At 36.2% G+C, this 121,102-nt stretch overlaps 17 protein-coding genes, 1 long non-coding RNA gene and 1 pseudogene across 32 annotated transcripts; 9 read left to right on the forward strand and 10 right to left on the reverse strand.

The window, feature by feature from the left end:
- Positions 1 to 975: 975 nt before the first annotated feature.
- Positions 976 to 3,590, reverse strand: LOC147563236 (Ankyrin repeat family protein). Its single transcript, XM_086635729.1, has 5 exons — positions 3,277 to 3,590; positions 2,969 to 3,101; positions 1,878 to 2,002; positions 1,413 to 1,559; positions 976 to 1,271 (listed from the first exon to the last, which is right to left on the reverse strand). The coding sequence occupies exons 1-5, from the start codon at positions 3,466 to 3,468 to the stop codon at positions 1,137 to 1,139; spliced, it is 732 nt and encodes a 243-aa protein (XP_086491855.1). The 5' UTR covers positions 3,469 to 3,590; the 3' UTR covers positions 976 to 1,136.
- A 14,261-nt stretch (positions 3,591 to 17,851) lies between these two features.
- LOC147563237 (tRNA/rRNA methyltransferase (SpoU) family protein) lies at positions 17,852 to 22,398 on the forward strand. Its single transcript, XM_086635740.1, has 7 exons — positions 17,852 to 18,142; positions 18,235 to 18,736; positions 18,938 to 19,076; positions 19,338 to 19,399; positions 20,413 to 20,551; positions 21,278 to 21,465; positions 22,043 to 22,398. Exons 1-6 carry the CDS (start codon positions 17,974 to 17,976, stop codon positions 21,413 to 21,415), a joined length of 1,149 nt encoding a protein of 382 aa, XP_086491866.1. The 5' UTR covers positions 17,852 to 17,973; the 3' UTR covers positions 21,416 to 21,465; positions 22,043 to 22,398.
- A 1,823-nt stretch (positions 22,399 to 24,221) lies between these two features.
- On the forward strand, positions 24,222 to 25,271 carry LOC147563238 (uncharacterized). Its single transcript, XM_086635745.1, has one exon. The coding sequence runs from the start codon at positions 24,354 to 24,356 to the stop codon at positions 24,909 to 24,911; it is 558 nt and encodes a 185-aa protein (XP_086491871.1). The 5' UTR covers positions 24,222 to 24,353; the 3' UTR covers positions 24,912 to 25,271.
- Positions 25,272 to 26,663: 1,392 nt separating this feature from the next.
- On the forward strand, positions 26,664 to 28,808 carry LOC147563239 (uncharacterized). 2 transcript variants are annotated; one of them, XM_086635807.1, is made up of 2 exons: positions 26,664 to 26,799; positions 27,561 to 28,808. In XM_086635807.1, the coding sequence occupies exon 2, from the start codon at positions 27,657 to 27,659 to the stop codon at positions 28,467 to 28,469; it is 813 nt and encodes a 270-aa protein (XP_086491933.1). In that variant the 5' UTR covers positions 26,664 to 26,799; positions 27,561 to 27,656; the 3' UTR covers positions 28,470 to 28,808. The 2 variants fall into 2 exon arrangements, with proteins under 2 accessions (XP_086491933.1, XP_086491936.1); XM_086635810.1 differs by having other exon boundaries at positions 26,701 to 26,804.
- LOC147563240 (uncharacterized) lies at positions 26,675 to 29,140 on the reverse strand. The gene is made up of 2 exons (XR_015223563.1): positions 27,533 to 29,140; positions 26,675 to 26,818 (listed from the first exon to the last, which is right to left on the reverse strand). It is a non-coding gene; the product is annotated as an uncharacterized LOC147563240 (long non-coding RNA).
- Positions 29,141 to 33,102: 3,962 nt separating this feature from the next.
- Positions 33,103 to 34,036, forward strand: LOC147563241 (uncharacterized). Its single transcript, XM_086664710.1, has one exon. The coding sequence runs from the start codon at positions 33,141 to 33,143 to the stop codon at positions 33,855 to 33,857; it is 717 nt and encodes a 238-aa protein (XP_086520836.1). The 5' UTR covers positions 33,103 to 33,140; the 3' UTR covers positions 33,858 to 34,036.
- An 892-nt stretch (positions 34,037 to 34,928) lies between these two features.
- Positions 34,929 to 37,727, forward strand: LOC147563242 (uncharacterized). The gene is made up of 2 exons (XM_086635818.1): positions 34,929 to 35,151; positions 35,777 to 37,727. The coding sequence occupies exon 2, from the start codon at positions 35,815 to 35,817 to the stop codon at positions 37,288 to 37,290; it is 1,476 nt and encodes a 491-aa protein (XP_086491944.1). The 5' UTR covers positions 34,929 to 35,151; positions 35,777 to 35,814; the 3' UTR covers positions 37,291 to 37,727.
- Positions 37,728 to 39,157: 1,430 nt separating this feature from the next.
- On the reverse strand, positions 39,158 to 40,026 carry LOC147563243 (defensin Ec-AMP-D1-like). The gene is made up of 2 exons (XM_086664711.1): positions 39,867 to 40,026; positions 39,158 to 39,595 (listed from the first exon to the last, which is right to left on the reverse strand). Exons 1-2 carry the CDS (start codon positions 39,940 to 39,942, stop codon positions 39,417 to 39,419), a joined length of 255 nt encoding a protein of 84 aa, XP_086520837.1. The 5' UTR covers positions 39,943 to 40,026; the 3' UTR covers positions 39,158 to 39,416.
- A 1,678-nt stretch (positions 40,027 to 41,704) lies between these two features.
- LOC147563244 (EID1-like F-box protein 2 pseudogene) lies at positions 41,705 to 45,450 on the forward strand (annotated as a pseudogene). Of its 4 annotated transcripts, XR_015223556.1 has the most exons (4): positions 41,705 to 41,940; positions 43,173 to 44,100; positions 44,641 to 45,222; positions 45,309 to 45,450. The product of XR_015223556.1 is annotated as an EID1-like F-box protein 2 pseudogene, transcript variant X3 (transcript). The 4 variants fall into 4 exon arrangements; XR_015223557.1 differs by lacking the exon at positions 45,309 to 45,450 and having other exon boundaries at positions 41,851 to 42,118; positions 44,641 to 45,071; XR_015223554.1 differs by lacking the exons at positions 41,705 to 41,940; positions 45,309 to 45,450 and having other exon boundaries at positions 43,200 to 44,100; positions 44,641 to 45,071.
- On the reverse strand, positions 45,007 to 47,405 carry LOC147563245 (uncharacterized). Its single transcript, XM_086635748.1, has 6 exons — positions 47,125 to 47,405; positions 46,741 to 46,838; positions 46,351 to 46,635; positions 45,956 to 46,265; positions 45,481 to 45,562; positions 45,007 to 45,398 (listed from the first exon to the last, which is right to left on the reverse strand). The coding sequence occupies exons 1-6, from the start codon at positions 47,148 to 47,150 to the stop codon at positions 45,207 to 45,209; spliced, it is 993 nt and encodes a 330-aa protein (XP_086491874.1). The 5' UTR covers positions 47,151 to 47,405; the 3' UTR covers positions 45,007 to 45,206.
- A 7,885-nt stretch (positions 47,406 to 55,290) lies between these two features.
- On the forward strand, positions 55,291 to 69,954 carry LOC147563246 (SNF2 domain-containing protein / helicase domain-containing protein / HNH endonuclease domain-containing protein). Of its 5 annotated transcripts, none has more exons than XM_086635828.1 (23): positions 55,291 to 56,387; positions 56,779 to 57,138; positions 57,787 to 57,919; positions 58,290 to 58,465; positions 59,260 to 59,333; positions 60,157 to 60,192; positions 60,283 to 60,370; positions 61,134 to 61,193; positions 62,144 to 62,354; positions 62,912 to 63,111; positions 63,338 to 63,439; positions 63,739 to 63,849; positions 64,475 to 64,540; positions 64,629 to 64,727; positions 65,866 to 66,207; positions 66,369 to 66,731; positions 66,985 to 67,302; positions 67,471 to 67,655; positions 67,725 to 67,827; positions 68,001 to 68,149; positions 68,738 to 68,817; positions 69,047 to 69,222; positions 69,448 to 69,954. In XM_086635828.1, the coding sequence occupies exons 1-23, from the start codon at positions 56,067 to 56,069 to the stop codon at positions 69,544 to 69,546; spliced, it is 3,852 nt and encodes a 1,283-aa protein (XP_086491954.1). In that variant the 5' UTR covers positions 55,291 to 56,066; the 3' UTR covers positions 69,547 to 69,954. The 5 variants fall into 5 exon arrangements, with proteins under 5 accessions (XP_086491954.1, XP_086491968.1, XP_086491972.1 ...); XM_086635842.1 differs by having other exon boundaries at positions 55,293 to 56,387; positions 60,147 to 60,192; XM_086635846.1 differs by having other exon boundaries at positions 55,293 to 56,387; positions 60,147 to 60,192; positions 66,420 to 66,731.
- On the reverse strand, positions 69,810 to 71,861 carry LOC147563247 (uncharacterized). 2 transcript variants are annotated; one of them, XM_086635861.1, is made up of 5 exons: positions 71,671 to 71,861; positions 70,933 to 71,006; positions 70,736 to 70,815; positions 70,436 to 70,590; positions 69,810 to 70,132 (listed from the first exon to the last, which is right to left on the reverse strand). In XM_086635861.1, exons 1-5 carry the CDS (start codon positions 71,780 to 71,782, stop codon positions 69,972 to 69,974), a joined length of 582 nt encoding a protein of 193 aa, XP_086491987.1. In that variant the 5' UTR covers positions 71,783 to 71,861; the 3' UTR covers positions 69,810 to 69,971. The 2 variants fall into 2 exon arrangements, with proteins under 2 accessions (XP_086491987.1, XP_086491989.1); XM_086635863.1 differs by having other exon boundaries at positions 69,843 to 70,157; positions 71,671 to 71,845.
- On the forward strand, positions 71,356 to 74,581 carry EMB2076 (Pentatricopeptide repeat (PPR) superfamily protein). The gene is made up of 3 exons (XM_086635855.1): positions 71,356 to 72,067; positions 72,122 to 74,066; positions 74,172 to 74,581. The coding sequence occupies exons 2-3, from the start codon at positions 72,465 to 72,467 to the stop codon at positions 74,382 to 74,384; spliced, it is 1,815 nt and encodes a 604-aa protein (XP_086491981.1). The 5' UTR covers positions 71,356 to 72,067; positions 72,122 to 72,464; the 3' UTR covers positions 74,385 to 74,581.
- Positions 74,520 to 84,025, reverse strand: LOC147563249 (uncharacterized). Of its 2 annotated transcripts, none has more exons than XM_086635821.1 (9): positions 83,600 to 84,025; positions 83,334 to 83,467; positions 80,649 to 82,208; positions 78,524 to 80,290; positions 77,066 to 78,139; positions 76,208 to 76,312; positions 76,017 to 76,106; positions 75,748 to 75,858; positions 74,520 to 75,621 (listed from the first exon to the last, which is right to left on the reverse strand). In XM_086635821.1, the coding sequence occupies exons 2-9, from the start codon at positions 83,391 to 83,393 to the stop codon at positions 75,112 to 75,114; spliced, it is 5,277 nt and encodes a 1,758-aa protein (XP_086491947.1). In that variant the 5' UTR covers positions 83,394 to 83,467; positions 83,600 to 84,025; the 3' UTR covers positions 74,520 to 75,111. The 2 variants fall into 2 exon arrangements, with proteins under 2 accessions (XP_086491947.1, XP_086491950.1); XM_086635824.1 differs by having other exon boundaries at positions 83,614 to 83,854.
- Positions 84,026 to 85,215: 1,190 nt separating this feature from the next.
- LOC147563250 (putative galacturonosyltransferase 14) lies at positions 85,216 to 91,089 on the reverse strand. The gene is made up of 6 exons (XM_086635868.1): positions 90,128 to 91,089; positions 89,235 to 89,290; positions 88,974 to 89,129; positions 87,221 to 87,811; positions 86,537 to 86,839; positions 85,216 to 86,042 (listed from the first exon to the last, which is right to left on the reverse strand). Exons 1-6 carry the CDS (start codon positions 90,351 to 90,353, stop codon positions 85,761 to 85,763), a joined length of 1,614 nt encoding a protein of 537 aa, XP_086491994.1. The 5' UTR covers positions 90,354 to 91,089; the 3' UTR covers positions 85,216 to 85,760.
- A 407-nt stretch (positions 91,090 to 91,496) lies between these two features.
- LOC147563251 (pentatricopeptide repeat-containing protein At5g39350-like) lies at positions 91,497 to 94,932 on the reverse strand. 2 transcript variants are annotated; one of them, XM_086635769.1, is made up of 3 exons: positions 94,817 to 94,932; positions 92,708 to 94,340; positions 91,497 to 92,616 (listed from the first exon to the last, which is right to left on the reverse strand). In XM_086635769.1, exons 2-3 carry the CDS (start codon positions 94,221 to 94,223, stop codon positions 92,603 to 92,605), a joined length of 1,530 nt encoding a protein of 509 aa, XP_086491895.1. In that variant the 5' UTR covers positions 94,224 to 94,340; positions 94,817 to 94,932; the 3' UTR covers positions 91,497 to 92,602. The 2 variants fall into 2 exon arrangements, with proteins under 2 accessions (XP_086491895.1, XP_086491893.1); XM_086635767.1 differs by having other exon boundaries at positions 91,497 to 94,340.
- Positions 94,933 to 102,715: 7,783 nt separating this feature from the next.
- LOC147563252 (LYR family of Fe/S cluster biogenesis protein) lies at positions 102,716 to 103,322 on the forward strand. The gene has a single exon (XM_086635777.1). It carries the CDS (start codon positions 102,789 to 102,791, stop codon positions 103,053 to 103,055), a length of 267 nt encoding a protein of 88 aa, XP_086491903.1. The 5' UTR covers positions 102,716 to 102,788; the 3' UTR covers positions 103,056 to 103,322.
- A 3,478-nt stretch (positions 103,323 to 106,800) lies between these two features.
- Positions 106,801 to 110,240, reverse strand: LOC147563253 (UDP-glucose 6-dehydrogenase 4-like). Its single transcript, XM_086635772.1, has 2 exons — positions 109,405 to 110,240; positions 106,801 to 108,536 (listed from the first exon to the last, which is right to left on the reverse strand). Exon 2 carries the CDS (start codon positions 108,514 to 108,516, stop codon positions 107,071 to 107,073), a length of 1,446 nt encoding a protein of 481 aa, XP_086491898.1. The 5' UTR covers positions 108,517 to 108,536; positions 109,405 to 110,240; the 3' UTR covers positions 106,801 to 107,070.
- A 4,179-nt stretch (positions 110,241 to 114,419) lies between these two features.
- LOC147563254 (protein FAR1-RELATED SEQUENCE 6-like) lies at positions 114,420 to 117,620 on the reverse strand. 3 transcript variants are annotated; one of them, XM_086635786.1, is made up of 3 exons: positions 117,364 to 117,620; positions 114,873 to 117,095; positions 114,420 to 114,748 (listed from the first exon to the last, which is right to left on the reverse strand). In XM_086635786.1, exons 2-3 carry the CDS (start codon positions 116,523 to 116,525, stop codon positions 114,659 to 114,661), a joined length of 1,743 nt encoding a protein of 580 aa, XP_086491912.1. In that variant the 5' UTR covers positions 116,526 to 117,095; positions 117,364 to 117,620; the 3' UTR covers positions 114,420 to 114,658. The 3 variants fall into 3 exon arrangements, with proteins under 3 accessions (XP_086491912.1, XP_086491909.1, XP_086491914.1); XM_086635783.1 differs by having other exon boundaries at positions 114,873 to 117,300; positions 117,364 to 117,589; XM_086635788.1 differs by having other exon boundaries at positions 114,873 to 116,935; positions 117,364 to 117,564.
- Between the last annotated feature and the right edge of the window lie 3,482 nt (positions 117,621 to 121,102).

Here is a 121,102-nt window from a genome sequence, read left to right on the forward strand (position 1 = left end):
TTTTCAGATCTGAAATCTGAATTGGAGAACAATTCAGATTTCAGATGTTTGTTTTTTCATTCAAGAAAATTTGAAATCTTAACTGAATTAGTTTCACATCTGAATTGGCTGACTAAATCCCCTCTCATTTCAGACTTCAAAACAAGTCTGAAATGAGACCCCAACATCTGAAATATAACAAATGACGAGTATGTCCCTGCCAAAATTGGAATTTTCATCTTTCTGTGCAGCCGACAACAACCATCAGGCCCGACTAGACCCTCCACCGCTGACCAGAACCACCACAACCACCGATCGGAACCACCACCACCCTCGCTGGATGTTTAAGGGTTTGTGAACCCTTGCATACAAGTTTCGTCACTTTGAGAAGTGACCTTGAGTGTAGAGAGGTTAATGGAGATGATATCAGAGGTCATCTCAAGTGGATCATCATCATTAATAGCAAAGTGAAGAAATGACTCCATATGCAGATTAAATGTAACAGATTGGAAACCCTAAACTATTCTTCGATTTCCTTCCTACGAAAAAAGCTTTGTGGCTCAAGAAATGGTCAATCGAAGGGTCTCGCCGCCGTCACAATCCCCATAGGTTCAGGTTTGTCGATTCAATTACTGGATCCATAACTGAAGAAGAATCTCAAGAGAAAAATATAAGAGATAGAAAGAGAGGGATGAGTAAGCTGGCAGCCATAGCTTGGGACAGAGAGCATGAAAGAGGAAAGATTAGGGTTTTTTCTTTTAAAAGTGGAGAAGCAAAATTTGGGTTTTGAAAACAAAAAGTCCAAAAGGGTATAAGTGTCAAAATTCTCATTCAGACACAGTGATTCAGATTAATAAAACAAACACCCAATATTAAAATACTTCAGTCATTTCAGATTCAACCAATTCAGATTCAGTCATTTCAGATTCAACCAATTCAGATTCAGACACTTATAAAAAAACAAACACAACCTAAGATATGCAACCAAAACCAGGATAGCCAATTCAAATTTTAGTTGGGTATTGGATAATTTTATACTCAATGAAACTTCAACAATCAGCACTCACACAAGTACTCTCAGAGTCTCTCCAAATACATGGTAAGTAAACTTGGAGGAAGGAAGAAGATCCTTCTAATATAATAATTTGCTTCAAAATTCAACCTTCAAGCATGGCTTTAGCGGCATCGATTAGTAATGGTCTAAGATCCTCTGAAGCCCGACCAAGCACAGTATATCCCTCCTTGTCTTCAACATCTACATCCGCTCCATGCCTTATCAGAAGAAGCGCTACCTATTATTCGAAAAAAATATCATCAAAGATTCAACTAATACATAAATATAGCTTCCAAGAAACTTCACAAGCCCACCATAATAGATTTTGTGGTTCCTAGTATCCGACTCGCCGAATAAAAGAAATCTAAATCGAATTTACCTCTTTATTGTAGCATATAACTGCACTCATAAGAGGAGTTTGACCTTCTCTGTCGACAGAATCAATCTCTGCTCCTTCCTCAATTAAGAGCTCACACAAGGTTGAGTTTCCTGTGCTTGCTGCCCGATGCAACGGTGTGCATCCAACCTAAAAAGAAATCAAAGTTTAAAATGTCAATCAATGATGGAAAAAATAATAAATAGGATATAACAATTAACAACTATGGTAGTTTTCGTTTTCTTTTCAGCCAGATCTCAAAAACTGACTTGAGGTCTGAATGGACTCGAGTTAGATTTCACAACGTGTTTTTTTGTATAACTCGTTTCAATAGCTGATTTTGGTTGATTTTGGGACTATTTCTGTTAGACGATTCAAATTCAAACGAGTCAGACAAGTCACATTCAATCAAGGAGAACAAATTACAAACCACCTAAGATTTAATAAAAGTAGTAAGAAGGTAAAGACCTTGTCTTTTGCATTAAGCTTCGCGCCATGGGAAATCAGGATTTCGGCCACTTTTACCCATCCCTTGCTTGCAGCATAGTGTAAAGCAGTTCGACCACCATTGTTTTTTAAATTAACATCAGCTCCTGGTCATGTTTGATTTCTGTTAGTGTAAATTACATTTATGTAGCTGATCACTACAAAAATCACAAACATATAAAGGTGAGGAGAAAATAGGGGGCTGATTGATCTGAATCGATTTCTGGCATGTTTATTACCTGTTAAGGAACTTAATACATCTGATCCACAATCATACTATCATAGTTCATATACTCCGAAATGGTGGAAATAAAGGAGTAATATTTGTGTTTTCGACACAGATACTTCCCACGAGAGATGGTAAGATTTACCAAACCTTGGTGTGGAAGGATCAATACCCACAATTGATCTATATATCATAAAATAAAATAAAAACTTGTAAATGTATGATAAACTTGTTTCCATTCAATCAACTATTATATTAATCTGGGTCAACCCTCACAAGCACTTAAGTTTACCCGACTGTCTGCCTTAGGTCGAACTCGGGAAGACTATCACGGTTGTAGATGGATAGTAACTATAAACACTTGAACTTGAAACTTTGTATAGGTCCCCGACCTAAATGCATAAATATCTTTAGAGATGAAAGTCTAAGGCAACTGCCAACTCTTCCTCTTTTCTCTTAGCTACTAGTTTTAATGGTTTACAAGTTTATATGAACATCCATTAACAATTCGTCTAATTGCTTTCATCCAGTAAACTTAATGGTTTTGGTAAGTGATTAATCACTTTAATCTCAAAACATTCCCTTTAATCTTCATCTAAGAAAACCATTCATATGCTCAATCATTCACGAGACACTCTTTTTGTGATAAGAGGTTATAACTGCAATCAATCACTCCCAACGAGTTCTAGCAAAATTATGTATGTATATAAGATTTCGGTATGCCAAATTTAGAGTACATGATCATAAGAGTACCCCAAAAACAGTTCAAGTAAGCGGCTCACGACGGGATCGAGTATGTGATAATATATTGCTAGGAATAAAAGCAAAAACCCATAAGATATCTCACCTCTACTAACCAAAATTTCAACAATTTCAGCATTGCCAATGCTAGAAGCAGAATGAATAGGTGCCCATCCTTCTTCATCAGTACTATTTACACCACTTATCAATGGATCAACACCTGATAGAACCTTCACTACCTATACCCAGGTCAAAACTTTAGTAATTTATTGATTTAAATTAGGTAAATTTTGATAAACCCTAACACAAAAACACTCCAGATTTTTGAACTAATAATTCAGTTTGATATAGGAATGAAAATAAACGTAGACAAACCCTAGAAACCAAAAAGATAAGGTTTTAGGAGAATTAGACCTCAGTTTGTGCAGAAGAAGCTGCAACGTGAAGGAGAGATCGATTATCTTCGTTTCTTAGAGAGAGAACTCTATGAAGGTCTTGTTCAGAAAGTGACTTGAAGATTGAAGAGTCTCCTTTTTCAGCCGATTTGAAGAGATCATCTTCTTTGATTTGAGATTCCGTTTTTGGAGTATCCATTTCCATCTCCATTGTTTTTTAGTCGGGACGTGATTTTGTAGGTTTTTTTTTTTTTGTAGAAGATGATTTTGTAGCTTTGGTAGTGTTTTGTTTCCTAAAACAAGAGTCCGGCTTTATTGGCTTTATTTTGAAACAATTGTTTTCTGTTGGGTGGCTCTAAAGGCACGTGATCAAAAGGCTGTTAGTGGGCAGCCATCTCATTGACTCCGTTTTCTTCTTTTAGTTCTTCTTCCAAAATAAAATTCTTTTTCTTTCAAAACAAAATCCTACGTCGCACTACTACCGACATTCTCCGACAACCACATCGACACTTACCGACGGCCACTCAAATAAACGGAACCATCAATCTGAGTGAGATATTCATCTTTCAACTGTGTTATATCATCTTTTAAAAAAATAAAATAAAGGTCCACTATCATCGATATTTTTAGGTCTCAAATCAACTGGTCCATTTTGTCCTTTTAGGTCCCGGATCAGCTGATCCGTTTGGTACTCTTAGGTTTCGGGCTGGTCCAGTCCGTCCGATAGATTTTAGGACAAATTAAAATTTTCATCTTTCATCACTATCCGTCTTCACCAAATGATTGTTGATTCTAACACTTAGAGAGTGAAAGGACTGATTGAACAAAATTTGAAATTCGATTATGAACTTTAGAGAGAGAAGATGAAGGTTTTTCCCCAAACTGATTTTCAAATTTTGAGATTTAATGGAGGTTAGGATTAGGTTAGATGAGGCCGGGTGCTTACAGATGAGACCGGTGTTAACAGAGAAATTAGTTGTTGGGTCTGCTGCTAATAGAGCCCGCCCGCTGACAACTTTTTGGTCTGGTGCCTTTAGAAGCCCTTTGTGTTGGATTAATGTGTCTGATCTATATAAATGCCTCCGCGTAATATCAAGTTCTTTTGTGTCCAAATATTTGAATCAAGTTATTGTTATTTGTAGTATCTTCTAAGTCCAAATATTTGAATTAAGAAATTATTATGGGTTAATTCCGTTTTGGCCCCCGATTTGTGACTAACTGGCCGTTTTGGCCCCTATAAGTGTCCGGCAGTTCGTTTTGGCCCCAATTTCCTGTTTGGCCCCAACATATTTTTGTAAGCTTCTCCATTCTACCCTTATGGCAATTTTGTAAATTAAATGTATTTTCTTTCTCTTTGTCCACCTCACTAAGCAATTGCCACGTCATATTCGTCCACATAAGGTCACCGGAAAATGTCGCCGGAAAATGTCGTCGGCGACATCATTTCCGGCGACCACCATTTTTTTCCAACTTTTTCTTCTCCAACCATCTCCTTCCTTCTTCTCTCTCTCCTTCCTCTTCTCTCTCTCTCTCTCCTTCTTCTCTCTCTCTCCTTCTTCTCTCTCTCTCTCTAACCCTTCGCCGGAAACCTAATTATTTTAGAGAGAGAGAAGAGGGGGGAGAGAGAGAAGAAGAAGGAGAGAGAGAAGAGGAAGGAGAGAGAGAGAGAAGAGGAAGGAGAGAGAGAGAGAAGAGGAAGGAGAGAGAGAGAGAAGAGGAAGGAGAGAGAGAGAAGAAAAAAGAGAGAGAGAAGAAGAAGGAGAGAGAGAAGAGGAAGGAGAGAGAGAGAGAAGAGGAAGGAGAGAGAGAGAGAAGAGGAAGGAGAGAGAGAGAAGAAGAAAAAGAAGGAAGGAGATGGTTGGAGAAGAAGAAGTTGAAAAAAAAATGGTGGTCGTCGGAAATGATGTCGCCGACGACATTTTCCGGCGACCTTATGTGGACGAATATGACGTGGCAATTGCTTAGTGAGGTGGACAAAGAGAAAGAAAATATATTTAATTTACAAAATTGCCATATGGGTAGAATGGAGAAGCTTACAAAAATATGTTGGGGCCAAACAGGAAATTGGGGCCAAAACGAACTGCCGGACACTTATAGGGGCCAAAACGGCCAGTTGGTCACAAATCGGGGGCCAAAACGGAATTAACCCAATTATTATTTATAATATATTTATCAGTTGTCAGAATTATTTTGTTTCGGCATAACTTTATATTCTTTTGATTTTGTGTATTGATTCTTCTTTTGGTACCCAAGACTTGTTCAGTCAAAAAATAATTTGAAAAATTTGAATTGATTAAATACGGAATCATTTTGATTTTGTGTATTGATTCTTCTTTTGATACCTAGGATTTGTTCAATGAAAAAATATACCTTCACTACATATACCCATTAAAGGTGAAAACTTTAGTATTTTATTGATTCAATTCTAATAAACCGTAAGATAAAAAAACACCAAACTCCAAGATTTTTGAGAATTTGACCTCTTGGCTTTCAAAATATCCATTTCTTCCATTCGAGATTCTGTTTTTTGGTTCATAGCCATTGTTGATGAACTTGTTGGGGAAGAAATTTCTGGGGTTTTGAGAACGTAACGGGATTTCGGTTAAAGGAGAATTAAACCTCAGAATAAGCTGCAACGTAAAGGAGAGATCGTACCTTTGTCAAAGATAAGTACCAGCTGATGAGTTGAATTTGGGGCACAGAGGAGATGAGCTTCATCATTGCCTACTATTTTCACGGTGCTATAAAGTTATAATTGAAGGGGTTTTCTTGGAGTTTTTTTAAAATTTAGAGTTCTGAATTTTAATTTTCAATTCTCCAGATATTAGGATTTTTTATGATTTCTTGTTTTGAATGATTAATTCTAGATGTTTGGATATTATGAAAGAATGTTTAATCAATATTAATTCTTTTGATACCTAGTGTTTGTTCAATCAAAAAACAATTTTTGTTTGAAAATTTTGAATTGGTTAAATACAAAATCATTTGATTTTTAAGAGTTTTTGTTATCTAGGTAAATCTAACTTCTTTTGATTCTTCAAGTGGATGAAATAGTGGTATTTGATACTTCTTTTGATCCTTCAAGTCGATGATTTTTACTTCTTTTGATCCTTTTAGAAACACTTGCTTATTGTTGATATTATTTTTTAATATTTAGATACTTAAATAAATGAATGTTACGGATGTTTAATTTCTATTTTTAAATCAATCAGTGTGTTTTCAACAAAAAAATATATCAATTTATGTGTGAACGAATGAAATTTTATGGTCGATTATACAGGTTGGTAGAGGTGTTACTTATGTTTGCCCATTTTACAAAATAACTAAAGAGAAAAAAAAAATTTATAAATTATTTTAGGAGAACAAAACTTCATTTTGTGGTCGAAGTAATGAACACAATTTTGAAAGAATTTTTGGGTTTATAGTCCAAAAAACGGGTCCTAATAGTAGATATAATCCCCTCTAATCCTATAAAGGGTTTTAAAACAAAAAAAAAATAATATAAATGGATATCTAGTCCATTTGGTCTCATCTAGAGAGAAAACACAAATCTCTAGAATAAATATTATTTCATAATCCCTAATCTAACCTTTCCATATTTTATAACTGATTTATCTTCGAAATCTATGCATATCTTTTTCCATATTTATCTACCATATTTCTCTCCAATCTTGTTTCTATTCAAAGTAAGGATATCTTCATTATTATTTCCCATATTTCTCTCCAATCATGTTTCTATTCAAAGTAAGGATATCTTCATTATTTTCAGTAACGGAAACTCTTTATTTGATCTCTCTAAAAAAGATTTAGTTGACAAACCTCCATTAAACTCAGAAAATCTTCTTCTTCTACTTTATATTGCTGTCCAAATTCATCATTTATCAGGTTTAATACTTTCGAAATCTTTATAAACACCATTGTTAATATCTAATATTTCTTCTTATAACTAAAACCCTAATTATTTCGCTCTATTATAAAACGTATCAGATTTATGATACATATCTATAAGATCTGTTTGCTAATTCATTAACTTTGAATGTATGATGTTTATTTTCTCTCTCTAAAATTTTCATAACTGTTTAAGATCTGTATGTTTATTCCTTATTCAATGATTCCTTCAAAGTTAGTATGTTATGTTTGCATCCAGTGATAATATCATATTTCTTTAGATCTATGTTTAATCTTCTGTTGTTTCTGATATTTCGTGAGATCAGATTATCAATCATCAATCGAATGTTTGATGTTTATTTTCTTTCTCTCTCTTAAAATTTCATTTATATTTTTGATCTTGATGTTTAATCCTTCAAATCGAGTTTGACATTATTGCAATCAATCATCATAGCAGATATCTTTAGATTTGTAGTTTAAGCTTAATGATATTCTCATTTTTTTCTTCAGATCTGGTTTTCAATCCGTACGGATTTATGAAACATTTGTTCTTTCGTACGGTTACTCATAACAGAATTTACAGTCCATGTACTGTATCGTAAATTATCACAATTTATAGTAAATTATAGGTAATTTATAGAACATTACCCGTGCTTTAACACCAAAACAATACTCATTTCATTAGTAGAAATACTTCGCTTTACTATCAAATCTCGTGTACTTTGCAATAAAGTATATATAATTTACTTATATCTTCATGTTCTTACCATTATGTATATAATTTACGTATAAGTGCACATAAATTATGTATTATTTATTTACCATTACGTGTACTTTTCACCCACAACAGTAGCCTTGATAAGTTTACCAAACTACTCAAAACCTTCAAATGTTGTCAAAATTTGAAAAACATTGTATATAATTTACGAAACTGTACATGTAGTTTATAATATAATATATGATTTTTTTTCTTTAATGTATGTGTATTTATGTGTGTAGGTTTGATATACCAGATGAAATTTCAAAGAGAATCATCAAATCAAAGTGAGTCAACGAAACTAATGGAGAGTACATGGATGGGCACCATTTTTGAACCAAAGAAGATTTTGTATTTTTTTTTGTAACAGAATGTAAAGGATGAATGTAAAAGAAATTATGTGTAATTTATTAAACAAGACCCACATACGTTTGATAAATTATGTTGTATACTTGACAAATGACGGTTTCTCGTCATAAATAATACATAATTTACGTATTTGTTTCATAATTTGTATTCTATGTGTATTTATGTACGAGTAAAAACGAAAACATATGTTGCTTTAATGTTCCCAGAAAAATATACTATTTCCAAAACTGAAAGTTAAGTGAGAGAAAGTGATATATATGTTTTGTATATTAACCCCCAAATCACGTTAAATTGATCCTAGAAAATATACTATTTCCAAATTTGCAAGTTAAGTGAGAGAAAATTGATTTGAATCGAAAAAATTTACATAGTAAGAGAGAGAAAATTGATTTGGTTTCCAAATCTGTAAAGAGAGAGAAAATTGATTTGGTTACGATTTTTGTTGTGAATTGATTTGGAAATAGATTTGCTTTCCAAAACGGTTAGAAGATAGAGATAAATCAATTTCGGATTTATACGTTAGTTGCTTTAAATCCCCTAAATCACGCCCACATTAGAAACATTCCAAATTCACTATGAAAAATTAAAAATCCCGTGATTTTTGTAGGAGGGACATGGACGGTAGTTCTCTCATAAAGAATGGGTTATTATGTCCATAATGTAAAAGGACTAAATATCCATGTTTTGAGAAGATTGGATCATAAACATTTTTTGAATATTATTTTGGTCTATATACCCACGGACCCATTTTGAAATAGTTTACCTGTAAAATGTTATAATAAAGGTTTATAAAGAACACAAAGTCTCTTAATTTGTATAGGATTTTATAGAAATTAGAGTTTCAATTATTTTTAAGAGTTAATTCCTATATGGCCCCCTACTTTGTGACCAGCTTCCTTTATGGCCCCCTTTTTTTTGTAAATTCAAATATGGCTCCTTATTTTCAGGTAAATGTCATTACTACCCTTCTTAATTCTAAATTTAAAAACATTAAATAAAAGTTATTTCCACCTCACCCCTCTCTCTCTCCACCTCATCTCTCCCCTCTCTCTCTCCAACTCACCTCTCTCTCTCCAACTCACCCCTTTCTTCTCCGGCAAGGTGGCCGGCCGGAAAATTTTCCGGCCGGCCACCTTCAAACCTAAAAAAAAAAAAAAATTCTCTCTCTAAATTTTTTTTTTTTTTAAAATCTCCCAACTCTCTCTCTCTCTAAAACTCCGGCGAAGGGGGTTTCCCTTCGCCGGAGTATCTGTTCGTGAACAACTCTGTAGATCCAAACAACAGTTTAATCTCCGACCCAACTTGTATACCTTCTCGTAATGTCTCTGAAGATCTAATCACTTTTCAAGTCTTATCATTTGCATCTTTCCTCTTCTCAAGTATTGTTGCTTTAGCCCTTAAACAAGCTCTCAGAATCGCTAAACAAAATGGTGGGTTTCACTCAATTACCCATAATATTATGATGGTTAGGGTTAACAAGACGATGCTTCGAGTTACCATTCTTGCTTCTGCGATTGGGTCTTTCTTTGGATTCATCTTCTTGATGCTTTCTTTGGTGAATATTGTTCAGATCAAGGTTGGGTCTTTACATTGCTCCAATAATAAGTATACCCTTGGAGCTGTTATTCCTCTTGTTACTTTCATTCCTGTTGCTCTTCTTATTTATGTTTGTGTTATTGTATACGCTTTTACCCGTTAGTAATTAGGGTTTCTTCATTTTCATAATGTTGAACCATCTATCTGTCTTTTTGTTGATTCAGTGTTCATGGGTAAATGAAATGGAAAAATGGGTTCTTTTTTAATTTGAGAGATTTTTTAAGTTTAGGAAGTTTCAGAGATTAATTTGTAGTTTAAACATTTTGTACCCCCACAAAAATTTCTTCTTTAATTATTGAAGAACTCACCATTAAAACCTTAATGGGGTTGGCAAAATAAGTGAAAGGGTATTGGAGCAAATGATTCTTGATAGCACTGAGAAAAAAGTTGTAAACTTGCCCTAAACCAGTTTGAAGAAAGAGATAGTGGTTTGAATAAATAATGGTGGGTGTGTTTTAAGTGGTCCTTCCATTAAGAAAGTGGGTTTTCAGGTGGAATCATCTTCTCTTTTTTTGGTGTATAAAAAGAGATAGTGGTTTGAATAAATATTGGTAGAGAGATTTTTAAAAAAAAAAAAATTTGGAGAGAGAGAGGAGAGAGAATTTTTTATTTTTTTTTTTAGGTTTGAAGGTGGCCGGCCGGAAAATTTTCCGGCCGGCCACCTTGCCGGAGAAGAAAGGGGTGAGTTGGAGAGAGAGAGAGGTGAGTTGGAGAGAGAGAGAGGTGAGTTGGAGAGAGAGAGAGGTCAATTGGAGAGAGAGAGAGGGGTGAGGTGTAGGGAGAGATGAGGTGGAGAGAGAGAGAGGGGTGAGGTGGAAATAATTTTTTTTTTAATGTTTTAAATTTATTATTAAAAAGGGTAGTAATGACATTTACCTGAAAATAGGGGGCCATATTTGAATTTACGAAAAAAAAGGGGCCATAAAGGAAGCTGGTCACAAAGTAGGGGGCCATATAGGAGTTAACTCTATTTTTAAACACAATTTGAAATTAAGGTTTTAAAGATAGATGGATAGAGATAAGTTGTAAATGTTTTCAATGGGAGTCGAACGCATGTCCTATTAAGCACAAACTATGCGACTTACCAATTGAGCTAGTATCAGGTCAGTATTCTAATGTTAGTCTTGCTTCACTAAATACGTTAAATTAAAAGAAATATAAAGAACTCAATAAGCCCTTTGTGGTGGAGGGCTCAGTGCGGGCGCTGATGCACCCGAAAGGTTGCAAATCCAAGCGGAGGTATCAAGTAGTAACCCGACAAAGTCGGGGTCGATCCAAGGACAGGAAGGTAACTCGGATATCGAAGGGTCTTATCCACCGGTTTAGATATCAAAGGCTAACTTAGACAAAAACGGAAAAAGATAAAAGTAAACGGGGGGTTTTAATCGATAAAGCAACAAAAGAAGAAAGCAAGTAAAACTACACTAAATAATCTAAATAAACGGGCGAGAGAGATTCGAGAGAAGAGTCGGAGGAACAAGAGTCGGGAAACAATAAGTGAGAGAGGTGTCGAAGTCCGGAAATCCGTGATGATAAACCTATGACCATGTTTGGTATGATCTAATGTGTCGAAGTACAATCGAAGTTCGCCTCCTAAGGTAGATGTCTCTAAGCACTAAGTATATCCGGAGATCATACTTAGTCAAACAAACGTCCTAATCGGTTAAACCCGAGCCGTCGAAGGTGTTGTTTAGTCGTCTAACTATGTGAAGCGCATGACAGGACACGTGAAATTTGACTTAGACTACGATCTATATAGAATACTTCGTTTCATCTATTAACTATGTGAGGTGCATGACAAAACACATGAAAATATGATTGAAAAGATAATCGAGATAAATGAACATCAATTCATAATCAAAACATCAAATCATATTAAACATAATCACAAATTCATCACAACTTTATCCCATAATCGACACACTAAAGTTAGCTAAACATGTTGAACGAATAATAAATGGAAAGAAAATGATGAGAGAATCTCCCTTTTTCGATATGATGCGAGACTAAGATCGTCGAAAAATATGAGTAGTTAAGGTGTTGCCGAACTCCCCTTAGCAATATTCTGAATTCCCTTTAGAAATGCAAAATGTGTGTCCCCAAACAAAAATCATAGTTCCCCATAACAATCCTCATCATCTTCTCCATTTATCACCAACCATTAAAGCTTCACCAAGCTTTCTCTCTCTAAGATTCAGCACCAAAAACCTAATCAAACATGTAGCAAACTTATGGGATGGGGAACAAAGGCCCTTAAGGTTTCCGACAAAGAAAGTGGTCGGAACACCTAGGAACAATCCGGCCAAAGATGAAGAAATTTAGGCCAAGACAAGATCCGACCAAATCTTTGCAAACCCGAGCCGTCCTTTGAAGAACCCGTGCATCCCCTTGTTGTCCCGTGGCCGGAGCTGCTCATCCCGTGTGTCCCGAGCAAGATGAAGAAGGAACCCGAGCTGCTCCTTCAAACAACCCGAGTAGTTATTGTTGCCGGCGTGAATGGTTGTCCCTCAATTTTGCCGGCCAACCTTTGGCCGGCTCCTCCTCCTCTTCCTCTTCCTCTCTAGCAAGCTTCCTTCCAAACTCCAAAACTCTCAAGAACTCAAAACCCTAGCCTCCTCAATCACTCTCTAACCCAAAATGTTGTGTAGTGTAAGACAACCCCTAACAAGACCTGGTATCTTTTCTTTTAAACAAACCCTAGGTCCAATGACTTAGTCAACTTATTTAACTTTGTTGACTTGGACCCAGGGGTGCTCATAAAATCCTTCTATGCTCTTGTTCTTCTTTGGATTTTTAAAGTTGGGTTTTGATTTAGAAACCAAGGGGGGGGGGGGGGGGGGGGGGGTGCATTCATCTTATGTCTCTACATCTCTCATTTCTTGAAAAAACCAACTACCCTTGGCGTCATTTTCTTTTGGTTTCGCCCATATATTCATATGGGAGGAAAATGTGATGTTTTGCTCCGTTTTATTCCAAACAATGCTTAGGGCAACTCCAATATGGGGCCCGGGCTCCCAATTTTGGGAGCCCCGGGGCTTAGAGCAACTCCAATGTTGGGCTCCCAAATCTAAATTTTGTACATGTGTGGTGTACGTGTGTGAGGTTTGTGTTTTAATTTTCACCCATTAAATTTTGGCTCTAATATTTGAAATTTCAAATTTTACCAAAATTTTGGGGGAAATTTGAATTTCAAATTTTACCAAAATTTAGGGGGGAATTTGAATTTCAAATTTTACAAAAAATTTGGGGGGAATTTGAATTTCGATTTTTTTTTAACTTTTTGTTCACCTATAAATACAACCACTTATCCATTAAGTTTTCTACATCTTGTTTCTATATTCTCTACATTTTCTTTCTACATTCTTTCCATCTTCTCTCTCCCTTCAATGGATGATAGTTATGAGTTAGCAAATTTGATCATTCAACAAGAGTTAGAAGATAGGGAAGATGATGAATTTTTATTTGGATTGTATCTAAAAGAGTTACAAGAAAGGGATCAACGACCACGTTCCCGTCATGTTGGTTCTATTCCGGGTCATCGTACGATAAATCGTAACAGAAAAGAGGGTCATGAATGACTGATGCGTGACTATTTTGTTGAGAATCCACTTTATGATTCTGCTACATTCCGAAATCGATATCGCATGAGTCGTGATTTATTTCTTCATATCCTAAATATGTTGGTTGCTCATAATCACTATTTTGCATAAGAGCTTATGCGACACCAGCAGATGCAATTAACGAATACCTTCGACTTTGAAAGACGACTACAATCGATTCACTACGAGAATTTGTATCAACGATCGTCAATGTGTTTGGCCCTCGTTACTTAAGGTCTCCTAATGAATCTGATATTTGTAGGCTTTTAACACTTGGTGAAAAACAAGGATTTCCTAGAATGCTCGGTAGTATAGATTGTATGCATTGGGCGTGGAAAAATTGTCCGACTTCATGGCACAGACAGTATACTGGCCATTGCCATAATCCAACAGTCATACTAGAAGCTGTTGCATCGTCGGATCTTTGGATTTGGCATGCATTTTTTGAGTTGCCTGGATCATTGAATGACATCAATGTGTTGGAGCGTTCTCCGGTGTTCGATGCAATTGCCACAGGTAAGGCTCCAATTGTTAATTTTGAGATTAATGGTAATCAACATGATACGGGTTATTATCTCGCTGATGGGATATATCCACAATGGGGTTGTTTTGTTAAAAGCATACAAAATCCGTTAACTCCGCAAGAACAATATTTTACGAGACGTCAAGAATCGGTAAGAAAAGATGTTGAACGAGCCTTTGGTGTATTGCAAGCTCGTTTTGCTATCATCCGAGAACCGGCACGTCTTTGGGATGTAGAAACACTAGGTGATATCATGAAGGCATGTATTATATTGCATAACATGATAATCGAAGATGAAGGACCTAATGCGACTAATGATTTTGATGGAAGAATTCCAGAAGAAGTGGTTGTTGGGGGAAATGAAGAAATATTCAATCGTCTTGATCGAGTTACAAGCAAGGATTTGCATACACGATTAAGGACAGATCTTGTACAACACTTGTGGAATACTAAAGATCGCAACGACTAAACGGAACTATTTCCGTTATTTTACTTGTTTTTATGTATTTCGATTATGTGTTTGTAGGGAGTTATTATGTATTTCGATTATGTGTTTGTAGGGAGTTATTATGTATTTGGTTTTCAATCAATGAAGTGCTATTTAAAAAAAACACATAAATTCATACATAATCAAAACAACTAAAATTCATACATAATCAAAACAACAAAAATTCATAGATATTCCTTTTTCCAATTTGAGAGCAATATCCTATGAATAGCAAGTTGTTCAGGATCCATTTTTGAATTATCTTTGCCAACCAAGTCTATCCCCATTTTTATTCGTTCAACCTTGTTGTTATCTAGTTGAACGTCTAATTTTTTTGCTTCCACCTCTAATTCTTTATGTTTGCAGTCTATTTGTTTCTCTTGAAGAAGCATACTTCCATTGATAAGTTTATCTCTACTATCTTGTTTCTCCATTTTCTCTTTCCAAATTCAAGCACCGCGGAAATTTCACTACCTTTGGATTTATCTCTAGCCTCCTTGCTTGCTTTTCTTCCAAGTGGTCTTTGTTGGGTTATTGAGGGAGATCCTTCGTCTTGGTCAATTTTTTTTTCTTTTGTGTGACGAAGATTGAGATAAATTTAATGACCATTTGGGATGATTTTTCAAAATTTTATAACAATGTTCGAACTTAACTTCTTTGTTGCCGTTTTGTTTAAACATCGCTATTGCGGATTTTATCTACAAAAATAAAATTTTAAAATTTCAAATATGTGTCAAAAATAAATCATAATAATGTCAAAATGTAATAAGAGTAATTACCCAATCATTATCATTTTCTCCGCTTTTTGGGTTCCTTTGCAACAATGCCAAATACCCACAAAATTTCGCGCATTGCTTGTTAATTTCGCCTCAACGACATTTAAGACCTTTTGGTACACGATTTTGATTTGTACGTTCGTTGAAGTGTTCGGCAATTTTGCTCCAAAAAGTACCCGCTCTTTGATCATTACCAATAATCGCATCGGTGGCAATATGTAAATAAGCATTAACGAGCACAATATCATCATCATTAGTATAACGCTTACTAGAAACCGACGACATTGGCGTTTCATTACAATCAAGACTTTCTTCGACCCTTTCTTCGATCCCATCATTCGATAAATTAACTTCATCGACAAAATTGAAATCGGAGTTCAACATTTTCATATAGCCTAAATTATGCAAATTGGCATTTGGATCCATTGAAAAAAAAATTAATGGAGGAGAAATTAAAGAGGATCCACCCCAATACTACCGTTGGGAGCTCCCAACGGTAAAAAATTTGGGGCTGGGAACCCCCAGCCCCCCCACATTGGAGTTGCTCTTAGGTTCATGTTTGTCAGCTATCATGAAAACATGCATAAGTTATTAAAAATAACACCCAAAACGAACTAGTTAGTCTAAGTTAGGCGCATTAAATGTGACATTTTCATGTCACATCAGGCGCCCTGCTCGCACTGGTCCATCCACGATCCTGGAAGGGGAAAGGTTCTCTTCGCTGGAACGACTGATGATGCCCAAAATGTCCAGACGTTGACTAACGTCTGAAGAGGCAAGATGAGACCTGAAGTCCATTGGGTCAACCCGGCTTAAGGTAACAGGACAATTGAGCCCTTGATGGTCCACCCCATATTCCCCTAACTGGGAGGTCGGCCAGAGGAAACCAACCATCCAAAACGCCCATTGGCATGAACAGATCAGTCCTGGGGTCCTCAAAGGAGTAAGGGGGGTCCACACAGGTTCGACCAATGTCTTACGCCCAGAACTGGGGAGGCAGAAGCCCCAAGTGACCTACCGACTTAATCCTGAAACTTCTAGAGAGATCTCAGTCGGCTACATATCTCGAGGTGTTTAAGCCAGTTTGGACTCCACGTATCTAAAGGAGGAAATTTCTCCTTTGGAGTCTATCACTTCGGCAAAATATCGGCGAAGAATCCTTAAACTTAGGAACTTCCACTTATCCCAGATCCTGATGTATCAATGACTTGTAACGACCAACGTAGACAGGGGCGGAACTAGGGGAGGGCAATGACCCTCTCTGGAATTGGGTTAGTAATGACTCTTAGTTTGATTTTCTAATAATAATTTTGACTCCCACAATTTTTTTTATGTATGATCTGATCTATTAGATTTCACCTTTGCTCTCCCTAAAACTATTTTCTGGTTCCGCCCGTGAACTTAGATCGTAGTCGAATTCTCAAAAAAAGAAAGTCAGGCCCCAAAAATAGAGAACAATGGTGATAGGGGGACTCCCTAGGCATATTCCCAGGTGTACTCCCCTTCACAATGACATGCCCATTTTGATCTTTTCATAGTTTTGTCAGATTGAAAAGACCAAACGACATTGTCTTGTGAGGGGAGTACACTTGAGAGTATGTTTGAGGGAGTCCCCCGTTCATTTTCCAAATAAGAAACACAACTTTGGATGTCACCACCATTAGGGGTGGAAATCGGGCGGGTATGGGCACCTGCGGGTAATTCTAAGTCGGGCTCGGGCGGGTCGGGTAAGTTTCTCCTCTGCCCACTCGGGTTCTCGGGCGGATTCGGGCGGGCTTTTCTGAAATCTCCTGTGATCAAAGCCCGCCCAAGCCCACTAAAGCATCGGGCAAGTCGGGCTTCGGGCAAATCGGGCATCGGGTTTCTTTATCTGATATTTTTCTACCAGATCAGGATACTCTAGAAATTTGATATTGTTCAAATAAGCTTCTCTAAACAAATTGATACCAAATCTTTACAAAACTTATAAATCAAGAATGAAAAAAATACTCAGATTCCGTAACATAAGAAATCAACAACTGATATAGATCTATATATGCAAACATGAGACTTGGTTGTCTTCCACTTTTTTTCTTGTCTTTGTATGTTTCAATAGTTCTTCTTTGTTCTTCCTTCACATCAAAATAATCTTAAAATTTGACCACTACATAGAAATGGAAGATGATCCCAATAACTTATTTAATAGAGAAGAAGGTTGGCACAAGAAGGTCTAGTAAATAAGAGAGAAACGGCTAGAGAGACAACGTAGATTCTTTTTCTCTCTCTATGCTACCGATTTTTTCAGATTCAATGTGGTAAACTATTAGGGTTGCTTCAATGTGTATTTATATATCTTGGGAGAAACCTTAAATCTATTTGGCTTTATAGTGAAGTATAATCGACACTCAAAGTGATTGGCATCTATAGGCACCCGTCGGGTGAGCATATCGGGCTCGGGTATGGGCGGGATGGCGGGCAGAGCTTTTCACCCGAGCCCGCCCACGAAAAATCATCGGGCTGGGCGGGTAGTACCCATCTTCGGGCGCGGGCGTCCATGGACATTGTCGGGCGCGGGTAAACGTGACGGGTATCGGGCTTTCGGGTAGAATTCCCACCCCTAACCACCATTACTTACACTCTTTTTACACCCTCTCAAGGGAACGTACGAGCCCTAACTTCTAATTCATTTGGCGCGAAGTCGCGAATCAAAGAGACATTCTTTACCCTTTCCCACTCTCTACAATGAGCGCTTGTAAAACCCTAATCCGCACATCCCTCTTTTCTCTGGAAAACAAATTACAAATTATTAGTACCAATCATCGGAGATTCACTTCATTTTCACTTCAATTTCATCATTCAATTCCTCTACCTTCATCTAATATATTCAATTCCTTGCTCTGTCAACACCGAGGTAAGTTCCTAAACCACTTCTTCTCTCTAGATTCACATACTTGTTGATTTCAGTTTTCTTATTAATCTACCTTTGATTTGTTACTGTTTTAGGGTTTAATCACAAAAGAGCAACTTCGAGGTTTTATGGTTCTGTTGCTCAAGCAATTTCCCCTGAAACAACAGATAAGTTAGATGAAATAGTTGAAAGTTGTGTAATTTTAGAACCATCAGAAGATTTAGCAAAAGATACTGTGGAAGAATTGCTTTCAAACAAAGATGATGTTTCTAGGTTTATGAAAATGGAGAGAAAGATTGAAGTTGATAAATTAGGTCAAGTAGTAATAAATGATCAAAAGAAATGGTTTCCTTATCTTGATATGTTTAAATCGGGGAATTCGTATTTAACTAGTAGTGAAGTAATAGAAGCTCTTGATCCTTATATAATGGATACAAGGAAAGAAAGGATAAGGAATGTTGTGAAGAACAGAAGTTATTCTGTTTGTTTAGTGGTGGAAGGTTTAGGTGATTTTGGAAATGTTTCGGCAGCTTTTCGTTCAGCTGATGCTTTAGGGTTTCAATCCGTTCATGTGGTTTCTTGCGATAACACGAAAAGGTGCAACCATATTTGAGGTGAAAGCTTTCATTTTTATTTGTTATTCTCTTGCCCATGGCCAGTTTCAGTTCATTCAGATATGGGTATTTTATCATCAAGAATCTCAATATTTTCATGTGCATTTAGGTTTAAGTTTTGCGACTTTGAACCTCATCTTTCTCGGTTTTTGAACATGTCACTCATTTGTCGTCTTTGTCGCAGGTATAGAGATAATCGTCATGTTAGCATGGGTGCTGAGAAATGGTTGGACATTGAAATTTGGGACTCCACCAAAGAATGCTTTGATGTGCTTAAATCACGGGGTTATCGTATTGCTACAACACATTTGGGAAAAGATGCGGTATTGAAACACTTCAGTTTGACTTTCATATCAATCATACATATCCTTTTATAGCTGTTTCACAATGTCAAGGAAAAGTTTTGTACTCCAGTGTTATACAGTGACAGTACTTAAAAGGCGCTGTTCTTCATCATCAGAAATTAGTTTTGTGAATTTAAAAAATTTGTCTCAAGATTCGTCGTAAGCTGGTTGTGAATTTTTTTGTTCAATTCTTAATCGTGAGACAGATCAGAAAATTTACTGTCCTTTCTACATGTCTAGGTTTCTGTTTATGATATGGACTGGTCGTGCCCTACAGCAATAGTTGTCGGAAATGAAAATAGGTATTCTCTTATCCGTTTGCACCAACCTACATGGTTTAATTCTTTTGATCTCTTATACATGGCTTTACATCACATCACAGGCTTATCGTATTACATATTTCTTGGTCAATATTAAGAGTTGTATTTGCAATTTTGCATGAGGAGGCAATAAAAGCAACGAGTATTTAAGTTGTATAATGATCATTTCTTTTACAATTCTATGTTATTATTTTTGTTTGATAGCTATGTAGTCATTGACTCATTATCAAGTACAAGACCATATTGGCAAAAAGACGATAACATATATGATCATGACCTCGGGGATAAGCCCATATCTTGATATATCAACTATAAACTGCATAAAAGACTAGGTGATTCCTTGCGGTTGCAATATAGAAATATTTATTGTTTTAAAATGTCTGCCGGACCTTAAGTTTTACCCAGTATAAGGTTCAAGTAGATCCACGTAATAAAAAAACTAGAAATTTAGAAGACATGGACTCTGAGATGCAGAGATAATATTGTCTAATTTTTATTCAGTCTGTTCATGATTTGGATCAATCAGCATGCTAAAGACATGATAAAGTATGCTGGGGTGGTTCATGTATTTATCTTCTCATTGTAGCACAGTAAGTTAGAAATGAGAGGAAGTTCTCATTTTAGGAAAGGGAGGTCCTCTTTCATCCCATGCTATAGAGTACGTTTGCATCTGGTCCACGAGCCTTAATCAAGACCCAAAGAGCCAACACCAGGCATCTTAACAGTAGTCACTTTAGGATATCATGATTCGTGAAATAGTCATGGATATATCCTGCATCTCAGCTGCCATTCGTGCATGCTATATGGATGAGAGGAAAATCATGATACATCGGATGAGATATTCCAATAGGAATATTTACTTGTAAGTATGTCAGCAGACAAAGAACTTTGATATCTAATAAGCGGTTATTAATCATATAATCTTATTCTCTTGTTTGGCTATGATCTTCTTGTTTCATCTATGTTTCGTTGAAGTTGTTTTTTCCTGATTGCAGGGGCATAAGTGACGAGGCTCTGGAGTTGTCTGACTTGCACTGTAGTATTCCCATGAAAGGCATGGTGGACTCCTTCAATGTTTCCGTTGCTGCTGGAATTCTCATGCACCAAGCCGTTTGTGATAGAACCACTCGCCTGGTAATAGCTGTGCCTGTGCGAACATATTCTTGTGATTAAACATATGGAAGAAATACTAATTAGATACTTCTTCGAACATTAAGAAAAACTCCTTATTGTTAAGTTTCCAAATGATGGAAAAATCTTCCATAACTAATAAACGGGCAAGAGGGATTGTAACCAACCCATGAAGCTGTTCCTCCTAATAAATTACCAAGCTTTTCATTATTAGGGGGGATATACCTTTCTAGATCTTTAGAAGTAGTTATCCTTGTGAATTAACACATGTCTCACCTCACAATTATTAGAAGCCCATCTAATTGATTTCAGGTCAGTTATATGCTTACTTAGAAAAAAGTAAGTGCTTATATGGATTAACTCTATAATCGTAAAGTGTTCCTGCATGGAGCCATGGCTCTTCTTTATGTTATATTTGTCTTTATATGGAACTTTTTTATTCTGATGCGTGGAGGGTGGTCATGAGCATGTTCTGAACATTCAATTGCTTACGTAATAACTCTTAGCTGATTATATGAATTCTATGAACGGGAAATCCCTTTCTCTTCCTCATAAAAAATAGTAAAATGTCTTACAAGGATAAATTGATTAATTCTTCAAAAAAAAGGATAAATTGATTAAGGGTGCTATTTCTCCTGCTTGGTTGCTATTGCCTTACTAGTGGCTAGTGGATGAAGTTGTATTTACCTATACTCCAAGAGGTAACCTATTTGACCCTGTGATTTGCAGGGTTTCCACAGTGATCTGACGCCGGATGAAAGTCAAATTCTACTTGCTGAGTTTTCACTTCGTCACAGTAGGAGCGCAATAAGCATAGCTCAGGAATTCGCAAAACGAAAGCAGGGTAGACCGATGCCTAAGCTTTGATGCAAAATAATTCCCATCTATGGAGGAATTTGCAATCAGCTGACTTTAAGGTATTATATGTCAGAATGGTTTCTTGTGCCCAGTTGGACCCTTAACCAAAATGTAAAACTCTGTTTTTCTTATGATAAATTAATGGAGCTGAATTCTGTCATTCCCAACCTTTTAAGTGGTAGTTCATGTACGTATGCACAATTGAATATCATTAGGTAGCGTAAAGATTTTATATTCCAAAACCACCCTAAATTTTTTGTGTCAGATGTCAGATATGTTTGGGTTTTAGTATGTACAATTGGGTAAGCGGCATGACGAACAACATAATGCTGAAATCGATGTTGAACCAGTTACATATGTAAAACTGAACATTCACGTAAGCGGCATGACGAACAACATAATGCTGAAATCGATGTTGAACCAGTTATTTCGTTGAAGTTGGATATGGTGCATGAAATGTATGCCATAGGAAAGAAGTCACTTAGTTTATGACCATGAATAAAAATCTCCTATATGTCTTCGTCATTTACGTTGAAAGTATTTTTCGTTGTATTTTTTTCTTCTTCTTCTTTCTTTTGCCTAGGTTTTTGCTCTCTATTCAACCGAACCATTTACCATTATCGGTTTGTATCGCAGGAGATATTTTGAAGGGTTGTTAGGACATCTCCGCTGCCGAAGATGTGAAAACCTTTCAGTTCTGGGCCATGTCAGTTCAACGTAGCCGGCAAGCAAATTACATAATCTATCACTTCATCCCATGTTTATTTTTTTATTTAATGGACACGTCGACGTACACATTGTATTTTATCAAATATTTATGCCAATCAGGTATTGGGTACAAGAAGGTGAAACCCATGTTTATGTTGTTAAATAATTGAAAATAGCTAGCAATCCAATTACCAATTCATTACTCAGTTTGTACAAAAATTATGTCGCTTATTAACTTGTTGATTCGATAAATTACTAAATCAAAATTTTCTACAATTTCATAACATGTTTTGTTAATCTCAGCCTTCACAATGAAATGAATCAGAAGCAATGTCTTGATTTATCTGGTGGAATGGTGGTTGCTCTTACGAGTGAACAGCTTGACTTCAACTTCTCGCTTGCCTCTTCATGCATCGGTTAGTTCTCTCCCTCTCTACCTTCTCTACCCTCTCTCTTATACGGATGTATATAGTTGACTGCTGCTATGAGCTTCTAGAGACGGATGTATATAGTTTGACTGCTCTTACGAGTAGACCTTTAGAATTCTGCAAAACAGAAACAAGAAAATAGTTGCATTATGAGAATCAGCTAATACAGTTGACTTTTCATCAAAAGAATTTCATGACCAAAACCTGTCTCATTTTGAAAATGAATCCCTGTTTCATAGAACTGATATTAATCCATCTTGACCATCTCATCCACATCTCGACCATTATGACTTCATCTTGATGTTGTATATGAATCTCCTTGAATTTACTATATCATGAACAGGTCGAGGTGGTGGATGAGATGGTCGAAATGGACCCAAATTATCAGTTCCAAATTAAAACTGGGTCCATTTTCAAAACGAAGAATAAACTACGATAATTCAGAGGAATGTTGTTAGTCGATAACTTCGCTCCCCTGCCAAAACAAGGGACTCCAAAGGGGTGACCTGAGAACACGAGTGGTTTCAGCCACCGCCACCAGCACCACTAGGCCACCACCACCTGTGTTCTCAGTATCACTCCTCTGGAGTAAAACCCTCTGTTAGATGCTGAAACATGAGTTGATATGAAGGATTGATCTTGGGCATGTGGTTTATATAGGATAAGTTATTCATAGATAGATGTTGTCATCACTATGTGGACATAATACTCTCATGTCGTCACATTTTATATTTTTATATCATGCTTTCCTTTTTTGGCAGGATATATATATATATATATAATATATATATATATATATGTATAACTGTTCACTGCTACCGTTTAGGTTTAAGTTACTTGTACTAAACAGAAGCTAATTCCATTTTGGCTCCCTAAAATTGTCCAATCAGACATATCTGGCCCCCCATGATTGTCTAACAAGCCATTTTTGGCCCCAGCAGCTCCTTGTTCTGTTAAACTTTAATTCTTCTTTCCAATACTACCCTTATTATATATCCTTCTCTCTATTAACACTCTTATTACTATCACTATAATAAATTTTACTATCTCTTTTCTCTCTCGTTTTCTGCTTTCACAAAATCGAAATGTTATAGCAGAATCTTTCTGAGAATCAATATTAACTCGAACCATTATAATTCATTTTTGTGATCACAATTTAGTCCTGCTTTACATTCCTTTTGCATTTTCTCTCTCAAAGGATTCGACTGATTCATGAATGTCTTTGGATTATTGACCTGATTATTAGCTCGGACCGAGTATAAATATGCTTGACTTCTCTTCTGTATCTTGATAACATGGATAGTGAAAAATTAGACAGTCGTGGTGATTCGTCTAAATTTGAATCAGTCGAACTGTGTAAACCCAATACTCGGACGAGTCAGACATCACAAGTAAGATAAAAGCAAACATTTTAAAAATTAATTCGATTCAATTCTAAATATAAATGGTCCCAAAAGGCAAAATAGTACATAATGTGAAATCTATCTTGTCCTCTAGGGCCAATTTGGGCCATGTGTTGTGGGCCAAGTAATATTTTTCTTTGGGATTTTCTAATATCTATCATCTAAAATCATCCAATTATGTCCTTTTTTTTTCACATCCTAAAAATCGGATCAAACCGAGTCAATTGCCAAAAGCTTACAAAAACCACACAAATGACTTGTTTAATTATTGTCTTCCATCATTTACTTGGCTAAAAACATAAAGATTAAGAATAGAAAATTGTGGATTAAGATCTAAATCTAACATATTATATATAGAGAGAAAAGAACAAATGAACTTTTAAGTTAGTTAATTCTATTACAATAATCATGGATTTCTTTTCATCAGATGAGAAAAAGAAACCCCAAACTTCATCATCAGAAATAAAAGAGAAACATCATCACAAAGAACCTTCAACAACTGAGTTACTATCAAGTGCTAAGATTGTAGCTGAATCACTTCAACAAGGTACAGACAAGATGGATAAACCTAAAGTTGCTAAAGCAGCTGCTGATTTGATTGATGGAGCTTCACATTTTGGAAAATTAGATGAGACTCAAGGGTTAGGAAAGTATCTTCAAAAAGCTGAAGATTATCTTGATAAATATGGATCTTCTGCCACCATTACCACAACAACAACTACTACTAATATTCCTAATGATAACAATAATGGTAGTCATCATTCAAACACTATTACTACCCATTCAACCAAATTTGAATCATCAAGTGGTGAACCTGGTGGTACTATTGGTTCCCATTCAACCAGTTATGAACCTTCTTCAGGTGGTAAACATGGTGGTGGTGGTGAAGATGGTAAGTCTGATCATAGTGGTGGTGGGATGGGACAATATGTTAAAATGGCTGAAGGGTTCTTGAAGAGAGATTGATTTCTCCACTTGGGTAAAATGCTAAATGGCCCCACTTTTCGACCACAGGCCGCAAGGTGATGGCCGACCCCAATTGGTCAGGCGTGAGGAGAGAGAAACGACTTGACAAATTAGGACCGACCACGTCAACTTTTGGCCTGTTGTCGGGTCATTTAGCACTGCTAATTTATTTTTATGTTATGGTGTGTTGTTTCTTCCTTCAATTTGTGTGTGTTGTTTTTGTGTTTTAAATGTTGATATATTAGACGAATGGGATCATTGGATCTCCCATCTCTTTCTCTAATATCTTAGCTAATGTGGATTTGTTGTTTGAGGAAATAATGTAATTACAAGTTTTGTAATGAATACAATCTCTTTTTTCCGTATATTTTATTGATTATCAATAACTTACATTGATGTTTTTTTTTGTTGGGTGATTTGGGGAAATAAGAGAACTATTCGGGGTGCAAAATTTTAAAGGGTGAAAAACAAAAGAAATTTATCATAACACACCCTCCTTTGTTGCCGACAGAGAGTCGCTGGCCGACAACAACTCTCTCTCCTCTTTCTCTCTCTCTCTCTCTCCATCCCTCTTCTTGCTTCTCTCTTTTTTTCTTTAAAAATTTCGTCGAAGGAGAGAGGCCCTTCGCCGGAACTTATAAATCACGAACAAGAGAGAGAGAGAGAGAGAGAGAGGGGAGAAAAAAGATAGATAGAGAAAAAGAGACGAACTAGTGGGAGTCGCCCAGATTTTGGTTGGGGAAGAAGTTGAAGGCTGAAGTGTTTGAAGGAAACAAAGTGTTTCAAAAAAATGTATTTCCACCCAAAACTTAGTACGCCGGATAAAGCACCCACTTTTTTTTTAGTTGAAAGTTTCATTGATAGTTCAGAAATGGCCCCCTACTTTATCAATTTTTTTTCTGTCTTCTTCATCTCATCACCTCTCTCTGCCACGTCATGCCTAGGACTAGGCAATATGCCATTCAAACTACCATATTCGTTACCACCACTACTCTCTTTACTCTCTTCTTTGTTAATTGTCCTGGCGAAGGGAATGCCCCTTCAAATAAATCCTCGTCTGATTCTTCAGAAGAAAGTTGTTTAATTTTTCTAAACAAAAGGTTCCAACAAGTGACCGTATCCTTTTCGTCGTAACATAGAGAGAGACAACACATGAGTGGTGGCGGTAGTGAGAAGAGATGAAAGCAAAGTCAGAAGACGGTAAATATCGGAAAAAGGATATGATATTCCCACCCAAATATTTTTTGTTTCTGATATTCTTGTTCCCTAAAGCAACATGCCAAAGAAAATATCAAAACAAATATTGTTTGGCTTGGTTTAAATTTTTTTTATCAAAACTATTATTATTATCTTTTAAAATATTTATGATTTTTGTGTCCATAAAATGTACTAGTTATTGTCAGTTGGTAGCCCAAGTGGTTCCAAGGTGTTGACATATACTCCAGAAAGCAATCTTAGAGAAGGTGGAATCTTTGATTATTTGAATTGGGATTATTAGGGTATAAATAATGTTGTTGGGTTTCAGGTCATTGTTATTGTTGGGGTATAGGTCCGGTCTTATTAGTGTTCGAGTGGCGGTTATTGAACTTATCACGTCTATAATGTATCAAATGTCAATTACCACGATTACGGAGATCGCAGTCCGTCTTCCAAAAAAAAAAATGTACTAGTTATTAATGGGCCAGAATGGCCAAAACCGCCAAAATCCATACCTCTTTTAATGACCAACGCGAACTTCATCTATTTTCTTTTCTTTTCTGAGAGAGAGAGAGAGAAAAAAAAAGAGGGGTTTGGGGTTTCCACTTTTTCTCTATTGATTCCTTCCCAAATCCCTTTTTCCGTTCAATAGATCGCTCGTTCTTTAAACAAATCATCAAATTCCTCTTTGGTACGGTTAGATCCCTTCACTGATTCTACTCTTTAATTCGCAGTTCTTCTCATAGACCTAAAAATTTGTAAATTTTTTTTTTCTGATAAAATTGATGCCCTTATGATTATTAGTTTAATAAATGTCCCCATTTCTTATAAATTTTAGGGTTTATGATTTTGATTTGGTGTTCTATCGATTTTCTTTCTTTACCGATTTATCGTTTTTTATGTTCAATTTTAATTTGATGACTTAAGGTGGATAGATAGATAGATTGTAAACAACTTGTTGGTCATTCTTCTCACTGATTATGTGGGAAATTTGTGTAGTTGACATTTTTCAATTTTTTGTATGTTTCTTGTTCGAAAATCGGTTTAAGAGTGAGTACAACTACATACACATTAACTCAAAACAGCAATATTTTTCCAAACATGTGGATAGTTCATTCTGTCTCTCGAGATCATACGTTTTTTGTCGAAGTTAGTCCCACATTGTGGGAGTTGTAGTCAGTTTGTAACTGTGAATGAAAGTCTCATCTCTTGAGCTAGCTTTTGGGGTGAGAGAGGCCCACGACCACTGGGGGCAAGAAGGCTCAAGATCTCTCACCCACACCGTTCTCATGTATTTGTTGTTAGGACTTGGGAGATATGCTTTTGGTATTTGTACCGATAAACCCATATTTAAGGTTCTTATTCATTTTACTCCTTTAAGCTGTCTGATCATGGCTGATGCTTTTTCTTGAATCTTGCTGTACAATTCCTTATTTTCTCATTTCTTTTCAGCAAGTAATAATGCTCCATCAAGGTTAAAACTACTGCCATCTAGACAGCTCAATCTACTAGTATTTATGCTATAAACAGTCTTTATCCAGTGTTACAATGTGGAATTTCACTTCAAATGCCATATCTGGAGCTAGTAGACAGAGAAACAACTCGCCGAAGCACAGTCAGGATTGTTCGGATTGCTCTGACGATGATGATGTTACTTCAAACACTAACAGAGAGGAAGGACTAGAATGCCCTATATGTTTTGAATCTTTTAATATCGTCGAGAATGTGCCCTATGTTTTATGGTGTGGCCACACTCTCTGCAAGAACTGTATCTTAGCACTTCAATGGGCTGTCGTCAAATTTCCCAGTCTACCTGTCCAGCTCCCGCTTTTCATTTCCTGCCCATGGTGCCATGTACTATCCTTCCGATTCGTCTACAAGGGGAATCTGAAATTCCCGAGCAAGAATTTCTTCCTCCTTTGGATGATAGAGAGCTTGAATGGTGATAGAGTGCAATCCCATTCTCATTCTTCTTCTACTGGCAACACTCAACCACTCTGGCCTTCAAACAGAAGTTTATTCCTCGGAAACCAACTCAACTCCCGGAGGATCCCTAACACGAATCACCCAGAACTTCAAACGCAAGACCCGGATCATCATATGAGCACGACCACTAGCTACCTAACTATGGAAAACATTCATTCTTCCCTGCGGAAATCACTGGTATACTTTTTGAACTTAACATCGAAGTTCCCTTTGGTAGTGATATTCCTTTTGATTATCCTATACGCAGTTCCTGCTTGTGCTGCCATCTTACTCTTGTACCTACTCGTCACAATACTGTTTGCATTGCCGTCTTTTCTCATACTATGTTTTGCTTACCCTAGTTTGGATTGGCTTGTAAGAGAAATCATCACTTGATATGCTTGTTCGATCTGTCTAGTTTTATAAAAACACCCTGTGAATATAATATCTCAGTATGATTAGATCTTTAAACCCTCATGGCCTCATTAGTGATGTCTTTGTTTAAAAACTGTTAAGATCTGGTTGATTGCCATTTCTCAATATCTCAGTGTGAGTCACTAAGAAACTTCTTCAGAGCCAAAGAAGGTGACACTTTGAAATCATCGGTCTTGTGTATTGCCATTTCTTGATTCTGTGTATAGAGCGATATTGAATACTGAAATATTACCTTTATTTTGTAATGGTATAGACAACCTATATGTTATTGTTATAATGTTTCAAAATTGTATTTGTTGCTATTGCTGTTCTTTAAAAGGATGTCGACTAAGATTGAATTATAAAGATATTACCTTTTTTTGTGTGTGAAAACAAGTCAATTTGTTTGGTCCTATTGTAATAATCTGCCCTAGACAGAGTCAGGATTGAACATATTTAATGGGTTGATTTGACAGTTTACCTATCTTATTTTTGTTTTAAATGCAAGTCCCTCAATTATTTGGGTCAATCCTAAAATTAAGTATTTTTTACTCCAAACTATCCATTGTCCATTTTGACTTCTGTTGATTCTATAAGATTTGTTTCCACTAAAAAAATAATGGAAGTGTACCTTGACAATAAGAAAAAAAAAAAAGAGATCATGACAAATTGTACCCTACTTCATAAACTAAGAGGTTACAACATCCATACTTGGTGTGCATGCAAGCCTAACATATGTTGATTTGTGTTATCAAGAGTACAAATAAAGTAGATTACTCTAGATAGATTCAGGGTTGGAGAGTGTCTTTAGTGACACATATTATGATGCAACGATTTTTTTTTTTTTTTTTTTTTGGGCTATTTTGCGAAAGGAGCGTAGGTAAGTACCGGATTTTGCGAAAGGGGCATGATTATTTGTTATTTTACGAAGGGGCCGTGGACTAGCATTGACCGTTAAAGAAATGTTGGATTTACCTTACATGAATAGTTAACATCATTCATCTTCTTCCTTTTTACTTTCTTCCACTTTCGATTTTCATCAGAAATTGAAAGAGGTGTTGTTAATTGAGTTTTACAAAGAGATTGTGCCGACAAGAGAAGAGCTTAGGGTTTTTTTTTTGTCAGCTTTCTGATCTTTTTTCTTTTAAATTCATTTTTTTTACGAATCCTCATCACACTTCTTAAATTCTTTTTACTTTCTAACTCTTTAAGTTGAGTAGACCGAGTAAAGTTTAGGTTTATATTCATGTGCATTTAGGTTTTTTCTCTCATGTTTATGTTGGAGTTGAAATTTTGATTCCTTTTTTATATTCCGCATAAATATATTTTGATTATATCATTTTTATTATGTGTTAGATTATGAAATTCATTATGTAAATGTGTAATACTATAAAAATCTAGAAAAATACTAATACTTTTCGAGGTGGGTGTCTTAACTTTTCACCTTTGCGAATTTGGAGTCAAAATCGTATAAATTTCTTAAATGTAACGATATATTTTTGAGTAATGGGATTAGATTAACGGTATTAAAATTTAACGGTGTTAGAACTTAACTGGTCAACACTAGTCCACGACCCCTTTGCAAAAATATAAAAGGTCATGCCCCTTTCGCAAAACCCGATACTTATGTATGACCTTTTTGCAAAATATACTACTTTCTTTTTTCTTTCTTCTTCTTCTTCTTCTGTTGAAGTATAAATGCATTAAACTTCAACACAGTTAATATTATGAGTTATTTTCTCTTTTGGTCCCTATTTTGTGACCAGCTTCATTTTTTACCCTTTGGTTTATAAATTCAAATTTTGTCATAATGTAAATGTCATAACTACCCTTCCTATAAATATATTTTCAAAATAAACTTAATTACAAAAAATCACTCTCCGCCTCACTTCCACCTCACCTCTCTCCCCACCTCACTTATTTCTCTCCACCTCTCTCTTCTCCGACAAAGGTTGTCGATCGAAAAAAATTTCAGTCGGCGACTTTCAAACTTAAGAAAAAAACAAGAATTCCTCTCTTCTCTCTCTCTCTAAAGCTCCGGTGAAGGGGATTCGTCGCGGTGTTTAGAGAGAGTAGGGAGAGAAGAAATAAGAGAGAATTTTTTTTTCGTTTGAAGGTGGGGCCGGAAAATTTTCTGTCTGGCGACCTTCGTCGAAGAAGAGAGAGGTGAGGTGGAGAGATATATTTTCTAATTAATTTTATTTTGAAAATATATCTATAGAAAGGGTAGTTACGACATTTACCTTAAAAAAAGGGGGTCAAATTTAAATTTATGAAAAATAAGGGGCCAAAAAAGAAGTTGGTCACAAAGTAGGGGGCAAAAAAAGAAAATAACTCTATAATAAAATATAAAAATCAAAATTATAAAACTGTGGAATTGCATGATATATTTTTGATTTGTAAAGTATTCTTCATTTTGTAGTTTGCAAACCCGACAACTCATCTTGAAAATGACGAAATTTGATTTTAGAAGTTTTGTGTAGAATATACTTAACATCCTGTAACATTGAATATGGATAAAATAGGCTTTCAAAATTTAAAAAAGAAACGAAGATGTCCGCCAAAAAGAACTAAAAACGATTCTAAGTTAACCCTTCGACACCCTTTAACCAAAGAGGCCGTACTTGTTTTAATCTTAAAGAAAAGAAACGAGTCCGGCATTTGAAACGTGTCATAGCATTTGTAACACTGAAGTAACGGGAACAAGAGATTGCTGTTTTATCTAAGCTATTTGACATACAAAGTGTGATATCTATTGTTCTCGTATAATCCTAAATTCCTGTATAATTCTTTTTTACTTATTTGAATTGACCAGTTGGTGTAATTTAATATTTGTAAAATTTTAAATTCTGTTTCAAAGACTTTGTTTAGCAAGTCTTTTATTATATGACAAATTTATGCAAAATGGTTAATGGAACGAAAATTGTGGGCGATCCACGTCTATAATATACAAATAAAACCTCGGATTTTGTCGATGATAAAAATTCAAAGTACGACGAATTCAAGAAAATATACAATATGAAATAAAAAATTAGAATGTCAGCTTTCGTATTTCCAGATGTGCCCTTCTTTCTTACTTGATTAGCACTAATTTGTGTAAATGGATAAAAGACTAAGAACTGATTACTAAGTTATTTTTCCAATCTCTCAAGGTGGCAAGATGATACAAAACTAAAGAAACCCAAGTTTCTAATCATAATTAAATTATATTTTAAATTTAACCGTTAGGTTAATAATCTTAAACTGGTAAAATGTAATGAAATTGACAAGATTACCCTTAGAAATATGATGGCAGTTATCCTAAAGTCTAATAAGTTATACTCCTCCTCCCTTCACAAATTTCATCGAATCAAAGAGGAAATCTTCATGAATATCTTTAGCTTTATTTTCCAATTCGAATTCCTCAATTCATCAAATTGATTAGAGTATAATAGGGGTAAAATAGGAAATGTAATTAGAATTAGGCCATTCTATATCTATAAGTTGGAAAACGTGGTCATTTTTATATTTAAGTTGAAAATGAGGCCACATTGTTCTAATCATTAAAACCCACAAGCTTCTCGCAAAAGAAAAATTCAAGGTAAGGAAAAAGATTGCTTTCACTTGGTTTTTATTGAGTTCTTCATTTTTAGTAGATTTCTCGCTCGCTAAATAAATCATCAAATTCGTCATTCTCCCCCTTTTGTTGGTGTGGTAAGATTTACTCTATTCAAGTTTGTAACTTTTCCTAACATATATTGATGCCATTGTACAAATTATTTAGATCAATTTCCCTTGTTTGAATCTTAGGTTATTATGATCTTAAATGTGGTGTTGCATTTGTTTTCTTTTCTGTTTCATATTATCAGGTTTTTGGGTTTTGAAATTGTTTCGTATGAAGACAAAAGAAGTGGTAATTTTCTGTTTAAGTAAAGTTTATGATTATTATGACAAGTTATTGTCATGTACTAGTTTTTTTCTTATTGTTAATGACAACTTGATCCAAACTTGAACTGATTTCAATATGCTACTTGTTTTCTACAAGAGTTTACTTGAAGGACTTGTCTTCACAATCTTCAAAACTCAATCATACAAGTTTCTATTGGGTCTAACATTGAATAGTTGAAAATCTGAAATTCTATTCGAATTCTTATCCAATTAGTAGAAACTTGTTTCAAAATTTCAAATATTTGGTATGAATTTAGTGTTATTTCACCAAGTCCTTAATGGTGTTTGTATTTTTTCAGTTTCATATATGAAGTCCGACTCAAGATCTAAATTGACTCAACTTAAATATCATAAATGTTTGTTATTTGACTCTTACATCTAACTCCTCCCAATGAAACACGCAAGTTGAATTTGGGTCCATCTTGAGATTGATAAAAAAAACAAATCTAAACTAGGTGTCCGTTGTCTGAAATAACCTAAAATGACTATTGTTCCCTGATTAAAAAAAAGTAAGACTCAACCAGTCAGACAAATCAAACCCAGACGAGTTATAGACTCAAACCCTAAAACAACACCACCATCATCTAAAACTCTTCTTGATGTACATTCCTCACTGTTACCAAATATTTCTTTTCAGATTTGACTGGTGAAGAACAAACTTCCTGGATAGTTTTCCAAGTAACAAGACTTACCCAAGACTAAGATCACTCTTCTTAGGTTTTTTCCATGTGGAGTTTCACTTCAAATGTCATAGAAGCTAGAACTAGTGAAGAGGAAAACAACTTTTCACAACATAGCAAAACATGCTCCGAAGATTATGAAGAAATTTGCTTGGAAACTGAGAGGGAGAAAGGACTAGAATGTCCTATATGTTTTGAGTCGTTTAATACCGTCGAAAATGTTCCTTATGTTCTATGGTGTGGTCATACTCTTTGCAAGAATTGTATCTTATCACTTCAATGGGGTTTCATCAATTTGCCTTGTTTACCAATTCAACTCCCACTCTTCATTTCTTGCCCTTGGTGTTATATGTTATCGTTTCGTTTGGCTTATAAGAAGAACCTCAAATTTCCGCGTAAAAACTTCTTCCTCCTTTGGATAATCGAGAGCTTTAATGGAAAAAAAGTTCACTTAGATTCTCATCATTCTTCCTTTATTAGCAAAAATCAAGTCACCTCTAACACCAATGATCATCAAGTTAGATATCTCATAATGGAAAGGATTTATTCTTCCTTGAGCAAAACTTTGACATTCTTTTTGAACTTAACTTCAAAGTTACCTTTGATAGTGATATTTCTTGTGATTACCCTATATGCTATTCCATGTATTGTCATCTTATTCTTTTATGTACTTGTTACACTTCTTCTTGCACTTCCTGCCTATCTAATACTCTGTTTTGCTTACCCTAATTTGGATTGGTTGGTAGGAGAAATCTTCACCTGAGACACTTCTTTGATCGATCTGTCTGTATTTATAGAAAAATTCTTCTTTACTTTTGAGTATGACTCAGAGCGTTTGTTTTAAAAGCTGATGTGACATCTTTTTTACTACATTCTAAAAATTTGTTCAGAGGTCCGGTTGGTTATGGATTGAAAAAGAAACTCCCTCGGTACCGGCAAAGTTAAGGCTATAAAGTTGTTTGTGTGTAAAAAGTTGTTGCAAGAAAGAGTTAAACAAAATACAAAGAAAGAGTTTTATTATTTTTATATACATTGTGAGTTCTTGTTATTGTATATTGGGATATACATGATCGACTAAGTACATATTTAAGTGCCTATTGTTTTGTGTTAATCTTTTCTTTCTTGACTTTCTTTCTTTCCGGTCCATGGTTTTATTAGTCCACGGATTGAGTGTAGAAACATTCAAACGCCTTTTATGGAAACACCAAGGGGAATGTAGTTCTTCGGAAGTCATGAAAGAGATGCACAATTGATGAACTAATAAGTTGGAAAGAGATGTACAATCCATGAACTGATGGGTCGAAATCCCGTGAAAACGACAACCGTGAACTAGTAGTACAAGAGAGCTAAGAGTTTAGTAAGAAACAATAAAATGATTTTCGTGACCGGGAAGAAACATGATACTTTTTGGGGTTTTATTTGGAAATTGTAATAATATTTCATTAGTAATATATAGTTAGAAGCCCTGTCCTACTTTCCCTTTGAGAATAACCTACTTATAATAGTCCCTCTCCAAATATTCAATAGCTCCATGGAATATCTCTAACTACGAGTTATAACATCTATCTTGACCGAAAACTTCCAACTACGGACTTAACTGAAAACACGCTAATTAAATCGCTAGATTGACAAAAAATGGATAAATTAAGAATAAAAGAACATTCTTGATTGTTAATAACTAACTTTGAGTTGAGTAATTAAAGTCTAAATTAAGGATTTAGTAGTTTGATTAGTGCTAAAAACACCTCATTTTTATCTGTAAAATACCTAAAAATATCAATAAAATTCAAAATTTAACTCAAATGGGAAAAAGAAATGACAGAGTGTGAAATTCTGGTTCTTTGAATAAGTCCTTTCACAAAATCCCTCTGTTTTCAATAGGACACGCCGACACGGTTTAGGACACTCATCTTTCTCTCTCTATATTTCACAGCCATTGGGTGAATTGCTTTTGATCTTTAAAGCTTACTTCATTGTTGTTTTCTTGAATTCTAAACGTAACCCTAACTAGGGCTTCTCTGTTTTCTTCATATTCAGTGGAAGATACTATAAAAAAGGTATGATCTTTCCCTGTTATTAGAAGTTGTTTTTGTTTAAATGTCGATATGGGTTTGCATTTTTTTGTCTTCTGGTTATAATGGGTTGCAGAAAATTAGGGTTTTTTTATTGGATTGATTGAAACTCTGGGGTGTTTAGATTCATTTCAAAGAAGGAAGAAAAAAAAGGAAACTTTTTGTATAAAAATTTTGATTTGATTCGTTTCAAAGAGAAGAGACTATACAATTTTTTGTATATTTTGTGTTAATGAGTTTGAATTTATAAACCCTAGTATATGATATTTCTAACGTATTTCGAGCTCGAAGAATCGAACAAAACCATCATCAAAGTTGTTTCATTTTCATTTGTTTCTGTTTCATTCTTTTTTCATATAACAATCTCAACTGCATTGTTTTTTTTTTTCTTCAAGTCAGATTTGAAATCTGACTCATGTCAATTAACTCGAATGACGAATCAGATTTCAAAGTATTTGTTTTTATTTGACTCGTGTTGTCTGACTCTTATAGATGACCAATTTGGTTTGATTTTCGTACATTTTTCATATTCAGATGAATCAGTTTCAGACAATAAAACAAAAACGAACGCGTAGCTTGTATGTTAAATTTTCCTTTTTCTTGCTTGCAGGATTCAAGTTCGTCTGTTTTCCGTTCAATTTTACATCAATGTCTATGTCTGGAGAGATTATTGAGCTACCATTGACCCCAGCAAGTCCAGCTACCCCGAAATCACCCGTGAACTCTGAGATAACGAAATTGAAGGTTGGTCACACAAGAAGGAATTCGACTGGACGAGCTAGTATTTCAAACGGTAAAGAAAGAACCGTTCCGATTTATCACAGAGCATCTATTGGTTCCTGCCATGATTTGTGCAAATACGGATGGGAAAATGCTTATGAAACAAATGGAAGACATTCGATACTGAAAAAGTCAGCAAAACTAGCAGCATTTGGAGTTCAAAGTCCCACGAAGATGCCAACTCTAGAGGAGAGAAAGAAGCAATTATCCGCTTTGAAGGCAAAGCCTTCGCCTGAGCCTAAAACCCCAACTCTGGCACACGATAAACCGAAAACCATCAAGCGGGAAACCAAAATTCTAAACCGAGATGTTTCATCACCCAAAGTCATCAAGAAAATCAATGTTATTGGAGAACTTGGAAGTTCTTCGACAAAAATTTCATCACCGACCAAGAAAGTAGGTGCTAGTCCAAGACCTGCAATTTCTCCTACCAAGGTTTCGTCACCTTCGGAGAAAAGAGTTGTTCAACCCGTAGTCTCTTTAAAGCCGAAGATGGTGAGAACAACATCATCTTTCCCAATGAATTCTTCCTCTCCCAAGTATTTGCCCAACAGAGTTGATGCCTTAAAAGTAAGAAACTCTAATGGTGTCAAACCTATAGCTACTTCGAAGTATCAAACCGAAGTTGGGAAAGTTGAGGCAAAGCGACCCAATGCTGAGAAAACGAGGGAGAAAACCTTGTACGTCATTATGCCGAAACTTGAGAAAACTTTATCGACAATTTGTGTAGATGGAAATCAATCTAGTCGATCTACAGAAGGATTGTTATCATCAATATCTTCATCACCACAATCTTCTCAATCTATATGTATAGATGAGGAAGAACAAGGGTATTATGAATCTATCCTTAGTAAGGCAAATGAATCCATCTCCGAACACAAGGAAGTTGAAGATGGAAAAGCAACGAAACCCAAGCACCGGAGAAAGACGGCTCTTCTAGTTAACTCTGGAGATAAAGACTTTGGTGGGACGAAAAACTATAGAAAAGGAAAGATGGTTAATCTTGAAGTTGTGAGCAATGTGGCAAGGAAACTCAGGTTCAAGCGTGGAAAAGGTATACGCGACAACCAAAACGGGAAGGGTGAATCAAGTACGAAAAGATATAGAATGAGAAGAGAAGTAGATAATGGCAATGGTACTAAACCGGAATCAGAAAAGGTTGTTCTTAGACGCCAAGGTGTGCAGGAGAAAGATGAAAAAATTGTCATAAATAACGTGATAGAAGAGACGGCGAGTAAGCTTGTCGGGACTAGGAAGAGTAAGGTAAAGGCTTTGGTGGGTGCTTTTGAAACTGTTATTTCTCTCCATGACATTAAACCTTCTGTTAGTACTAGTTCTGGCTGAATTTCAAAAGTTAGATTGTTTTTCGGTTTTCTTCTACCATAGACTGGCTTTGTACAAATTTATTCGGGGAAAAAGCCGTCCGAAGTGGTGTACAAGCTTGTGAAGCTGCAGAAATGGAAGCTTGGTATATATTTGGGTTGATTGTGGAAGAATTTACTTGTGTTATGATTATATTTGTTGTTGGCATACTTGTCTAATTGTTGGATAGATCGATAATAGATGTTTATCAAACATAATTGGTTCATGTCATTTGTATCATATCTTGGCATAACAAATATTTATTGATCTTCTTCAAATGTCATTTGTTTTTCTCTGTCAGGTTACAAGTTTGACTCGAGTCAGATTTCAGAATGCTTGTTTTCATTACTTTGTATGAGTCATGATGTTTGACTTGTATGAATGACTGATTCAGGTTAATTTTAGATTCATTTGATTCAGACGATTTAGAATATAAACTTTTATTTAAAAACCCAAACGCCATAGGTTTACACTACAAAGAAACAGTCAGTGCTCTTTTCAGTGGAGAAAAACACATGTTACCGTCCAGCTAAAGTCGGCTAAACGAGTAAACAGAAGAAACTAAACAGAGACATTACCACAACTAGTAAAAAGATCTAAACTGAGCTTCAACCCCAAATCAAGTGACTGAGTGAGTAGATTATAAACAGGTTTTAGTGCAGAAGCATCTTCCTCTTAGGCCTCTGCAAACACCACCATGAAACCCTTCAGTTTGACAAACAGAAGCACAGTTGCTCTGCCTTATACATGTCCCTTTGAACTTGTGACTTTGTGACTCACATGTCCTTGCTTCCACCATTGTTGTTGTTCCCATCTCTAATCATCACCAAAAAGAAAAACCCACAGTTAGTAGTAAATAAAAAGGAGATGCATCAACTTGAGAAAACAACATATTAAGAGATCAAGTAGAGTAGGGAAGAAATGAGAACCAATAGTGGTGAGGAGAAGCAACATAAATACAATGGTTGTGGTTGAAAACATAGTGATGTTGTTACTTGGCTTCATTTTGTTGATTGGATGAAGATAGAATGGGTTGTGAATGTTGTAAAGGAGAGAAAATGGTTTTTTGCTTCAAGAGATGATTGAGTAACGAAGGAAGAAGCTAACCTAACTTGTCATTTATATAGACCTAGACACCTAGTATAGTGGTGTATGTTTTTTGTTTTTTTAATCGTCTGAATCTGAATCATCTGACTCGCCTAAATAGTCCGGGCCGTGTCTCAGTCCCATAGTGGTTGATCATTTTCTCGGACCAACTACTCGTTATCGAATCATCTGACTCAAAAACGACCCAAAATCAACTTTTTTGTCATCATTCAGCCGGTCAACCCTCACAAATTAGGTCAAAACAATTTGAAACTTAACTCTGACATATATCAATAATGGGGGTGTTATCTCTTTAATACAACTCCGTCTTTGTGAAATTTACACATAAGAAACTGTTTCTGTACATACAACTCTCTCACATGAGAAGACTGTTACTTATCAAAGAGTTGTCCACGGATTTAATTTGCGGACCCTGTAGACTATTTTCTCCCGTGAGAGGTCTGTGCCAATCTATACATACAAAAATGTCTGACTGCCAAAATTATTGTCTCGATTTGGGGAAATATTGTTGTGTGACATCAATCCTGCCCCATCACTATCCATGCCAAAACCCTCAGATGCGTCAGGTTACTTTTACAGAAACCACAGTAATAATAAGCCAGAATATGGGTCGCCAACTTGGACCAAAACCCAGACCATACTTATGACCCATAGGGCCATAATAATCCCATTCCCATCCCACCAAAGCAAGAAAAAGTTCTTCTTTTAAAGTGAAAAGCAAGAAAAAGTTACTAAAGAAATATGACGATCACAAAATGGACTAATTTATTCCTCAGATTCATAAGAGAACACGAAAAATATTACAACAACAACAAATATTAGAACAACCACAACAAATATCAGATGCACATATAGATGCAACGGACTTCTTATTTCTTACATCCAAAATAACAAACAAACATAAATGTAGAAACGTAATAGTACTCTAATTGAGTAGATCAACAAGCCATATCCGAGAATTGCCATGAGTCTAGTGTAAATTCTGAGGTTGAACCCATCCTTCAAATGCATGGTTTAGTGCAAAAACATCTGCGACGGAAACCTCTGCAATGACCTCCATGAAATCCTTCGGTTTTGCAAACATTAGCACAATTGCTCTTCCTTCCACAGATTCCCTTGTATCTGTGGCTCTGCGACTCACATGTTCTTCTCGCTTCGGTCATGGTTGGCCCCATCTCTCCTATATCCAATTACATACAAGATTAGTAAATATGTAACATTATAATAATCTTAAACATATAACTCAATGATCTAAAATTTGAATCGCCTATATTTTGAATCTCATGCCACATAAGCACAATATGGAATAAGGAATATTGAGAGTGTGCGGTTTGGGCCAATAAAAGAGTTGAACCGATTTACAATTCTCACGTTTGCACAATTATACCTCTCTACTCTACTCTATCGAGTTTACGAAGTTGAGACCCATTATAACAAAAGGAAATACTAACCCGTGGTAAGAAGAAGGAACATAATGACTAGAGCGACAGTTGAAAATACACGAATATTTCTACTACCATGCTCCATTTGGATGAGACCGAAAGAGATGGGAGCGAGATGATCAATTAATGAATAAGAGTGTTATTGATTGATCAAGTGTGAGAAGAAACCAAGCATTTAAGTCCTTGATATAGAAGTTTAAAAAAGTGGCAAGTAATTGAGTAGAGAAGATTATGTTTGATACTTGTTTAGTTCTTTTGGACTTTACAACCATGAAATTTCAATGTTTGATAATAAAACCCCACTTGTTACATGTAAAGGGATAAAGTTTATATTTTCAATTCATTTCTCGGTATTGCGCTCCATTCTCTTCCCTTTATTTCGATTTTTTTAATAAAATTTTATACTTTTTAATACAAAATAATTTTCATGCAATCCAGATTGATTTTTTTTTTGTTGTTGACAAGCAATCCAGATTGATTTGAACAATACATAACAAGGAGTCAGGCTGACTCATCTTATCTCGAGGAATGCAACGGATTGGTCTGGCCCAACCTACGACATAAACGGGTCATGAGTGGTGGGAAGCGAGAACAATCCATGAATCTTTGGCCGAAAGCAAGAAATCAAAGAACGACTGGTAAATCTCTCTTGGAATGAGTCATTTACTTTGTCTCTTTTTTACACTTAGTCATCAACAAAGGAGAACATTGTTATCTATCTTCTTCGTCTATAAGTAAGTAGTACGTAAAAGAATGTGGCAAATAGATCTGTCATGCCCGTAAATAGGTTCAATAAGTACAGTCGGACCTCAGATACGTTAACTAACTAGATATCGTAAACTAGCTTGTAACTTGATATAGGCAGTCTTTTCATAGTTTTCTGCATAATCCTCGCCGGATCCGGCGAGGGTTTCGAGCAAGATGACTCTCTTCTTCCGGTCATTCTGTTGATATGGGTCTTATTTCTTTGTCTTTCTCTCCAATCAAAGTTCACGGTCAACATTACGTCAGATCCAACAAAGGTTTTGAGCGAGATGATTTTATCGCCGGTTCACAAATCTTCCTGTCGTTGTGGCTATGCATCTTATGGGGGTCATTGTGGTGGAGTATAGTGGTTTGGGGTTGTTACGACTTGGTGGTAATGGTGGTCTGTGGTGGTATTTTGTGGATATGGTGGACTGGTGGTGATTGTGTGGAAAGGGTGGTGGTGGTCAGGTGGTGATTTTGTGATGAAGGGGTGGTCTGTGTCGGTTTGTGGTCTGTGTCGGTTTGTGGTGGCGATGGTGAGATGTAAAAGGTCTTTCTACAACACAAGGAGATATAAATAGAAGACGGATTCGTGCAAAGAAAGGGGTTTGGAAACATCTTGATTCGTTTTTTATTAGTATTACTGTAATAATTTTGTCGACCTTTAGGGTCTTTTCATTCTCAATCTTTAGGATCTTTTGTCGGCCTTTAGGGTCTTTTCTTTGAGTCAGTGTCGAGTCAATTTCTGTTCTTTCATGAGGCACTTTACATTCGTAAGTTCTATGAACTTTTTTTATATAACTCTCATGAAGTTGAGGAGAGAAATAACAATTATCTACCTTGTATGTTAGTGATGTTTATTACTTATGAATGAAAGCAAGGTTTCACTCAAAACAAAAAAAAAAACTTGATCTAGGCAGATCTAATTGATACCACTATAAATTCTTAATTTCTTAAAACAAACAATGTAAAACGTAGTATAAGTCAACCACCCTTGGTTAGACTTCTAAGAGTTTAGTATTTCGTCTTAAAAATTATGGGTTCGTAGTACATTGAAAATTCAAAAATATAATAAGGCCAACAAAGGGTAAACATAATCTAAATTAAGATAGAGACGATCCTAACTAGAAAAAAATTTAGTCCATTAAAAATTTAGATCGGTGAAGACAAAATGAGTAAAATGACATCCAAAGGTAAAGAGTATGCCCCAATCTTAAACTACTCTAAGGGGGACCATCCAAGGGCTGATTTTTGGTCGATGATGATGACTTCTTCATTTTCTGCAAATCCCAAATTTTAGGGCTTCGATGTCAAAATGAGTGTGTTTTCGGAGTTGGTAAGAACTTTCGATTCTCTTTTTCTTTATTAACTTATTTTGAAGATCGAATTGGATTGGTTCATTTTTAACTTTGGATTAGGGGTTTGTAATATTTTGTTTGAATTCTTAGTGTTTTGGTGAGTAATCAAATATAGATCTAAACAAAATTGGAGCTTTTGAACAATGATCGGTTCTAGTAAGTGTTATTTCTATAGATTGGATATTGATTTTGGTGGAATCCTTATTAAATTGAAGTGTTTTAAGTAAAAAAGTGGGGGTGGAAAAAGAATTTCTGTAATAGTAATTCATTCAAGTTCTTAATGAAATTTGATTTATTTTAATTATCCCTTGGTTAATTGAAGTATTCATTTCTATGGGTAGTGTTTGATGTGTTAAAGTTATTTCTTTTAGGCTCTTTGGTTTACTGAAATCGACACATTTCGAAGCTATGGTGTCTTGAAAATGAAAGGGGTGAAGGAAAGGAGAGACATTTATAGGAAAATTTGTTGATTGACTTCAGTAATTCGAGTATATAGATTTTGGATCTTATAGTTGTTAGTTAGTTGAAGAGGAAAGGGCAATGATCTGTATTAGCGTGAACGAAAATTTGAATGGAATGTTAAGTAATGTGGTATTAATATGAATTGTGTATCAATAGGGCTTCAATGGACAGAATGACAGGCAGATACTTTATTATATGGTTAATTTAGGATTAGGAGGAAAATAAATTTTGACTAATTGATCGTTTGACTTGTATACGAGGTTGTTGTTCTTTCTTTTATTTAATTTGTCGTTTACCCTAATACAGTTATTTTTTATCCCCCCGTAAATGATTAAGTTCTTCTTGAAGAGCTTTAATACTAACATAAGATTAGCCTCGGTGAAATTGTACCCATTTGAGTTTTGGATTTCACTGCTGATATCCATTGTAGAGGTTGTGTAACTTTTTAGAACTTAGGAGTGTGCGGCATTGAGCAGTCAGTTACTAGAGTTGGAAATCTAATATCTATCTAATTCTACTAAGTGCTGCTGGTCGAACACAGAGACACCCTTCTATACTTGGTAGCCTATTAACATTTATGGGTCTTATGTAGACTTGGGTGTCCTCGGAGCGTCTAGTTTGTTATTTCTGTTGGTTTATATGTTCTGCTTTATATATATGTATAGAGCTATTACTTTTTCAGTTTGAATGTGCTTTCTGAATTTACAGTCCCAAAAGTGTTATATTTAACCAAGGTTTTTCGCTTCAGGGTTGTGGTATCTGAGCTTTGGTGTCGATTTGACCGAGGAACCTAAGTTGACTAACATCGTCAGCAGTAATTGGTCTCGTGAGATTGAAGCGGGCACTTGGTCAAACAAAACTTTTCGGTCTTTCAGCGTTATTGTTCAGCTTAGTTGAACCAGTAGAAAGTATGATAGTTGTGAAGCAGTACCGGTGCATACACTCATCAAGTTGTCAGTGTACAAAAGGTCACCTAAGTGAAGATGTGCTTTTTCTCGTATTTCAACAACTGAATTGGAATCCGAGGTTGATTGCCACATTGTCATGTGTCTGCAAATGGTTTGATGATGTTGCTAAACGAGTTCTGTGGAAAGAGTTTTGTAAGACACGAGCCCCAAAGATGATGCTTGATATGCAATCTAGTGGGAGTCACAGTGTGGATGGGAACTGGAAGGCAACTGGAAAGCTTCTCATTTACTGCTCTGGGTGTACCAAGGGTGGTCTTTTTAATAGCATTCAAACCCCTGGGCACTTCGTAAACAGAACTCGGTTTTCCAGGACCTCAGGAAAAAGCTTTCTCTTGCCCCAGTGTAGAACAGATGTGTTGTATGTATCAGACCCATGTGAACATCTTGATCAGGAGGAAGAGGGTGATGTAGGATTTTTTCGGGGAGTTTTTAAGTCATTCTCGATGTCAAGGGTTAGAAAGTTGTTAATTGATAGGGATGCCAAGCTCCATCCGACAGAGATTTGCCCGTTTTGCAAAGCTAAGCTATGGAGCATGCTACAAGCTAAAATGATTCCGCGAACATTGGGTGAACGGTTAGGTGCTTATGATGATTGCATCGAGTATTATGTATGCCTTAATGGACATATGCTTGGGACCTGCACCTTCTTACCCCTATCTGATTCCGAGGAAACATCTGAAGTTGAGTGATGTTTGGAAACATGCTCAGGTTTGTTCTCTTTATCATATATCAAATTTCTTGTTATTAGAAGAAAGTTGTGTCCCGTTTCCTCTGCCAGAATGCAGTAGTGGTTTTGGAAATACCGGCTACAAGATTCATTACTTTTGTCGTTCTGATGTCAGTTGAATGTCTAGCCATTTCAGCACACAGAAGTACTGGAAGAAGCCTCTAGGTTTGATGGGATTCTACTTTCTCAAAGTTGGTCCCACCAAGGGCTCTCTTGAAAAAATTTGATCTTAAAAGATTTTTGTGACGATTTGGTATAAACATTGTTATCTTGAACCTTAACTATAATTGCTCACTTTCAAAATTGGCACCTCTTTAATCTAAGAAAAGGAGAAATATAAACTACCCATTTGAAGGACAAAAGTTTTAAACGGCCAAAACGTCCGAACAGTAATTTTTTTTTCTCTAACTATAAAAAACATCCACTTAATTTTCTTTATATCCGTGGTACAAGTTACCAGACATTTTCTCAACTATTCTTCATTCCAAGTTATCTGACGTGACTATTTCTTTTGTCTCCAGATCATTCTTTATTGTAAGTTCGCAATTGATTATTGTTGCTGTTGGATATTGATATTTTGGGTTATGAACCTGAAGCAGGGCTCAACCAAACCTTCCTCTAACAGATCATGGAATCCACCTTCATTGTTTCATTCTAAGGGTTTCACATGGAGATGTCAAGCTTATGGTAAGCTGCTTCCAGTCTTTCCATGTGATGCCTTCTACTTTCTAGATCAAAATCTGTCAAGTTATTACCAGCTATTAATTACTTCTGTCTACTTATTTGTATTGTGTTTTTGTGAACTCTGATTTTTATGTGCATCTTATGACTTGTATGTATCTTAATAGTAGTTCTACATTGTAGTAATTAAATATCACTCAATACTGTTTCTTGTACAATCAATAGTTGGAATTCTTATATAAACGGTTCCCGGGAGGCCAAATTCTATCAATGTTTACATGACTTTAATGTACAGTTTCTTCCTGCCATAGTGAATATCTTCAAGGTGCAGAATTAGGGTGTAATTGATGTTTGAGGCTTACGAAACCATTCTTCACACAATAATATTCTCCGCAACTGATGATACTCAGAAGCAGAAACATGTAGGAGGAAGTTCTCCTGTTGCTCTAATCTTTTTTGCCTTTTCTTTTGTCTTGATCTCTTCACTTTTTTTCCTTTCATCTGCAAGTGATTTAGCTCCTCCAGCAACCTGATCGATCTTTGATATCTCAATGCGGTACTTTTGCAATGCCCTTGCTCTTCTTTTCTCCAATTCAGCCTGCCATTTCAGTAAGTAAGCCATGAGTTGGTATTAATCAACTTCTTAAACTTTGATTAGATTCCAAATCAAATTGACATACCTCTTTTCTCTCAATTCTACGTCTTGCTTTCGTCTTTTTCTCGGTCTCCCACGTATTAATTGTGGAATTCATTTTCTCATACCTGAAAATTCTGCTCGTTAGTCAAAGTTGAATTTTTAAGATCTTATGCTATTGATATGATTTCTTAGTTAGCTTTGAATTTATACAGTTGCTTATTATGCCATTAATGTTTTGTAAATAATCTCGGTACAACTTCTTCAGGATTAACCCTTTAGGCAATGCTATATTTGCACCAGACCCATATAAATTTGGCAAAAATGGTGAACTATATTTGTGTTAAACCCATATAAATTTGGCAAAAGATGGTGCAAATATATGTGATTTTTAAGATGGTTGCACATTTTCAGACACTCATTGAGCTAAACTCGTGTTAGCCAAGTTTGTTCGTACAGTCGAGACTAGCATAGCATAATCATTAAGGTTGAGTTTCTAGTAAATTGGTAGAAGAACATACTTTATCTTTATTTTCTCCATTTCAGTTTCTTCCCAAGTATCTGCTTGTGTTTTTGCACCTCCAGAAAGTGCATTATTTCCGCTGGGTTTTGTTTCTTCTTTACTTCCGAGTTTCTTGTAGGTCGTATCATTCAGGTAAGCATCGGAAAAAGTTGGTGTCTTTCTTATAGATGGAGATCTACGAGCAGCAATCTCATCGCCAAAAGTCGTAGTTTTCTTAAAAGATGGAATTCTAGCAGCAGCAATCTCTTTTGGCATCTTCGGTTCTGCAATATCGGGCGTAATCTCTGATCTCCCCTTCCATACATCACCTGGTAAATCTCATTTCATTTTATTAACCTTAATGAGAAAAAGCTTCATAGTTCATACTGATTTATCTGACAGGCAGAAACTTACCTGTAAATGGCTTACTATCTTCTTTAATCTCCTTGTTTGAATTCCTTTTGGAAACGGTACCAGGATCGTCTGCAAAGGAAATCCTCCTATCATCTTTTCTGTTCTTGGTGGTGGAAACTTTTTCCAGTTTCTCACTAGCCTTTTCTTTTCTCGATCCTGAATCTTCGAGCGATTTGATAGCAAATGCTGCTGCTGCTATCGAAGTTGCCAACTCGATATTTTCATTAGAATCAATATCTTGACTCATTCTCTCAGAAAACTGTCTCTGAAACCAGCTCTTCCTCTCTGCAACAAAAACCATCAGGCATCAACAGATACTAAATCATTTCAATCTATTCTGAAAAGCTATCTATATGTTATGATGATACTCAAGAATTCATCAAAACTTACCCCCTTTGAAGGATTGTGTTTTTTGTGGTGGTAATCTTCTCTCTCTTGGGTAGTTACTTCCTCCTTGGGGTTCTTCTCCAAAACCAGAAAATCTCAGCCTAACAAAATAGTTAGTAACTTCAATTTACCAGTAAAATTACAATGAAAACAGGCTGAAGCTTCATCCATTATGTTATATAATAAAACAGGTCGGTCGGTTATGTGAGAGGCAAGTCTGGCCGCCCGTTTTTATGGTGTAGGTTATGCCTAGTTCATTTATTTGCACCACTAGATGGAACCGAGGTATCATAACGTGTCGTTAGCTGGTATGAATTTTAAATCAACTCGCGTAGTCGGGGTAAATCGATTACGTATTCAGTTATTATAGTTGGGAGAAAAGAGTACCTCATTTGCTTAAGCAAAGTTTCCATTTCTTCTGATTCCTCTGTAATTGGTGAATGTTTTCTTCAAGCTTTTTAATGGAGAATGTCATGGGGCTGTTTATTTGAAGGAGAAGAAAAAAACTAGTGTGGGGAAGTTTGTGAAGGTTGGTTTAGTATTAGTTGTGGTGAATTTGGGTGATTAACAAGCAAAGTTAGATATGCTTTGGATGTTAAGGTCTGTTCAAGTAAAGGATTTACTCTTCTTTCTTGATGCTTAGGTCTCTCTCTCTCTCTCTCTCTCTCTCTCTCTCTCTCTCTCTATATATATATATATATATATATGGGTTTCCTTTCTGTCAAAGTAAACTTTGGGTGTTGAAAAATTGAGAAGAATTTGGCCTTTTCTTTGTTTTATGATTTAGATTGAGAAAATTTATCTTTGTATCATGGCATGTACTCCAAAGTAATGAAGAAAAGGTTCTTTCTTCCTATTTTTCCTAAAGAAAAACTAGTTAAACTCTTTTTCTCTTTTACTTGTTGTACCCAATTTCTTACACTCTACTTACACTGGCATGGAAGGTTCTAAGGATATTATCGTACAAGGGATGGTTTTAGGATGGTCATGTCTTTTCTCGTAAAAGCTCATATCATTCTACAACTCTTAATTCTGTCAAAGGAGATTACATTTGGTTTAGTTCGGAGTTTATTTATCAGACACTGATTTCTTGAAAAAAAAAAAAAAGTTGGATTCTTGAAAAGTTCGTAAAAACAAAAAAAGTGTAATATTAATAATAATTGCGAAAAATCGAAAAGATAAATATATATGAAATATAGGGTACTATCTCAGCTTCTTCAAAGCAAAGGAATGGGAACTTTTATTCTTCCATGCATTTTAAGAACATGGGGTAGATCATAAATTCGATTCCTTCCTAAAAGAAATCAAATGAAACCCCTTTCTTCTTTTCTCTTCATTTCTTCCATGAATTAGATGAAGAAACTGATTTTGACAATAATAATACAACCAGCCAGTGTTTAGTTAATTTTGAGAATTGCTGTCTATGTCCATTTGGATGGCTGAGGTTTTTTGAGTAGTTAATTATGTTGTTAGCTTTCTTCTAGCACAACAAACTTTTTCCTTTTCTTCTTCTTCTTTTTGTTTAGGATCATTCTTCTTGTGCCTTGTTTTCTCTTAAACAAAAGGATTTTTGAGCCAGGGGTCCAAAAAGTGGGGGGTAAACCCAAAAAAAATCCACTCTTGCCCAAAAATTAGTTGCAGGTTCAAATGTCAGATTTTTTTTTTTTATTCCCCTCTTGCCCTTGGACGGGACATGCTGACGTTTTCCTGAAAAAAAAAAATGTCTGGTAAATAAAATAATTTACCAGTATACGAAAAATTCAAAATTTTTTGAAAATTTGAAAACGAAATTTCAAATTCCCGCCCAGCAAACCATCTCTTCCCGGTAAATAAAATAATTTCCCTTACACAAAAAATTCCAATTTTCAAATTTTTTTGAAATTTTCAAACGAAATCTTTTTTTCGAAATTTTTAAACGAAATTTCAAATTCCCGGCCAAAATATCAATTTTTTTTGAAAATTTTAAATTCCCGGGCAAATTTTGAAATTTTTTTGAAAATTTTAAATTCCCGCCCAGCAAAAGTGTCTAGTACAGAAAAAAATTTCCAGTAAATAAAATAATTTCCCGGTCTCAATTTTTTTTTTTCGAAGTTTTGAAATTTCCAAACGAAATTTCAAATTCCCGCCCAAATTTTTTTTACGAAATTTCAAATTCCCGCCCAAAATTTCAAAATTTTTTTAAAATTTTAAATTTCCGGGCAAATTTTGAAATTTTTTTGAAAATTTTAAATTCCCGCCCAGCAAAAGTGTCTAGTACAGAAAAAAATTTCCAGTAAATAAAATAATTTCCCGGTCACAAATTTTTTTTTTCGAAGTTTTGAAATTTTCAAACGAAATTTCAAATTCCCGCCCAAATTTTCAATTTTTGTAATTTCCAGTAAATAAAATAATTTCCCGAAAATTTCAAATTTCCAGTAAATAAAATAATTTTCAGAAAAAAAAATCGTTTCCCGAGAATTTTCGATGGCAATTTTGTAATTTTCGATGGCATGAACGGTAAATACTTTATTTTCTAAGGGCCCTTTACGTAATTTTGACCCCCAAACTGACACATTGGACCTCCCTTTCATTTTTAGGCAACTTTGGGTGAAATTTTTATTTTGGCCCCCTTTTTGGACCAATGACTCAATCCCTCTAAACAAAACAGTCATCGAAGAATAGGATACTATACTTGTGTATTTAGGCTAAAGTACGATACTAACAGTATTTTTATTAAAGTATGGGAGACAGGCAGGAAGCTGGTCACAAAGTTGGGGGCCATTTGAGAAATAAGGGCCCACATGGCCCCCTTTTTCCGTTATCTTTAAGATAATGGTTCTGCGTATTTATGATATCAAATTTTTTAATATACACTTCAAACGTATGAGATCAGTTCCTCTAATATTATTATATGAATACCACGATAAACAGTGTCACTAGCCATGCAGTAGATGGAGCCATGGAGGTGAAGCTATGGCCACAATTCATGTAGTATCACTAGTCATGTCTGAGGTACAAAAGAGTTCTCTTTTCAAGGACTAGTTGAATATCATAAAGAAAAATGAACCGAAAATATTTGCCAAGCACATTAGACATCGAATCATTTGATTTGGAATATAATGCTTAAATAGCCTTATTTTGATTAGTTTGTATTTTGTTGAACTCCAAGGGAGGTTACTCATGCAGTCGTCTACTATTGGATGGGTTCCTTGTGTTAGTGCTGAAAACAAGATGCCCAAATTAGGGCAACTGCTCTGTTTAAATAGAGAAGAAGTAGCGAAATTACAAATGAGTCCACATGAGTGCATAACCTACTAGTAAGTCCCTAACAGAACACAATATGAAAAAAGACACCCTCAACTAACTATTTGTTTACATTAACACCCCCCCTCAAGCCGAACGGCCATTAACGAGTGAGAGCTTGAACTTCAACTCAGTAAACCTTGGTGATGGCAATCCTTTGGTGAAGATGTCTGCAACTTGAGATTCTCCTGGAAGGTAGTGTACTCTGATATTACCAGCTTTAACTTGTTCTCGAACAAAGAAGAAATCAATGGCAGCGTGCTTGGTTTTCGAGTGCAGAATAGGATTTAGAGAGAGATAGGTGGTGCTGATGTTATCACAATAGATCACTGGAGTTGATGAAGAAGTAATCCCCAATTCGAATAGCAAGTTTGTCAACCATCGAATCTCGGCACAAGTATGAGAAACAACAAGAAATTCAGCCTCTGTAGAAGATCTCGCCACAGTTGGTTGAGTCTTTGATGTCCACATAATGAGATTGGGACCAAGAAATACACAGGAACCAGTTGTAGAACGTCGATCATCCGGCGAGCCAGCCCAATCGGCATCGGAAAAACCAAGAATCTGGTGACTTGTTGCTCGCCGGAAGCAGAGACCATCAGAAATAGTACCCTTAAGGTATCTAAGAATTCGTTTAGCTGCAATTAGATGAATTGATGAGGGTCGACTCATAAACTTAGATACCTGATTGACAGAGTAAGCTATGTCTGGTCTTGTGATTGTCAAGTATTGAAGAGCACCTACTAGACTTCGAAAGGGGTGAGGATCCTCCAATGTTTTTCCATCTGACTTGGAAAGTTTTGTACCAGTGATTGCTGGAGTCGACACTGGTTTTGAAGTATGAAGCCGAAAACGATAAAGCAGATCATTGATGTATTTCGTCTGAGTTAAGATAAGTGAGTTGTTATCACGAATTGCTTCCAAACCTAAGAAGTAGTGCAAATCTCCCATATCAGTCATATCGAATTGATTCTTTAGTTTTCGAATTAGAGTCTGAATTACTGAAGAAGACGAGCCTGTGATGATTATATCATCAACATACAGAAGCAGTATAGTAATCGAATTTGAACTTCGAAGAAAGAACATTGATGAATCAGAAATGGATTGAATAAACTTGAGCTGAAGAAGACAGTCACTAAATATTTTATGCCAAGCCCTAGGTGCCTGTTTTAGCTCATACAAGGCTTTATGTAGCTTACAGACATGAGTTGGTGATGATGGATCGACGAACCCCTTTGGTTGACTCATGTAAACACTTTCTTCCAAATCCCCTTGCAGAAATGCATTCTTAACGTCCATTTGATGAATTCCCCAATTTTCCGAGACAGCCAGAGAGAGAACAGTACGAATTGTTTCAGGTCTAACCACTGGGCTAAAAGTTTCAGCATAATCAATCCCAGGTTGTTGAGTGAATCCTCGAGCGACCAGACGAGCTTTATATCGAAGAATAGATCCATCTGGTTTCTGTTTGACTTTGTAAATCCATTTTGAGTCAACAATATTCATTGAAGGATCTCTAGGAACAAGTGACCATGTGTTATTCTTGTGTAATGCTCGAATTTCTTCTTCCATTGCTTGATTCCAGTGAGGAATTTTTGAAGCCTGATGAAAGGTAGAAGGTTCCTGAAACTGAAAATCTAAAGAAGAAAGATTAGTAGTAAAAAGGATTTTGGGCTTTCGTGTTCCATCTCGACTTCGAGTGACCATAGGATGAGTAGAAGAAGTAGGTAAAGAAGTAATTTGGGAATTAGGGTTTACTGTATAATTCGTGGAAGGGATAGATGATGAAGAAGAAGAAGTGGTAGTGCCAGGTGGCGGGACCACCACAGCAGGCAAGACAGCTGGGACAGACTGGGAGTGAGTAGTGGAGACAACGGGAGCAGTCTGAGTTGGGTCGATTTGTCGAGGGACCACTGACACTTGGGGAGCAGAAGGACGTTGAGGTGGAGAGAGGGTTGATCCCGTACGATGTGGTCCAGAAGGGACCACGTTCTCAAAGCCAGGTGGAATACGAGGAGAGGTCGAAGAGACAGAACCGTTAGGAGATAAAGACTGAGATGGACGGTTCAGATTAAAAGGTGGTGGAGTGGGATCAACGGTCCAATTTAAAATTAGGGATTTAGAGGAATTGGGCGGAAATGTTGAATTGGGTGAAGAAGAAGATGAACTGTGAGAAGATGAAGAACAGGGAAATAGAGTTTCGTCGAAAATTACATTTCGAGAAATGTAGATACGAGATGATTTTTCATCAAGACAAAGATAACCCTTGTTATTAGAGCTGTATCCTAAGAAGATACATGGAAGAGTTTTGTTGTCAAGTTTAGAAGATCGATAAGGACTCAAGAGAGGATAGCATCTGCAGCCAAAGATTCGAAAAATTGAGTAATCTGGTTTTGAATTGAATAAGACTTCATAAGGGGATTTGTAATGTAGGACCGATGAAGGAAGTCTATTTATTGTAAACACAGAAGTCTGAAAAGCTGCCGGCCAGAAGGTTTTGGGAAGAGAAGATTGATGGAGAAGACAGAGAGAAGTTTCAACAATGTGCCTGATTTTGCGCTCAGCAACCCCATTTTGTTGTGGGGTGTGAGGACAAGATCTTCTGTGATGAATACCATTGTTAATAAGAAAATTTGAAAATTCTTTGCTAATGTATTCTCCCCCACCATCCGATTGAAGAACTTTAATAGGTTTTGAGAATTGATTTTCGACAAAGACTTTGAAGTTCTTAAAATGAGTAGAAACCTCTGATTTGTGTTTCATAAAGTAAACCCAAGTGAATCTCGTATAGTCATCTATTAACAGTAACATAAATCGAAATCCAGAAGATGAAGAAACTGGTGATGGCCCCCAAACATCACTATGAATAATTTCATTAGGGTGGGCAGAAGAATGTGAAACAGAACTAAAAGGAAGAGCATGATGCTTTCCTGAAATACATCCAATACAAATTGATTTGTTAATCTTAGATGAGATTACAGGTATTACATCATTGCTAATTAGGTAATTTAAACATTTTTGATGAAGATGAGCTAATCGATGATGCCAGACATCAGGAGAGGCTTTAGAGCTAGCAGACATTGTCTGAACAAAGAGAGAGAGAGGGGAAACAGGGACTGAGGAAAGACGAAATAATCCGTCTTCAATCATGCCTGCGAGCAGAGTCTTCCTTGTGAGAAGATCCTGGACATAAAAACCACGTCGATTAAACACAACTTCACAGTTGAAATCACGTAAGAGACGAGAGATTGAGATTAGATTCTTTTTGAAAGAAGGAACAATTAGGACATTTTTAAGAGTAAAAGAAGGAGTGAGATTATAATTACCAACACCAGAGACAGATGCAGCTGAACCATTACCAACAAATACATTCTCAGGAGGATGAACATCAGATCTGGACGAGAGAGAGGCTGTATCAGATGCTATGTGAGATGTAGCTTCTGAATCCACATACCAATGAGGATCAGGAGAGAGAGAGTCGATCCCAAGGGCAGCAAAAGATGATGATAAGTCATTTTGACGAGTCAGATGATAACATTGACGTGCTGAATGACCAACACGACCACAATATTGACAAACCAGAGGAGGACGATCTGGTGGTCGACCAAGAACAGATGAGGAATAGCCTCGACCACGACCATAGTAACTGCTTCGACCACGGTTGCTCTTAGTATAGCCTCCTCGACCTCGACCTCGATAAGTATTAGTGAAAGGAGGTGAAGGAGAAGGAGAAGAAGAAGGAGGAGGATTGGACTGAGAATAGAGAACTGTTGGTTGGGTAACATTGGATTGAAGAAGTTGAAGACGAAATTCATGAGTTAGTAGTTGGGAATGAAGTTCAGAGAAAGTTAGAGGTATTAATCTTGTGGTAATGGAGGTGACGAATCCTTCATACTCAGGACCAAGGCCAGAAAGAACAATTAGTACCAGCTCCTCATCATTAACTGGATGACCTATAGCAGCAAGAGAGTCTGTGATTCCTTTCAGACGAAGAAGAAATTCAGAAACAGAGAGAGAGCCTTTCTTAGAAGTTTGAAGTTGAAGTTTGAGGTTCATTAGACGAGCAGAGTTGAATGAAGAAAATGAACGTTCTAATGAATCCCATACAGCTCGAGAGGAATTTAACCCAAGAACTTGAGTAAGTATGGGTTCAGTGAGAGTAGCATTTAGCCAAGAGAGGAGCATTTGATCAACTCTATACCAATAGGCATAATCAGGATTTGGTAGAGAAACAGAGGTACCTGAGTCAGATGCTGAAGGAATGAACTCAGGTGGAGGAGGATAGCTACCATTAACGTATTTGTAGAGGTCTTGAGAGTGTAAGATTGGAAGAAGCTGACTCTTCCAGAGAAGATAATTTGTATTGTCCAATCGAATGGAAACAAGATTAGATATGTTGGTGAGGGTGGGAAGAGTTGAAACATTTGAAAAAGGTGATGAAGAAGAAGCAATAGGAGAAGAAGAAGCTTGAATGGGGGTGTCGGCCATTGAGGCAAGAAAAATGAAGAAGAAGACGAGATGAAGAACACAAGACCCAAAGAGGATTTTTAGAAGAATGGCTCTGATACCATGTTAGTGCTGAAAACAAGATGCCTAAATTAGGGCAACTGCTCTGTTTAAATAGAGAAGAAGTAGCGAAATTACAAATGAGTCCACATGAGTGCAGAACCTACTAGTAAGTCCCTAACAAAACACAATATGAAAAAAAACACCCTCAACTAACTATTTGTTTACATTAACACCTTGGACATGAAGTGTCTAAAGCGGGTACAACATAGACAACTGTTAAATTTTGGACGTCACAAGTGGTATTGGAGTCGAGGACGATGTCAACAACTGCTAAAGTTTGGAGAGTCACAAGTATACTAGAAAAAACATTATAATAGATAAACTAATTCCTGCCAATATTTCTCTTAACTGTAACCTAAAAATCTTTTGTGGATGCAGGTTTATGAAAAAAAATTCTACAAAAAAAAATAACCTCTTTTCATCTGTGAAACTAAGATTCTCCATCTAGACAATCAGTGTTGGTTATTTGAAAGTGGAAAAAATATATGCAATATTTTATATAGGCGTCATTTTTTTTTTTAAATACATTATTTCATATCAGAGTGGAAATATCATTGCATTGCCAACATTTGGTAGTCTCAGTGGTCGATAATGTTTGACATAAATTCCAGAACCTTTGAGGTCCAGGTTCGATTCTCAGAGCACGTGAATTTTATGATTTATTGAACTTTTATTATAAATAAAGTAGTTGGGCTTTAGACTATAGTTTAGTTGAGCTTGAGGCTCATTCTTGTAAATTAGGCGGTTTTCGTGATTATTAGATCGTAGTCAATATCCGAAAAAAAATATCATTGCATTGTCAACGTTTGGTAGTCCAAGTGGTCGATAATGTTGACATAAAGTCCAAAACTCTTGAGGTCCAGATTCGATTCTCAGAGCAGGTGAATTCTATGATTTATTAAATTTTTATTTTAAATAAAGTAGTTGAGCTTTAAACCATAATTTATGTTCATTCTTGTAAGAGTTTACATTAGGCGATTATCGTGATTATTATAGATCCTAATCAATTTCTAATAAAAAAAGAGAACAAAAATATCATTGCATATATTTAGAAGAGGGTGGGGTGGAACAATTAAAAAGTGGGGCATAAATATCCACCTCTATAGTCCTTTTCCCGCCTGAATGGGTGTACTTTCGAACAATTGCAATGGTCACGTGCTTCGTCTTTCCCTCCATCTCTGATAAATTGACGTTCCATTAATCATCGATCGTCTGCCCTAATTGCACAATTTCAACCCTAAAACCCTAAATTTGATTTCCCCTAAACCATTTCTTATCAAAAACCCTAATTCCTCTCATCTTTGTTTCCAAGAACCCCTGAAAACCTTCAATCTATGACTCCATGAAGATCCATTCCGGATAAACTGACGTTTAATTCATCATCGTATGCCCCTTAATTTCACTAATACATTTTTCTATGCAAAACCCTAATTTCTCTTCTGTTTGTATTCAAGACCCTCTGAAAATTTTCAGTATCCATGGAAATCACGGAAGAACAAAGAAAGAGAGCAGAAGCGAACCGGTTGATTGCCCTAGAGAAACGTAAAGCTTCACTAGCCAATAGAGAAAACCCATGGAGTCTCTTCAAATGCCGCAAGGTTTCACCTGAACTTGCTGAACGTGATAAACTATCATCTAATGGGTTGCCCAAACCCCCTAATCGTTTGTCCGAAAGATTTCGAGTTCGACTTGAAATTTGTTCTCCGGATTCATTTTCCATCACGCCGGAACCGCTGCTTGATTTTTCTTATCCTGGTGAAGCTCAATGCTTGCACAAGATATATGATTTCCTTTCATTTGTAAGAATTTTTTGCAACTTCAATCGTTTAACTTCTTGATATATTGTTTATTAAATGAGTTTCATTTATCAAGTATTATATGTCCAATTGTTTAGTTAGTAGTGTTTGTTTTCTCCCTAAGTAGGATCTGAAATCTGACACAAGATCTGAAATCTCATATTAATAGCTGATTTGGGTTAACGTGGGTTCGTTGAGTCAGACGATTCGGATTAAGATGAGTCAGATGATTCGAATTAAGATGAGTCAGACGAATTAGATTCAGACAATGAGAAAAAAATAAACAAGTACCAGTGTACCACTTGTAGGCTTAAAAGCAAAAGGATTGTTTTATTAGCACAACTCCCCAAGTCGTCTAATAATTTCTTTGTATCGTTTTTCAAATGTTAAATAGGTTATGCCATCTCACTATACTCAAAATTCTGGTGGTGGGAAAGCTTCTGTTTATAAGCTCGCCGATTACAATATGGTGCTAAAATCTTTGAAGAAATTTCAAGGTGTTGAATTGGAGGAGATTCCGTGGAGAACACTTAATGTCATGCAAAAGTTTCTACATTCCTTTGTCTCGGAATGTTGGATTCCGTGCATACCAGAACATTTATCTGATGATGAAGTTAATGCGTTGATAGATAAACTGCCTAAATTTTTGTTTAATGCTCTTTTACCATTTCAACTCGATGGTTTGAGGTTTGGATTGCGAAGAGGTGGATGTTGTCTCATTGCTGATGAAATGGGGTTGGGAAAGACTCTCCAGGTAACAGTTAACTAGAAGGAACTGCATGATTTTAACTATTATACCAAGTATGACCAGCCATTGAACATTGATTTAATTTTGTCTTTTGTACACTGGGGAAGTTGGACTCTTTGACGTAAGTCAGGTCAAACCCGTTCATTCTGGCTGCTGAGGTCTTTACTGTTGAGAGTGCTCATTCTATGTAAAGAGAGCTTTATACTCCGCTGTTGTTAGTTTACAATAGTAGTCTTTGCGAACTCACTTTCTTTGGAGTATTTTGTTTCTCTTCTGATTATAAGATAAAGTGCATCATTCCTTATTTCTCTTGTCCCCCTCTCTTCTGTTGCGACTGAAAATCGTGTCTTTTAGTGTTGATGCATGCCCGGTCATTCAGTCTGACAGCTGTCTGTCGGAGTTACCCTGTTTCTTGATTACTTATAAATAAGTGTAAGATTCGCATAGCTTGCTCTTCGTGTTGAATCGTAAACTATTGCGTCACGATAGCATTCAATAGCCATTTTATTCATCTTTGTAGTCTTTACAGCGTTCAACCATGTTCTTTTTGCTAGTTTCTCAATATTATTAAATGGCAAACATGGTATTGCTATTTTCAATTATCTTATGCATTTGGCCAGGTTTTATATTCATCTGCAAATATATTTTCTTCAGGCGATTGCAATTGCATGCTGTTTTATGAATGAAGGCCCCATTCTTGTTGTCTGTCCAGCTATTTTGCGTTTCTCATGGGCAGAGGAGTTAGAGCGCTGGCTTCCTTTTCTCTCACCCACAGATATCCATCTCGGTATGGACACATGCAGTTTTTGTTCTTTCATTTTGAGTTATAGTGGGAAATGATTCAATCTACTTGTCGGTATTGATTGTTCTTTGATAAAAAGTCGTGCCTAATTTTTGTGGATGAAGCTTTTGTTGATAAATTACTCTGTATCATGTATAGAATAATAGAAGTTTGTCTTTATCTCCTAAATAAAGTCATGTTGCCCCTATTCGCGTATTTGTACGATTGTTAGTCTAATTCTGGTTCACTAGCAAGAGTTTTGCGTGCTAGCTACAGTGTAACAGTTACGTATTGTCAGAGGTTAGGACTGTTAGAGCCAAAGCTTTGAGTTTGTCTGTGCATCATATGTTAAATGAGCTGCTTTAATTGTTCTCAGTTTTCGGTCATCAAGATAATCCTGCTAAGTTAACAAGATGTCCAAGAGTTGTGGTTATCTCATATACAATGCTATGCCGTCTGAAGAAGAGTATACTAGGTCAAGAATGGGCTCTCTTGATTGTTGACGAATCTCATCATGTACGATCCTCAAAAAAACCATCAGAGCCAGAAGAGGTATACTTTTTTTGTGATTGAAAATTTGATTCTGATTAGAATTTGAAGTGTTAATATTCAATAGCCGTAAACCTGACCAGTCAACAGCCAAAAGGCTCGTTGAAAGTGATCTGACAGTTTGGACTCTAACAATCGTAGAAGCACTTGTATAGTTGTATGTCATCTAAAATTCCAGGAAAGCTAAAACCACCATATCTTGACATTTCTGTCTCCATTGGGAATTCTAAAATCTTCATGAAATATAATCTCCTTTTTAAATCATTGGAAAAGTTTGTCGAGGGCCAAAAGCTCCCAATACATCTGTTGCAGGAGTCGTAGCATATTCCATGCTTGTTAGAAAACCTGGACGGGAAGGTCGGTGAGCTATGAACTACTAACAAAAGAGAAACACCTGCTCCACGAATATATACCTGAATAATAATAGAAGAGAGTGAAATAACACAAAGAAGGGACTTAGTTTCCCCATCAATAAGTGTATCAACTATCAACTATCTGGCGAACTACAAGACCACTTGCTATACTAATATGCTATTTTTTTTCTATTGAGGATGTGAATACAGAACTAGTAGATGTTTACTCATTCTGCTTGTGATTGGTAAAATGCCAGCTGAATGTTTTGTCGTTCAGAAGCCATCTGTCCACACTCCACATAACACACCTGAGGGATTGCTCCTATCGTTGCATGATCTATTACCTATAATGTGTTTATACCTTTATAGTTACTGACTTACTGTGGCACTGTATCCCTTACACGCTCCTCTCTCTCTCTCTCATCTCCACATTTCTGTTAACAGATAAAAGCTGTTCTTGATGTTGCAACAAAAGTCAAACGCAAAGTCCTGCTCTCTGGGACTCCTTCTCTATCAAGGTTGTATAAACCTTTACCCTTGTTGGTAATGGTGCTTTTTTTCTTTCGTATATCCTTGTTCTTGCTGCTCGCTTAAACCCCCATATATATGTTCTGTATAGCTTTACTTGGTTCTTTCAAAATTTATGAAATTCCGGGATAACAAGACGTGCACTTGCCAATTGGCCATGTTAACTTGTCAATTGCACTTATGAATCTTTATCTTATTATCGGACCCTTCTCTCTTAATTGGTACTCTGTCTTACACATTCAGATCAGTGTTTGTTGTTACCTGGAACTTTGGGGAACATGTTATCGTACTGGGATGCAGTACATTTGGGGGGGGGGGGGGGGGGGGGGGGCGTTACTGGCTTTTCTCCAGTATTGCAAATTAATATAAATAGCCTTTACTGGCTGATACAGAATACATTAGGAATATACATCTTAGGTATTCTGTTTCAGTTCAAAGGACATCTTGAACTCTTAGACACTATATATTTCTAAGATGCATATACAATAGACACTAAACCATTTCAGTCTCCGTTAAACTAATTACTTATATCATCTTCACTAGTTTAGTAGTAAGTTTTGTAGCTAATTACTCAATTAGAAATCCATATTTCAAATTTATAGTTGAGACTTTAGAGTACCATAGTAGTGCTCACTATAAAGATGCGGTATGCAAGGGAGGTCGTTCTCTAGTAACAATACTTAGATTCTCCTAGCATGGTAGTATGTTCTTTTTTGTTGCATTTGTTTGTATTTCTCCCTATAGATCTTCTACTATTTGAGTTTTGGTGCGTTCTAATTTTCTTTTTTTGCATTTCATCCTAGGTGATCATAGGCCGTTCGACATTTTTCACCAAATAAATATATTATGGTAAGTAGCCTTTACTGGCTTTTCTCCAGTATTGCAAATTAATATATTTCAATATCTTCTGTTAACAAGGTAATAACTCATTTTCTCTAGGCCTGGTTTATTGGGAATGAGCAAATATGATTTTGCAAAAAGTTATTGCGCGGTAAAAGTTGTTCATGCTCAGGGGAAGACTTATCAGGTAAATATTTGACGGCATAATGATTGCTTCACTTTGTTGCCCAGTTGCCTATTCTTATTCTGTCGTGCATTCAGAATCTTGGATTGCGTAATTGTCGTGCTTCAGCGAAGATTACATGCCAGACGGTTATTTAAGGGTTTGGTTTATTCATAATTTTTCATTTTATTTATTTATTTATTCATTTAAATAAGATTGTGGTGATCTGAGTGCGTGGTTGGCGATAAACAATATTAAAGCACCAGGTTCAATATCTCTTAGTCCCAGATGCTCTTGCTGCTAAGTAATTTGGTTGTTTTGAACCCTACCCATGTCTTATGAAATTCAATCCTCGTTCTCTTTAATCACTTCGCACTGTACTTAAATTGCCTCGTGGGGGTTCATTGGTATGAGCCAAGGGCTGATACTTAATTAATATAAATTCCTAAAGGCTAAGAAGTTCAAGAAGAAAGTGATCCTTGATTCCTTCTATATTTAGGATGATGATCATTGCTAATATGTTTTATGTTTATATAACCATATAGTTCTGACCAGCATATTTTGGACATTGTAAGAAATGAGTTCTTACAAGGTCCCTGAATAGGCAACAGTTTTCGCTTTCAACACAAGCTTGATACTGTTGTATGTTTATATAACCATATCCCTCTTTTGACCAAATTATGTGAAGAAGTAAGAGTAATTGATAATGTAGATCAACACCTATTCTTCTTTGATTTATTTTCTTCATGAAATTCTTACAGCTGTTTATGTGATTTCTTTCTTGCAGGATTTTTCTCAAGGTGTTCGCTTGGAGGAGTTAAATGTTCTACTTAAGCAAACCGTCATGGTTTGTTCTTTTTTCTTGCTTTGCTAATGCAGATTAATGTATCTTGAAGGGATTTGCTTCTCTCCACATCTTAAATTTGTTGAACTATTATAAGTTACTGTTCCTCAGTTGGTTCACGTGTTTGTATTGGCAGTTGTAATCTAGTGTATAGAGAATATAGTTCTATATACGAGCTATGTTTTCGTTGAAAGAGTTTTCATATATTTGATTTAACATGCAGTCATGTACTTGTAGTGGAATTTCCAATCTAGGGTATATCATATACGTGATAGAGTTCTATATATGAGCTATGTTTTCAGTTCAAGGGTTTGTGTGTATCTGGCTTAACATGCAATTGTATCCTTTCTTATTAATATTGTGGCACATACTAGTTGCCACTTGCCAGTAGATCCAAAATCCTCCCAGCATTTGAGGCCAGGGTACGAGGGAAATGCCTGAGGCATACCTTTGGTAAACTTAAGATGGAAATATTGTTGCGAATTTTGGAAAAATATCGCCGAATGTGTACAAGTAAATACGAATTTTATTGTGATGGAAGTTTAAATGCAAACATTTATGATTGTGATTTATAATTGTGATTTGGAAATGGAATATGTAAACATTTATAATTTTATTGTGATGGAATGTGTACAATAAAATTTCTAAAACAGTGTAGTAGTAACTTGGCGGGAGAGTAGTTGGCATTTCTTCATGTATAATATTGTTGTTTCTTTGGGGAAGGCTGTTTTATTTATGAGCTGTTTATTTTCCGATGTAAAGTGGACCGTGAAATTTCCAAATCAACTTTTGTCAGCTTGTTTTGTAGGTTATACTTTTCCTTTGTTTAGTTTGTAGGTCAAGATCATAACTAGAAATGATATTATTGCAGACTGGCAGGATCACTCATCTTTCTCGACTTTCTTTGTTTCTTAACAGTACGTAATTTCTAATTACATGTTTGCTTTTGATAGATAAGGCGCTTGAAGGAGCATGTGCTTATTCAACTACCACCCAAACGTCGACAGGTCATAAGATTGATGTTGACAGCAACAGATTTACGTACAGCATTTGTTGTTACAAGATTGAATGACAATCAAGAAGTTGGGCCTATTGTTAATGATTGCGCTTCTGAAATAGATGCAGAAGCAGATGAGCCGCTAGATATTTCTAATGAGTGCGAGGGTAAGTCCAAGACTTTCAAAAGACCTTTCTTAAATGTCTAGATGAATGTGGTGCCCAAATAGCTTGATTCACTTGTCCAACCTTAGCCATTATAACATTATCTGGAACTTGAGCGATGATTAATATGATATAGTGAAGCATATCACCTGTTGCCTTGGATCCTATGTGCTACTGCTTCAATGTTTTACTAACAAAATTTCCACCCTTTCGAGTTCCCACTATCTGTAATGGAACTATTTCCTATCGAACTTGTATTTTGTTATTTAAGGTTTCGCATGCTAGTTTTTTTGTTCATGGATATCTTATCCCAGAATGGAGGGTTAGTTAGCTAAAAGAAAGGCAGATTCCTGACCATTGAAGATCCAACTATATGGTTTTTCTTGAGGTGATATCTAGGTGAAGTGCCAATTGGTTTGCAACCTTTTCCGGAACATACCTGGACATCGAGACTTACATAATTGTTTACTGGTCCATATATATATATATATATATATATATATATACTGCAAGCATCTGATAGTATGATACTACCAACTATTTGTGTTATTTGCTTTCAGATGAAGGTATCTCCATCAAAAGTTCAAGGCAGCTTACCAGTCAGCAACTTGGTGTTGCCAAGATTTCTGGTTTCCACGAATGGCTTTCTATCCATCCAATCGTTACAGAATCAGAAAGTTCAACAATTTCTAATGTGGATTTTTGCTCTCACAAAATGATAATTTTTGCTCATCATTTGAAGGTGCTTGATGGTATACAGGTAAAAGAAGATTTGGTTTAACTGTTTTCTTTTTGTTTAAACAAGGAAAACAAAAGAAAAAGAAGGAATTACCAATTCTACCATGGGCGAAGTGATTTATTGTTGCCTTATCGGTGACTTCTGTATCATCTTCTCTTCTCTCTGATAATGATCTTGACATTGAACATGGATATTCTTTCTTCCATGAGTTATTTCTTACATGGACTCTGTTTCTGGAATCGTATAGGAGATCCTGTGTATGAGAGGAATTGGATTTGTCAGGATTGATGGGAACACACTTGCTAGAGACAGACAATCAGCTGTACGAGCTTTCCAATCAACAGCAGAGGTGCTTTAAACATTCTTCTTTTAGATATTTACTGATTTGGTTACAGTTATTATTGTTGATTTTCACAAGTTTGGCTGTTAATCAGTCTTAGCTACAAACATTTCTGCTTTGTGATGTATACACTGGAAGAATCATGGAGCAGTCAAATTTATTCAGAAAATCGAAGTTGCTTCACCAAATCCCAAAACAATTATACATTTGGGCATAGTAGCCCCTATTTATCGATTTTGTAGAGTGAAACTTAGTTGAAAAGGAAACTGATACCAAGATAAAGGCATATATTATGTTCTGTCCCTCAGGTCAAGATTGCAATTATTGGAATCACTGCTGGAGGAGTTGGACTTGACTTTTCGTCAGCCAGAAACGTTGTCTTCTTGGAGCTGCCAAGGACAGCATCTGACATGCTTCAGGTGTGTGATCTGATTCTTTTTTCAATTAATTGGACTACCTGATTTATTTAACTATGGCGGTCGGGTATAAACTGAGTGGTTGGCAGCGTAGTGTCATAATTAGCCATTGGTCCCGCCACATCATCAACAATCGTGGGAGAGTATTTTATTTGGATGTGTATCACTTTGTTTTTTATGTACTTTTTAGAACCGGATTAACAGCAATCTCTTAGTATAAAGGTATGCTCTCCTTAGTGATCAGTTTTACCAACTCCAGAATGGCAGTGTTTCAGGAGAAGTGGGAGAGTAGATGATGTACCCGCTAAATGTGCAAAAAGTTTCTGATTTCAAGATACATATTACATAGTTGATAGTTCATAATTTCATTCTTTCGTACTTGATGAGATGGTTTGGCAAGTTCAGCAACATAGATGGCAGTTTCCGATTGCCTTGTTTTTTTTTTTTTTGAAACTTTGAATTAATATTAAAAAGAATGAGAATAAAATACACGAAAGAAACACAAAAAACAACAAACAAAAGAGAGGCTGAAAAACTAGATCCTCGTTTTCTTTGTTTCTTGAATAAAGTTGCTAGAACTTTTGGTCTTATCCTAGTTCTTATATTTTTTTGTTTATTTATCCACAAGGCGGAGGATAGAGCTCATAGGCGAGGACAAACTAATGCAGTGAACATATACATATTCTGTGCAAAGGTATTCTGGTGTTTCATGCACAGTTTTTGCTAAATTTATTGTTTTTCTTCTTCCTTCTTTATTAATGAAAATGATTATCATTTTCCAGGATACCTCAGACGAATCAGTTTGGTTAAGTCTGAACAAGAGTCTCCGCAAGGTTTCATCTGTGATGAACGGGAAATACGACGCAGTGCGGGAGATTCAGGTAATTGAACGTTCAACCACCCTTGTTATAATTGTTTCAGGGTCAGAAACTTAGGATGCATCCATCAGACTAGATAATTGTTTAATGTATTACCTAAATAGCAGAGTGCTCACACCGTTTTTCTGTTTTTCTATTATTTTCCCCCTCTTGTTTCCCTCCTTTTGCTTTCAATATTAATTCAAAGTTTTCAAAAAAAAAAAAATTGTCAAGAACTCAAGATTGAATTTTGTAGACTACTAGTTTTTTTTCTGAGGTAGTTTATTTAGACCAGATGATAGATGAATTTATAGTTATCAAAATACTGAAGGCAAGTAACTACTCAGGAACCATCAACTAATGTGAGCAAAATGAAGGCTTGGCTTCTTTAAGTAAAAAAATTGGTAAAGTAGAGGGATCATATAGAACTAGGGTTCCAGGAAAAGAGTTAACAGTTAACAACGAGGAATGCAAGATCAAGCTCAAAAGAGAAAAGACGATTAGGTTTAACAAGTATTTTTCATTCAAGTAAAAGAATCATGGGTTTGTGCGACATAATAGCGAGAGTGACTTAGAGGGTTGGTTTATCTTTTGTCAGATGTATAGTTGTGAATAATTACTGCTGAAGATGGTCAAATTATAGTTCATCCTTTCAGATAGTGTTTTGCTTGAAATTTTGAGCCATTATAAGAACAAAGCTCCAGATGATAAAGCTTGCTGTAGTATTTCACATACATCAACACCGTCTGTTGTATAAGTGTGTACAGCTCTAATGGGGTGGTAGGTGCAACTATGGAGATAGTCTGATGTATGTCATATTACCATCCTCGTTCACATACGAGGTAAATACCTCATAAAAGCATTCTGATTGTACAAGATTTAGTCACCAAACTCTTACTGTCGCAAGTGATAACCGTACTTGGCAACAGAAAAAACAATCTCTTCTTCCTAGTACTGATGTTTGTCAGTAACGACCAACAAGCATAATGAGAGATTTAAAAAAAAATTTGTTTCTAATTGTAAAACTTTTAATTTACAATATATAATTGCATAATCAATGTGAAGAAATCACTATCTCTCTCCATATTTTTGTTCATGTCTTGTCCATATTATTACTTAATATAACCATAATTTTGGGTTAAAAATCTTTTCGAGTTGACAGGTCGAGAAAGTCTCTGATCTAAGTTTTGAAAGGGATATTGCTCAATGTGAAAATTTAGATGGAAGTGAGTCTGTAGATCTGTACCCTGGAGCTCCAGCTCTGAACCCTGCTAGTGAAATTGAATATATTGCTGGTAAAAAGCGGTTGAATGAGGATGCGTCTCCTACATTTGATGAACTATACAATTTAGAGCTCTCAATCTCTCACGAGACTGCTTTAAATCCGATATTGCAACCTGTTGGAACTTGTTATAAAGCATCCGAGGAGAAGAAGGGTATTTGTGTTGAGGATGACGATGCTGATGCAAATAGTTCAGAAGATGCATGTCCTCTTCATATTGAGGTAAAAAGGCTACTTAAATTATTTACTCTTGATTTACTCCTTATTTTATTGTTTTAGGATTTTTTAATCTATAGTGAATTAAAATTGCTGCCTAAAACTGGGGCTAGTCATTGATATATTTTAATTGGAAATGTTTTTGTTGCCTTGGTCTCATTTTACAGAGTGATTCTAACTCCTTTAATGACGAGGGTGATCCTCGGTATGATGCACAGATGATTGAAGATACTCTCCTAGATAGAAGTGTAAAAACCCATACCTCTGAAATTTTTAGGATTGGAAAGTTGGAGACACCTACTGATTATGAAATGAGCGATGCAACTAATAAAAATATGGGATTGGAGCATGTTGAACTTGAAAAGGATTCAGTTTCTTCGGCAGAGGCAACCACTGTCAAAAATCCTGTGGTAAACATGGTAACTGAAGCCAACAGAACGTATACGGAAACTTCTGGAAGACGTGCAAATGAACCAACTGAGGCTGAAGCAGAGTGTTCTTTCATGCAAGCAGATGATCTGAGGTTCGAGGTAGAAAATTACCTTTTCTTATTTCAAAATAGTTTTATGCTTACCTTTCACATAAATGATGTATTTTGGGTACCTTTTTATGTAATCTGAAACTTTGGAGTCTGAATCCACTGATTACTGAACTTGTAGTTACAAACTGATGCTACATCTGAAGAAAACAATGTTCCCTCTCAATTCTCATGTGTACAAGTGAAAGGTTATTTAGGAAGAATTTCACTGACTCATAGTTAATTGCTTTCATTTACTTTTTCAGGTTAGTCGATATACTGGACGAATCCATTTATACACTTGCATTCCTGGAAATGATGCAAGACCAAGGTTATTAATGAAGAATTTCCGTCCAGAGGAAGTAGAGTCTCTGAATTTGTCTGCTGCTGAGATAGGCGAGAAAAATGATGAAGAGTTTGTAAAGAAGGTTAATCAGGCACTTAGGAATACTGTTGAGACATTCATAAAGGATTGGAATGATCTAAGACCCATTGATCAAAAGAAATTGCTCGGGAAGCCTCTACAACTTCCATTAAGTTCTGAGCTATGGTATTTGAAGGAGAGCATTAATCATGGAAGTGGGGTATGTATATTATAGATCAGACTCTGAGATTGTTACTTTGTATTATTGTGCATTAGATCATTTACATGGGGATGAATCTATTGAAACTTGGATGGTTCTTTTCTCTCTCATTTTTGTGTTAAAGTTTCATAATTGGCTATTTGAGAGTCCAATAATTTCTCATCACAGGGACTGCTGAAAGGTGGAAGCAAGCGTCGTAATACACCTCTGAACGACATAAGCCATCCTCTTCCAGACAATGCATCATGGAGGAAGGTTTCCCTTTGTAGTGGCCAGAAGAAGGAGAAAGAATATACTCAGGGATGGAATGAGATGGGCGAACCTCTCTGTAAACTTTGTCAAACTCCGTGCAAGTAAGTCACCCTTGCTAATTGATAAAATAACTTCCTGTGCGCCATATTTTGACAGACTTCCATTTTCAGGAGCAACCTTTCCAAGACACCTGAATTTTTTGAAGATCTATTCTGTAATTTGGTCTGCTTTCAGGAATACCGCATAAGAACCAGTCGAAGATCTCTACGGGAGGTAAGGAAGTTAACCATGTTCATTGTTCAGAATAGTGGCACTTTCCTATCCGTCCACATCTGGATGAATTGTATGTCTAACTAATATTTTTTGTATTAGCTATTAATGTTATTCGTTTCATCCTTCCTCTATGCTTACTGTGTTTAACTTTGAGTAATCACTGAACTTTCCAGGAACTATTTAATATGGAACATGGTATTTGTTCTGTATGCAAGTTGGACTGCCATAAACTCGTACAATACATTAAGCCCTTGAAATCTGTTGCACGTCGACAAGAATATGTTGAGAGGGTCGCTCCAAATTTGGCAAGCCATAAAAACATGTGAGTGTTCAAATTTAAATTTACATATAAGATGTGGAATGGTAGATTTGCTTATGAAATACAAGATAGGCTTTGTACTTGTCTCCCAGTCTGCACATATTTGACCATCCTGAATGTTAACAGCCAGATGTTCAGTATTCATGTTTGGTTCACATATGTGTATATATATATATATATATATATATATATATATATTATATATATATATATGTACATATAGCGTAAATGTAGATGATTTGGAAATTTGGTGTACTTCTGTTTTGACATGCAGCAAGTTAATTCTCATGTTATCTTGACTTGAATATGATAGAAAATGTTTTGGCTGTACGATGCTTGTTCATCGGGACGTTAATCAATATAAGTAATTTCTCATACGGTCATTTCCTGTAAATTATCAACGCGGAGGACTAGGCACTTTCGCCAAGTCTGACTCATAATTTTATGTACATCGTGACATTGTCATTTGTGATACCACAATTGGGATTTTTCAGTTGCTGTTAGTTACAGTTAGGTATATTCGAACTTTTGAATGATGGTTTTTGGTGGTGCTCTCCCCATGTTAAAGCTTTGTTCTTTGATATCTCGCAGACTCCATAAACTCGTACATGAACCGTTCGAGGGCAATGCATGGCATGCGGATCACATAATACCTGTTCACCGAGGAGGAGGTCTGAATTTGAATTATCAATTAAACAATAGTTTTAAGGATATCTCTGTATGAATATTGATTCCTGATATTAATATAATTATAAAATCAACTTGACTGCTGTTTTGACTTGAAACATTGGTAGATGAATTGGACCTGGCTTAGTTTTGAGTTTATCACAAAACGGAACAAGTAATAAAACAGAACAACTATCTAACTTTTACGCTTTTAAATTTTCTTTTTCATGATAGGGGAATGTAATCTTGACAACATGAGGACTTTATGTGTGGCTTGTCATTTGGATGTTACTAGAGCTCAAGGCAAAGAAAGACGCTTAGACAGGAAAAGGGCCAAGGAACGGGTTAAAGGCATCCTGAAAGACCTTAAAAATGGCGAAACTAGAAATCAAAGCAAACGACAATCGAAGGTAAAACCAAGTGCATTTGTTATCCAATCTTGCAGTGCTTATAAGATAATTATCTTATCGTTGTTTAATATATTTAAGAAAAATGGTCACTCTCATATATGAACTGGTGGGATGTCGAAGCATGAGTTGTTGCTAAATAGTTGTATGATTTACTGGACAATATAATTGCGAACATGCTTACTGTCCACTTTCATGAGCTAACAATATTTTTAATTTCTGATTCAGGGTGTAGAGGTGGAAGATAAGGAAGACGACGATGATGAACTGCTAATCAAAGTGCCTGGCAGCGCATACTCAAGGCCTTCTGTCGGCATAAGCAACTGAAGCTTCGGTTTGGCCATAAATTTTGGAGTACCAATCTCTTCTTTTGTGATCAATTTTCCGCACTGTTACTGCGTTCGATTATTTTGGAAATCCATGGAAGGCAAGGAGTGTTTATCTAAAGAAAGAAAGCAGCTATTACTCCTACTCTTGAACCCCCAGAATCCAGTTTGAAATAGAAAAGACTAGGTGTTCTTCTTGATGTTGTACTTCAAGGAAGGTTTTGTTCAATTATTTTGCAGATATATGATGATAATAATTACTCATGTAAAAAAAGATACGTAAATAAAAATCATCGGTTTTCGGTGAACATAATGCTTTATATACTGTTTTTGATTCCCCACTGAAATCACCCAAAAGATGTAAAACTAATTACAGAGAGCTTGATACTATGGGGTATTTTCTCTTTTAGTTTCTTTTTTCACTTCTTAATCTTTTCCTTCAAATTTCCTATCTGCTTCAACATTTTCTTCAAGGTTATAGTCTGTTTCAACATTTTCTTCAAAGTTATCTTCTGCTTCCAAATTGTCTTCAACTCTATCTTCTATTTCAAAATTGAGACCCACAATTGTCATCGGACCAACATTAACTGCAAGTAAAGCTCTTATTAAAAACTGGAAAAAGAAGACAAGACAACCAGTTAGATTGCACTAACGGTACATTGAAGCATTTTACTATGAGTTTAATGTTTTTCAATTGGACATTCGAAGATCTCCATTTCAACAGACAAGTTAATAGGCATTAAAATCAATCTATACGGATGCATTGTTGAAGACTGCAGAAATATGTTTGATAACGATTACGTGTACATGATCAAGGAAGGCATACAAACAAACAAACTAGAAGACCTTACAAATATGATGGGTAGACTAAATGAATATGTACTACTTACCAACGACATCCGCTACTCCAGCAAGATTCGGCATGAATTGTTTGATATGATCTTCTGCTGCTTTATCAGCCTTTAACGTTTCACAGTCAAATGTCACTGTAATCTTGTGCTCTGCTTGCTTCTTTTCCACCATACCCACAACATCCTTCTCCCACCTGCTCAAAATTATGTAGCAATTTCTGAAGTTCCATCCTTTATGTGTTCTAATGGAGTTTCTATATCATAGACCAACTAAAATGGGCAACAAAGGCGACTACTATGCTAATTTTAGTTTTATGGAGCGAACAAAATAGTGATTACCCATGGGCTTGGTCAATGTTTCGGAACCTAGCGGCATCATGTCCTCTGCATTCGACTACGACAACTCGTTCTCTCTTCCTCTACAAAGTCCAGTGATTTACACAATCAAAAAGCTAACCAGAACAATGTAAAGAGTAAATAGACTTCATTCTTCAGTAGACGGAAGAAGAAGAAAGGGAAAATGTAAGTAGTCTCACAGAGTAATCTATGATTGTCAGCTTGATTAAGCGGTAATCTTCGCCTCTGCTGCATTCCATCTCACATGCAAGTTCTATTCATACATAAAGGAAACAAAAATGATCTTAACATTCTCAAATCCATCTTGCTTGATTCTTCAAATGAAGATCAAGAAATGGCTTTAGTTTATGCTAAAAAGTGGCACCGAAGCTTGACATACAAATATACAACCATTGGCAGTGGTAAATAGTAATTTACCAACCAGGACTTCTATGAAGACTGTCATGTCAAGATCAATAGAAAGACAAAAACTTGTCATCTAGCTCAGAAACCCCTAATCTAAACAAAGATGTAACAAGTAATTTACTCAGATCTTTGAAAGTTTGGTGCCACCCCAAACAAGAAATGAGTTCATAGACCCAGTTTTCTAGTTGAGGAAAATCAACAAACAGAAACACAACAAGAGAGTAGAGAGAGAGAAAGCAATCCTCTCAAAGTACATCATAACAAGGGATAGAAAACATTATAGCACATCACTAGTTTGAAATGATAATTTGTAATACCTGACATTCATCTTATAAGATAAAACTACTCATTCAACAAGTGAAACGAAAAACTGGAATTTGAGACATACCCACTTGAGGAAATAGTGAATAAATCAAAGGGTAGGAATCAATAAGCTATAATGATGAAAAAAAAAAACAGAAACAAAAAAGTATAAATAATGAAGTTAGTAAATGAAACAGCAATTACTATACCAGTTCCTTGAAGACCATAACAAACAGAATCAGGAAGTTTGATGAAATGCCCTGAGATCGACCCACATGGTAACAAAGCTATTGAAGCTATCCCTTTCATTCTCTTCTCCATCTCTCTCTCTCTCTCTCTCTCTCTCTCTCCCTCTCTAGTCTCTATTTACTGCTAAGGAAAAACTTTCAGAAACTCATCGTTTCCTTCATATTAACTTGAATGCGCTTTGCGCAAGATAGTGGGGCTAAGATGCGCTAGGCGCAAGATAGTCAGAGCCAAGGCGCGGAGATGCGCAAGATAGCGAACTCTAAAATACGCGGACGCGCACAATAGCTATTTGTAAGATCGCCCTGCGTAAAATAGCATATCTAATATGCGCATCCGCGAATAGTAGCATCTTCTACCGTGCGCAAGGCGTAAATTAGTTTTTCTAAAATGCACTTAAGATACAATTTCCAGTTTCTTTTGTTTCCTCTCTTCACGTTTCAGTGTTACTTAATCTCTTACCATTTTCTAGAGAGAGAGAGAGAGATTGGCTAATTTGAGAAGAACCCCAGATATCTTTCTTCTTATCCCTGAAGGTTCATATTCACATCTGCTCAAAAAGTGGGTTTGTCAGCACACTGAAAAAGTTCAGAGCTTTGGAAAATCATCTTCAGTTCATCTTTTCATAAGCTTGGAACTATAAAGGTATCAATTTTCTTATAAGTTTAGTTGAGTTTAAAAATGAAGAGTTGGGTTCTTGCTCTCTAACTGTTTGAACAAAATCCTTTTCTAGTTATTTTGCATTTGGTTCAAAACTATGGTTGAAATACTTAAGAATCCTGTTACAATATACCTACCATTCAAAAATTACCCTCATACTAACTTCCATTACAAATTAGATTATGGTTTAGATAAATGGATGACAAAGAAAAAGGGTGTTTTTGTTCATGGGTTTAATAAGATGTGCATGGTTGAAGAAGACCTTACAATATCAGGAGCAAAATGGGTTTTATTTGGGTATAATAGAAAAGATCTAACTCGGGTTTTCGCTAGTTATTTCGAAAACGGATTAGTTAATGAAGAAGAAGAGGAAGATAGTATGTCGATTCCAGTAAATGAAGAAATTCCCATTGTTAGTGATGAAGAAAAAGTCATTCTTCCTCCTTGGGGTAATGTGGATATTGAAGAAGATGAAAGCTTAGAGTTAAGAGGAGATAGCATTCCATCTCCTTCTTATTCTGGAAAGTTAAGTTGCAATCTTGAACCAAGGTTGCATTTCTTGGAGGAAAGAGACGAAGAGATCTTATCGGAAAGGGTTTTAAATCTTAGCCGATGTAACAAGGTAAGAAGTGCATTTGATCTTTTCATGTCGATGGAGTTTTCGAATCTTCGACCTAACTTATATGCATGTAACTCTCTTCTTTCTTGTCTTTTGAGGAATGGGTTTCTTAGTGATGCTTTAAAAGTATTTGAAATTATGAAGAAGAAGGAGATGACGACAGGACACAGTTTTAGTTTGATTCTCAAAGCAGTTGCAACCATTCAGGGTTGTGATTCAGCTTTAGAAATGTTTATGACATTAGAGAGCGAAAGCAGAAATTTTGATGCAATTGTTTATAATACAATGATATCAATTTGTGGGAAAGCAAATAATTGGATTCAGACAGAGAAGCTTTGGAGAAGTCTGAAAGAGAATGGTCATCAAGCAACAGAAGTCACATATGGCTTATTGATTAGCATTTTTGTTCGATCCGGTCAATCTGAACTAGCTTTAGATGCTTATAACGAGATGATCGAAAACAGATTAAACCCAAGTGAAGATATGATGAAAGCTATAATCTCTGCCAGTATAAAGGAAGGTAACTGGAATTTCGCACTTGAAATTTTCCGAAGTATGCTCAAATATGGGTTCAACCCGAATAGTATTACCTATAATTCCATGATCAATTCACTTGGGAAAGCTGGAGAAATCGAATTAGCATTTAAAGTTTTCGATCTAATGAGATCGTCAGAGCATAAACCTGATGTTTATACATGGAATGCATTACTAAGTGCTTTATACAGAGGTAACAGATTCATGGACGTTCTTAGATTATTTGAGAGCATCAAAAGGGAGAAGAATTCTGAGTTAAACTCGCATTTATATAACACGGCTCTCATGTCTTGTCAGAGGTTAGGTTTATGGGATAGATCTTTGCAGCTTTTGTGGCAGATGGAAGAAGACAGTATGATGATTTCTGTCGAATCATATAATCTTGTTATTGATGCTTGTGAGGTTGCTAGGAAACCAAAAATAGCTTTACAGGTCTATGAACATATGGTTCATAAGAATTGTGTTCCAAATACATTCACTTATTTGTCATTGATAAGATCTTGCATATGGGGATCTCTTTGGTCTGAAGTAGATGAAATCCTTGATGTAAGTTCCTATTTCTTGTATTCGATCCGAGGCTTATGAACTTTTCGAGGAGAGCTTGTTTGTTGTGTTAAGTTCTAACATGAACAATGTTGTTGTCTTTGTCAGGTTGTTGGCCCGAATGTATCAGTTTATAATGCTGCAATTCATGGAATGTGTCTCCGAGGGGAAATCTCATCGGCGAAGAACTTGTATATGAAAATGCAGGAAAGAGGGCTTCAACCTGATGGTAAAACAAGAGCATTAATGCTTCAGAACCTGAACAGAGCTTCAGTTAGACAAAGTCATAGCAGATGGCACCCTTCTCGTCGCCGAAGCTAGAAAGAAAGGAACAAAAACATTAGGGTAATGTCATGTTCCTGCACTTTTATGATTTTAAGAGTCTAGAGGATAGTTTCAAATCTCTCTCTCTCTCTCTCTCTCAAAATATATATGTAGATATTCTGAAAACCGATGTTGTAAAATGTGTAACATTGTATCGTCAGTGAATTAATTAATTTTCACTAACAAATATAAAAGTGTTGTAGTAATAAGTTATGAAGATGTTCTAATTACAACCATGCAAACATCATAGACGCCATGATAAAAACTGAGAACAAAACGACAGTAACAACTAGTTTCTGACATTATCTTGATTGAACTATATACTCGTAACTCCTATACTTCACTCCTGTAATAGTAGCCGATCCGATTTCTCAAAACTAACTCAAATATTGAACTCTACTTCCTTCGGAATACTTCTAGAGATCTGATTTCTGAGTTTATGATGGTCTGACCACTTCTTCAAGGTCATATTGCCATCTTACTGCTGTAATGTCCTTAATCGAACTAGCTGTACTATGTCTGGTTTAGTCAGAGAAAAATGAAACAAATGTGCTTAGTTCGCTGTTTTTCTATAAGAAAGTAATAAATAGTTCGCTGTTTCTATCTAAGTTTTCCCTTTCTGAATTGAGGCTTCATCGTAGAGGACCTCAAAGTTGGAGTTTTTTCATCGCTATGCTATGAATAAACAGGACGTAAGATGAGCTCGAGTTCAATCGTTGCTCCATCAAACAGTTGGGAGATCAGCTGAAAAGAACTCTTCTGCTCTATGGATGAAGCTGCCGGGAAATCTGGTGTGCAGCATGAAAGAAGATGAAGTTTCTGAAGCTGGTAGATTATGCTTGAGGGCCCATTCTTCACAAGTTTTAGTTGCTTTATTATCCTTTTGGTTCCTTAGTTTCCCAATTCTGCTACTGCTTATACCCACCTTTCCTATAGATAAACGGGTGTTTCTTGAATTGTATCGGTTGGATCTCGAAGGAAAATCCCCTTGACACTTCTTCGGTTCAGTGCCTGATTGGTTCACTTCTGATGCATCATCGGCTGCGGATTCGGATTGAAGAACAAGTAACCCATTTTGACATGACTTGAGCAAAGAAAGTATCATTTCTGTACTAAGTTCTTGCTGAACCACATCTTTGTTTTGTTCACAACCATAGCAGGCAGCAACTAGTGTGCCGGCCAAGATGGGCATTAGCTCTGGGTCGCTGAAGAACACAAATGGAAGATCGCATACCTGTTTCAACCAAATGGAAAAGTTAAAATCTCTCTCTCTCTCTCTCTCTCTCTCTCTCTCTCTCTCTCACACACACACGCACACACACAAGCTTGAGAATCTAATAAAGTAACGTCATATGCTAACCTTGTGAAGGATGGTTGGACTCTTGCCCCACCGAAGAACTGCCTGATTTCCAGGATGAAACAAAGCAAAATAGCCAAGAAGCAACAGAGATTCAAGCAAGAGTAGACCCACCTGTGACATTTCCAAAAGTGCACATGAAGTAAACTTGTGAAAGTATTATCAAAATCAACAGAAGGCAAACACGATAATATAGATAAACTTCAATTAATCCCCATCCGGAAAAAATGGAATATGTTAACTGCTGATGTCATCCAAAATCTGATAATTACCTGATCAGTAGCTGATTTCCACTTAATTGTGCAGTGAGAGAGAAAGAAACTCATCAAGTGGAAGAACTCCATTTTTAGATCTGGCCTAGCCTGTGTATGTTTCATGATATTATTGTCATCCAGTTGATGAAAATAAAATTGCAAAGCTCATTTATGTAGCAAATGTGGTAGGGGAAGAGAAAGAAACTTACTAGCATTCTCTGCATAAGATTAATATCCAAGAGAGCTAAATTGTTTAACACCTTTAGGACGCCAGTTGAAACTTCTTCGAAATTTGATGGGAGAATATAAGACGCCTGAAATCCAACATAATAATTAAACTATGGCAGCTCTTGAAGCCTGTGGTTATCCATGGATAAACCACACACACAATTTAAATAGCACCTCAACGACATTACTGAATTTCAGTTCATAAGAGCAAGGTAGAAATCAGAGAGTGAAAAAATCACAAGCTCGGGAGCAAGAATGTTAATTGGTTCTTATTCCCTAATAAAAAGAAATTAGGGTACCAACAATATCTTACTTGTTAAAGTTTAAACACTGCTTACTATACCTAGCATGAAATACTGTTGAGTATTCCTGATGGCAATGTTATATAAAATCTAGTATTTGTGAATGCTTTGTGGGTATTAGTGGATTGTCGTATAAATTATTTCATAGCACATCAGAATTGGTACTACGGAAAGTAACTGCTAAATTACGAAGCACAAGAAATGCTGCAAGGAGCCAAATAAAACTCAGAAAGATCTAGAATTGAATGGCATCTTAACTTAAGAAAGATAATGATTGGGTTCCCAGCTAGGCTTTCACTACAAATTCCAAATGCCAAAACGTCGGAATTATGACTAATGATTGAGGATAAAGAATTTAAGATATCCTAATGAAATAAATCAAAGGGGAAAGTCACCGAAAAGAAACTCATGCGTATGAGTTTTAATTCAGAGCTCTTATATCGAAGATGCTTATCAAATAGGGATGATAAGAAAAGCAAAAAAGGTGTTTGAATTATAAAAGTAAAAGTTGTATTAAGGATAACTAAGATGGGTTACCTGCTCAGAGGACAATCTGTTGTTTGCCTGTAACAGCACAGCTGTCAACAGTGACGGAAGGCTGACGAGCCCTGTTTCAGCTATCGCAGAAAGAAGAAATGCAACAGGCTTCTTTGTCCCCTGAAAGTTTTCACTTTTTTGTGCAGCAATACCCGTGGAATCTTTCTGAGATAAGGGTTTGATATGACCGTGTGTTTCATGCATTAAAGCTGAGGAAACAAGATCCAACTTGATGGTAGTAACAGTAAGACCTTTTTCCAGGATTCCAGCATCGGATGGTAACTCCTCACATTTTGACGCTTTAAGTGATTCATCCAATGGTCTCTCCCCCAATCCATCAAAGAGGGGTTTTTCTGCAATGGTATCAAGCACAGATAATGGGCGTCTGTTATCTCCAGTAGTTTCATTCGTAGAAGAAAGTCCAAGATCTACCAAGTTTCCAAGTTTAGATTCTTCAGTTTCCTCTGACAAAGATTTAGATGGAAAAGAATCCCAATCAATGGAAGAAATGGTTCTCGGCTTTGATGTCAAAACTGCCAATAGATTTAAACTAGAAATAATAGATGGAGGGAAAGGGGAGCCTTCAATATGGGGCCGATCATAGAGGGCAAACAGGTCCCGTAATCGATGAATAACTTGATAAGCGATTACCAGCTCCAGCAGATCATCTTGCATTTGAAGCTGCTTTTCGTCATAACAAGTATGACCGATAATTGCTGTAACAGTCCACAGTAATCCTTCAAGTACTTCGGAAACTGAGGCAAAATTCTCAGGAGAAGTTTTACTTGACAACGAGTTGGTGCTCCCAGGGATATTCAAAGATGCTGCAATCTTGATATAGTTGTCGAGAGCTGCAGATAGCACAGGGATAATTGGAGGCAAGAGATTTTGTGCAAGAAAATAGCTTCGATTTGCAGCAACAGGTAGCACCACCCTCAGAAGTCTTAAGAGGTATATAGTCACCTGGCAAGCTTCAGGCTTGGATGTGTAAGAGGCGGGCAGTGCAGAAGCAATGAAATCAAGTAAACCAGCTTGACGAGATGCATTAAGCTCAGGTTCCTTTCCCTCCAAAAACTAAATCACAGTAAAGGGTCAGAAAGTACTCGTGTTTAAAATCAAATTAAAGTGAGAGAACAAAAGCAAGGACTTAGAATTCTCTTGAAGGCATTTTAACTCTATAAGATTTGTTTCACGAACAGTTCTAAAAAATATTATGTAGATTGGGTGCCAAAAAGAACTGCTCGAAGTGTACAGCCACTGATGGTGCATGTGCTAGAAATAATAGGAGTAAACAGAAAAGTGGTGTCAATCTCTCCTAGTTTCTATTGAGAAAGTACACTAAGCATTATTGTATAACTGAATGAAAATTTGAGATGAGGATTCCAGTGTACTAGCTGGTTATAGACAGGGTACAGGATAGTACTCGAACAAAATTATAATAGTAACGGGAACAGGTACCTTGATCATGTCGCCCACTATTAATCCTATACTTGCAGCCCCTTCTTTTCTGGCTTGTCGAAGCCTCTGAAGCTCCTGAAGCCATCTTCCAATTTTGGCTCTTGCAGTTCCCACAAGAGCTCTGTATCCAACGCCTGTATTTTCAGCAATAAATGGAGGCTCGGGCAATTCATATTTCAGAGCCATAAGCCTTTGCCTAATTTTTTTAATCTTTCGCTTAAGTGAATGCTGCACGGAAGTACTGCCAGTTCCTAGAGCAGAACTTCCTACACCTGAAATGCTGCTTGCCTGATAATCTTCAATGTTACTTGTCGATATTGATCTCCCCAGGCCCTCCTTGTTCAGAGAACGGCGCAATAAAGGCGATGATTGGTCTCTGAAATCCATGGAGGCTCTCTCCCGTATTTGTTCCAGGTAGAACTTCCGACGCTGTTCACTTTCACTAAGTCTCTCTGCTAACTTCTGGGCTAAGAGTTCGGCTTCCTCTTGTTGAGCTTTCGCCCTAACTTCTTTTTTACGTTGTTGTTCTACTGCTTTTGCCTCACGGGCTGCACTGGAAGCCTTGCGTTCTTCTTCTCTTCTTACTTGAGCCTCCTCTTTCCTCCTTTGTATCTCAGCGAGGCGTTGCAACTTTTCGGCCTGAAGAAGCCTCCCACGTTCTAATACGGCTTCTTCTCTTGCCATTTCCTCTTTCTGTTTGCTCTTTATAATCTGCAGCTTTTCAGCTCTCCTCAGCTCTGAATCTTGAAGTTTTTGCCGCAAGATAAGCTTTTTATTTTCTTCATTCAAGGAAGTAATGAATCGAACTTCATTAACTTTACTACTTTCATCACCAGCTCTTCTTACAACTTCAGCCAGATAAGCTTCATGCCGTGATTCACCACGTTGATGACGAGCGTGCATTCCCTCTCGCAATTTCATAGTGCGATCAGCCTGCCACTCATTAACACGGCTTAATTTCTCTCTTGTTCGCTGTTTTTGAACTTTCTCATTCTCTAAATCACTCCTAATCCTCATTGCCCGTGCATGCTTCTCTTCTGCTTCCTTTTTCAAATTCACTGCATTTTTTTTCTTCTTGTTAGGAGACATTAGTTTATCGTGTAAAACACGTGCACGCTCCGCACTTTTCCTGCTCATCCCAGGGGAATATGAGACTCGAGAAGAACCTCGCAGTGGAGACGCAAGTATGTCCTCCCAGTTCCTCTTCTCCTTCCAGGCGTCCATGAACTTTGATGATGCTGTGGTCTTCTTTTCAGTTTCTCTTTCCTTCTCCCTCTCGGGAAGACGAATTTGCCTTTTCGGTAGATCCCTAAGTTTCAGGTTTTTCTCAGCTTTAATATCTGTCAGCACTCTTTCCTTATTAGGAACTTGCTTCCTCGAGTCAGAAGCTGATCCACGAGGCTCTTCACTGTACTTTCCAGCAGCACAGCTATCCTTCGAAGACATCTGAGATGTATTAGGACCATGGTTGTTATTTTGTCCAATTGCCACTTTGCCTGACCTTCCTCCATCCACATTCCGTTTATGTCCACTCATGTTTCGCTGACCAATGTCCGAAACTCTGCTCTTTCTCCTGGATTTAGCTAATGCTTCCATTGCATTACCTCTTCCATCTGACTTCTTCGTTAAATTATCACAACCATTATCCTTCGTAGAATTATTGCGAACCGGATTCATGCTAGCTCTCTCGTTCTGTATTTTCTTGAAGGCTTCAAGTGATGAAGAAAGGATCTCAGCTCTGTGAGGTGAAGATGTCATTCTCCTAACCTGCATTCAGACATTAGTAACTATGTATATGAAGCAATTGAGAAAGTTACAAGCATATATTTCTAAGTACTGTAAGACAGGTGACAACTGCTGTCCTAATACGTGACACATGGCGAAGGACCTCCCAAATTCTTAACTTGTAGCCTGAAGTAGAGACTTAATTATATATGTATAAATATATATATATATATATATATATATATATATAAATTTATACATCGTAGTTTCCAGATCTCCGTCATTGAATTAAGCATGCAAACAGTGATCTCTTATTTGGCTTACCGGCAACAACTGAAGAGATTAATGATAGTAGTGTTTTCAGCATATTCTAGTAAAGGAAAAGAAGTATTCGTCTAACCTCCCAGGAGAGAGAATGCGGTCTGCGATGGTCAGTCTTCAGATTGACCGGTGGCCCATCTACAGAAGTTTGCGAATAGGCCTTTTTAACTTCCTCAAATCCTTGAACTCTAGATTTTAGTTCTGTGAAATCTGACCTAGCTTCTTCAAGAACAAGAATAGCTTCATTTGTCTGCTCGAAGTCACTTTCCAGTTCACAAAGAAGATAAAGTTCATCGACTGCTCTATTAAGATTTTCAAAGAGGAAACACCAAAGTCTTTCCCTAAACCTTTCTTTGCTTTCACCTGATTCGCCTTCTCCCAGAGGGTTCGTATACTGGATTTTCGACGTATTCATATTTAACATACCATCAGGTGACTCGTTCAAGTCTTCAATAGCAGAACTTCCAGGCACATCATCAGAAGCTTCAGAACTAGTCTTCACAACTGAAGGTAAAACGGAATCTGCGCCACACAAAACTACTCCTGACACCCTATTTGCTTTTATCTCAGGAATCCCTGGGCAACCATCCTCGAACTTATCCTCCGTACCCTGATTTGTCGCAACTATAGTAACCTCATTAGCATAGGAAGAGAGACCAATTTCACCAACTGGGTTGTTAGAGGTCAAACCATCTGAAGCACTGCCAGTCGGCAAGATGTGTTCATGGCAAATTTCTTCAGAAGAGCCAGCCTCATTTGGACTAACCATTTTTTCACCTAAATCTGATAATCCCACATAATTGGAAGATATACAGTTGATTCCTTTAAAGTTCTCCTCAATTGTCTTTTCACTCACAGCTGATGAAGGTATACCAGAATGAATATGTTCTGACTCTAGCGATATTACCACTGCTTTGTCCTGTTGAAAGGGAATACATGGATCAGAAGATACTGAGTCAGCGGCATCTCTGGACAGGTTGAGCATCACCGGATTATCATCTCCAAGATTACCAAATTTAATTTCAGCCTGATTACGATTTTCAGAACGCAAAACTAAGGCATCATCTTCCAGATCACCCCACTTAATTTTGGGAATAATCAACTTTTCCTTTTGAGTGACTTCCTGAATGTTTCCTGCATTTCCATTTGAGTCTATAGTATTCTGGGATCTACTTGAAGGTGATTTGGGAAGTTCACAAGCTTGATTAACTACACATTTTTCAGGGCAATCGACATCCTTTTCTAATTTTGAGACCGAACTGCAACTTTGACCACTTGCCTGGGTTGACTTCTCCTCTTGAATAACTTCCTGAACATTTCCTGTTTGTCCCTGTAAGCCTATACTAATTTTGGATCTACCTGAAGGTGATTCGGGAAGTTCACCAGCTTCATTAACTATAAGTTTTTTCGGGCTATTAACGTCATTCTTTGCTTTTGAAACTGACCTGCAGTTTTCGCCATTTGTATGTGTTCCTGCATATTCTTGACCACCTTGAGAATTTTTGTAGCCCTGTTTGGTATGTAAATTTCCTTTTCGTGCACTAGCTGAAGATTGATTGAGGGGAAAATCAGAAGAGCGTCTGTTCGGAAACCCACCAACTAAACCTCGTATGGAGTACTTTGAGCTAGATCTATGTTTCTGTACAATAACATCCAGAGAATTTAATCACGCCATCAGATTTCTTAATCGTCTAATTAAGTAAATAGAAACAAGCTTCTTAATCTATACTTATAAAGTAAGTAACCTTCTTAACTAAAAAAAATCAGGAAGGTGAACAAATTTTGGTTTCAAAGAAGTCAGTTTGAAACACATGGAGCACAAAAAATCATAATTATCCAACATGTCTCCTTGAAAAAGCCCAGTTCTACTATAATATTGAAATAGACGAGAAAACCTAATGAAAGACTAAATCCATGTACTCTTCAACATGCATAACTACATTAACACATTTAAAAGTGAAAACTATAGCAGCCAAAGTGTAAAAAGGATAAAGAGAAGGCCCTGTGGTAGCTAAGACAAACAACATGGTACTTAAACATAAGCCATGAACAAATGTCGTACCTAGAATAGGTTTTGGTGTGATTTTTTTCAGGGAAATACAACTACAAGATGAACAATGTTTCTGAAAGAAACCATTTTGGGAGAACGAAAATAACTAGCAAAGATGTGTTAGTACTCAATAATCTAAATAACATAACCATCTAAGATAAAGGAGAAGGTGAACAAATTGAATTGAAATATAATTATCTGGAAACTATGCAAAATTTTCTCTTTTCCTAAACTATCTATTTTGACCTAGTTAAACAGCATCATTCGACCACTCTTTGGCCAATAGGTTTGTGGGCAACCATATAATTTTTCGCCCAATGTTAACATGTTATTTTACAATTCAACATCAATCTTCTGCCTTTCCTCTTGACTACCAAAATTTCCAATTCCACAGCACAATTTTCGGCAGACCCAAAAAGCATGCCAAAAAGCTGGTTTAGGGTTTACTAGGACCGCGACTATTGGTAGAAAAATAGATACCAAGTGATCTTCCACCCAATTTCTAGACTGAGAACCGAAAGGGGGAACAAAGTCTAACCATCAAATTGTACAGTTTATAGTGATTGTCGATGCACTTAATCATTTTTATCTATTTGTATTATACCTTAGTTTCTTCAATCAAATCAATAACACAAACACAAAAAATCCATATTTACGAAACCGAAAGCTAATTAACGATAACAATTATGAAAACTAATGAGAACAAGGGAAGACCTTTTTAACTTCAAACCACCCAGAACCCTGATCATCAGAAGCTTCACTACTACCTTCCATCACCAAATGATCATACAAAAATGTAACGACCCAGAAACTATAAGATCCTCAACTTGTATTCATTTTCATAAACCCTGAAAATTCAGCAAAAAATTTCAATCAAAAAGTTAAAAATTTCACAAAAAAAAACGTTTGGGCAAAACAGAAAAATCAGAATTGTGAACGCAAAATCATCCATAAAAGTAGAAAAGAAGATTGAATTTTACCTAAATTTGCCTACATTATATGAGAAGGAGATGACCAAGACACATATATAATCCGAGCTCAGCCAAGAGTGGAACAGAACGTAATCGTTAAACCCTAAAAACCCAGAGTAGTGAAGGTTTAGGTTAGGGTTTCCGGAGGAAAGTTGAAGTCAGGGAAATTCATTATTTAGGGTTGAAATGGGGGAAGAGGAGGAGGAGGAAGAAACAGTCAGAGAAGAAGGTGGTGATTGTTTTTTAAGTAAAAAGACTAAAATTATTGACAGCAAAGAGATTAGTTTAATTTTACGGATTTACCCCTGATTATCTAAGTAAATGACATTCATTTTCTTCATGAAATTTCACTACTTAGACCTAATTAACCTAACTGACAAATTAATGTTTACCCCCCAACTAACTACTCATTCAAATTTTGCTTCTACTTTGTTTGTTTTTTTTTTTTAGCTCTTTCCATGTACTAGTGGTGTCAAATGGACCGAAGTACGCAAAATTTCTCTAGACAATTCAAATTAAGAAAGCCTGACAACTCGAGTCGTAATAAAGTTACTCTTTATTCTTCGTGTTGAAGCTAAGATGATAAAGTTGACACGAGTGTCATTTACAATTTTTACTATAAGTTACACTAACTTTTTTGGATTTCGAAAGAACGTTTTTCTTTTTATATAGTAACTTTTAGTAGGGCAACGTCTTTTCTTTCCTCTTTTGCAACAGATAGATCCTCGTCAAACATAAATACCTAAAAACTACATTTATCGAAAGAATGGCTTAGAATTTATTAGTATTCTACAAAAATTCTATAAGTACATTGAAGAGTGAAATATTCACGTGGTAACTACTGAAAAAACAAATATATAGCTAGTAAGTTTTCCTTCTACATTGATGAAATGCTTCGAAAGTCACGTGTAAGATGTCAAACAATCTTTAGTTAGAATGGTTACTAAGAGTTACATATTAGCTTTAGGAAAAGATGTAAAAGAAAAACGAAGGAGAATATTTTTTAAGGTGCAATATTATTCTTTGCCCTATATTCTAGGGAGATTATCTTTACATGATGGAGATTGTTTATTCATTCTCATGTTGAAGAATAGAATGATTGAGATTTACTCCATTAATATAAAGAAGAAAGTCCTGACTTGGAGCATGACTCATTGTTATTTGACCAATTTTTTAACATGAAATCAACATCACTACCCTGCACAATCTTATTCAAAATGTAACCCTAATTTCCTTCCCAACACAAAATCCAAATCCTAATTACAAAATCAAAAGGTTGACTTTCTCCAACTGGGCTTATACACTATTCATATCCTTATATTCATCTCTTTCCTAAACAACTGAGAATATGAAAACTTTGATGACAACCCAAGGTCTAAGAAATACAAACTAGGTTTCCTTTAAACTTAGACAAATGCCTTAACATTCGAGAACAGAAAGAAATCGCAGGCTCAGGTCAGTGTCGTGTTTTCACATCGTTGTGAATGTTATTTATAAAGTTCTCATTTTCGCCATATGGTTGATAGACTCGTTGCGTCTGCTTTTCACATAATGACATTCTCGCCATGCACATTATATCACGTCGAAAAGTATCATTCATCCAAGACTAAAATTAATAACATGAGTTAAAAAGGAAAAAATAACTAATTTCGCTTTTCATAAGGTAAGAAGATATAGAATAAGGTTACAAAATTCCTAATTAACTCATAAAAAAAGAATTAAAATCAGCCTCATCTTCATGAAGGCCTCACAGACACAGACTAGGTTTTAATGGAGTGTAAGTAAGAATATATAGAATTTTAAAAAGAAAATTTGGGCAACCCTTTAGTGCCCTTCAGGCCATAGGGCTAACCTTGAACTGTAAGACTAACCCATCCCCTAGGGAAGACAAAGGAAACTGCATCTCTTCTCTGATTGCTATATTATACAGATTGGAAGAATATATTTCGTGCCCATCGGGTAACCTTGCAGCTGCCAATTCTTTTCCTTATGTTACAGGAACATCAGAGTTGATAGAGCATTACCCGTATCGCAATTCTTTTTTTTCCTTTTTCCTCGAACTAATCTTGCAAAAATTCAGCGTCAAAAAATTGAATCTAACCTGTTCCGGTGTAATTTTCTCTCGGTGATAGATCGATTTCTTTTCTTTGTCTTCCGTTTGATCAGGCTACTATTCCAAGATGTGACAGTTTCTTACGAAGTCATTTGAGTAGTTGACATACTGAGTCCAAAAAGGTCGGAGATGTTCGTAGCCGATTTCTAGCCATGGTTTACATTGGCCATTGTAGTGAATAACTGCAGCTTTCTTCACTGCTTTGATGTCAGTTTTACTCTGGTACCCTAAGCCTAGCATATGCCAAGATGGATCAATTGGTTGAACATGATCTTTGAAAGCAATTAGAGCAGGTGGTAATGTTCCAAGCTTCCATAATGTTAAGTTCGACTTCAGATTCTGCAACAAAAGATAATTATCTAGTTTCAGTAATCGGATAAATCATATGTGAGATAAGTAGAGCTTCAGTGAGTGACCCAAATAATATCAAACGGAGATCTCTGCCAAGAGAACTAGGTCTGCTAACTTATCATTGGCTAGATATATAAACCAAATTTTCGGAGATCAATCTTCTTTATGCATGTGTAAGGCTAATGACTAATGAACAAACCCAAGACATCCTGTCGCCGAGGATTTATTCAAGTGATAAGATAGCACTGCAAAGATCTAGAAGTCCCCTCCTAATAACAAGGTCAATTTGTTCGTTCACATCATATATAATTGGGAAAATTGTACTTAGTATCCTACCATTTCCTTTTTTTGCATATTTAACTGTCAAGTGGCCTTACCAAATTTGCCTTTTTAGCGTATTCAGTTCATAACGTTATTCTTAGTTTGGCAATTATCACTGGAGACCATCCCAGAACATGCAACATTTATGTGAAAAAATTTACCTCTTTCAGCCAAGCATGATATGTCTCCCTTATATTAGTCTTCCTCCATGCACGGAGATCGAATATGTTCATTCCATAGGCCCATGCACATTCATCGGGGTTTAAATTTTTTACTATCATAGGATGTGAAAAGTTGAAGTAGTTTCTGAACCGCTTCGACATCACCCAATCATCATCCCCTTCACATGTCTCTACGGCTCCATTAACTTTGCCACCAAGATCGATATTCCATAGAGGTGATAAATCACGCTGAACTACAACATCATCGTCCAGAAAAACTACCTTCTCGAGATGTGGGAAGAGCTGTTCACACCCAGAAGAAGCTGATTATCAGCATATCTTTGCAAAAAGACCGGTAAAACTACAAAAATAGCATAATCCTAGCTCATGATAAAGTTTCACAGACCAGCACAACATTTGAAAGAAAGTTGAACTTGCCGATTGTCACATCTCCTTCATGTTCTTTTTGTTTTATTTTCTGATCCTCAATTACTTGGGAGCAATTTTAATATTCAAAATATTACCAAAACTCGCCCTCAGACATACTAGCCATACTAATTTAACTATGTCATGCTATTACCGCTAGTACTCACAAGTTCTGGTGAAGGCGTAACAACATTTTAAACATCCAAGTCCAACTATACGATATTACGAACATAAATTATTCGGGTAGCAACGGGTTACCTCTGGGAGGTATATTCGAAGATGATTGAGTAATGAAATATACTTTGGACTTCTAGCCTGCAATCTTGAAGCAAATGTTCGAGGAGTCGTCTCATTGAGATTAGCTCCAGCAATGTGGTTTCCATGGTAATAGTTTCTGATGCCATGCTGATTTTCTACAGCTTCAAGAACAGGCACATTTTCTCTTGTTAACCAATCAAATTGATGAACACCTTTCACCTCAACAATGGCAGGAGAGAGAGGGTTTAACGCGAACCATGAATGCATTCCGGCATAAGTCTTCTTGTCAGTGATGACATGGAAGATGATTCTGTCTGGCCTTAAAAATGACTGAACCATGGAAGTCACCACGACAGAAGCTGCCAAGATATTATCTGTGGAGACTACAAAGTGGTAGAAGGAGTTGTCGTAAAGCAAAGGGAGTAACTCGGGAGATGGCAACTGTTTACGGGCATGAGCATTGGAAGAGTATTCATCGGTCAAACGCAAAGATAGACAATGGATGCCCTTTGGAATAGCGGTAGCTGCAAAATGCTTGTTCGTTAGCTCCGCAAACTTAGATGCCCTGACCTCATCGTCAAATTTGTCCATCTGCATAAACATGTTTTGGTAGATACAAACGAAGCAACGGTTACATGCTTTTTTAGCTAAATCGGGTAACTTGCGAAAAGAACAAGTTTTTTTTTTTTTTTGTTGAGGAGCGAAAAGAACAAGTTGATCTTACATTTACTACATTTACTTCTGATGAATTGTTTTACGTATAAATCTACTACGGCACAACTATGCACATGCACAAACACACACACAAGTATATAAATACTTTTCATGACCTACAATAGCACAAATTAATACTAGTTTGTTTTCCAACACTCAGCATGATGTCATGTGATGGTAATATTCAGTGCTACAAGCTGAGTTCCCACAAAGATTCTTCAAAGTAGAAAATTAATTACGGGGAAGCTATACTCAGTCCACGTAAAAAGGGACCTCAAGACCAATGTAAATGAGGTTGCATTTTATGCCAAATAACAAATTCTTCTCATCTTCCTTGGATCATGAACAAAAATAGAAGTTAATACGAGTAGAAAAATTCTTTACAGCACAAAGATGATCACAGAAAATTGAGAATGTTTAGGAATTAGAGAGCCGCACGACTACCTCAAAAGATAAAAAATAAAATAAGAAAAATAAGAGAATCCCTTAGTATTGCTAGTAAATTGTCCCACCACCATAGAACTTATAACTATAAGGAAATATCAGCTCTTTAGGTAGAATGTCCCATCCAAAAAAAAGTAAACCCTTCCTAGTGGTCTCTTCTTTTCTTCTAATTCCCTATATTTGTCGCTTTGGAGCTCCAACAGGCCACATTCAGACAGTTAGTGTCTTAGGCATCTTGATCATAGACTTCAATTATCAAAAATCTTTTTTTGTGGAATTGGAGGCTGTACTCAACTTATAAAGTAACTTGTTCTCTCTCTTTTTCTTATGTCCTATTCTGCTGTCAATAATCATTGTGACACCCAGCCCGCATAATTTGGGTTGACGCTATAAGTACTTTAACAAAAACTTACTTTAACGATGAACTATGCACAGAAGAATGTAGTATAGAATGACAGAGGAAATGCAGATTAAAACAGATGAAATTAAATTGGAAGACAGGACCTCTAGATTCAATCTGCAACAATTAAAGTAGAGCCGAATTGTAAAAATCATCAGAATATTAGTTTATTGCTATATTATTTCAGTAACATACCATTGCCTTTAATTTGAGAGCAAATGTCTTGGCATCATACTGGTTGTTTTTCATTTCAGAAACAAGTTCACTGAATGACTCTGGTAACTCTAAGTCATGTGGAATTTTCTCAGAGTTTACTTGGTTGAGAATCTTGTATATATCTTCAACAAGTTTCTGCATAACCAAAAAAACCATATAATCACAAAATAGACTCCTCTACTACCAGTAGAAAAATTCCTTCACAATCAAATCAAACATGCAATAAGAACGGATCTTTACCACTGAATCGTCTCCCCTACGAAGAAATCTTGGTCCCAATCGCCTTCCCAAGCAATCTGAAGTACATAATGAAAGACACAGCAAAAATCATGTAATGATTCCGCCATCAAAGCAATCAACTGTGAACTGATAAAATACTTAGATTTCGGAAAGCACAAACACATGAATAGGAAGAAACAATGAAGTTTTTTATTGATCAAGCGAGAAAAGAAAAGAAGTTCACCAGAAAAAGCACACCCAAAAAGGTTACAACTCAACCGAAATGATATATAACACCAACAACCCAGCAAAAAATTCTTAATGAACTAATGAAGCTATGACATAGAACCAAACCCCTCGAAGGGAAGAAAGATAATATACTGAAACGACAGAATCGAGAATTAAAATTCCTAAAGAAGAAGTAGACCACCCTAAGCATAAGTTAAACCAAGCCATCTCGGCTACCAATTACGAGCGTGGAGTCAGAAAACACACGATATAGAATCGTGACCTAAATTACCCGATTTAAATCAAGTTTGTTCTTTTTCAGATCCTATATATTAACTACATTCGTGGCACAATTTACTTTCAGAGTCTCAGACTTTAAAAGTTTTCTGCTCTGATAATAACCCTACCCATAACCCATATCAAAGCTACATCAAAATCAAAGCTGAAATTTAATGTACAATCTAAAATTACAAACTAGAACTACATTTTCTATACCAATTCAGATTCAGATAAGAAATCCCTAACAAGATTCAATTTTGAAGTCAAAATTGAGCTTAAATCATATATGTTGAGAAGAATTTGAATCAAATCAAACAAAATAATACCCACCCACAAAAATTAATCAAAAAATTATGTAATTGGGGAAAGTTGTAAAAGAGAATGAAGAAGGTGAGGAGAAATCATACCAAGGGAAGAACAGTTATCAACTCCTTCTAGGGTAACAACAGCAGTGAGAATGAAAACGAAAGGTAATAGAAAAGCGAGAATAAGAACAGTATAAAAAAGAGTCCTATAAGAGACATGACGAGCTGCGACTTTGATCTTCATAGAGTCAAGTAACCCTCCATTATTATTGTTATTGATACTAGAGATCGTTAGGGTTTTCATGCTAGGTGATAAATGAACCTGCATTGTCTTCTTCTCCTTCTCAATGAAACAACAATATCTCTATTACTATGATTACTACTTGAAATCCCCCATTGAGAATAAGATCCACCGGAAATTCCCACGAAGATCACCATCAGATCGAGAAGGTGAATCAGAATGAGAATCAAAGTCGATTGAAGCAAGATAATTACCAGTAGATCTCTTTCTCTTTTGTATTTTCCTACTCGTATTCAAATTTTTGGATCTTCCTCGATACGGCATTTGATAATGAAACTAGGGTTTTGATTGATATTATCAGTATGAACGATAATGGTAGTGATTAATCAAAATATCCTCTTCTTCTTCCTTTATATCTCCCATTGGGAGAAAACTCCATTAATAAAAATTGCTCCTTTTTCTTCTTGATTGATTGATTCTAGAGAGAGAAAGAGAGATTGAAGATTGAAACTTTGATCAATGGACGACAGAATCTTTGATCAGTTTTGGTGGGAATGATTAGAGGAAAAGTGTTTAGAGAGAGAGAGTAGAGAGAAAGGAGAGTGTTTTTAGTCAAAAGACTGAAAACGTGTTTTGGTCTTTAGAGAGAGAGAGAGAAAGGGGGAGAAAATTAAGGGGGGAAAGACTTGATTAGAGCCTTTAAGTGAGTGATTGGGTTGGGAGCAAAAAGAGAGAAATGAGTGGATTAACAACATTCAAATTTTTAACCTAATTTTGAGGTGTATTAGGGTTGAAGATTGATTTTGTGGATAGCATTGCAATTAGGAGGGTTTTGTTAAACTTTTTTTTATTATGACTTAAGGGCCGCGGTACACTACTAATATATGAGGATTCATGTTTTAGACGGAAGTAGATTTCTCTTTTTAACAATGTCATGGGTATAATATGTCATCAATCAAATAATGTATGAAAGAAATTAACTTTCACCAGTTATATTTCTGATCAAACGGATCATTGAAGTTAAGATTCTTGCTAGTCACGTGTTAAGTAGTGTCACGGTCTAATTACCCTTTGTAATCCATGTTAAATTATTGTGTAACACTTGTAAGTGACAAGATCCACCACTGACCAGTGAATTGTCCATCACAAGTGAAAGAATTCCCTCAAGCTATTGCATTTGTTTGATGAGAAATAAAAAAAAGAACATCGAAAATACAAGTTACTAAAGACTGTCGGCCAAAAGTTGTGACTTTGTTGAGTAACCATGTACAGATTAACAATATTTGTTTCAACACCAATTTCATTGAAAAAGTAAAAGTTGAATATCAACTTTAACCCTTGCCAGTTCAAAAAAAAAAAAAAACTTTACCCCTTGCCGACAAACAACCCAAGACAAGAACACTAGGTAGGATGTGGCACCCATTTTGAGGTCTGTGAGTGTCATATCATAGGACTACTAGCTAGGGGGCACTGTAAATTTCACATACTTGTCTATACTGATGATTTGGTCAAAATCAAGTCAGATCTGAATAAGATACAATAGTTCCTTGGATCTTACTTGTTGAAGCCTAGCAAGTTTTATGAGCACAGTTTTGTTCTTGCCAGTCTGTCAAAAACCCAGACCACTGGGCTGTGACATTTCCACCAGCCCTCCTTTTCTTGTCAAGTATTCCCTTTCATTCACGAAAGACTAAACATTCCATGACACGGCAAAGCCCAACCGGACCTCGTTGGTCGACCTTAACCCAAACTCCCTCTATTGGGTTCGTCTCTAACTTCAATCATGCTGCACCTCGGTATTCCAACGCCCAAGTTCTGTCGAGCCCAGGCTTGGGTCATCCTGTAATTAACTCGAAAAGATGCAGCACGACATTTTCCTTAACCTCATAATACAATTGGGCATGGGCTAGGCCCGTCGTGTCATTAACTCGATAAGATTACTCCATCTCTAACTTCAATCAAGCTGCAGCCTGGTGTTTTTCTCAACCCCATATTCGACATCATATTCCGCACGTTTTCAGCGTCTTCCCACCTTCCAACTGCTGCATAGATCTTTGATAACAACACATAATTTCCTGTATTTTCTGGTTCTAGTTCAAAAAGCTTGTTTGCTGCCATTTCTCCTAGTTCAACATCTTCATAAATCACACAAGCCCCTAATAATGCTCCCCAAGCAGCTCGGTTTATTTCGAACGGCATTGACTTGATTAGAAAATAAGCTTCCTTTAATCGACCCGCACGACCAAGAAGATCAACAATACAAGTATAATGGTCTGAACGAGGTTTAATTCGATAATCTTCTACCATTCTTCTGAACAATCGACGACCCTCGTCAACTAGACCTCCATGGCTGCAAGCTTGCAAAATAGAAGTGAAAGTAACTTCATTTGGGATCATCCCAGACTTTATCATCTGATCGAAAAGAGAAATTGCAGTCTCACCGTGTCCGTGCATTCCATACCCGGATATGATCACACTCCATGAGAAGATATCTTGATCTTTTCGGGGTATATCGTTGAAAAGCTCATGCGCAAATTCTAAGCTTCCACATTTTGAATAGATATCGATCAACCCAGTAGAAGTTTCAATTCTTGGATGAAATCCAGATGTTATGAGATAACAATGTATGTTCTTGGCTTGTTGTAAATCGGCAAGATTCGAAAAAGCAGGAAGAAGGCTTATCAAAGTTGCAGCATCAGGATCTACTGCTTCCACTAACATTTGTTTGAAAAGTTCAATTGCTTTCCTTGAACACCCATTATGAACATAACCTGATATGACAGCGTTCCACGGAACTGTTCTTTTTTTGGATGTTTGTTCAAACATTCGAGAACTTAGACCTATGGAGTTGCATTTTGCATATAAATCAATTAAAGCAGTCTCGACTAGCACGTCAGATTCAAGTCTGCATCTTATTACCCAACCATGAATCGATTTCCCATACTTGAGAAAACTCAAACTTGAACAAGCTGAGAGCAAAGAAGCCACAGTTACTGAATTAGGTCTTACACCATCCAATTGCATTTGATAACAAAGACCCAATGCTTTTCTTGATTCATTATTCAAAATATATCCACCGATCATAGTCGTCCACGATACCACATCTCTTGAACTCATTTCATCAAAGATTGATCTCGCTTCCTCAATTGAACCGCATTTTAAATACATATCCACCAATGAATTACTCACTGCAGTTCGACCTTCAAATTTTTTCTCTTTAACTAGTCCGTGAATCCTTCTCCCACGTCTGAAGTCCTTCGTATAAGCACAAACGGGTAAAACCGAAACCACAGTAGCATGATCAATACCCACATTTCTATCCATCATTTCATCGAAAGTCACTAAAGCTTCGTCAGCATATCCATTTCGAAAATACCCATTTATCATAGTATTCCAAGAAACAATAGTTCTTTCTTGCATCTCGTCGAAAACCCACTTAGCGTACACCTTTTTACCACAATTCATGTACATAGATAGTAAAGAATTTTGAACATAAGAAACAGAATCAAACCCACATATTAAAACTCTAGAATGAATTGATAAACCAATATCTAGCATTAATGAATCAGAACAAGCTTTAAGAACAAAAGGGTAAGTATAATGATCAGGTTTTTGTTGTTCTGAACTAAGCATTTCAATAAACAAGTGAAGTGCTTGTTTGGGTTGTTCATTGCGGACATAACATTTGATCATGGCGTTATAAAGGGGAATACTTCTTTGAGACATTTTATCGAACAGTTGACGTGCTTGGGTAGTATTGTTGCTTGAATTAATAACAGTGAAACTGGTATTACTAGCTGATGTTGCATTTTGATTCAGGATAGAGAATGATTTGAATATGTTTGAATTTGGATTCAACTTGACAAATTGAAATAGGGTATTCATGAGTCCAACAGTTCTCTTGTGTTTCAAACTTTGGAGTCCTCTAATCCAACACTTGTGGAGAGAAATAAGCATTTTAGTGGTGTTTTTTTGTTTCGTTTCAGATCTGAATGGTCTGAATGACTGATTACAAGTCGATTTCCAAATGTTGTGATTTTTGTTTGAATGACAGACTCAGGCCATAATCTTTTTCTTTTTTTTTATTGAAAACTATTTTCTTGGGCCTATAGCCCAACTAGAACATGCCCTAAAAGCCAACAACATTATTTACACCCTAATAATCCCAAATCAAATAACCAAAGATTCCACCTTCTCTGGGATTCGAACCTGGGACCTCCAGGGCTTTCTGGAGTTTATGTCAACACCTTGGAACCACACTTGGGCTACCAACTGTTGACAACTATTTTCTTTTTGTTGAAAGGCCATAGTCTATTTTTCTTTTCAAAAGGTATATAGGGAGCCCGTAATTTGGGGACTCCACCCGTCCAACCTAGTTGGACTACAAGACAAAAACCAAATCACTCTCTGTCTCTAGATTTTCCTTGTCTTCTAGTCCCAAGAGGTTGGACGGGTTCTAGGGAGCTCCAAATTACGTCCCAAGTTAGGGGCTCCCTGGACTTGATGTTTTTTTTGTAAAGGAAAGGCCATAGTCTATTTGAGTCGGGTACGAAAAACAATGTAAATAAGACTTTTACTAAACCACTGTCGTCCCTTTCAACTACATAGGTCGAACCAAAATGTTTGAAATTTCCACAAATCAGAATCAAACGAATCATTATTAGACAAAGAAAAATGCAAACACAAACTTCCGAGCAGAGCCTTCATTAGGCAGTAGTATTAACTAGCCTAAAAAATAGAATTGTATTAGGTTGGTCAGAGCAATTGCCTTGTGTTTTATTCGATAAATATCGAGAATTTTATTTTACTAAAAAAAATAGCTCTTGGGAATAAAAGAAAATCCCCGGGAAATAAAGAATTAGTCAATAAAAATTGATTTAGAGGGCATATTCTTCTCTTAATCCAAAAATTAATTTGATAAAAAGTTACCCCCTAATCTTCATCTTCTTTTTCTCTCTCTCTCTCGGTCTCATACTTACTATTTCTCTCTCCCAATGTCCCACATATCTCTCTCCCTCACTGTCTCTTTCGCTCTCACTGACTATCTTTTTGTTGTTCTCACTTTAGATCTCTCTATTTCATTGTAGATCACTCTTATCTCTATCGATGTAGACATATCTCTCTGTAGATTAGTTTCTCTTTTTCTTTTTCTCTCTTGCAGTCTTTATCTCTTTTTCTAGCAGTCTTTATCTCGTCCTCTCTCTCTTGCAGTATGTATAGATCTCTCTGTGGAGATCACAGAATTCGTGCCCACGAATGTAGCCACGAAATGTTTTGTAGCCACGAAACGTTTTGTAGCCACAAAATGGTCAGGGCCACAAAACCTTTTGTGGCCACGAAATCCTCGAAGGCTTTCGCCAACCCTCCTCGAGGTCCGGTTTTGGCGAAGGGAACACTTCTCTTTGCTGGATCAGTGTCTGTTTGAGAGACTGAGAAAGAGAAAAACAATAAAAGAACAATCAATAAACAATGAGAGATTGAGGGAGAAACAATGAGAGATCGAGAAACATAGATAGTGAGAGCAATAAAGAGAGATAATGATAGAGGGCGAGAGATCGAGAGAGAGAGAGTAATAGTGAGAGAGGAGAAGAGATGAGAGAGAAGAGGAGGCAATAGTGGTGGTGAAAAGTTGTGGTGGTGATAGGGAAGAAGATGAAGATTAGGGGGCAATGTTTAATCAAGTTAATTTTTGAGTTAAAAAATAATATTCCCCCGAGAATGTATAGAAAAATATGGAATCCCTAGAGAATTTATTCCCTGGAGATTATTCTTTATGCCCCAAAATCGCGACCTTTTTTTATGTTGTTGAAAGAGCTCCTACTCAACTAAGCGATGCTAAAAGAGCCTACAAGTAAAGTCTCGTCAACTATCTCCATACTCAAATCAACTCTCTTTCTATTTCTTGATAGACTTTTCTATTTTAGATAAACGGTATATTCTTATTTAGGTATAAAGTAGGTTTACTTTTGTAACCTTCTCCACTTTTGTAGCATTTTCTATTATTTTTCTACTCAATTAGGAAGATAAACTCTATCACTTATAATATTTCTATGTAAGTCGTAACAAAGCAACTATTAGACAATTTGTGATCTTGTTGTGACACCAATAGTGTATCAGTGGGAGTCAAAGTGTGGTATCTCTGCGACATTGTCAGCATTGACATGCACAATTATATAACAAGTTATTAACACTATAATTTGCAAGTTATTAACACTATAATTTGTTTTTATAATGTAATCTTATGAAAATGTCTCCTTAACCATTCTCATACAAGTCATTTAGGTGAGTCAGGAAAAGTGATGTCCTTTCAAGTTGGTTCCTTTTGAAGTCACAAATCTCTGAGATGTCAAAGCAAACAAATAACAGTCCGGAAGGCTGGTCCCCACAATCCAATATGGAAGGTATAGGTCAGGTAGGTGGAAGTGTAGCTTGCCTTCGGCTCCCAAATAGAATACAACAATGATGCTATGCTCGGCCACTCTTCCGGGTAGATTCCGGGCGGGTGGGGACAGACCCGCGTTAAGTAAGCCCATTTATCCAATAAAAGTAACCAGTTTTATGAAATCACACCCAAATTTAGTTTTGCGGAGTGAAGAGTGGCCGTGGCCCGCGGGCATGCATGCATGATCACGCCTCCGACTTCCTTGTCACGTTTCTTCTCTAAGGTTTAGAGGCTAATTTTGGTTCGGCCCCTACTTTTTCATTGGCTATCGCTTTAATCCAATATTTCTCCTTTTTACTCCTAATTTTCAAATCAATTATTTTTTGGAAATTTTATAGGCAATGCCCAAATTTATTAAAAGCAATGTATTTTTCACCTATGTCTTGGTCAAGTTGACCAAGTGTGCTTAAAGGCAATACCTAAAGGAGGGTGTTTATCACCCACCTCTTGTTCTCTTCTTTTCCGGCAAACCGTTGCTGACCGGTGATCTCCAGGCTCCAGCCGACGACTTTAATTTTTTTTCTTCTTTCTCCTTCCTTCTTCCTTTTTCTTCTCTCTCTAATCTCTCTTTATTACTCCTTTGTCGGGAGGTTTGGAAACCAGAACCTTCGTCAGATGCTGACGATCCAGATCCAGACGAAGGTCTAGTCTTCGAGACCCCTGACGCTAACCCTATGTATGTAACTTTAGAACTATTTTACTTTTGTTAACGTCCATTTTGTTTTATTTTTCTTTTTAAATTCAATGTTAGACTTCCGGTAATTTCCTCATTTAGAACTAATTTACTCCATATACTTTTACGCCTTTTTTTTATTATATGTATCTTTTTTCTCTGACTATCTTCTTCTAAAATTTTATTATTTCAGTTTTTTATAAATAATCAAATTTTATCTATTTATTTAAACTCTTTATTATTATCAATTGCGGTAAGAATTTTCTTTAATAAATATATAATATCTTTGTTTAATGAATCATATCTTAACTTAATAAATATATAGTTATTTAAAAATAAATACTCATATAAATAAAAAAAATAAACTATTTAGTCTTATATTTATAAAGTATCTTTATAAGTTAATAAATATTGAAATACTGATAAAGTTTTAAATAATTTAAAAAATCTATTAATCGAATATTTATACGATCAACATCTAATAACTACCTATCTCATATTGCATATTTAATAAAATTTAAATGAAAAAACTTACAAATTTTATTAACGGGAACATATGTCCATCAACAAACCAACATTAATAGCGTTTATGCAATGTATATTTGTATAAAATGAAATGTATTACGATCAACAAACCAGCATTTATGCAATGAAAAAAAACCGATCAAGCTTCCTGCCTATTAATCTCAAAGTTCTTCTCAAATACAAGGAAATGATTCAATTCCAGAGCTACATTTCTATTAAATGAAAAATCAAAGTAACTAAAGTTTATGTAACCTATTTTTGTAAAATTGATCCCTTTTAATTAAAGACAACAAACAATCACCGTTTTAAGCCTATCATGAAGTAGTAAAATTTTAAAACTCGAAATATAGCACTATGATTTTTTAAATAACTATAACTTTATAAATTATGTTACTTTATCTAGCTGAATTTATAAACTAATTTAAAGACAACAATAAATGTAAGCCTATCACGAAGTAGTAAAATTTTAAAACGCGAAATATAGTTAATTATTGTGATTTTTTAAATAACCATAACTTTATAAATCATGTTATTTTATCTAGCTAAATTTATAAACTGATTTAAACTTTTGATTATCATCGATCGATAAGAAATTTATTTAATAAATATATAGTATCTTTGTTTAACTAATAAATATTTTAACTTGATAAAGTTATAGTTATTTGAAATAAAGTTATAGTTATTTTAACTTATAAATAAACTACTTGGTCATATATTTATAAGTTAATAAATTTGAAAATACTGATATAGATTTAAATAATTTGAAAAAAAATCTATTAATAAAATATTTATACGATCAACATCTAACAACTACCTATATCATATTTCATATTTGATAAAATTTGAATAAAAAAACTTATAAATTTTATAAGTAGGAAACGTATTTTTATGAGCAACCCAATATCACTGTTATAAGCGTATCACACAGAAGAAAATTCTAAAACGTGAAATGTAGTCAATTACGGTGATTCCGGTCGAGCAATCTCATTATGCCCGCCTCTATGCAAGAATAGTGAAAGTGGTGTAAAATAGTAGAATATTCAAACCGTTACAGTATTAATGCCCTCAAATATTAAGGTTTTTTTAGTTTACCCCCTCCACAATATTTGGTAATTGAGTTTACCTCCTTCATAATTGATAATTGATTTTCTTTCCTTAATTCACTATTTTAAACAAAATGCTAGGGTCATGTTTGACATAAAAAAATCATGATTATGAATTAAATAATCTGAATTAAATAATCTATTGCGAATCACCATTTTGACTAAAGTATAAGTTTTACAAATATTGAAATCAAATTACTCAATCATTATTTTCGGTAGTCATATTCTTTGTGAACAATTACTGAATTAGGTCTTACACCATCCAATTGCGTTCGATAACAAAAAACCAATGCTCTTCTCGATTCATTATTCAAAATATACCCACCAATCATAGTCGTCCACGATACCACATCTCTTGAACTCATTTCATCAAAGGTCGATCTCGTTTCCTCAGTTGAACCACATTTTAAATACATATTCCCCAGTGAATTACTCACTGCAATTCGACCTTCAAATTGCTTGTCTTTAACTAATTCGTGAATCCTTCTCCACGTCTCAAGTCTAAAATCGAAACCATAGTAGCATGATCAATACCCACATTTATATCCATCATTTCATCCAAAGTCACTAGAGAGCCTATCAGTTTCGAAAATACCCACTTATCATAGTATTCCAAGAAACAGTAGTTCTTTCTTGCCTCTCATCCAAACCCCACTTAGCATCCACAATTTTACCACAATTCATGTACATAGATGTTGGATAGAGTTAGATCAATGAAAAGTATTATCTCTCTGAAAACCAAGAACTGAGTTTGCTGGGTACAGAGCTTCGCTGAGCAGGTCAGAGTTGGATCTAAGGTTGAACATGAGGCTCTTAATGCATTCATAACCCTTTGTGGTGGTCCTATTGAGACAGACTTGATGAATGCACCTACTGATGAATGAGTTCATAACCTTAATGGCGGTCCTACTGAGACGGACTCGATGGACACATAGTTGATGCTGATGTGAGGATGAACTTGTAAAAGTTCTTAATGCATTTATAACCCTTTGTGGTGGTCCTATTGAAAAGGACTTGATGAATGCACCGATAGCTGATATATCCATTACCATAATGGTGGTCCTATTGAGACGGACTATATGGGTATATAGCTGCTGCTGATGATGATGAGTGTGAACTTACCAAAGTTCTTAATGATTTCATGACCCGAGAGAGGGGTCAATGTCTACACTGAGGTAGACTTAAGGAACTCACCTACGTGAGCCCAAGGGTGGAAGGTTGCCTTCTACGGAAGACACACAACAGTCTTCTTAAAAACTCAATAGACCCAAGGTATGTTAAGGGTCTACTAAATGAACATGAACAAATCGTGGAGAACGTAGAAAGTCACCGGGTATCATATGTGCTGTGAGGGTCTCAACAAAAAATCACCAAGTTCAAGAGTAATTTCACTTGGGTGCTTTATTTTTTGTTATTGCCTCATTTTACTATGTGTCAATTCAAATCGAAAGATACTGAACACTTAAGTGCATGTGCCACTTAGGCTCGATATTTAGAAGTCTTTGTAATCCTTTAGTGGGGGATTGTTGGATAAATGGCTTCCAAAGCCTTTAAGTCCGATAGTCCCACTTGAGGAGAATAGTTGGTCTGACCCTGACCAACACGGGTCGGGTTTGGGTGTTCTGGAGTTTGGGTGAATTTAGAATAAAATAAGTACTTCTTGGCATTTATTATTTCTAAAACTCTATTATTTGTCTTCTTGGAAAACAAGTAAGGTGCTGTTTGTTTTTCAATTTTTTCAGATCTGAAATCTGAATTGGGATCCAATTCAGATTTCAGATGTTTGTTTTTCAAAATGAAGGCCATCTGAAAATTTAGCTGAAATTAGTCTATGTCTGAATTGGCTGAAAAAGAACACACATTTTTCAGACTTTAAAACAAGTCTGAAACAGAGCCCTATATCTGAAAAAGTATAGAATGACCCTTATGCCCCATAAATCAGAAAAATCTTCCCACCACACACCCCCACACCACCACCACCCCCACACCACCACCACCACCACCACCACCACCACCACCACCACCGGCACCACAGACCGCCGCCACCACAGACAACCACCAAAGACACCACAAACAACCATCACTAGACCATAAACCACCACCGATAGGACTACAAACAACCATCACCGATAGGACTACAAACAACCATCACAACACCTTCATACCGGAAATCACCACTGGACTACAAATTACTCCAACTAGTTCATCTCCAAATCGCATCGTGTGAGATTAGAGACTAGAGAGAGAGAGAGACAGAGCGGAAGTTTTTAGAGGTAAAGAAAATCAAATCGTGCCATTACCATTAAACCCATAAGCAGATGAAAAAGCACATAAGAACATAAGAAGCTTGTGAAGATTTGGGGGTTTTTCAAACCCATTAAAATTAAACCCATAAATCGTGACAGAGATCTGTATTGGTTGTTGAACCTTGTGAAGATTTGGGGGTTTTTCAAGCCCTATTAAATCTTGCTATTAAGGTTTTTAGTCAAATATCAGGGAAGAGAGGTAGAGAAGAAAGATCGAGGAGAGAGGGAGGAGGCAGCTTGTTAGGGTTCTGTTTTAGATAGGGAGGAGAGAGATTAGGGTTTTTGTTTTTTTGTTGGAAAGGATATATTTGGTTAGGGTTTTGTATAAATGAGTTCAGATTTTTGTTAAAAAAGGGTATAAATGTCAAATTACAGTTCAGATTTTTTTAATTCAGATCTAAAAAACAAACAGCTAACTTTGAAAATGAATCAACTAATTCAGATTCAGCTAATTCAGATTCAGCAAGTTCAGATTCAACAAATTCAGATTCAGACACAAAAAAAAAACAAACACCACCTAAATGATTCTCTCAAATCCACAACTTCCTTATTCTTCTCCACGTTCTCTGGGAAACCCTAATGGGTTTACTTGGTCTATAAATAAGACTTAAACCAGAATAGAGAAACACACAACACTAAGAGGGATCCTTCTTCTACTAAATATTGAGTCGATTTTCTGCTTCTCCAATGTCATCTTCTTCAGGACAGTTGAGATGGTAGCTGTAGTAAATTCTTGGGAAGTGTTCGGAGTTATACAATTTGCACCGAAGTTATACCGAAATCACTTTCCAACAATAGATAGTAAAGAATTTTGAACATAAGAAATAGAATCAAACCCACATATTAAAACTCTAGAATGAATCAGAACAAGCTTTAAGAACAAAAGGGTAAGTGTAGTGATCAGGTTTTTGATGTTGAATCGAGCATTTTAATAAACAAGTGAAGTGCTTGTTTAGGTTGTTCATTGGATCCTAAGAGTTGACATGCACAATTCTATAACAAGTCATTAGCACAACAATTATGTATATAAGGTATTTTTATGAGGATGTGTCGTAAACCATTCTCATACAAGTGAGTGAGGAAGTGTGATGTCCTTCATTCCTATATATGCCTTTTGAATTCTCGATCCTCTAAAACGTCGAGGCACACAAGGTCACTAGCAGTCTGTTAGACTGGTCCACGCAATCCAATGATCCTTTAAAATGTCAAAGCACACAAGGTGCTCGTGTGCTTGCAATCCAGAAGGTTCGTCCACACAATCCGAGGATCCTCTAAAATGTCAAAGCACACAAGGTCGCTAGCAGTCCGGAAGGCTAGTCCACGCAATTCGATTTCTGAGTATAGGTCATGAAGGTGTAAGAGAAGTGTAACTTTCCTTTGGCTCCTTAATACAAGGAGAGTGGCTCAAAATGTGTTTGTATTAATCCATCTGGTTAACCTTTCTTTCTCTCTCTCTCTCTCTCCTCCATAGCAATGGCTGCTACTTCCCCTTCAAGATCTGAAATTGTCTCTCTCTTCAGGTCTCTGCTAAGAACAGCTCGAGTTTTCTCAGATTACAACATCAGGGAATATGCTAAACGAAGAACAATAGATGGGTTTTATCAGAATCAAAACCTAACCGACCCCTCTTCGATTTCTTCAGCTTTTTCGGAAGGGAAATCTCAACTTCAAGTAGCAAAAAGACAATCGGTGGTTTACTCTTTATATGCACAAAAAGCTAAAAGTGTCATGGAGATTTGAAATCCAATGATTATCCTTCTGGTACATCTATCAATATTTATGTTAGTTTCATGATTTTATTTCCTTTATTTTATATCCATTTCAAAACTAAACTTATAGAAACAAATTGAAATTTGTTTTAGGGTTAATGAATTTGTAGGTGTGGAGTTAATAATGGGTTTGTAGTAGAATTGTTATCTATGTTGAGATTGAACTTTACCTTAAACCCTAAACCCGATTTTGTTCACAATAATATCAAATTATAGTGAAAGATTGCATCTTTTAAAATATTGAGGAAAATGTGATTTTTTTTTTGTTTGGGTTTGTGAATTAGAGGGTTATTGGAGTAATGGGTTTCTCTTACAATTCTAGTTTATGGGTTCGATTTTGAGTTTTGACATTAGGGTTTGTGATGGAACTGTTACTGTTACATATTTAATCTTAAAAAGTATTGAACTTCAAAAAAATGGACAAATGGGTAGATGCTTTTGTTGCAAAAGTATGACAAACTGAGCTTTAGTTATGGAATTTTTAGGTTTTTCCGACTTAAAACTTGTGAAGGTCACTTTGGTTTAGTAGCACTGGACACTGATTTGGAATCTTTTAGGTTAAAAAGATCATGTAATTTGATTGTGGAAACAAGGTCCTAAAATCGAAGATGAGGTTTGAGCATTGAGCCTTTTAAGCTGTCAATAGTCTAGAATTTCCATGTCCTTAGTTAAATTGGTTAAGCGACAAATTGGATTTGAAATATGACTTAGAAGTTTGGATGGATTCAAGTCAGATTTTAGAATGTTTTGTTTTACTTTGTGATGTCTGGCTCGTTTGTAGGGCTGATTAAGTTGATTTTGGTCCATTTCAGTGAGATAATTTAGATCCACCACACGAGCCAGGTTTAGATAATGAGAAGAAAAAATGGTCACCTTATTACGATGTCAAATTAGGTTTTGAACATTTCTAGGTTTGTAACCTATTAGGTGGTTATAGAGATGATAATACAAAAGAAACCCCAAGGGTAAGAATATTTTAGACATCAATCAAAGCTTTTTTACAATCTAGTTCCAATCCCAAACTGAAGTGAAGGGGTTGAATAATGTTTGTATTAGTAGAAATACCAACTTTTATATCAATCTGGACTTCAATATTTAGGGTTATAAGTGATAGTGATGCGAGGATAATTAACTGCTTTCATTTTAGCTACTGATCAATCAAAATTATCTAACCCTAAGTCCCTAACCCCTCTTTATCTCCCATTAGGTTTAAAGTTTTGATCTGTGTGTGTATTCATGAATATATGTTTGTTGAATGGGATGATGTTTCCAAATATTGTAGGTAATCGAAAAGAAATATAGAAATATACAGGGACTCGTATGTAAATTAGTTGAGTGTTAAGGAGCTACCACCAATATCATAAAGAGATCCAAATGTTCAATAGTAAAGGATGATGATAGGCAAGAAAGAGTAATGAATGAAAGTCATATTTATAAACACAAACACGAGAATTACACAATGAAAAAAAGTCTAGAATTATTGCCCCTACCAATATCATAAAGTTGATGGACTGAAAAATTCTAACTTTTGTAGTACCTCTAATAAATTTATGATAGTCATGAGCTTCTCTTGAACTTCATAGAAAACCACAATCCACAATTGATGCCACCCCACTTGTATTCTCCATCTTCTCTTCTTCTTTGATTTTCAAAAGTAGCTACCAATATCAAGATTCAAGATCAAGAATGCTTTCTCTCTCTATCTCAAAAATAGTAAGTTTCGATATTTTCTCTCTGCAGTAGAGAGACATACATGTTATCACTCAATGTTCGCGTTCTCGTTTTTCTCTCTATCGAACAAGAAGACAGAAAATTAACACCAATGCAAAATATATGTACTCAAAGATACACAAAGAAAACTAATATAAGAATATGGAATTGAATCAAGATGAGTATAACTAGATTGCAGAGGAGTTGAAAGGAAACATATGTTCAATTATGGAGAGGATTAGGTCCGGAAGGAACAAGTCGTTTTTCGACACCGTATCTTGGATCAATTTCGTCGAGTGGTGATGGTGGTGGAGGAGGGTAATATTGGTGTTTTCTTTGGAGTTGAGGGCATAAATAGAATTGATAATCTTGATGATTAGAGGAGAAAGAATCTCCTACATGGTGGTGGTGGCAATGGTGATGGTGGTGGTGGTTTTGAGGGAGGTCATTTTGATGATGATGGTGATGAGGAGAAGAAGAAGAAGACATATGTGGTAAGAAGGCTATAGATGATTGAATATTTAGTGTCAAGAAAATGAAGAAAAGAAACATTGTAAAATGAAGCCAAGAACAAGAACAACAAGAAGAAGAATAAGAATAGTAAGAGGAATTGCAATTCATGATGTTTAGAGAGAGAGAGGGAGAAAGGAAGGTATAGAGGTTTTTGTCTTGCTCAAAATTAGTAATGGAAGAGTAGAGAGAGAAAGAGGTGGTAGTGTTTTAAATAGGAAGGCAAAAGGCTCATGAGAAAGAGAAATAGTAAGTAATTGTTTGGACCCGAGAAGTCACTCTCTTCATAAGAAAACGATGTAAACTAATTTCTCTATTAATCCCAATCAAGTACAGAAAAAATCCCGAATGGATGATCTTGACCGTCAGATAGAATCTTATTATTCATAAAGAATGTGATGAATTCATTTAGCCCGTCAGACTTATTCCCTTTGTAATAAAACTATTGAACCTCGGGCTCTAGGTTTGTTTGAGGATCACGTCGGATATCCAGTTTGATCAATTGTAAATTTGCAGAAAGGTCCATTAAAGTATCATTAATTCACTTTAACCCCTTTTGGACTAAATTTTAATTCAAGAGTAATGCTAGTAGAAGAGGTTACAATTTACAAGGGTCTGTTCTTCAACAGACCCGATCTGGTCTGTCACAGACCACAGACCAGATCGGGTCTGTTGAAGAATAAACCGATCTGAAGCCTACTCCAGACCTACACGAAATCACCGTCCCTATTTTCGGGTTGATTCTCTCTTTTTTATGGACTTTTTCATACTCAATAAACGGTTGATTCCTATTTAGGTATGGACTAGGTCTACGTTTGTAGCCTCTTATCTCATTGGATTTTAATTTGTTCTTCTATAATTTAAGTGGAGGTTAATTATTGTTTTAGTCTACCAGCATAAGTTGTTTCCCTAATTATAGCCAAAGTGAAAGACCTATGACTGGGTAAGTACCAATTTTCTGAGAAAAATAAGATTTAAACCCTAATCTAATACGTGGGGAGACATATATGTAATCAGTAAAACACTCAGCTGAAGTGAGCTCCAAAACCAGATTAAGGTTACACCATTGTTCCATCAATGAGATATATAGAGAGGGGAAGTGAATTGGGGTGGTGAGTTGTGGGATAAGTTAGAGGGAGAAAGACAAGGAAACAAGTCTGTTATGTTGAACCGGAGGCCCAATAACTGGCCCCAGAAAAGAATAGGAATGTAATCCGGAAGCCCGATGACTAGCCCATCTAACCTAATCCAGAGCAGACCGTGAGCACCCAATACCCCAAAGGCTTGCGGCTTGCCCGACTCTGAGATCTTAAATATCCAGGCTGAAATCTTAAATATCCAATGCTAAAAGTCGGGGTCATTCTTGCTCACTCGGGCCGTCTGAAATCTTAAATATCCAGGCTGCAGTTGCACCCTGCCATGAAAGTAAGCGGGGTTTCCTCTTCCTGGTCTAGTACCAACCCAAACACCCACAGATATGATGCAATTCCATGATATGATAACAAAATGAAGTTAATAATGACAGAAACTAAAATGTCATGAAATACAATATCAAAACAAAGGTAAAAAACAACACAGATTCTCCTACTGCATCAAGATGCTAGATAGAAAACAATAGAACTGAAACTAAAAGCAAAGGTAAGAGCAGAAACATCATAAAACCCATATCGTCTAAACCGAAAAAAAAAATATTTAAAGAATCAAACTTTCTCACAAATCAGCTATTGATTTGGCCTTACCCGAGCTTAGTTCGACAATTTTTCCTCTTATGCGACAGCAGGCATATCCTTGAGCCATGAATCAAGAGGTTTACCGATAGAGTAAACGATGAAACCAATCTCTCTCAGCTTCTCTGCGTTAACGACGTTTCTTCCGTCGAATATGAAAGCGGGTTTCTGCATATTGTCGAAGATTCTTTGGTAATCAAGGTTCTTGAATTCATCCCATTCTGTAAGAATACAAACTCCATGAGCGTCTTTTGTAGCTTCGTACGCGTCCCAAACAACATTTGCTTGTTGTTTTACTGATGTTGGGCTCATAGGTTGAAGATGAAGTGGGTGATCCCATTCGAATTTGTTCATTGAAAGATCCCTTTGGATTTGATCTTCGGTCACCTGAGGATCGTATATGCTCAACTTGGCTTTGTCTCCGATTAAACCCTTGCAGACGTCAATGGCTGGAGTCTCTCTTGTGTCACCTGTATCTTTCTTGAAAGCGAACCCAAGAACAGCGATCTTCTTTCCTGAGACAGTATTGAACATGGAGGATACTACCCGGTTAACAAATCGGGTTTTCTGGTAGTCATTGATCTTGATAACCTGTTTCCAGTAGTTTGCTACTTCAGGAAGACCATTGCACTCACAAATGTAAACAAGATTGAGGATATCCTTCTGGAAACACGACCCACCGAACCCAACACTAGCATTGAGAAACTTAGGTCCGATTCTAGTGTCTTTTCCGACAGCATGAGCTACCTCGGCGACATCAGCACCTGTCGCTTCACAAAGAGCTGACATAGCATTGACAGATGAGATTCTCTGAGCGAGGAAAGCATTAGCGGCAAGCTTTGATAACTCGGCAGACCAGAGGTTGGTAGCTATGATTCTATCTCTGGGTACCCAATGAGCGTAAACCTCTGATAAAGCTTGAATTGCCTTTTGGCCTCCTGGGGTTTCCCTTCCCCCGATAAGAACACGGTCAGGGTTGAAGAGATCTTGAATTGCAGTTCCCTCAGCAAGGAACTCTGGGTTTGAAAGGATTTGAAAGTTGACGCCTTTGCTGTTATGGAGAAGAATCTTTTCGATTGCTTCGGCTGTTTTGACTGGAACTGTTGATTTCTCAACGACAATTTTGTCAGTTTTTGATACATCAGCGATCATTCGAGCTGCACTTTCCCAGTAGGTAAGATCCGCAGCTTTTCCTGCTCCAAGACCTCGAGTTTTGGTAGGGGTATTGACTGATACGAAGATTATATCAGCCTCTGACACATGCTTTTCTAGGTCAGTGCTAAAAAACAGGTTAGTTCCTCTACATTTCTTCACGATTTCATCAAGACCTGGTTCGTATATCGGAAGCTGATCACTGTTCCATGCCGCAATTCTTGGTTGTGAGATATCAACCACGACAACTTCAATATCAGGACACTTGAGTGCGATTACGGCCATAGTAGGCCCACCGACATAACCAGCTCCAAGGCAACAAATCTTCACCATTTTCACTTGTTATATGAAACCTGCAAGAAATTAAGGTCTAAACTCACTTTGAAGAGCTAAATATAATAATGATTTAAAAATCAACTCAAGTCGACCATTCAAACGAATCAATCACAATTCACAACGAGTCAGACAAAAACAAACAATCTGAAATTCGATTTCAGTGAATTCAGACATAGAGTCAAATTTCAAATCCTATTAAAAAACAGATTTCATGTCAACTATATTTAAAAGGATCAATTCTTCTAGATCTGCATAAAGAAGGAGCGGAAAAGAGATTGCTCATTAGATCTGATTATAAACTAACAATGACGCCTATATGATAATGATCTAGGTTAACTACATCAATAGTATATGCAATTTTTGAAGCATTTCTGCTTCGTTCACTATCAATTTCCATTCGTACTTGAAAACAGAATCAGTTTCAGTGAAGAAGAAGATTAGATTTTACAGATCAGATACATAGAGATTAAACCTAGAAACTCAAAGCATCAGAACAAGCTTCAAACAAGGAAATTAACAATAGATCCAAACTCAGAAATCCTAAACTTGTTGAATTACTTAGAATTTGGATCTAATCGAAATTTTCATTTCTATCAGAGAACTGAACTTCAAATTCGGAACTCCGGATGATAAAAAAAACAACCAGATCCACGTGAACTATAACGTAATATACAGATCTATGAATTCCAAACACATTAATTCGTTCGTGATACAAGATTGGATCAAAAAACGAAATATAAGGTGTTAATTGATCAATTTCAAATAAATTAAGATCAAACTAACAAGATTGAACAATTAAGAAGAATAGATCAGCAAAATTTAAGAACAATTAGTGAACAGAAACAATGAAATCAAATCAAAATTAAGAGTCGATTAGATGATTACCTTGTAGGATGAGCTGATTTTCTCTCTCTAGGAAGAAGAATGAAATCGGTCGAACTCTATATAAACAAGAGAGAGAGAGAGAGAGAGAGAGAGAGAGAGAGGGTTTCGCGGTAGTAGAGGGAGAGGAGGAGTTGAATGGGTTTTAAATACAAAGAATAGAAAGAGAAAAATATGAGATCTACGACCACTGGTGATTTAAAGACAAACCGATTTAACAGCTAAACCAGAAAATTATTCAACGCGTCATTTTGAGTTTTATTACAAACCAACCGTTAAAATTTGTGTGTAAAGGGAACCTACCATACTGGACCTGCCACGTATTCTGATCGGGATTCAATCGGGGGACTGGCCAGACATACCATCATTTTTGTATCTAAAAATACAAGCAAATGTTGTTCCTTCGCATTGGTTACTTGTGGAGGAGGAGCCTATCAGATTACTTATAATATTGTTCGTTTTGCCAATTCAGAGTCTCACAATTATAAAACGTACTTACGATCAAATAATGACTGATCTCTCAGAAGGAGCAACACATTTTATCTCTAGTGTCAAATTAGTTTATAATCCATGTAAGCAAGGGGGCAAACACTCATTCATAACTGACAACTCAATGTTTATTGCAGCATCATATTTGCACCCGACACACATAGTGTATTACGAGTTATTCTAAAATTTTCGTCAGTAATAAAATTAGTACTAGTAAGGAATGTGTGTTAGACTGTTAGTTCAAAATCTATTTGGGAGGGGTGGTGGCCACTGTAAAGTGAGACCAAGTCTCGTCTCTTAATCGAACTTTTAGAATGGGATACACAAAAAATCCAAGACCACTTTAAAGCAAGTAAAAGTGATATCAGACTTGAGATTTATCAAAGTGTTTGAGGTCATTCTTGAGAAGAGGATAATTTTTCTAGGTCTAAAAGGTGAAGGGAAGGAAGGATTGTTAGTCTAACTCTCACATTGAATGTGAGGGAGTGGTAGTCACTTCATAGGTGTGATGAAAAACATAACATCTCGAGTAACTTCTCGGAATGAGATAGACTCAAGACCACTTTAGAACAAAGAAAGCTCAAGATGACACTCGTGTTATCAGTATTTTGCGCAAGAGACTCACTCATTCAAGCACTTCTCCGGCATACTAGGGGCACGCCCTCTGATTTATGTGAAGGTGAACAGTCGTTAAACCACACATCTCAATATTTTGTATTTGTTCTAATGTTGGTAGGAAGCCCATGCCCTGTTAAGTTGACCTCAAGATCTATAACTCATAGATTATCACTTGGAATGAAAATCGAACTTGAAATTTTTGACTTACGGAGTGGGTGTCCAACAATTACACCGAGTAGTAGTGGTCATTCGCACTTCAAAATTTACTCAACATTCCATCTAGAAGTTTTGGTGTGGCATCTAGCTCGCACATGACCACATAATACCACCAACTATTCGTCTATTGAAATTGTGATACTCCAATGTCGCTCACTAGAGTGTCGGAAGTTTAGGTCATAGGTAAACATTCAAGCTTAAAAGTGCCAAGGCATCCCCAGTGTGGAACAAAATCTCACACCACAGTAAGAGGTGGCTAAGTGAGAGCAAAATTCGTACTTGCGGGGTTCCACGGCATTATTGTGTAGTCCGGTGGTCGGGCAAATCGTATATCTTCGGCAATGTTGAGACCTTTTAGGCAGACTCGTTAACCTTCGTCAATATCAAAACTCCGCACCTATAAGCTTGGACCTGAAACGTCTAAAGTAGAGACAATGTTGATAACAACTAAACTTTTTAAGTGTCACAAAAATTATTGGTCCTGTCTAGGACGAGAATCTTGAATAAATACTTTCAATCTTCTTTCACTTGTAGCATCTATGAGAAAAAATAGTACTTGAGAATAACCAGTTGTAAACAAGTGAAGTTGGGCGGTACAACATTCATTTTCCCAACGCGTTTGCGAGGTTAACAAATCACTTCATGGGGCCACCGACTCAGACTCATAAAACTACTTTATTCAGGGAGCAACTGACGCCATATGTATACATAACTCATAAACTCACTTATATGGGTGATTGGAATGGATAAATCATAAGTCAATCATGTTTTAGATAATAGTTCTATGCACCTAGTTTTTTCGCTAGGAAATTTTGAGTTAGATATTTACGAACTCAGTACATCAGAAACTGTCTAGGCGGACTATCAAATTTTAGGATATAGGTAGCTTATAGGTCATAGGTCGACTAATAGTTTAAATAGTTCATTCCATTATATGGTCTAGGGTTAATTGCGTAATATAAAGTCTTCGATTATATAGGAGGAAACATAATGTTTGGTTGCTTAAGATTTCATACTAAGAACTTATGAATCATCATTGTTTCCACCTAATTACCTAAGGAAAAAGGGTTATTAGAATAGCTTGTGAAGTAGAGAACTAATAAATAGATTGATGGGTCCAAAGAATTGTTGAGTGAAACTAAAGCAATGTATAATGAAAGAAATAATTTTGATAACCTTAGTTCCAAGAAATAATCCACTCTATATACGGTAAATAAATCGTTAAATATAATGTCCTTAGAGTGAAATAGCTAATTAGATCTAATCCCATTTTACCATCACTAACTAGAAAGTAGGAAAAACCATTAGCTTTTAAATGTGGGATCAACCAACTTCAACTTTAGGATTACTCGAGTGTGTTGTTGGTGATCATCTTTAAGTCAGATCTAAAATATAATTCCCCATTTTTTACTCGTAAAGTTTGACTTGTTTGCCCATTTTATGTCAATTTGATCGAGACAATTTTAATTTTTATATACATATAAAAGAAACACTACTCCAACGAGTTGACAATTTTCTTATTATATGATTTTTGGCTTCGTTTACGACACATTTTATTTATTACAAAGCCAGGGCGGCATAGAAAAGAATAAGTAGTCTTAGGGTTAGTGTTGATCCCACTTGTCGGATTGAGAGAGAGTCAAATGTAATTAGAAACAAATAGTGGTCCTTGTATGCGAATAAACTTATACAACCTGTCCATGTGAAAAAATAAAATAAAATAAATATTGCATGAATCAACAAGTTTATACTACGTGCTAATAATACACGTATAAGGTTCAGATGTAACTGAACTAGATACCATCACCGTTGGATCAACTGACTTTTTTTTTCTTTACAGATCATCTATCAACAAGTTACCTGATTCTGATCACCTTTTATACCCATCATTTTGCCTTTAATCCAAAGTTACCATTATTCAAAAGAAAAAGTAAAAAAATTGTGCTCATTTTTATTCACTTTGTCCAAAGTTCTACTCAAGATTGATCATTTTTTTAGGGTTTGATCTCAGCCGTATGAATACGATAACTGAGATATTGATATGTAAGTTCGTCGTCTGTCAGATGGAAAACCTAAGTCAGAAATCTAAACTGACTTGAGTTAGATTTTGAAAAGTTTTTTTTCTCCTCTTACTAATTTGACTATCCGTCAAGAATCAGACCTAATCCACCATGAAAGAAGCTTCAAATCAATATGAACAACCACCCATTATCGACAAGAAACTGTAAGTTTTTTTTTTTGTTGAAAGATGCAAGTCCAAAGTTGAAACCCTGAACACAAAATCACAAGTTTCAACCATGATAAGTTAAAACTAGAAATACTTCAACTTCATTGAATAATCTAAGTACTTGAAACTTGTGATACAAGAGAATAGATTTATATTGCAGTCATGAATTCTTTCGACATCTACCTCCATGTGAGATTAAATAGATTATGCCAAGAAACAAAGAAACCCAAGTAATTATTTTGTTTTAGGTTAATTTAATATGAACAAGTATAGTCAACTTCGTTACTTACTAAATACAAAATCCATTTGAAAGTTAGTACTTAACGACTATTAATGTTCGGGTTTGTCAATCATCCTGCTACTTCACCGGATCTAAGAAACCACAAACTCTACATCAAGAACAAGATCCTAATCCACCATGGAAGAAGCTTCTAATAAAAAAGAACCACCACCCATTATTGGATTTTACGACGAGAAACTACAGCAAGCCAGGACTCCTACATCGTACTATCTAGATTTCAGAACTATGATGAGGACTTCTAGTTGGAAATCGAGTCCTAGACAGAATGGAAGAAGCACACTTTATGACTCTTATGAACTTAGAGCTATGACTGAACAGATAAATCGAACAATTAGACGATCACAGGCATCTTCAGCAACTGATGTGAACCAACTGAAATCCCCCTTTTTCCTTTTCGGTCGATGTTTAGATAGAGTCTACAAAGTAAATGCGAAGAAGACACCAAAGCAAGCTACTTGTTCGAGACCATTGGTTGGTGGGAAACCAAATTTCAACAATACGTTGGCTAGCTTAAGAAATATGAAGAGCCTTATACCAAGGTTATGGAAGAAGGTAAAGAAAACACTTCTGAGGAGTAATCAGATAGTTACTACCAATTGACTGTTCTTTCTAACAACATTTCCTATAAATGAATGACCTTCGGACTTTGGGGCACTTGCGCTAGTCTGTTTTCCAGAGTCCAGACGCTATCATAGTAAAGAATGATACTTCTACCGTTCATGTCGGATACAGTTTAGGTGTTGATGGTTAGAATTCTTTAGATGTATAGTTCTTATGTTCATGCGTATGTATCAAATCTACAAATACACGTAAATATTTCAGCTAAGAATGTACATTACTTTGTCCGCCTATAATACGTGTAAGCAGCTTCTGAAGACAAAATCTAGTAAACGGAAAATAAAGTATCCAATGCAATTAAGAGGAAAAAATTACCTAGCAAGAGCAGTAACTTATCGGCAGGAGCTCAACTCCATATCCCAATCTTTGCATCGAACTTCAGATGATGGTCAGCCAAAAAAAAGAAAGAATTGTCTTTAAAAATGTGAATCTCAGTAAAGGTTAGGAGTCAGTTCAGTTCAACGTGACAAATTTAATCTCCTTTGACAATCAAGTCTAACCAGTTTGTTGCTAATCAAGAACTTCTCTCAATACAAATAAAAAACACAATGGAAAAATTATGATCTACAGTATAAAAATTATCCTCCTCCATGCGAAGTAATTAGTCAATACAAGCATCCCTATATTTTCAACTTCTAGGGAACTTGCAGGGATGAAAAACTTGAAATATTCAACAACTAAACTATTTAGACACTTTTCAATTATATCAATGTGAGTTAATTTTTTTCTTATAGAGCTTTTACAGGCATAACGGAAAAGAACATTGAGTGGTTTCTTCCGTCAATGTATCAGCTACGTTTTTTAGTATCCCCGCCACGCAAATTAGGGGCAGGCATGTGGTACATATAATAACCTCCATTCCAAGCTTGAGGGTTACCCTAAATACGAAACAAACAACAAAAGAAACAGAACCATAAATTAGCACATTCGAATATAACAAGTAAATTAAGTAATTAACAGATAACCGGTTACAGGTTCCAAAATGAAGAATATATGTATTACCTGAAAAGGATGACCATAGAAAAAAGGTGGTATCATATTTCCCATCCCATATACTCCATATGGGGGATTTAGAGGAACTATATTCTGATTCTCTTTCGACACATCGATGACATTATCCTCAGAAATTGTACTAATAGGTAACTCCGGAGACTTCTTTTGAGAATCATTCAACTCGGGTATTGGTTGACTCTTTTCAGATTTTGTTTTCGGGTTATGTAATTCCTCCTTCAATTTCTGCAGCCCAGCTATCACAATCATGCTCTTATCTTCAGAAGCATCTGCAAGTTCCTTAATCTCATTAAAGATTTTCTGCATCTTATTGCATCGTTGTGCTTCAGGTGTGGCTTTCCAATCATCATATCTGATTTTAACACTGGTATGGCATCTCTTCACATCCTTCCTCCATCTTCTCATTATGTATTTTTCGGGAAGTAAATGAATCTTATGACGAATTAAGACATAAAGTGCATGCCTGCATAATATACCCTTGAATTCGAATAAGCAACAACCACACTTAACTTCATTGTCACATTCACGGAACTGAACCTTGAAATTCACACTCTTTTTTACTGTCCCAATCATGATATCCTCTGATATTTGATACTCTAAATTCTCACCGTGCACTTCAACTGAAGATAAATCGCAATACATTTTACCAGTTACTTCGCTTTGAAGCTCTTTAAATTTCCGAATGGTATAAACATCTTGAGCATGTTTTTCTATGTCATAATGGGTTACACAATCTATACGAGACGAGACACACTTAAAATCTTCGTTGTCTTCTCTCTCGATATGACTTCTCAATGTGTTCTCATACTTCTTCACAAATTGTTTTAAGGGAGTTTTAGAGTTCAAATGGTTGTCAAAGAATAAATGGGTAGTCTCGGTTCGTCGACTGGGAGATATTCCTGCCCAAAAATTTTCTTTCACAAAGATTGGAACCCAACGATGTCTCTCATTAAATAGCTCAGTTAACCACTCATTGCTATATAGATTATATTTTTCAATCATCTCATTCCAGCGTTCTTCAAATTCGGCATGAAACAATGAATCATATACTGCGGTTTGTAATTCCAATGTGATGTATTCATACTGATCACAATCTTGTAACTTCTCAGACAACTTCTTCATGATATGCCCCAAACACCAATTGTGTCGAACATTAGGAAATGCATTTTCGACTGCTTTTTCCACGTTTATATCTTGATCAGTTACTAGCCCATTTGGAGCACGCCCAGACATACAAGCTAGCCAAGACTTAAACAACCATATAAACGTCTCAGTATCTTCACTTGAAATCAACCCACATCCAAACAAAATTGAGTGCCCGTGATGATTTACACCAACAAAAGGAGTAAATGGAATTGCATACTTATTTCTCAAACAAGTCGTTTCAAATCTAACAACATCGCCAAATTCTTCATATGCAGCCCTACTCCTTGCATCTGCCCAAAACACATTCCGCAACCGGTTCTCTTTATCGAAATCAATTGAATAGAAAAAGTCTTCATTCTGAGCTTGCATTTTCGATAAATATTTTAGGATCAAACTAGCATCTCCTTCTCCCAGTTGCAATTGGCTAACTTTCTCCGAACAGTTCATATACTCTTTTTCCAACATTGACGCCTTCTCCTTCTCTCCAACTTCAACCATCAAAGACTTAGACTTCTTACTTGTTTTACTACCATCTTGATCATTCACTTCAAGCTTTCTTTTACGTCGTTTTGGCCCACGATTGCATCGAAAATAACACGCTTTATCTGGACTTAACTCATGGTTATGATCAAGCTTGACATTGCTCACTCGCCACCGTCTGTCAAAGCATATAGACACATTAAGACGAGCCGCGCAGTTAGTCTTTATGCTGTGGTTTCAAAAAGTTGCTCGACTTACTTCGTGATTTACCCGATTGAGTAACTTTTTTTCTATAAGTACCCGAACGAGCACAAGCAAGAGATACATATCTCAGTACCCCATCCTCTCCTTTAGTCGACGATCTCTTCTTCACCGGGAACCCCGTTTGTTTCGCATACTTTTTATAATAATCGATAGCCTCATCAACACTGTTAAAAAGCATTCCGGCATTAGGCTCTTGTACTATTTCTTCTTCTTCTACAGTTACTCTACTCTCAATTTCATTCTCATGATTTTCGGTTTCGTTCTCTTCATTTTCTTCACTAATCTCCATACTTAGTAAACTACTACTTGAAGATTCTTCCATTTCTAAATCATTCAATATGTGAGCACATCAGATAAGCATATTTCAATACAAGTATTCATCCCAAATTAGAAGTTTAGGTGTTAAATGTGATTTTAAATACAATTTAAACAGAGATTAATAATTCTAACCCAAAATGGGGAAGAAAAAAACCATTACAAACATGGAGAAATGAACAGGAAATGATGGGTATTTAGTAAAACCATTGACCTAAAAGCTTAATACTTTCAATCTAGAAAAAGAAAATGTTGTTTATCTTGAGATGATTCTTACTCTGAGACGAAATTGTTGATTAAGAGCTTGAAAAACCCAGGACCAATATGCAACTCAGTTGACTCTAAGGAGTTGAAATCTTGGTAGAGGAGATTGATGATCGAAATCAATGGTGGGGCATGAGTTGAGAAGCAGAGAGGATGAGAGAAGGGGAAAGAAAGCGGGAAGGAGAAGAAAGTTAGGGCGACCTTGATTGGCGACAACATACCCGTGTAAATGAGGCGACAAAATGTGTCAGCATGTACGGATCCCGGTTCAGTACAAATTTGGGTCCGGAACCAAATTAGTCTAGTTGGTTCCAGAACCGATCGGTTCTTGGGTAGTAGCCTTCTTTGCCATCTTGTGTTAAACTGATGAACAGATAAAGATACATCATTATTTATAGCCAAAGTTGATGACACTGATTCGAAGAATGGATGGATGAATAATCTCACTTTGTTGTATAGGAGATGTTCCTGCCCAAAAGCTTTCCTTAACGAAAGCCGGCACCCATGGCCCCGTCGGCTTCTCTCGCTAGATAATTCACTTACGAATCACCATTTTAAATTTCTCAATCATCTTCTTCGAAGTCCATAGAAGACAATGAATGATATACAATATTTCCGGAGGAAAACTTAAGGGATTCATCTTGGTTGTTATCTTTTAGCTCTTTAACCGACTTCTTCATTACGTCGTACATGCAATATCTAGCATTGGGAAAGACATTTTCGATTGCGTTTTCTATGGCTTTGTCTCAGAAAAGTTATTTATTCCACACGAAGAATGCTCGAACATACATGTAAGCCAAGACTTGAACAACCATATAAATGTATTTATATCTCCGTTTGTAACCAATCCACATCTGAACAAAATCTTTTGCCCTTGATGATTGACCCCCACAAAAGAAACCAATGGAATGGCGTATTTATTTGTCAAGAGTCAAACAAAATAACATCGCTAAATTCTCCTTCCATCTGCCAAAAAGCACTCTTTAGCCGACCCTCTTTATCTAAATCAATTGCATGAAAGAAATACGTGTTTTGAGCTTGCATCTTCAAAAAATAATTCAAAATTGAAATTTAGTAGAGTCAGTGGCGGATTCAGAAATTATTTTGAAGGGAGGCTAAATTGAAGAGGCTTAAAATAAAACTTGATTAATTTCTAATCTATGGCAAATAACTTTCTTTTAAATTATCTCTAACTAAATTTGCATTACACCACCGTAAACTAGTTGAAAAGACGAAAGAGAAATAACATAATATGGTGATGGCTTTCTATGACCTTACTATAGCTAAAAATACTTTCAAACATATATATCACTATTATGTTTATCGTTAATCTAGACTCTTGGTTTGGGGTTTCAAATTTATTTAAAATCATACCTATACGTTATTTTCAGTAAATGTAGATGTAGTAACATATGATGATATAGTCTTAGTCGACTTATCAACCATATCAAACAAAAAAGATACAAAGTTAAAGACGATAATGGGAACTAAACTAAGCTAAATGGATAAAATTGAACAATAAAATTCATTTTAGCATAAAGAAAATGTTAAAGTTCAAAATTTAATGAACTTATTTTGAGTAAATAAAGTTGGTTACATGATGCATGAAACAAGATTTACAAATGTACAAAAGAAATAAAAATAAAAATTGGAGGGGACGAGACTCAATCCTAGGTAGTTGAGGTCTACAACCCACACTATAAGACCAGTTTACTGAAGCAACTTATACACACACTTGTGATTCAGAAGAAGAATAATACGTTCCATCAACCTGTGAACCTGAGGTTCTCAAACCAAGTGTTCTGACTTAACCATTGTCTACATAGGATTGAGGGGAGGTTATAGCCTACCCTCGCCCCCTATGTAGATCCGCCACTGAGCAGAGCTAACTCATGGTTATGATCTAGTTTAACAGTGCTACTTCGCCACGTTCCATCAAAACATAAAGCTGCCCTAATAAGAGCCTTGCCATTAGTTTTCACAATTGATTGTGGCTTATGTATGAAATTACTTAAAGAACATGAAAATGTCAAATATCGTAAATCCCCATCAATATCTTTATCTGGAGATATATTATGGATCTGAAACCCTAGTTGCATTGCAAATTTTTTGAAGTACTCAAACACCTCATTAGTAGTTTTAAATATCGTCCCAACTTTAGGCTCCTCAATTTTTTCTTCTTCATTCACTCTATTCTTGATTTCCACCTCCTATTTTTCCCATTATCTTCATTTTCTTTTTTTTTTCATTAATCTCCATATCGGGTAGGGTTATTTGAGGATAGATTCTCCATTCCGACCCATCTAGAAAATTAGTTCAAATAATTTAACACTGTAGTGGTTATTTTCATCATTATTCAAATCTGACTCATCTGAATATGAATCATCTGATTCAAATAGACCCAAATGAACCATTCAGACGAGTTGAATATTACGAATTAGACAAAAACAAACATTCTCAAATCACATACTGACTCAATTCAAACCCCAAATCAGATATCATATCTGATTATAAAATATAAAAACAGTACTTCCATAATTGAGACTTAGGTGCATAACCAAATCAAAAGAAAACCCATAACCCTAAAGATTGATTGGCATTAGTTAACTTACATATGCTCAGATAGTAAGATTTGGTTGGGGAAGCTGTTGAAGATATGCAAGCAAAGAAAGACAAAGTTCAACTCAATAGAATTAGAAATCTCTTTACATTAGGTTATATTCTTGAGTTAATTCCTATTTGACCCCCTACTTTGTGACCAGCTTTCTTTATGGCTCCCTTTTTTTCGTAAATTCAAATTTAGCCTCCTTTTCTTAACACCGTCAGTCAACTTTTATGGTTAATCTTTTTGTTTCCACTATTACCCTTGTTTATAAAAGAGATTTTAGAAATTCAAATTTAACCCCCTTAAAAAGTGGGTTGATTCCCAAAAAACTTAAGTTGTTTAGAAAAAAATTAGGGGTCGAATTTCTTTTAAAAATACCAAACACACTTCTCTCACCTCCATGTCATCACCAATCTGCCCACGTCATCACTCACCTGCACACTTCTCTCACCTCCATGTCATCACCAATCTGCCCACGTCATCACTCACCTGCCACCTCACCATCTTCTCCGGCAATGGTCGTCGGTCGGCAAAAATTTCGGCGACCATCTTTTTTTTTTTTTCTTCTCTCTTCTTCTTCTTTCTCTCTCTTCTTTCTCTTTCTTCTTTGTTCTCTCTCTCTCACTCCCTCCTTTCTACTCTCTTTCTCTCTCTCTCTCTCCCTCCTTTCTACTCTCTTTCTCTCCCTCTTTTCTACTCTCTTTCTCTCTTTCTCTAATGCTCCGGCGAAGGGGAGGACCCCTTCGCCGGAGCACTGGTTTCGTCTAGAAACCAGGCCAGACCAGACAAGGTCTCGTCTGGTCTTGAAACCAGACAAAGTCTCGTCTGGTCTTGAAACCAGACAAGGTCTCGTTTGGTTTCAAGACCAGACGAGATCATCTGGTCTGGCCTGGTTTCCAGACGAAACCAGACCGGTTTCGTCTGAAACAAGTGCTCCGGCGAAGGGGTCCTCCCCTTCGCCGGAGCATTAGAGAGAGAGAAAGAGAGTAGAAAGGAGGGAGAAAGAGAGTAGAAAAGAGGGAGAAAGAGAGAGAGAGAGCATAAAGAAGACAGAGAAAGAAGAAAGAGAAAGAAAAAAAAATGGTCGCCGGAATTTTTGCCGGCCGGAGAAGATGGTGAGGTGTCAGGTGAGTGATGACGTGGCAGA

Source organism: Eschscholzia californica, unplaced genomic scaffold (genome assembly GCF_041429995.1).
Source record: "Eschscholzia californica isolate CP2 unplaced genomic scaffold, dmEscCali1.0.p SCAF_1, whole genome shotgun sequence".
Classification (NCBI taxonomy): Eukaryota; Viridiplantae; Streptophyta; class Magnoliopsida; order Ranunculales; family Papaveraceae; genus Eschscholzia; species Eschscholzia californica.

Excerpts from the sequence above, each read along its gene's own strand:
- LOC147563253 (XM_086635772.1), bottom strand. The coding sequence starts at position 108,516 with ATGGTGAAGATTTGTTGCCTTGGAGCTGGTTATGTCGGTGGGCCTACT.
- LOC147563251 (XM_086635767.1), bottom strand. The coding sequence starts at position 94,223 with ATGCTTATTTCTCTCCACAAGTGTTGGATTAGAGGACTCCAAAGTTTG.
- LOC147563238 (XM_086635745.1), top strand. The coding sequence starts at position 24,354 with ATGGATTTCTTTTCATCAGATGAGAAAAAGAAACCCCAAACTTCATCA.
- LOC147563249 (XM_086635821.1), bottom strand. The coding sequence starts at position 83,393 with ATGGAAGGTAGTAGTGAAGCTTCTGATGATCAGGGTTCTGGGTGGTTT. Across the intron at positions 78,140-78,523 it reads TAGTGGGCGACATGATCAAG|TTTTTGGAGGGAAAGGAACC; the intron begins GTACCTGTTCCC and ends ACTGTGATTTAG. Across the intron at positions 75,622-75,747 it reads GTCCAACCATCCTTCACAAG|GTATGCGATCTTCCATTTGT; the intron begins GTTAGCATATGA and ends TGGTTGAAACAG.
- LOC147563236 (XM_086635729.1), bottom strand. The coding sequence starts at position 3,468 with ATGGAGATGGAAATGGATACTCCAAAAACGGAATCTCAAATCAAAGAA. Across the intron at positions 1,560-1,877 it reads AGCTTAATGCAAAAGACAAG|GTTGGATGCACACCGTTGCA; the intron begins GTCTTTACCTTC and ends ATTTCTTTTTAG. Across the intron at positions 1,272-1,412 it reads TTATATGCTACAATAAAGAG|GTAGCGCTTCTTCTGATAAG; the intron begins GTAAATTCGATT and ends TTCGAATAATAG.
- LOC147563241 (XM_086664710.1), top strand. The coding sequence starts at position 33,141 with ATGTGGAGTTTCACTTCAAATGTCATAGAAGCTAGAACTAGTGAAGAG.
- LOC147563245 (XM_086635748.1), bottom strand. The coding sequence starts at position 47,150 with ATGGAAACTTTGCTTAAGCAAATGAG. Across the intron at positions 46,266-46,350 it reads AGATAGTAAGCCATTTACAG|GTGATGTATGGAAGGGGAGA; the intron begins GTAAGTTTCTGC and ends GAGATTTACCAG. Across the intron at positions 45,399-45,480 it reads GTAGAATTGAGAGAAAAGAG|GCTGAATTGGAGAAAAGAAG; the intron begins GTATGTCAATTT and ends CTGAAATGGCAG.
- LOC147563237 (XM_086635740.1), top strand. The coding sequence starts at position 17,974 with ATGAGCGCTTGTAAAACCCTAATCCGCACATCCCTCTTTTCTCTGGAA. Across the intron at positions 18,737-18,937 it reads TCTTGCGATAACACGAAAAG|GTATAGAGATAATCGTCATG; the intron begins GTGCAACCATAT and ends TCTTTGTCGCAG. Across the intron at positions 20,552-21,277 it reads GTGATAGAACCACTCGCCTG|GGTTTCCACAGTGATCTGAC; the intron begins GTAATAGCTGTG and ends TGTGATTTGCAG.
- LOC147563242 (XM_086635818.1), top strand. The coding sequence starts at position 35,815 with ATGTCTATGTCTGGAGAGATTATTGAGCTACCATTGACCCCAGCAAGT.
- LOC147563252 (XM_086635777.1), top strand. The coding sequence starts at position 102,789 with ATGGCTGCTACTTCCCCTTCAAGATCTGAAATTGTCTCTCTCTTCAGG.
- LOC147563247 (XM_086635861.1), bottom strand. The coding sequence starts at position 71,782 with ATGGAGAAGAGAATGAAAGGGATAGCTTCAATAGCTTTGTTACCATGT. Across the intron at positions 71,007-71,670 it reads TTATGGTCTTCAAGGAACTG|AACTTGCATGTGAGATGGAA; the intron begins GTATAGTAATTG and ends ATGTATGAATAG. Across the intron at positions 70,591-70,735 it reads AACATTGACCAAGCCCATGG|GTGGGAGAAGGATGTTGTGG; the intron begins GTAATCACTATT and ends AATTTTGAGCAG.
- LOC147563254 (XM_086635786.1), bottom strand. The coding sequence starts at position 116,525 with ATGGTTGAAGTTGGAGAGAAGGAGAAGGCGTCAATGTTGGAAAAAGAG. Across the intron at positions 114,749-114,872 it reads TCTATGGTCATCCTTTTCAG|GGTAACCCTCAAGCTTGGAA; the intron begins GTAATACATATA and ends TTTCGTATTTAG.
- LOC147563239 (XM_086635807.1), top strand. The coding sequence starts at position 27,657 with ATGTGGAATTTCACTTCAAATGCCATATCTGGAGCTAGTAGACAGAGA.
- LOC147563250 (XM_086635868.1), bottom strand. The coding sequence starts at position 90,353 with ATGCAGGTTCATTTATCACCTAGCATGAAAACCCTAACGATCTCTAGT. Across the intron at positions 89,291-90,127 it reads TGATAACTGTTCTTCCCTTG|ATTGCTTGGGAAGGCGATTG; the intron begins GTATGATTTCTC and ends TATGTACTTCAG. Across the intron at positions 87,812-88,973 it reads CTCTCAAATTAAAGGCAATG|ATGGACAAATTTGACGATGA; the intron begins GTATGTTACTGA and ends ATGTTTATGCAG.
- LOC147563243 (XM_086664711.1), bottom strand. The coding sequence starts at position 39,942 with ATGGAGCATGGTAGTAGAAATATTCGTGTATTTTCAACTGTCGCTCTA. Across the intron at positions 39,596-39,866 it reads GTTCCTTCTTCTTACCACGG|GAGAGATGGGGCCAACCATG; the intron begins GTTAGTATTTCC and ends AATTGGATATAG.
- EMB2076 (XM_086635855.1), top strand. The coding sequence starts at position 72,465 with ATGGTTGAAATACTTAAGAATCCTGTTACAATATACCTACCATTCAAA. Across the intron at positions 74,067-74,171 it reads AAGTAGATGAAATCCTTGAT|GTTGTTGGCCCGAATGTATC; the intron begins GTAAGTTCCTAT and ends TGTCTTTGTCAG.
- LOC147563246 (XM_086635828.1), top strand. The coding sequence starts at position 56,067 with ATGGAAATCACGGAAGAACAAAGAAAGAGAGCAGAAGCGAACCGGTTG. Across the intron at positions 59,334-60,156 it reads GGGACTCCTTCTCTATCAAG|GCCGTTCGACATTTTTCACC; the intron begins GTTGTATAAACC and ends AGGTGATCATAG. Across the intron at positions 69,223-69,447 it reads AAAGCAAACGACAATCGAAG|GGTGTAGAGGTGGAAGATAA; the intron begins GTAAAACCAAGT and ends TTTCTGATTCAG.